Genomic DNA, 144179 nt, shown 5'->3' on the forward strand with positions numbered 1-144179 from the left:
ACCGGCCCAAAGAGAAATGGTGCAACAGTTTCTAGACTGATTAAAGAAGCATTTTTCTTTTTGGATCTAGTGGCCACAGACAGTACGTCAGAGGACCCTAAAGCACTGAATTCAAGCCACAGTCCACTGTGAAGACAGTACAGCATGGTGGTGCAAAAATCCTGATATGGAGATGTTTCTCTCACCATGGTTTTGGGCCTATTTATCGCATATGAGGGATCATGGATCAGTTTGACTATATCAAAATACTTGAAGAGATCATCATGCCCTATGCTAAAGAAGAAATGCCCTTGACATGGGTTTTTCAACATGACAACGACCCAAAACACAGTAGTAAGTGAGCAACATCCTGGTTAAAGACAAACAGGATTGAAGTAAAGGAATGGCCGGCCCAATCCCCTGACCTCAATCCCATACAAAACTTGTGGGGTGCCATCAAAAATGCGGTTTATCAGGCAAAACCCCCAAAATGCAGAACAGCTGTGGAATGTAGACCCATTGTCCTGGACTGAAAGACCTGTCAGTGGGGTCAGAAGGTGGTCGACTCCATGCAACACACGTCAAGCCGTTGTCAGAAACAATGGTTCCTCCACTAAATATTAGTTCAGGAATTCAAAGTTAAGTTACATCTGAAACATTTTTTCAATTTATACATTACATTTTTGAGTTTTTAAAGAAAAATGCTGGCACTGCTGTTTTTTGGATCAGCCTAATATTCCCTTTTCTTGACTTTCTGTAAAGAATTAAACTGAAGAAATGTTACGGTGTTGATTTGGAATTGTATGTGTAGTATCTCCAGTGCATTTACATTTATGGAAATTAAATTAATAATGATTTTGTAATTGATTTGCTTTTTTAAACTCACTGCTATTTTATGAACACTTCTGTAGGTCCACCAACTTGATGTAGTCTCCACTATCATTACTGTGGGGAGTGAATGTCCCAGTGACTCAAAGTGTATTGTGTCTGTCTCCTGAAGGGGACTTTTCAATCAAGCGTTGCTGTCACTATATCACTTGGCAAACATCCAGGCCCCAATGCAAAAATCTGTACCAGGGATGCCACTTGTGTCATTGGTGTCTTATGAGGAAGTTCTGGGAGAGCAGATTTTAAGGGAGGTGCTATTTTTGGTGTAGAGTCTACCTCCTCTAATGTAAGAGCTTGTTACACATGAGGTTAGGTGGCGATTCTAAACCCTAAATCTTCCATCCAGGCAGCAGGTTTTGTTGAGATAAATGGGTCATTTGCTGTGAGATAATGGATCAGCTTGGATCGTGCATGATGAAAGCTCAGGTGTGTCCCATAGATAGGACACCACTCAACATTCGTAACTGTATAATCCGTTCTGATGGACCATTTGGATGAGCTAATAAAATGCACCATACTGCCTTCAGATTCTTGCCATTGGCTGTTCTTGGCTCTTGTGTATTCTGGGCTGACCTTGCAAGCGTTAGACTCCGGTACATCACGTTCTACCCTACCCAGATCAAGTATACAAAATTCATGGCTAGATTAATGATAACCATCAATGCTATCTACCAGTAGATATTCAAATCACCCTTTTTTAAATGTTGTCATAGTATCTGTCATGACCACCTGCATAGTCTGACTGCTCTAACTGGAAAGAACCCTTTCCTATACCGATATCTAAATCACCTTTCCTCCACATGTAATGAATGTCTTCGGGTCCATTGTAAAGTCCCTCGAAAGAGTAAATCACATGCCAGTTCTTTGCATGGGCCACACATGTATACATGTAAATGAGATCACCTCTAAGGCATCTTTTTTTTCCTTATTAGAGACTTTACACCTCATTTCTACCTCTCCAATATCCTTTACAGTAGATGTGAACCACAACGGAAGCCCATATTCCCAATGTGGCCTTACGAGGGATTTATAAATGATTACGTTGGGATTTCAGCCATACCATTTCGGTGGCCCAGGTGCATGTGGACAGCAGATGAGTGGGGCATACATATGAAGGTCCATGATGGTGAATCGGTGCACAAATCACACGACAAGACCCTCTTTTTATAAACAAAGTATTTATTTCAGCTATTGACAAGAAGTTGCTCAGTGGTTTGCGCAGTTGCTCGCATGATTGCGCTGATTTCCTGGGAAGGAGCGGCTGGACGGGACTCACAGTGTTGGCGTTTCTCATCGCTTGTAGGGTGGAGACAATGTTACACCTGACTGAGACCGGAAGGAATTTCTACACCCAGATCCCAACTGCACCTCTGCTCCTTTACATGCTGGTGAGGTTCTAGGAGATGTCCAAACCCTTGACCCTTACCTCCTCCCCCCTCCCGGCCTCAGGTGCTCAGACCGGACAGGAATGGATGACTCCAGCCGCTCACACACGAGTCTCTGTAAACAGTCACTACAAACATTGAGCTCTGACTGGAAGAAATCATGGCACTTCAGACAGCTAGACGAGAGGGTGCCCTCGCTGTGGACCAGGCCCCGGGATCTGATGGTTCTCAGATTATTTCCAGACACGCGTGTTCTCCTGCACAGCAAACAAGATAAATAAGCAGAAACACGCGTGACATTCCTCCCTGCTCTGCGCTGTCTCGTCTGTCACATCCCGGTTACAGAATACATCACACAATGGAAGCACAGTCACGGGCCCAGCCCAGCCCCCCCCCCCCCCCAACTCATCCCCTAAGGCGATGCAGGAACAGATGTGAAGAATTACGCCGGCCTCACACACGTCATGAATGAGATTTGTGTGGCAATGTTTTACTGTAGGCAGGCAGTGATAGGGGACTCACACCTATCTGTACCCCCTGAACAAAGTGTTGCTTCTTATACCCCACCCTCCCCAAGATGAGAAGCACCGCCAAACTCGAGAAAGAGGGCCGAGACTATAAATATGGAAGCCTCTGCTCCACACACCTGCACTTGGTCTACAGAGCTGGCAATCACATGCCATCAAACCTCGTTTCCCTTACCATCAGATTGAGACGTAGCCACCACAAAACCGGGAGGAAACTGGTTTGTAGCCCTATAGATGTCCACATGGGAGGGAATGTGGATGGAAAGACTCCATATCAAATAATAGACCGATTGGCTTGCTCTAGAACCTTGTAATGACAATCACTTTATGGTGGATCCCTCTCACCTCCTGACTGGTGCTCCTTACTTATCACTGGTGCCATGTAAAGGGGGATGCGGCTGTGCAGAAGGATGGGATTTGGAAACATGAGGTCCATCAGACCCAGGACAGCAACCAGCAGAGCATGGTACATAAATGCCAGTCTGATCACGCTGAATGGAAGAGCTCATATCCCACGCAAGGACAACACATATGTATCACACAAACTCCAGAGCCACAATCAGGGGAACGGAGCTTCTTCTATACTAGGTGTCTACAGAGGGAGAACGTGATTGTCACTGGCTACTGGTAGTTCTATAGTAATGAACGTTGGCCTGGACCAGTGCCGCCATGATCCACTGTACGTCAGGTTAAGAATGGTGGCACAGGTCAGCCCTCTTGTCTCTAAAGACGAGCAAGACACTCCTCCTAGTAGTAAGGAGAGGTCTCCTCTGGGAAGTAAGCATTCACTTCTCACTGCATGCTACGCCATAATCCTGCCCACAACCCCAGGCAGGAGCAGAAAGAATGGACACAAATGTTCTAGACTGTGGTGAGGAACATCCTGCAGGCATAGGTGACCTGAGATCAGAGTCTCCTGAAGAACCAATCCTAGACTAGGCTGAAGTCATTGGCTGTGCTACACTCATACCCATGGGGTTAATTTAGTCTTCAGTTCCTCGCCGGTCAGAGCCACTGCACATCTGAAAAGCTTATATAATAAGCTACACACAAAGGTCAATGATGCGGAAATGAAGTACTCTGTGAGGGCGGCCATGTTCAGTCCATCAGCCAATCACAAGTGAGACGATTGATGTGCAGAGGGTTATTGTCCAGGTTTTTTTGTGATTTTTTTTTTCAAGTTCTTTTTTAAGCAATTTCAATCTTTCTGAGTACCGATATCCAAAAAACAATGTAAAAAAAGTCATTTCTGTAAACAAAGAAACAGATTTCCAAACGACGACAACACTGACGACAAAGCGTGATTTTTTTTTTTTTTTTTTTTACACTTCAGAGTTTTGTCATTAAGTCTAATACGGACCGTACTGGGAAAGTCTTCTGAGAAAAAAGAGGGGGTTGGCAATTAGTGATGACATCATCACTGAGGTTTGTGCACATGATATGGATCAAATGTCACTTGAGGTGCGCTCGGGACTTGGAATGTGGGGGAAAGGGGGGATTGCAAAAAACGTAGAACTCACAAAACTGTTTCAGGCTCGGCAGAAAGGAGTTGTCTTTTATTACAAACACTACAAGTCTTAGCGGCATCTTCCTTTCCATGGAAAAAGCCGTTGTTTTTAGGTAATTCTTGTAACATCTCCAAGATGTAGAATTATATATTCTTAGATGGAGCGGGTCCATTTAATGGAAATAAATTCTTCTTTTCTCTCAGGTCGGTCCCTGGAGGAATGGCGTGAGGTTATCCACGTGCTGCACTCTTGGTCAGGACCGTTGCTTCTTGTCGTGCAGGAAACATTCCTCACCGTCCACTGGTCTATAATTCTTCAAGCCCTTTTTTATGACTTACTGTAAAATTATTATTTGTACAAATCCAGATCTAATATTCCAAAAATATTCTTCCCATCACCCCCAAAGCGTGATCCCCAACTCTTCCCAGGGAAGCTCTGCTCTCAGGGTGAAACCATCAGGGTGGCTTCTGGGGACAACAGACGGTCCTGTCCGTACCAGGTGCATTCGCGAAACTTCATTGTACCAAGGTGGGGTTGGGAGAGAGGGGAAGGCTCGAAACCCAAGTACATTAGGAAGTGTGAGGATGAGGAAGCACTCGCCATTCGATCAGACTTCTACTGACTGGATCTGGTTCATCTGCGCTCGCATCACCTGAATGCTGTTGAGGATTTTCTTCTGGTGACCGGCCAAAGTTACCCCGACCCGTAGGATGTCTCTAGAGAAAAAAAAAAACAGAAGACAATTGGAGGCAACACAGACCCACTGCAATCACCCAGCATCTGCTCCACCTTGCGCTACATTCACATGGCACACGGATGTTTTTAGAACCAACTGAAGTCAATGGGGCTGGTCATGTTTTTTTTTTTTTTTCTTAACGGCCAGTAAATTGCGGCCATTAGACAGGAGTGTACCCATGTAATGGCCATCCAAAAGGGATACGCTGACGGAAAAGGGCCTTTTAGGGGTTAAAAAATAATAATAATCCACTAGCATGGGCAGAGACAGGCGCTCTTGATGCTGGAAGCGTAAGGTGACGTTATCACACTGGGAGCGCAGGTCCCTAAGCTTTCTAAGAAGAACAACTACCTCTACGCGTGCAAGTGGAGGAGGTAATTTTTTTTCCGGCATAACAAAAGCACATTATTACTGCTGGGGGCCACTATAGGGGGCATATTTACTGCTGGGGGCCACTATGGGGGGACATTATGTATACTACAAGGGTTGGGATTTAAATAAAAATCATCCACTTTTAAGGGCTGTTGAAAACTGATGCATAAATGGTTGAAAAATGTCCATGAAAAACCGACAGTGTGTCTGTTTTTTATGCCCATTTTTTTTCACTGTTGTGTGAAAGTAGACTTATTAGCCGTGAACCTCACATTCTACATGTGGATTGAGCTCCTGCCAGACGCTCAGCCCTGACCCGTGGCCGTCAACTCTCTCTTTACACCGGGAGGCGTCTCCTTAATCCTGCAGGAATTCTCCATCAGACAGGTCTGGAGATGCTCATGACACAATAGACAGAAGATACAGCGGTGCTCCGCTCGGCTACGTGTTTATTCGCCTGCAGGGCTCGTCCCTCACAAGAGGGAGAGCAAATATTGGTACAGTGCACACAATAGAGTTGGGCTGGCTGGATACCATGAATCTATAGTGACTGCAATTCATCAGAGAGCAGAACGTACAGTATACTACTGTTATACAGGACACGTGGGGTCGGAGGATCAGACACCAGGGACTACATGTCTAAGTGCCAGCTATGTGTCCCAGAGGTGAACCCCATGCTCAGCCCTGTCACTACTTACTCCATGATCATTTGTGAGACGACATCAAAGGTTGTGAATCCGGCATTGGCAAAACTCTCCTTGTATTGACCCATCTTGATGGCGTCCAACCACTCGTCCACTGTGTTGAAGCTAGTGTAATCAGGGACTGTACGGTCCAGGAGCGGGAGAGTCACTCTGTAAGACACACAGAATCAGGATGAGCCAGGAAGATCGTTAAATATCTACCACTAACCTAAGCCAAAGTCCTATTCTTCCAGGTCAATTCAGAGGTGAGGTCTATAGCGTCACTGTCACCTTACTACTCTTACAAGCTATTTACCGCTGATTGTGGGGACCTGTGTCTTATCATAAGGACAGCCTGCATTATCTGTTCAGCTTCTTATCGAACCCCACACAGCACCGCTGCCTGTATATTGGACAGGGTCACAGGGGCCACCACTCATGTTATGTCATGTTCCATCACCATCTTGTCTGGGAATGAACCAAACAGGATATCAGAAGGAAGAGAAGGAACCAAACACATCATGGGGGAAATAACAGGAAATGAGGGCTGTCACCAATAACCAGGCATTACCCTTTACCTACCACAGGACAGGGGTTAAGCTACATTTCTCTGACCTACATAACATCCAAAATATGAAGGACAGAACATCGTACCCAGACGATAGAGGTGCTATGGCCTTCAGACTGTTGGGGTTACGAATCATCTTGTCCAAGGTGTTGACTATCTGGCCGAATTTAGGCCGGTGGTTTCGGTCCTTCTGCCAACAGTCCAGCATTAGTTGGTGGAGTGCATTTGGGCAATCCATGGGTGGTGGAAGGCGGTAATCCTGTTCAATGGCGTTAATGACCTGTAACGTAAGAAGAGACATTGTATGAAAGAGTTCTGCATATTCCGTGTGGCCCCTTCATGTGGTCGCTATGAGAATAGATATACGGGCTGCTGTGAATAAAGATCTTCAACCATGTGTCTTCAAGCATCACCCACTGCAGCACCATGACCGGGGCAAGCCAAATGAGGCATGAGGTAATGGAGGTCTCGTTCTCGGCTGTGATTTGTCCTCATCTCTTAATTTGTGAACAATAGGATAACTGGGGGAGATTCAGCGGGAGGTACAGAGAACACTCCTGTTATTCAGCTCTGCCATTTACCTGACACCTAAAGGTCACCATGTTAATTGTCCATCAATGCTCGGATACAGAATTTGAGGCAGAGCATTTAATGAAGGCAGTAAAGAGCAATTAACCCAAGTCCAGTCCAGATTAAAGCAATCTGAATCTTTTCTGGTTCGTCTGCCATTAATTAATGGCTTTATCTCAGATCTCCCCTCCTGCAGTCTGGGCGCCACTGTGCCGTCTCATCTCGGATGTCCCTCTACAGCCACTTACATCTTGGTTTGTCATGTCCCAATAAGGTCTCTCCCCATAAGACATCACTTCCCACATGACGATGCCGTAACTCCAGACGTCACTGGCGGATGTAAACTTTCTATACTGGATGGCTTCAGGGGCTGTCCACCGGATGGGAATCTTTCCTCCCTGCAACACAAAGACAATTATGTCACAATTCTCCCTGCAGCAAATGGGAGTCAAACATGAAGTAATGTGAAGTATAGGTCATGTGGCAGTCTGCATCCTATCCAATATTACAGCATGGACGGGGGAGGCAGAACATGAGTACCTCCAGCCTGACTCCCTGAGATCTCAGGAGATCTGCATTTCCCCCATAGATAGATCCACACATACAGGGTCTGTACCCTAGATGAGCAGCATAAGCTTCGTGGCATAGCAGCAGCGTGTTCATTAGAGCTGAGCCTCGCGGTTACCGGGGGACAAAGACATTACTCACCAGGGCGCTGGTGTATGTCGGGTCTGATGTGTCATCCTCCAGGAAGCGAGACAAGCCGAAGTCAGAGACTTTACACACCAGGTTACTGTTCACCAGGATGTTACGAGCAGCTAAGTCCCGATGGACGTAATTCATATCGGCCAAGTACTTCATACCAGCAGCAATGCCCCTCAGCATGCCCACCAGCTGAATGACTGTGAACTGCCCATCATTTTGCTGTAGGGAGAAGAAAATGAAATGTTTTCAGGGTCCTTTCATGAAAATACTGACCACAGCAGTGGGAAAAGACACTAAAGACCTAGCACTCAAGCAGTGGAACCAGACATTACAGACCTATCATCACAGCATCAAAACCAATTGCTCCAGGCTCATTACCACCACTCTGGGACCAGGCAATAACGCCCCATCACCACAGTAATGGAACTAGATGCTAGAGACCCATCGCTACAGCAGTGGAAACGGATACCTTAAAGTATCACCAGATGCTACGGACCCGTGCCTAAACCATATATTTTCTTGCATGTCCCGTACCCGGAGGAAGGAGTCCAGGGATCCATTTTCCATGAACTCTGTAATGATCATGACTGGTGAGCTCTTGGTAACCACTCCTTCCAGATGGATGACATTGGGGTGATCAAACTGGCCCATGATGCTGGCCTCACTAAGAAAGTCTCTCCTCTGCTTCTCCGTGTACCCTGATTTTAAAGTCTTGATGGCCACAAAAACCTCTCTTTTTCCTGGAAGCTTCAGGTGTCCACTGCAAACTTCACCAAACTCCCCTACAATAAGAACAAAAAGAAAAATATGGTCAGATGATCCGTCGATTGGCCACGCATAAACACATGGGCTAGACCAACCACTTACCTGCTCCAATAACTTGCTCGATTTTCACACAGGAAATTTCAATTTCTTTGGCAAATTCACGAACGGCCTCATTGGGATCCTCATATGTAAAAGGATCTATGTAAATTTTCATTCCTGGTGTCACTGGAGTGGGAAAACAAGATCTAAGAGACTTGTAGAATGCATAAATGAATGAAAAGGAAGTCCGGTGAGGAAGGTGGAAGAGATGGTGAATAAGGTGAAGGAGACGAGAAAAAGGCAAGGAAGAGGGTGGAGAAGATGAGGAATAGAAATAAAAGAAGGTTGAGGAGACAAGGAAAAGGAGAGTAAGAAGGTTAAGGAAACAAGGAAGAGAATGGAGAAGATCAGGAAAAAGAGTAGAACACAAGAAACAGGTGAGAGGATAAGGAAAGTTTGTAGAAAAAGGTGGAGGAGATGAAGAAAAGATGAGTAAGAAAGTGAAGATAATCAAAAGACAAAGAAGAATAGAAAGGAAACGAGGATAAAGAAGAACCCAAAAGGGTGACGATGATGAGGAACAGGTGAGGAACATGGAGGAGTTGAGAAAAAGGCAAGGGAGAAGGTGAAGACGATGAAGGTGGAGGAGACGAGGAAGGAAAAGGCAAAGAAGTTGGGGAAAACAATGAAAGGGCAAGAAGGTGAGGAAGTGGGTGGAGAAGAGAAAAAGCTAAGAAATGGGAGGAAGTAGCTGAAGACAGTGGGAATAGCAGAAAATGGTGGGAAAAGGTGAGTAAGAAGATGAAACAGACTGGGGTGGAAAAGAGAGTGAAGGAGACAGGGTAAAGATTAAGAAGGTGATGGAGACAAGTCAAAGGCAAGGAAAAAGCCAAAGGGGATGAGGAAAAGACATGGAAAAAATGGAAATGATGAGGAAGAAAAAAGGCAAGGAAAAAAGTGGAGGAGATGAGGAAATGGGTGGAGAAAGTAAGGAAAATATTAGTAAGAAGGTGGAAAAGGCAAGAAAGGTGGTGGATTATAAAAAGAAAAGACCAGGAAGAAGGTGGAAATAAAATGAGGCAAAGAAAAGTAATAAGGTGGAGGAGTCAAGGAAGAAAGTGGAGGAAATAAAGAAAAGGTTGAAGAAAAAGCAGCAGAAGATGAACAAAAGTTGTAGAAGACGTGAAAAAGGCAAGTGAGATTAAAGGGACAAGAAAAAGGTAAGGAATAAGTTGAAGGAGATGGAGATGATGAAAAGACTAGAAAGAAGGAAGAAGGCGGCAATGAAATAATGAAAAAAGGTAGGAGGAGATGAGAAGAGAAGAAAGGAGGTGGAGGACAAGATGAAAATACAAGGAAGAAGGTGGAGGAGTCAATGAAAAAAGGTGAAGGAAGTGAGGAATGTGTTGGCCAACCTGCGGCTCTCCAGCTGTTGTAAAACTACAACTCCCACCATGCCCTGCTGTAATCTGATAGCTGTAGGCAGTCTGGGCATGCTTGGAGTTGTAGTTTTGCAACAGCTGGAAAGCCTCAGGTTGGCCATCCTTGGTGTAGATGATGAGGCAAAGGCGAGGAATAAGTTGGAGGAGACAAGGGAAAGACAAGGAAAAGGTTGGAAGAGATGGGAAAAGGAAAATGTGAAAAAGAATTTAGAGGACAAGGAAAGAATGGTGGAAGACAAGTAAAAGGTGAGAAAGAAGGTAAAGAAGATAGGGAAAAGAGTAGATAGACATGGAGATGATGATAAATCTGCAGAAAAGTTAAGAAAGAAGTTTGAAAAGATGAGAAAATGGCAAGAAAGAAGATGGAAAAGATGTAGAAGAGGGCAAAAGGAGATGAAATGGGAGGAAGAGAGGAGTAAGAAGGTGGAGCAGATGAGGAAAAGTGAGGAGGAAGGTAAAGGAAACAAGGGAAAGGTGAGGAAGAAGTAGGTGGTGACAAGAAGAGGAGAGGAAGCAGGTGGAGGCCAGAAGATCTGAGCAAGAAAGATGAGAAGAGGAAGAAGGTGGAGGTGACTGGAGAAATGGAAGAGTTAGAAGGTAGAGGAGACTGACAACATGCAAGGAAGTTTAAGAGCATTAAAGGTAGAGCAGGGCTTGTACAACCTGAAGATTTAGTGGAGCCTTAAGACAATAAAGTTAAGTGATAGAGAGAAAACTTGCAGAACAAGAAGACGATGCAATGGAGCTCTATCATGGAGTGTAGTATACCATGATCACCAACATTACAAGAGTCAGTGCACCAATCTCCCCCACCTCTCCCTCTGAAAACCCTTTCCTTTAGGCCTCTTTCACACGACCGTATGGCTTTTTCAGTGTTTTGCGGTCCGTTTTTCACAGATCCATTGTTCCGTTTTTTGTTTACGCTTCTGTTCCGTTTTTCCGTACGGCATATACAGTAATTACGTAGAAAAAATTGAGCTGGGCATAAAATTTTCAATAGATGGTTCCGCAAAAACGGAACGGATACGCAAGACATACGGATGCATTTCCGTTTTTTTTGCGGACCCATTGACTTGAATGGAGCCACGGAACGTGATTTGAGGGCAATAATAGGACATGTTCTATCTTTCAACGGAACGGAAAAGGAATGCATACGGAGTACATTCAGTTTTTTTGCGGACCCATTGAAATGAATGGTTCAATACACGGAACTCAAAAAAACGGCCCGTAAACGGAAAAAAATAAAACGCTCGTGTGAAAGAGGCCTTAGACCGTCAACAGCACAGGATGGACTGAGGATCTGGCGGTCACTGCATGTCCACACATAGACATCTGATGAAAAGACCTTCCTCATTGTATACATGCTACAAGTGTGGGGAGAGGAAGAGCTGGGTGGGATAGAGTATGCTGAAGGATCGGTGGTTAATGGATGGTTCTTATGATTTGGTGAATACGTTACAACTTTAAGGGAACAAATTAACCAACGAACCAACGAGAGAACGAGCCCCTAGAACTGGTGAAGGCAGACGGTACGTACTGTGGCCACTGGTATAATGCTGCAGTTTGTCTGTGTATTCAGAGTCTGCTCTCTCAAATCCTCGTCTTCTGGAGAAAATACAAACCGTAGTTAATCCAGCTATCAAGCAACTACTACTCCTATCAGATCATCTGAGTGGACAGCCCTATTGTAATAGGTCTGTCCACAATACCATCAGAGGTCAATATACAAGAAACACATGATTAGTCGGGAACAGATGCAGAACATTCGTGTCCACCTCTGAGGATCTAGATGTCTCATGTAACTGAGGGGGTGCTGTTGTATCATAATGGGGGGCTGGAAGGACAGACAGCATACGATACTCTACCTATTGCAGACAATGATGATGACAACCAGAGCGATAAGGAAGACCAGACCAGCCGCCGAGGAGCCTATAATCAACGGGAGCTTTTCCCGGAAGCTGCTCTGATATTCAGCTGTAATGAGAGGTTTGGCATTAGGCATGGGCACAGGTGATGCCAGTGACAACCACAATCAATATTTGGCTCGGCACTCACCTTCTGTCATAGCCTGGAAATACATTTTGCCGCTGTATCTGCCATATCCAGCCACCGTTCTCGCTCTCACCTGAAAGACGTATATAGTGCCCGCCTTCAGGCCAGACACAACCACAGTGTTGGTTGAGCTCTTCACCACCGATGAATTGTGTTCCGTCAGATCCTGCAAATGCACAACATGGAGGCTGCTATCAGCGAGGAAGCTCCACCACATTCCTGTCTCTGGTGCAGCATGACAGCAGAAAGATGACAATGAGGCCATCACCTTCTCACCGTGAAACCTTTTATAATAATATTTTAACAGGTGCTGGGGAAGTCATGCAGAAAACCCGGGATTGTGGAGCCACAGGTGCACGCCCAGTCCCTCGGGGCACCAGGTGGGCGCTTAACATTCCTACCTCTAAGTGAAGTGAACTTGTCTGAGGGGCACTGCTGCCAAACAGGTCCAGAGATGTGACAGAAAGTACACCTCAGGGAAAAGGAACCCTAGGAGCAAGCAGTGAATCAGCTGTAGCTGGCATGACTGACTAGATTGAGGAAATGGGCAATGAGGGCGGTGGTACTAAGTAATGGGCACTCTTAGTTGTGGGCTCTTAGAGTAGCTGGCTCTAAGTAATGGCCACTGTAGTAGCAGACAGTGCAGTTAGGGGTCTCCGAAAGAAGTGGGCATTGTGGGTAGCAGAAACTAAGTATTGGGAACTGTAGATGATGGGCACTGCGGGTACAGGGCACTATGGTTAACAGACTCTCTGAATAGTACTTTGTGTAGCAAAACCTGAGTAGTGGGCACAGTGGGTAGTTGGCATTGTGGGTAGCAGACACTCTTAATAGGCACTATGTGCAGCAAACCCTGAGTAGTGGGCATTGCGGGTAGAGGGCACTGTGGGTAGCAGACACTGAATAGGCACTTTCAGTAGCACACCCTGAATAGTGAACAATGTGAACGGTGGGCACTGTGGGTAGCAGACACTATGGATAATAGGCACTTTGCGTAGTAAAACCTGAGTAGCGGGCACTGCAGGTAGTGGGCACTATGGGTATCAGACACAAAGTAGTAGGCATTGTGAGTAGCAAACCCTGAGTAGTAGGCAGTGCTGGTTGTGGGAGTGTGGGTATCAGATACTGTGTAGTAGGCACTTTGAGTAGAAAACCCTGAGTAGTGGGCACTGTGGGTAGCAGGCCACCCCACAGCTGTAATTGCCCTGTAGCCCAGAAGAACGCATCGTGCCAGTGTCTCTACGGAGATATCAGACCACACTGACGTTGCGTGGCTGTGCCCATTATCCGCTGATCTCTAATGCCTTCTCCTCCTGTATCTGCAGCTTCTATTTCTGGTTATTCAGGCTGCGCTATTCTGAGAGAGGCGCCGGGTCGTCCACTGAGTGAGCTCAGCTACATCGCACGTCAAACACCTTCACGTCACATTGGTCATGACAGATAGGAGCTGCTCGGGACGTGTCCACCTGCTGCCAGTGCAATCACTGCCGCCAGTCAAAGTGCTGAGCTGTGTGAGAGTGCGGGTGCCCGGTGACCTCCCATGTGCCCCGGGGAGGGAGGGGCGCGTGACCCTGGCGTGTTTATATTCCTCCGGTTACATAATAACCCTGGATGCGGGTGGATGCCTCGAGTAGCAGTTGGAGGTGTTGATAATCAGGAGGCTGTTATGCATTGCCATTAATGCCGGCTTAACTATGTTTATCATTACTGTGTGCGGGTGACAAAGGGTTAATTATTAACTGCCCACTGGGACATGAGGGGTTAATCATATAAGCGCTCATTCAGTCCCATGTAAGTAACGCTTAATCCACGTAACGGACTGTGAACGGAACCCGTCCTGCTCAAGATTTGTTACAATGTATCAGGAGAGACAGTAGCAAAAATCTCTCTCCTGTCGGGATCATTGGCAATTACAATGTATCAGTGTTCAGAACTCTGCTTGTTGTCAGTGAATGGGGGTGTGAGGGCAGAGAGAGCTATGCTGGCAGCAGAACTAGCACTCGACACATTCGGAGGCCCCCACCTTTTCGTAGTACAGCAGCTCATAGTCCAGGATGACCCCATTGGGCTGGTCCGGCTGGGACCACGAGAGTGTGATGCTGTCCACCGTGCGGCTCACTTGGTGCATGATGGAGACGCTGGACGGAGCTGGAAAAGAGCAGAACATAGAAAGGGTTAGCCGTGGAGCTGCCTCACTCCTGACAGCACGGTATGGGATTACTGGAGCAGAAAGTTCACCTCTCGTGGTGACGGCGCCCCTGACAGCGGACGCCGCTCTGCACTAAGGAGCTGTCAGCTTCGATAGCAACACTTGGCCTATTTGCCAGGTCGAGCAGCGCAGAACCCAGACTTACCATCTCTATGCTGACCAATAACAGGAGTGCTGTAGAGACTACAGCCCCCAGCGGACAACTCAGTGCTTCACCTTCTGGGGGAGAGGGGTGGGGGGCTGGGCAATGCAATAAAAGAACTACAGATTCAGAAAAAATTGGCAGGCGTGATACCCTCTGATGCTACGGCATGGAATACAGACCTCTCTCATGGCCTGCACTAGAAATTCATCCATTTAGGGTCCATTCACACATCCGTGTGTGTTTTGCGGATGCGCAATGTGGGTTGCGCATTTTGCGGACCGCACATTGCCGGCACTAAGAGAACATGCCTATTCTTGTCCGCTATTGCGGACAAGAATAGGACATGTTCTATTTTTTTCAGGATCGGAATTGCGGACCCGGAAGTGTATGGGTCCGCAATTCCATTCCGCAAAATGGAATTGCGGATGTGTGAATGGAGCCTTATACTGTCCTAGTCCAGGCTCGTTCTGCTGCCACAGGGGGCGCTGTCAGTGCCACAGCACAGGCGAAGAAAGGGGATTCTCAGAAATTTGCAGTCGGCTCTGGATTTAATGGTTAGAGTGCCGATTTATATGACACACGGCTGTTCTTTAGGGTAGCGCACTCTCCTTATGTGGTGCCTCGCTAATAGCTAAACATGAAGTATTTCTTGGAAGGGGAAAAACCCCCCCATTATTTCTACCTGGTACAGTGCTGCTGGAGCCAGGGGAACATAGTTGGCAAGAGCTTGTGGATCTGAAAGACATGGTCAGTGGTGTCATTATATCCAAAACTTTATGCAGACATTGTGGCAGAGGCACTTATGGGACAGGAGGACATGGTGGCAGGTAGTACTGGAAGCAGGAGTCCTGGGGACAGGAGGAGGACATGGTGTGCGGTGGCACTGGAAACAGGAGCTGAAGGGACTAGAGGAGGATGTTGAGGTGGTCTTGAAGAAAGAAGTTGGGGTGACAGGAGTACTTGGAGGTGGCACTCAAGGCAGAAGTCCTGGAGGTGCTGGGGACAGGAAGAGGTAGTGGCAATGAAGGTATGAGTGCTGGAGACAGGAGGAGGTGGTAGCACTGGAGGCAGGAATTATAAAGACAAGAATGTGGTGGCACTGAAGATATGAGTCCTGGGGACAGTAAGAGGTGGGGGCACTGGAGGTATGAGAGCTGGGGACAGTAAGAGGTGGTGGCACTGGAGGTATGAGAGCTGGGGACAGTAAGAGGTGGTGGCACTGGAGGTATGAGAGCTGGGGACAGTAAGAGGTGGTGGCACTGGAGGTATGAGAGCTGAGGACAGGAAAAGGTGGTGGCACTGGAGGTATGAGAGCTGAGGACAGGAAAAGGTGGTGGCACTGGAGGTATGAAAGCTGAGGACAGGAAAAGGTTGTGGCACTGGAGGTATGAGAGCTGGGGACAGTAAGAGGTGGTGGCACTGGAGGTATGAGAGCTGGGGACAGTAAGAGGTGGTGGCACTGGAGGTATGAGAGCTGGGGACAGTAAGAGGTGGTGGCACTGGAGGTATGAGAGCTGGGGACAGTAAGAGGTGGTGGCACTGGAGGTATGAGAGCTGGGGACAGTAAGAGGTGGTGGCACTGGAGGTATGAGAGCTGAGGACAGGAAAAGGTGGTGGCACTGGAGGTATGAAAGCTGAGGACAGGAAAAGGTTGTGGCACTGGAGGTATGAGAGCTGGGGACAGTAAGAGGTGGTGGCACTGGAGGTATGAGAGCTGGGGATAGGAGGAGGTGGTGGCACTGGAGGTATGAGAGCTGGGGATAGGAGGAGGTGGTGGCACTGGAGGTATGAGAGCTGGGGATAGGAGGAGGTGGTGGCACTGGAGGTATGAGAGCTGGGGATAGGAGGAGGTGGTGGCACTGGAGGTATGAGAGCTGGGGATAGGAGGAGGTGGCGGCACTGGAGGTATGAGAGCTGGGGATAGGAGGAGGTGGCGGCACTGGAGGTATGAGAGCTGGGGATAGGAGGAGGTGGCGGCACCGGAGGTATGGGTGTAGGGGACAGAAGGATGTGTTAGCACCGGTGGTTTGAGTCTTGGGGACGAGAGGATGTGCTGGCACTGCAGGTATGAGAGCTGGGGACAGGAGGAGGTGGCGGAAATGGGGGTATGAATATTGGGGACAGGAGGAAGTGGTAGTACTGGAGATATGAGTCTTGGAGACGGGAGGATGTGCTGGCACTGGAGGAAGGAGTTATGGAGACAGAAGAAAGTGGTGGCATTGGAGGCAGGAGTCCTGGTGACAGGAGGCGGTGGTGGCACTGGAGGCAGTAATTGTGGGATAGCAGGACACAGATGAAGGAGACGTGAAGGAACAGTAGGGATGATACAAGAGCAGATAATGTGTCGATATGGCGGCGGGAAGAAGATCCTGCACTGCCCTGAGTGGATTTACTGTGATCTCATCAGCCTCTTCCCGGGGGTCTAGTCTTTGTTCTTTCTATGTGACGGTAACATGAGGAACTTGCACTGAATCCAGTCTGTAAAATTGGCCTAAATCCCTGGCGCCACGTTCCCGTCCGTGCAGCCCAGAGACTGCTGTCTGCCTCCTGCAGGCAGAGATGGGCATGCTGACTCCTGTGTGAATTCTCTCAAACCAAATCATGCATGGTGCTCGGTGCCTATCACCCCCCCCCCCCCCCCCCCACCCGGACAACATGCTCTCACGGGGAACATGACATTTTATTCACAGAAGATCACAGAGCAAGCAGCAGGGAAGCCATTTTCACGTATCCAGCGCTCCATGTGATGCCTGCCTCTGATGATGGAGGATGCTCGGCCATAGCACAGGTGTCACTTTTTCCGTGGAAGATCCAGGGTGGTCAGAGGAGGGATCGTAACCCCAGAGGGGGATGGGAGCAGCCGTTGCTTTCTCAGGTTTCTCCCAAGATCCTCTGTGTCTGGGAATGTAAGCTGGTCACCCTGCTGTCATTGTATCTGGACCCTACAGAAGATGCTGAGAAGATCCCGAGATGTCACCAGCTCCGATCCAGCAGCTCTGCACAAACTTTACATCAGAACGTACGGAGGCGGTTACAGCCCTGGTATGTGAAATGTCAATATCTAAGTTCCCCCCTTCTCTCATTATCAGCAGCAGCTAGGGATGAAGGAGAAGGGACAGCTGCAAGCGACAACATCTCTGCCCCCTCACCCCAAGTATCCGGTTACCGGGGCATAAGGCCAGAGACTCAAGAGGGAATTCTGCTATTTATCAATTACTCTAATACTGGGAAGAGTGGAGAGACTGGCTCACAAGCAGAAGGCAAAGAGCAAGGCGGCGACAGGCGGCTGCTGACAGGTGGGTTCAGGTAAGTCGCTCCCTCCACCCCCAGCCACCCCATCTCTACCCATTTAATTGACCAGATAAACGGTTCTCAATGACGTCACACGGTCACATTACTGATCCCAGAGCCGCCACTATATAGCACCGGGGGGGGGGCTGCAATTAGTGAGTGCGGCTTGCACATTGACCATTATCACTCCCATCATCCCTGTCTCTAGGAGCTCACGGCCTAATCTCTAAATTATTACTCCCATCCACCCCGTTCCGAAAAATCCATAGTCTTATCTCTTAAGCTCACACATCTCTGTCCCCTAGGAGCTGACAATCTAATCTCCGCAGCCAGAGTCAGGTTCCCAACGTTGACGACTTAGACCCCGATTCGGCCTCCTACATCTGAGGGCACCCATGTTGAGTTCTTCCGCCCCAGTAGCAGAGTACCCCCCATGTTCAGTACTCCCGCAGTCTGTGCCACTGCCAAAGATGATGCCGCCCCGTTCTGCACTGCCAGCCGTCCACACGTGGAGATCTCGGCCAAGTCCGAATTCCAGTCACATGATTAGCGCAGAAGATAATGTGCGGGATACGTGATCCCTGGGTGGATTTCTGTATGACAGCTGACCTCATTTCGGAGTAGCAGAGCCGTGTGTGTGTGTACAGAGACCCCTACCAAAGCATCAATTATGAATGTAGCGCATAGCACTGCAGCCAGGCTTCCTGACAACCCCAAGGAGAAGCACCTCCGGGGCATGCAGCGCCCCATGCCTCACTTATGAATAATTACTGCTGGTAAGATATAAGTGAACAACAAAGCAGGGGGGCGGGTGGGACCCCCCCCGATATACAGCAAGAAGCCTGTCCGCACCCTCCCCATGTATGTAAGTAAGAGACCAGACGCTGCCACCTAGTGGATAAATAGTCATGGGCAACAGCAACCTTCCTCTTGCACTTACTCTTTATAGCATACCCCATGGAGGAACTACACCCTGCACAGCTGTTGCTCTCTGTTATCAGCCATCACAGGCTGAAAAGGGTCTGACTGTAGTGTCAATGGAAGGGGAGAGACCTACCTGACCCCCATGATCACTACTTTGCGTCAGGCATTCCCACCATATCTGCCGCGGCGGAACCTCTGACGATGGACACTCACCTGCCTGGTTAGTGGTGATATTGACCGATGCGAACGGTGGAGAGTAAGGGCTCTGGTCGGTGACTCCGTTCACAGCCTGGATCTCGAACGTGTACTGTGTGTGCGCCAGCAGGTCGCTGATGTAAACTCGAGGTTCAGTAAGGCCCAGCTGGCGGGGGGCAAATTGGACATTATCTCCGCAGCGTGTACAAGCTCCTCGACCCGACCCGCAGCTCTTACAGATAATGTTGTATACAAGATCCTCGCGGCCTCCTGAGTCCCTAGGTGAAAACCACTCCAACATGAGGGAGGTCTCGTTGACGCTGGAGATGACGTTCTGGGGAGCAGACGGTGTGGCTGAGGGGGGGCAAATGTAAAAGAATCAGAAGCAGATACTGAGATACACAAACATATACTCTACAGGAGACAAGACCTTCCTCACCATAAGAGCTTACACTCTACAGGAGACAAGACCCTGCCGACCATAGGAACTTACATTGTACAGGGGACAAGACCACACTCACCATAGGACAGCGATGACGAACCTTTGAGAGACTGACTGCCCAAACTGCAACCCAAAACCCACTTATTTATTGCAAAGTGCCAACACGGCAAATTAACCTGAAAACTGAAAAATACTGGCCAAGTTAAGCTGTGGGGACGTGCTCAACACAGGCTCCAGTAAAACGAATGCCCCCGTTAACGACCCTTAGTATTAAAAATGTCCCATTAGTGGCGCCCCATATTAATAATGCACCAGAACTAGCCCCCAGTTTTAATAAGGCCCCTATTAGTGGCACCTAGTATTAATAAAGCCCCCAGTATTAATAAGGCCTCCATCAGTGGCCTCCAGTAATAATAATGCCCAAGTAGTGGCCCCCAGTATTAATAAAGACCCCCATTAGTGGCCCCAGTATTAATTAATGCCCCATTAGTGGACAGAGTATTAATAAAGGACCCCATTAGTGTCCCCCAGTATTATTAATAAGGACACCATTAGTGACCCCCAGTATTAATAAGGACCCAATTAGTGGCCCCCAGTATTAATAAGGACCCAATTAGTGGCCCCCCAGTATTAATAAGGCTCCATTAGTGGCCCCCAGTATTAATAAGGACCCCATTAGTGGCCCCCAGTATTAATAAGGACCCCATTAGTGGCCCCCAGTATTAATAAGGACCCAATTAGTGCCCCCCAGTATTAATAAGGACCCCATTAGTGGCCCCCAGTATTAATAAGGCTCCATTAGTGGCCCCCAGTATTAATAAGGCTCCATTAGTGGCCCCAGTATTAATAAGGACCCAATTAATGACCCCCAGTATTAATAAGGACCCCATTAGTGGCCCCCAGTATTAATAAGGCTCCATTAGTGGCCCCAGTATTAATAAGGCTCCATTAGTGGCCCCCAGTAAAATTAATGCCCCCATTAGTGCCTCCCTAGTATTGTTTTTTCTCCATTAATGGCTCCCAGTATTAATAATGCCCCTATTAGAGGCCACAGTATTATTAATGCCCCCTCCCTCACTCTTCTTGTGCAAAAAATAAAAAATTAAAACTCACCTCATCCATGTGATCGCTCTGCGGTGAACACTCGCTGCTGACTGGATGCGCAGGACAGGACCTGTGCTCCAGCATGATGAGGTTTCGCAGGTCCTGCTGCTTCCAGTCAATTCTGCGAAACGTCATCACTCTGGGGCGCAGGTCTTGTCCTGCGCATCCAGTGAGCAGCGAGTGTTCACCACGGCGCCATCAAATGGATGAGGTGAGTTTTATATATTTTTTTAAACACAAGCAGAAGAGGGGGGCAAAGGCTGTACTAATGAGCGTGTCACAATGGAAGCGCTCATTAGTAATAGTGCACAGGTGGCAACCCTACGCACGGCCCACACAGAGAGCTCCGAGTGCCATAGGTTCGCCACCACTGTCATAAGAGCTTACACATACAAGAGAGAGAACCCTGCTGACCATAAGACCTTGCACTCTACAGGACAGAGGCCCCCACCATAAGAGCTTGCATTCTAGTTGCTTCAGTATTGATAGGCTGGGGTCAGGGGGCTGATACACGGGGCTCGGCTTCTCACTGCAGGAGACCACACATCAAGCACTGCATCATTAATTTTCCCGCGGAAGGGTGTGGTGAAGACCCAGGTGAAGCCTCACCTGCCAGTGGTTGGCGAGACCCAGGGCAACCACGAAAATTAAATCAGATCCCACTTGGTCTTTGCCTATGAACCCCAGATGGTCATCTCCCGGAGAGTGTCAGCTCTGCAGGCAGCAGCCGGGTCATTATAGAGGTTTTAGTCAAATATTTTCATTAAGAACTGCACTAAATTAGATCCTGGTGTGTAACATAGCCCCCACCTACCCCCATGTGTCACATTAATAACTGCCCCATTCTGAACATCATAAACAGGTGACCTACTAGTGCAAGGCATCTGTAGAGGGTCCGAGTCAGCCCTGTAGTAGCCTGTCCGACACACACAGTTAGTGGCGCCTTCGGAGGTGGTCCGGCTGTTAAAGGGACAGTGCATGCAGCTCTCATCTCCTTGGTTGGGTTTGAACATTCCTGAAGAACATCCTAAAATGAGGAAAAAGAACAAAGATCTATAAAATGAAGAAAAAAAATACATAAAAATATAAAGAACCTGGAATCGCACTGTACCAATATTTCCTCAAATCTGTGTTGCTCCTTGCATATGTTCCATTAAATTTAAAAGTATAGTCCTAATCCTGTTCCTCCAGTGTTGGGGCATAATATAGAGCTCCCTGCTCCTCAGGTGTGTGTGGGGGGGGGGCATAATATTGAGCTCCCTGCTCTTCAGGTGTGGAAGACACAACGTAGAGCTCCTTGCTCCTCAGGTGTGGGGGGGCATAATATACAGCTCCTTCCTCCTCAGGTGTTGGGGGGGGGGGGGGCACAAGGTAGAGCTCCCTGCTCCTCAGCTTGTGAATAAGCAAATTACACTGACAGACTAATCTAGAACATTTGGTCTGTTGGTGGCAGTAGGGCATGTAGTGTTCAGACCCCAGGATCCATCAAATGTAATGTTAGTGTTTATACACAGAGCATCCAAATCATGGCTGAAACTAGTACAACGCCCCATGTCTTCTCAGCACCTCAGAGGATACGGCCGGGTATTTCCAGAACATTGTCCCCAACGCCCCAACCACAAACAAGATTGGACGACACCGCCAAAGAACGTGATAGAAAATACCAGAAACCTAATGGAGCAGATAATCCGGGATCCGTCACAGAATTCACGGCAGAGCAGACACGTGACGCCGATGACAACAACCTTCATCCTGCAGTGATGCTCTGCAGCACAGTCACCCTCCCTTTTACCTCACACCCCACTGACATTTCAGGAACGCCCTGACCAGAAAATAATGGAGAACATTAGTGAGATCTACCATAAAGTCTGGGAAAAATGTTTCATGCCAGCCGCTGAGAGCATGAGGAACCCTAGTACTGTGTGGACACCCCATGTGGTACGGTGATGGTTTACATCCTTGTGAAGGATTCATAAGCCACAAGCTTCCTAAGGTGGTCTTACACAAGAGATGATGGTCTCTCCAGAGCCCCTTCCTTTTACAGACACACATGGCTAGGCCGAGCATGCAAGTGTTTGGAATGGGAGGAATCTGCTGTCAGAGACGTCGTCTTATCGTCCTGAGAACAAAAGGATTGGGCATGTGGAGGGCAGAAGGCGGGAGAAGAAGCCCCATCACCTCCACAGGGAAGAGATCTTCTGCAGATGGAAGGTACTTTATGGTGCAGCACACACAAGGGGTTTTGCCACTATTCCTCTCCTGCTATAACAAATTCTCCTCCTCCTGTACTGCACTAAAGTAAACACAACCTGCATGAGGCAGGCAGAGGGGCACCATAAACCTCAGACCTCATTACAAAGCCGTAGGAGTCCCTCAGAAGGAGTCTTGATTTGCTGATAAGATATTTGTGAAGATCTGCAAGGTACACGTGACTGGGGAAGATCCTGCAGCAGGTGGAAGCACGGCCTGTACATTATAATACACCGGGGGGAGGACACGTACGGCCTGTACATTATAATACACCGGGGAGAAGGACACGTATGGACTGTAGATTATAATACACCAGGGGAGGAGGACACATATGGACTGTACATTATAATACACCAGGGGAGAAGGACATGTACGGCCTGTACATTATAATACACCAGGGGAGAAGGACACGTATGGACTGTAGATTATAATACATGGTGGAGAAGGACACATACGGCCTGTACATGATAATACACAGGGGGAGGAGGACACGTATGGACTGTAGATTATAATACACCAGGGGAGAAGGACACGTATGGACTGTAGATTATAATACATGGTGGAGAAGGACACATACGGCCTGTACATGATAATACACAGGGGGAGGAGGACACGTATGGACTGTAGATTATAATACATGGTGGAGAAGGACACATACGGCCTGTACATTATACAGGTGAAACTCAAAAAATTAGAATATCGTGCAAAAGTCCATTTATTTCAGTAATGCAGCTTAAAATTAGAATTTTGTGAAAAGGTTTAATATTCTAGGCTCAAAGTGTCACACTCTAGTCAGCTGATTAATCCATACCCCCTGAGCAAAGGGTACCTGAGATTGTAACTTTGGGGTTTCATAAACTGTAAGCCATAATCATCCAAATTATAACAAATAAAGGCTTGGAATATCTCGCTTTGCCTATAATGAGTCTCATGTGTTAGTTTACCCCTTTTAAAGTTGCATTACTGAAATAAATGAACTTTGCACGATAGTTTTACCTGTAATACCCCAGGGGAGGAGGACACGTACGGTCTGTACATTATATCACAGTGACCGGGTCACGCGGACGATCTTCTGACTGGCCATCGAGTGTTCGGCATGTGCTTCCGGTTCTACGTGGGTGGCGTTATATTATGCAGGTGCACATAGATTATATTTTGAATACACACATGAGGACCTACTTATGCTAATTAATTGACGGTCATTGATTGGTGGGTTGAGTGTTTAAATGGAACACATTTCCAAGGAGAGCCGGACCCCCAAGTGAAGGTGTTGCCGAAACACGCGTCGGGGTGTGTGGTTCTCCTGAGGTGATCTCCCCCATCTTATGGGTATGTTATAGATGAGGGGTATCTTTGGGTATAATTTTGTATGCATTGTGATGCACTAGCATTTACCTGACACATTTGACCATATGTTTACCTTTGGTTAACGGATATAAAATAGTTGCATCCCTTCCCCTCATATGAAGATTTCAGGTGTATACTGCACTTTTCTGTATTGATGTATGTTGTCTCTATTTTAATTATGTTATATATATATATTTAAATAAAGTTTATTATTTATTTGGAGCCTTCGTAGACTCTTTGTACAGGTGTATCTGTTCTATGTTGAGGGTTTGTGATGTTGCCCATTACTGGCTTCAACCTCTCACTCAATTTAATTCTGTGTAACCTGAGTTTACTAATCATTATAATACACCAGGGAGGAGGACACGTATGGACTGTATGTTATAATACACCAGGGAGGAGGACACGTATGGACTGTATGTTATAATACACCAGGGAGGAGGACACGTATGGACTGTATGTTATAATACACCAGGGAGGAGGACACGTATGGACTGTATGTTATAATACACCAGGGAGGAGGACACGTACGGACTGTATGTTATAATACACCAGGGAGGAGGACACGTATAGACTGTATGTTATAATACACCAGGGAGGAGGACACTACCTGCCCAATACCTGCACATTATAACATATCTCCTTCACCACTACAGGGTTTCGTTATGCGCCACTGCCAGGTAACCTGATACACAGGCACGACACATGCGCCACTGCCAGGTAACCTGATACACAGGCATGACACATGCGCCACTGCCAGGTAACCTGATACACAGGCACGACACATGCGCCACTGCCAGGTAACACACAGGCATGACACATGCACCACTGCCAGGTAACCCGATACACAGGCACGACACATGCGCCACTGCCAGGTAACCTGATACACAGGCACGACACATGCGCCACTGCCAGGTAACCCGATACACAGGCACGACACATGCGCCACTGCCAGGTAACACACAGGCATGACACATGCACCACTGCCAGGTAACCTGATACACAGGCACGACACATGCGCCACTGCCAGGTAACCTGATACACAGGCACGACACATGCGCCACTGCCAGGTAACACACAGGCACGACACATGCGCCACTGCCAGGTAACCTGATACACAGGCACGACACATGCGCCACTGCCAGGTAACCTGATACACAGGCACGACACATGCGCCACTGCCAGGTAACCTGATACACAGGCACGACACATGCGCCACTGCCAGGTAACCTGATACACAGGCACGACACATGCGCCACTGCCAGGTAACCTGATACACAGGCACGACACATGCGCCACTGCCAGGTAACACACAGGCACGACACATGCGCCACTGCCAGGTAACCTGATACACAGGCACAACACATGCGCCACTGCCAGGTAACCTGATACACAGGCACGACACATGCGTCACTGCCAGGTAACCTGATACACAGGCACGACACATGCACCACTGCCAGGTAACCTGATACACAGGCACGCCACATGCGCCACTGCCAGGTAACCTGATACACAGGCACGACACATGCGCCACTGCCAGGTAAACTGATACACAGGCACGACACATGCGCCACTGCCAGGTAACCCGATACACAGGCACGACACATGCGCCACTGCCAGGTAACCTGATACACAGGCACGACACATGCGCCACTGCCAGGTAACCTGATACACAGGCACGACACATGCGCCACTGCCAGGTAACCTGATACACAGGCACGACACATGCGCCACTGCCAGGTAACCTGATACACAGGCACGACACATGCGCCACTGCCAGGTAACACACAGGCACGACACATGCGCCACTGCCAGGTAACCTGATACACAGGCACAACACATGCGCCACTGCCAGGTAACCTGATACACAGGCACGACACATGCGTCACTGCCAGGTAACCTGATACACAGGCACGACACATGCACCACTGCCAGGTAACCTGATACACAGGCACGCCACATGCGCCACTGCCAGGTAACCTGATACACAGGCACGACACATGCGCCACTGCCAGGTAAACTGATACACAGGCACGACACATGCGCCACTGCCAGGTAACCCGATACACAGGCACGACACATGCGCCACTGCCAGGTAACCTGATACACAGGCACGACACATGCGCCACTGCCAGGTAACCTGATACACAGGCACGACACATGCGCCACTGCCAGGTAACCTGATACACAGGCACGACACATGCGCCACTGCCAGGTAACCTGATACACAGGCACGACACATGAGGGACAATGGTGGGTGGGAAGCACATGTGGGGGAGGGGGGCTTGTTCCGTCTGTACCGCCAGATCCATATCGGTAGCAAATTCTAGAAGAATCATAACGCGTAACCAAGGTGGGAACACAGACTGCAAATACTGCGACATACCCCAGCACGTATTAATCCGGCCACCATGACACCTCCCTGCAGGAGCATCACCCGTCATGGCCGCCCAGCACTGGTTACATCATGTGTTCTCCGCATCGGGAGGGAACGTGCGGTGTTCAGTTTCAGGAACATTCCATACAGTTCTGGGCCAATCAAAGTATTAACCCTTCGTTGTCATCTGAAGGTGTCGGCGCAATAGCAGGAATGATAGCGCGCCATTAATCCGGGCCGAGGAGAGGAGTTATCATGTAACGGTCGGCTGTGTGGCTGGCGGCGCCCTCCTTGTCGTCGCACTGCTGTCCAGCTCCCGATGCAGAGAGGTCGATAACTGATGGGAACCAGAAGGAGGACTGCAAAACAAGAGCGCCAACGAGAAACCGGGCGCCAGCAAGACGGGCGGCGGCAATGATACCTGAACGCCGATCACTCCCATAATTTATACACAAGACCAGAGATTACCTACAAGTACGGCGCAGAGCACACCGCAGTCACACACAAGGCGCAGAGCACACCGCAGTCACATATATACAGCGCAGGGCACACCGCAGTCACATATATACAGCGCAGAGCACACCGCAGGTCACACACACATGTATACCACAGAGCACACATACAGCGCAGAGCACACCGCAGTCACACATATACAGCGCAGAGCACACCGCAGTCACACACGTACAGCGCAGAGCACACCACAGTCACACACGTACAGCGCAGAGCACACCACAGTCACACACGTACAGCCAGGGGCGGATTGGCCTTACAGGGAAATTTCCCGGTGGGCTGATGCCCAGGGGGCCGTCTGAGCCCTCCTCATGGCCGGCAAGTGGACGTTTTTGGGGCAGTATTTTGCGATGGACTGTGATATTTGGCTCTGCTGGGGTGGTATAATGTGCCACAATATGGTCCTGCCTTCCATCAATTTGGACCTAACTACAAAACGGGGCCACTTTTAGTATTTTTATCCAGGGCCCCTGTGTACAGCGCAGAGCACACCACAGTCACACACGTACAGCGCAGAGCACACCACAGTCACACACGTACAGCGCAGAGCACACCACAGTCACACACGTACAGCGCAGAGCACACCACAGTCACACACGTACAGCGCAGCGCACACCAGTCACACACGTACAGCGCAGCGCACACCACAGTCACACACGTACAGCGCAGCGCACACCACAGTCACACACGTACAGTGCAGAGCACACCTCAGTCACACACGTACAGCGCAGAGCACACCACAGTCACACACGTACAGCGCAGAGCACACCTCAGTCACACACGTACAGCGCAGAGCACACCACAGTCACACACATACAGCGCAAAGCACACCTCAGTCACACACGTACAGCTCAGAGCACACCACAGTCACACACGTACAGCGCAGAGCACACCACAGTCACACACGTACAGCGCAGAGCACACCACAGTCACACACGTAAAGCGCAGAGCACACCTCAGTCACACACGTACAGCGCAGAGCACACCAGTCACACACGTACAGCGCAGAGCACACCTCAGTCACACACGTACAGCGCAGAGCACACCACAGTCACACACGTACAGCGCAGAGCACACCACAGTCACACACGTACAGCGCAGCGCACACCAGTCACACACGTACAGCGCAGAGCACACCTCAGTCACACACGTACAGCGCAGAGCACACCACAGTCACACACGTACAGCGCAGAGCACACCACAGTCACACACGTACAGCGCAGCGCACACCAGTCACACACGTACAGCGCAGAGCACACCACAGTCACACACGTACAGCGCAGAGCACACCACAGTCACACACGTACAGCGCAGAGCACACCACAGTCACACACGTACAGCGCAGAGCACACCTCAGTCACACACGTACAGCGCAGAGCACACCACAGTCACACACCTACAGCGCAGAGCACACCACAGTCACACACGTACAGCGCAGAGCACACCACAGTCACACACGTACAGCGCAGAGCACACCTCAGTCACACACGTACAGCGCAGAGCACACCTCAGTCACACACGTACAGCGCAGAGCACACCTCAGTCACACACGTACAGCGCAGAGCACACTCGGGTCCACAGATAGAGATTTTCCAGCACAAACCAAACTCCAGGAGATTCCTTTCATTGTAGCTCAGCCGCCCCCTCCCCCATCACACTGTTAACCCTTTCAGCACTGCAGAACCTTTTCAATTACACTATTAACTCTTCAAATGTTGAACCCACCTCCCCCAACAGGCTGTTAACCCTACCAGTGCTGCAGCCCCTTTTCCAGTTATGCTATTAACCCTTCCTCTGCTGCAGCCCTCGTCCTAAATTCCTTCACACAGTAAAGCTGTACAGGAGCCTGCGGAGCGCACCTGGAGCCGAGCCTCAGACGGAGGAACACTGCGAAAAGAGGGAAAGACGCCGAACCGAGTGATGGAGGGGGCCGAGGCGAATATCAGGGCAGTCAGAATGTCAGGCAGCACATACACATCTAACCCCCACCATACACATCCGACCACAACATACACCCGCAGCACACACATCTGACCACAACATACACCCGCAGCACACACATCTGACCACAACATACACCCGCAGCACACACATCTGACCCCACAATACACCCGCAGCACACACATCTGACCCCACAATACACCCGCAGCACACATCTGACCCAACATACAGCAAGGGCTGGTGCAAGGATTTTTGCCACCCTAGGCAAAAGCTAATTTTGCCACCCCTTGACCCCGCCCATTGACCACGCCCTTTGACACGCCCACAGACCCCCATCAAACCTCAGATCAGCCCAAAGACCCCCACTCAGCCCCCTTCAGACCTCAGATAAGCCAAAGACCCCCACTCAGCCCCCAATGCCCCCCATCAAAATTTTAATCATTGCGGCAGGCAGAACTAACTACATACTACAATACTCACCTAGAACGCTGCGGCTCCTCTTCCTTGCGATCCCGTCTTCCCGCCGGCGCTGCAGCATGCATCGTCAGGTCATAGTGCGCGCACTACGTCCTGCCGCTGTACGCACTGAGGAGGATAGTGCAGCGCCGGGGCCACCGCCGCCAGGGAGCTGGGACAGTGCAAGTTTAAAGGGGCGGGGCTGGCTGTGCAGGCGTGCGTGTTGGGTCCAGACCGAGATCACCCCATCAGACATGTCACCCGATGTGGCCCGCACCCGCCGCACCCCCCTCACAACGCCACTGCTAGTAGCAGTCTGCTACCGTGACTTCTATTGCAGCCAGACTCCAGGGCGCCGGCGCCCCCAGCAAGAGTGCGCTCTACGCGGTGGCCTACTCTGCTTATGAGTGGCGCCGGCCCTGCATACAGCCACAGCATACACATCTGACCCCACCGTAAACCCGAAACATACACATACAGCCCCAGTGGCGTATCTTCAATGGAGGCAGACCACGCAGCTGCTATGGGGCCCAGCCTTGGACAAAATGCCCCGGCCCCTAAATTACACTTAATTCTGTCTGGGGTTCAGGCTCACTTTCTGGCTCCCTGTTCCCTCTGTCCTTGGGGTCGCCAGCACATCATCAGTGGCTAGCACCCAGCAGAGAAACCTTAGTGCCCTGTGCCGCGGGAGTCGGGATTTCATTCCTCTGCAAGAAACAGTGTAGAGGATGATGAGAGTGACTTCACTGCAGACGATGGGGGAGATTTATCAAAACTGCCCATAGCAACTAATCAGATTCCGCCTCTCATTTTTCAGAGCTCCTTTGGAAAATGGAAGGTGGAATCTAATTGGTTGCTATGGGCAACCAAGCCATTTCTACTTTACACCAGTTTAGATAAAATTTTGGGTGAGAAGTGACTGTGCGGTCAGTTATAAGTGTTTTGGGTGTGAAGTGAACCCCTCATTTCCAGTGCTGAACCCCCAGTTCTGATGCAGAGTTCTACTCTCTCAGCTCTGCAAAGGAACCTGAACCGTCACCCTCTCAGTCACCGACACAGTGTAACGCGCCGTGCGCTGCTCTGTTGCATCAGGTACAGCAAGTGTCTGTGTATCAGCTTCCTGCACAATGTTTGTCCTGCTTTACACTGCAGCTTAGTTCAATTAGGGCACTGCTATGACTGCAGCTTGGCTGCATTGTGTATATGAGGTCCTGTCTCCATATGAAATTGGGTCTGCTGTTCTTTATCTCCCTCATGCTTTACACTGCAGCACTGCCTGTTCAATGTTGCTGCTGTGTGCAAGTGGAAGGTCACTACATCAGCCATTGGTTAGTAAACTCTTGACTCCTCCTCCTGAACGGTGCAGGACTCGCTGCAGAAGGAGAAATTTTGGGGAAGTTGCTTGGGGTTTACAAATTTTGCGTTTAATTACGTCTCTGCAACCAAATCAAACTAAAAAATGTGAAGCCGAAAATGTGCCGTAAAAGGTAAAAAAAATCAATGTATTCTCGAAAACTGAAAATCTGGATCCCTTAACCACCTCCGGACCGCCTAACGCAGGATCGCGTTCCGGAGGTGGCAGCGCTGCGCACAGTCACGCATATACGCGTCATCTCGCGAGACGCGAGATTTCCTGTGAACGCGCGCACACAGGCGCGCGCGCTCACAGGAACGGAAGGTAAGAGAGTTGATCTCCAGCCTGCCAGCGGCGATCGTTCGCTGGCAGGCTGGAGATGTGTTTTTTTTAACCCCTAACAGGTATATTAGACGCTGTTTTGATAACAGCGTCTAATATACCTGCTACCTGGTCCTCTGGTGGTCCCCTTTGTTTGGATCGACCACCAGAGGACACAGGTAGCTCAGTAAAGTAGCACCAAGCACCACTACACTACACTACCCCCCCCCCCCCCATCACTTATTAACCCCTTATTAGCCCCTGATCACCCCTAATCACCCCTGATCACCCCATATAGACTCCCTGATCACCCCCCTGTCATTGATTACCCCCCTGTCATTGATCAACCCCCTGTAAAGCTCCATTCAGACGTCCGCATGATTTTTACGGATCCACTGATAGATGGATCGGATCCGCAAAACGCATCCGGACGTCTGAATGAAGCCTTACAGGGGCATGATCAATGACTGTGGTGATCACCCCATATAGACTCCCTGATCACCCCCCTGTCATTGATTACCCCCCTGTCATTGATTACCCCCCTGTAAAGCTCCATTCAGATGTCCGCATGATTTTTACGGATGCACTGATACATGGATCGGATCCGCAAAACGCATCCGGTCGTCTGAATGAAGCCTTACAGGGGCATGATCAATGACTGTGGTGATCACCCCCCTGTCATTGATTACCCCCCTGTAAAGCTCCATTCAGATGTCCGCATGATTTTTACGGATGCACTGATAGATGGATCGGATCCGCAAAACGCATCCGGACGTCTGAATGAAGCCTTACAGGGGCATGATCAATGACTGTGGTGATTACCCCATATAGACTCCCTGATCACCCCCCTGTAAAGCTCCATTCAGATGTCCGCATGATTTTTACGGATGCACTGATACATGGATCGGATCCGCAAAACGCATCCGGTCGTCTGAATGAAGCCTTACAGGGGCATGATCAATGACTGTGGTGATCACCCCCCTGTCATTGATTACCCCCCTGTAAAGCTCCACTCAGATGTCCGCATGATTTTTACGGATGCACTGATAGATGGATCGGATCCGCAAAACGCATCCGGACGTCTGAATGAAGCCTTACAGGGGCATGATCAATGACTGTGGTGATTACCCCATATAGACTCCCTGATCACCCCCCTGTAAAGCTCCATTCAGATGTCCGCATGATTTTTACGGATGCACTGATACATGGATCGGATCCGCAAAACGCATCCGGTCGTCTGAATGAAGCCTTACAGGGGCATGATCAATGACTGTGGTGATCACCCCCCTGTCATTGATTACCCCCCTGTAAAGCTCCACTCAGATGTCCGCATGATTTTTACGGATGCACTGATAGATGGATCCGATCCGCAAAACGCATCCGGACGTCTGAATGAAGCCTTACAGGGGCATGATCAATGACTGTGGTGATCACCCCATATAGACTCCCTGATCACCCCCCTGTCATTGATCACCCCCCTGTCATTGATTACCCCCCTGTAAAGCTCCATTCAGATGTCCGCATGATTTTTACGGATGCACTGATAGATGGATCGGATCCGCAAAACGCATCCGGACGTCTGAATGAAGCCTTACAGGGGCGTGATCAATGACTGTGGTGATCACCCCATATAGACTCCCTGATCACCCCCCTGTCATTGATCACCCCCCTGTCATTGATTACCCCCCTGTAAAGCTCCATTCAGATGTCCGCATGATTTTTACGGATGCACTGATAGATGGATCGGATCCGCAAAACGCATCCGGACGTCTGAATGAAGCCTTACACGGGCGTGATCAATGACTGTGGTGATCACCCCATATAGACTCCCTGATCACCCCCCTGTCATTGATCACCCCCCTGTCATTGATTACCCCCCTGTAAAGCTCCATTCAGATGTCCGCATGATTTTTACGGATGCACTGATAGATGGATCGGATCCGCAAAACGCATCCGGACGTCTGAATGAAGCCTTACACGGGCGTGATCAATGACTGTGGTTATCACCCCATATAGACTCCCTGATCACCCCCCTGTCATTGATCACCCCCCTGTCATTGATCACCCCCCTGTCATTGATCACCCCCCTGTCATTGATCACCCCTCTGTAAGGCTCCATTCAGATATTTTTTTGGCCCAAGTTAGCAGAATTTTTTTTTTTTTTTCTTACAAACTCTCATATTCCACTAACTTGTGTCAAAAAATAAAATCTCACATGAACTCACCATACCCCTCACGGAATCCAAATGCGTAAAATTTTTTAGACATTTATATTCCAGACTTCTTCTCACGCTTTAGGGCCCCTAGAATGCCAGGGCAGTATAAATACCCCACATGTGACCCCATTTCGGAAAGAAGACACCCCCAGGTATTCCGTGAGGGGCATATTGAGTCCATAAAAGATTGAAATTTTTGTCCCAAGTTAGCGGAACGGGAGACTTTGTGAGAAAAAAATTAAAAATATCAATTTCCGCTAACTTGTGCCAAAAAAAAAAAATTTCTATGAACTCGCCATGCCCCTCATTGAATACCTTGGGGTGTCTTCTTTCCAAAATGGGGTCACATGTGGGGTATTTATACTGCCCTGGCATTCTAGGGGCCCCAAAGCGTGAGAAGAAGTCTGGTATCCAAATGTCTAAAAATGCCCTCCTAAAAGGAATTTGGGCACCTTTGCGCATCTAGGCTGCAAAAAAGTGTCACACATCTGGTATCGCCGTACTCAGGAGAAGTTGGGGAATGTGTTTTGGGGTGTCATTTTACATATACCCATGCTGGGTGAGAGAAATATCTTGGTCAAATGCCAACTTTGTATAAAAAAATGGGAAAAGTTGTCTTTTGCCAAGATATTTCTCTCACCCAGCATGGGTATATGTAAAATGACACCCCAAAACACATTCCCCAACTTCTCCTGAATACGGCGATACCACATGTGTGACACTTTTTTGCAGCCTAGGTGGGCAAAGGGGCCCATATTCCAAAGAGCACCTTTAGGATTTCACAGGTCATTTACCTACTTACCACACATTAGGGTCCCTGGAAAATGCCAGGGCAGTATAACTACCCCACAAGTGACCCCATTTTGGAAAGAAGACACCCCAAGGTATTCCGTGAGGGGCATGGCGAGTTCCTAGAATTTTTTATTTTTTGTCACAAGTTAGTGGAAAATGCTTATTTTTTTTTTTTTTTTTTTTTTTCATACAAAGTCTCATATTCCACTAACTTGTGACAAAAAATAAAAACTTCCATGAACTCACTTTGCCCATCAGCGAATACCTTGGGGTCTCTTCTTTCCAAAATGGGGTCACTTGTGGGGTAGTTATACTGCCCTGGCATTCTAGGGGCCCAAATGTGTGGTAAGGAGTTTGAAATCAAATTCTGTAAAAAATGACCTGTGAAATCCGAAAGGTGCTCTTTGGAATATGGGCCCCTTTGCCCACCTCGGCTGCAAAAAAGTGTCACACATCTGGTATCTCCGTAATCGGGAGAAGTTGGGGAATGTGTTTTGGGGTGTCATTTTACATATACCCATGCTGGGTGAGAGAAATATCTTGGCAAAAGACAACTTTTCCCATTTTTTTATACAAAGTTGGCATTTGACCAAGATATTTCTCTCACCCAGCATGGGTATATGTAAAAAGACACCCCAAAACACATTCCTCAACTTCTCCTGAATACAGAGATACCAGATGTGTGACACTTTTTTGCAGCCTAGGTGGGCAAAGGGGCCCACATTCCAAAGAGCACCTTTCGGATTTCACAGGTCATTTACCTACTTACCACACATTTGGGCCCCTAGAATGCCAGGGCAGTATAACTACCCCACAAGTGACCCCATTTTGGAAAGAAGAGACCCCAAGGTATTCGCTGATGGGCATAGTGAGTTCATGGAAGTTTTTATTTTTTGTCACAAGTTTGTGGAATATGAGACTTTGTATGAAAAAAAAAATAAAAAAAAAAAATCATCATTTTCCACTAACTTGTGACAAAAAATAAAAAATTCTAGGAACTCGCCATGCCCCTCACGGAATACCTTGGGGTGTCTTCTTTCCAAAATGGGGTCACTTGTGGGGTAGTTATACTGCCCTGGTTTTCTAGGGGCCCAAATGTGTGGTAAGGAGTTTGAAATCAAATTCAGGAAAAAATGAGGAGTGAAATCCGAAAGGTGCTCTTTGGAATATGGGCCCCTTTGCCCACCTAGGCTGCAAAAAAGTGTCACACATCTGGTATCCCCGTACTCAGGAGAAGTTGAGGAATGTGTTTTGGGGTGTCTTTTTACATATACCCATGCTGGGTGAGATAAATATCTTGGTCAAATGACAACTTTGTATAAAAAAATGGGAAAAGTTGTCTTTTGCCAAGATATTTCTCTCACCCAGCATGGGTATATATAAAATGACACCCCAAAACACATTCCCCACCTTCTCCTGAGTACGGAGATACCAGATGTGTGACACTTTTTTGCAGCCTAGGTGGGCAAAGGGGCCCATATTCCAAAGAGCACCTTTCGGATTTCACAGGTCATTTTTTACAGAATTTGATTTCAAACTCCTTACCACACATTTGGGCCCCTAGAATGCCAGGGCAGTATAACTACCCCACAAGTGACCCCATTTTGGAAAGAAGAGACCCCAAGGTATTCGCTGATGGGCATAGTGAGTTCATAGAAGTTTTTATTTTTTGTCACAAGTTAGTGGAATATGAGACTTTGTAAGGAAAAAAAAAAAAAAAAAAAAAATCATCATTTTCCACTAACTTGTGACAAAAAATAAAAAGTTCTATGAACTCACTATGCCCATCAGCGAATACCTTAGGGTGTGTACTTTCAGAAATGGGGTCATTTGTGGGGTGTTTGTACTGTCTGGGCATTGTAGAACCTCAGGAAACATGACAGGTGCTCAGAAAGTCAGAGCTGCTTCAAAAAGCGGAAATTCACATTTTTGTACCATAGTTTGTAAACGCTATAACTTTTACCCAAACCATTTTTTTTTTACCCAAACATTTTTTTTTTATCAAAGACATGTAGAACTATAAATTTAGAGCAAAATTTCTATATGGATGTCGTTTTTTTTGCAAAATTTTACAACTGAAAGTGAAAAATGTCATTTTTTTGCAAAAAAATCGTTAAATTTCGATTAATAACAAAAAAAGTAAAAATGTCAGCAGCAATGAAATACCACCAAATGAAAGCTCTATTAGTGAGAAGAAAAGGAGGTAAAATTCATTTGGGTGGTAAGTTGCATGACCGAGCAATAAACGGTGAAAGTAGTGTAGGTCAGAAGTGTAAAAAGTGGCCTGGTCTTTCAGGGTGTTTAAGCACTGGGGGCTGAGGTGGTTAAACAAACAATATCCATATATCTTAGCTCATTAACATATTAAATGCTCTGGCCATTAAGTGGTTAAAATAATCTGGCCTTCATCCTGGCAGAGTATTGTGATGTCACTACATTTGCATAGAATGTTCTAGAACTGGGCCTACAGCCGTGATGTCACTGGATGACATTATAATGATGGATTTGTGAAGGTGGGACTCCATGTTGGTTGCACACAACTTCAGAAAGAAGATTGGACGCCATCATGAGGATTCATAGGCGTCGGCGCTATGTTGATCGGCGGCTGCTGGTCAACTCTCTCTCATCCTGCATGGCGATTGGCTCCTTCCTTCTGACCCTATTCAGGAAACCGAATAAAAAAGGGAGAACTCTGATGGGGAATTCCAGCTTCCTGGCCAAGAAATCAACCATCATGACACAGGCCAGAAGTTTCTTCAGGTCAGTTGCCTTAAGACGTAAAAACCACATCATCCGTCAAGACAGCTGAGAAGACGCCAACCAATTTTATTGCGGATCCAAAAGTTGCACATGAGGGGCCCCTAATACCACAAGGCATGTCCCTGGGAGAAAAACAAGAAAGTGGGGGACCCCCAGAAAAAAGACCCCGGGACGCTGATGCTGTGGAGCTATTCCTTGTCCACAAGGCACAACCTGCTAAAAAACACACCAAAGAGCTGTAAGCGACGATGTAATAGAAAGACTCGTCAAAAACAAGACACAGCAGTGAAGAATGAAGTCTCTTTAAATTTTGAGACCCTTAAAACTTTGGATGGGAAAATGGCTGAGTCTGCTGAAGACCTTTTGAAGGCATCTTGTGAAGCTTCCAAATCCAGTCTTAAAAGGAAAGCACCAACCTCCAATGACAGTCAGTCCGGGACATTTCCACCAGCCAAAAGAGCTGCGGCAGAAAACACGTCCGCTCCATCTACCAAAGATGTAGGAAGCCCAGAGCTGGGAACACCAAAAGTGGAGATGGCCTATACCAGGAGAGCACAGAACAACTTGTCTCCAGAGCACTTATCCATCCTGAAGAGCAGCGGCCAGGAAGGCATGTTGGACGATGACATCGTTAACAAGGCCCAGGATTTCTTGCAGAATCAGTTCGGGGGTTTTGATGGCCTCCAGCCCGCAGCTGCTATTCTCTTTCCAGGGTACAGTGTGCTAAAGAAGGCTGTACAAATCCACTACGACGAGGACAGGGTGCAATGGATGACCACCTGCTTCAAAAATTGAGAGATCCTAGTGGCTGACAGCATCAAGACCAGCAATTTGCCTCTATCTGTTTGCAAGCAGATTAATAACGTCTACAGTGTAGTGGTCCATGAGCCCCTCAAACATCTAAAATTTCTCAATGTGGATCAGCAGAGAAACACCTATGACTGTGGGGTGTTCGCCATAGCATTTGCCTTTGAGTTTCTGGCAGATGACGATGAACCCACGGCGATCTTCCAGCACAACGTGATGAGAGACCATCTAATATCCTGCCTGCAGAATGGCAGGATCACCACAGGCTTTCCCAAAAAGGTCAATTAGTGACTCCATGTCTTTCATGACATGTCAAATCTATGATAGGCCAAGAGATCGCCCTGACCAGAAGCCTGATATTACCGAAACAGACCTAGATCTTCTACATCACCAAAGCTGCAGTCTTTACCCAACCCCACCGCTGACCCATGGTACAGGTCTAGAACCCACAGACTTGTTGGCATTGGTAATTAACCAGTGACTTTTCTAAGTTTGATTATCTTCATGTACGGATCGTAATAAAGTCTTCTCATGTGATAATATAGAAACATAGAATGTGTCGGCAGATAAGAACCATTTGGCCCATCTAGTCGGCCCAATATACTGAATACTATGGATAACCCCTGGCCCTATCTTATATGAAGGATGGCCTTATGCCTATCCCATGCATGCTTAAACTCCTTTACTGTATTTGCAGCTACCACTTCTGCAGGAAGGCTATTCCATGCATCCACTACTCTCTCAGTAAAGTAATACTTCCTGATATTACTTTTAAACCTTTGCCCCTCTAATTTAAAACTATGTCCTCTTGTAGCAGTTTTTCTTTATTCTCTTCTCTTTTACCTTGTTGATTCCCTTTATGTATTTAAAAAGTTTCTATCATGTCCCCTCCGTCTCGTCTTTCTTCCAAGCTCCAATATATGTACAGTACAGACCAAAAGTTTGGACACACCTTCTCATTCAAAGAGTTTTCTTTATTTTCATGACTATGAAAATTGTAGATTCACACTGAAGGCATCAAAACTATGAATTAACACATGTGGAATTATATACATAACAAACAAGTGTGAAACAACTGAAAATATGTCATATTCTAGGTTCTTCAAAGTAGCCACCTTTTGCTTTGATTACTGCTTTGCACACTCTTGGCATTCTCTTGATGAGCTTCAAGAGGTAGACCTCTGAAATGGTTTTCACTTCACAGGTGTGCCCTGTCAGGTTTAATAAGTGGCATTTCTTGCCTTATAAATGGGGTTGGGACCATCAGTTGCGTTGAGGAGAAGTCAGGTGAATACACAGCTGATAGTCCTACTGAATAGACTGTTAGAATTTGTATTATGGCAAGAAAAAAGCAGCTAAGTAAAGAAAAACGAGTGGCCATCATTACTTTAAGAAATGAAGGTCAGTCAGTCAGCCGGAAAATTGGGAAAACTTTGAAAGTAAGGGCTATTTGACTATGAAGGAGAGTGATGGGGTGCTGCACCAGATGACCTGGCCTCCACAGTCACCGGACTTGAACCCAATCGAGATGGTTTGGGGTGAGCTGGACCGCAGAGTGAAGGCAAAAGGGCCAACAAGTGCTAAGCATCTCTGGGAACTCCTTCAAGACTGTTGGAAGACCATTTCAGGGGACTACCTCTTGAAGCTCATCAAGAGAATGCCAAGAGTGTGCAAAGCAGTAATGAAAGCAAAAGGTGGCTACTTTGAAGAACCTAGAATATGACATATTTTCAGTTGTTTCACACTTGTTTGTTATGTATATAATTCCACGTGTTAATTCATAGTTTTGATGCCTTCATAGTCATGAAAATAAAGAAAACTCTTTGAATGAGAAGGTGTGTCCAAACTTTTGGTCTGTACTGTATGTGTAGTAAGTATCTAGACAACCACCAAAGGTTCGGGGTAATGACACCCCACAAACATTGGCGTTTTAGCCTATGGGCCCCATAACTTTGCTGTAATGCGGGGTGTATCCTAATTTATTATTTTAACTCGGTCCTAGAGACCTGATTATCAGGCAGTTGTGTTCCGGGAAAATGTGTCGGACTATCAGATGTCAGAAGACTATGAGAAGACCTTGTATCTTCATTGGGTATATTGATGATTTGTGATTTTTCTGCTTCTTGATATTTATGATGTTTTCTGTATAATTTGGACACAGCGGTATCCACTGGTCACCACTGGAAATAAAAGCAGCCTGCGTGGTTGTCTGCATGTGTGTGCTTTGCTCCCCTTCTCCTGGTTCCTCCTCTGTCTGGTAGTGGAGGGGTAACTACCTTGCTGGGTGTGGTAATTAGGTGCTTCTTATACCTGTGGCTTAAGGCCAGGAGTCAGTTGTACTCCAGCCTTGGTGTGTGCTGGAGTTGCGCTTCTTGTCTGGTTATTCCATCTTCCAGTGTGAGGGCCACCTAGTGGGACATTGATGTCCCACTAGGTGGCCCTCACACTGGTAGATGGAACAACCAGACAAGGAGCATAACTCCCAGCTTACACCAAGGCTGGAGTACAACTGACTCCTGGCCTTAAAGGGGTATTACCATCTTAGACAATGGGGGCATATCACTGGGACCCGCACCTATATCGAGAACGGACCGGGGAGCGCTGTGGCTGGAGGACCCCAGATTTCCCGGGGTCCGTCCACCACCAAGCGCTAATCCCCGCCTCTCCCATAGAAGGGAATGGGAGCGTGCCGCACATGCGCGGCCCATGCTTCCATTCATTTATATGGGGCAGACTGCAATAGCAGAGTCAGCGCTCGGCTATTATCTATTTTGCCACTGGCAACCGGCATGTACGGCAAACGTGTCACACAGCACAACAATGAGGCCGTGACACTGGGGTTAAGAAGGCAATTGCCACAGATCAGATTACCAGAGGTCTGAGACAAAATGAGGCGCAGAATAAACCATCTCCTGAACTTCCCCAGTGATCCCTGCTAGAAGGAATTGGTCTTAAGAACCAAATAGGGCCCTAACTAAGGTAAGATCCTTGTTACAGGAGTCATCAAATGTAATGCGATTAAAATGACAAGAGCTCATACTAATAACAGACATGATGCCAAATTCTGGAGACACCGGAGTGATGACACTGAATAATTTAGGGTTTAGATTCTCCACAAAGATGAGCAGAGCAGTGGCTATTAGTGGAAAATCATCCAAATCACCTGATACATGGCACATAAGTATGAGTATGATACAATTCTAACTGCCTAGAGTCACCACTAGGGGGAGCTCCCATTGACCTTGATATGTAGATTACCTTGAGCAATGGCTCCCTGAATTTTAACTATGGAAGTGTGTAAAAAAACAGGGGTTTTGGCAATTTATATCAGGAAAACAAAGCTCCAAACCCTATAAAGATATATGAAAATGAATTAGCCCATGATTATAAGGTGTATTCTGTTTACGTTGGACACAGCAGTGGGTTCCAGAACAGCTATAACAGTCAATGATGCGTGTTGGTATCACTGTTAGAAACATGGGCCCAAGTTTAATGCAGTTAAAGGATGACAATGACCCAGTGACCGGGAGTAAATTGTGTGTCACTTACATGTAATTTTCCGCTGCTCCATGTTCAGTCATAATTAGTTATATTTTTTGCATCTGCAGATCACTGTACCAGAGCGGGGGTCTCACTGTGTCCCGGCAATGAATATGGGATACCACAAGTCAACGACATGGTGGCCACCGTGTCAGGATCAGATGACCTGTGCTTCAGCAAGAGGCAGATTCCGGGCTCGGTCTCTGCACTCACCCATCAGACTTTCTGCAGTCAGACGTATTCACTAAAGAAGCGAGTTTCCTGCTGCAAAAGGCAGATTCCGGGCTCGGTCTCTACAATAGTCACTGGACTTGACATTCACCGGACTTTCCGCAGTCAGATGTATTCACCGAAGAAGTGAGTTTCAAAAGACAGATTCCAGGCTTAGTCTCTGCAGAACTCAACACACTAGACATTCACCACTGATTCACGGAAAAATCTACTGTCCTTGTTGACGTGCCATCATTTTCCTCCACGGCCAAGGGGAAGGGCAGTCCTTCACCCATGGTTCCCTAGAGGTTTCCTCCCCTGGGGGTTTTTCCTCCCCTGAGTGCTGAAGGCCTGACTCTTCATGAATCAAAGGGCCACATTTAAGACCAGTGCCCTGAATTCTAATGAGAACATCTACTGTACATTTGACAACCTTGCAGTTAATAAAGAAGTCAGTGTATATTAATTAGTGGTGTGTCTGAGCCTATTTACGAATCTTCATTGTCAATGGGATGGGGGGTGCAGGGTGTCGGACCCCTGCTGATCAGTGATGGCCTTTCTTGGTTTTACAGCTCAGCTTATAGCTTATCCCCATCTACAGGATAAGTATCTGTCTCTAGATCGTGTCCAGAGAGTTGTGGTCAATGATTCCTATTCAGAATGGTCCAGGGTTACAAGTGGTGTACCCCAAGGTTCAGTGCTGAGCCCTCTATTATTTAATTTATTTATTAATGATATGGAGGATGGGATTAATAGCACAATTACTATTTTTGCAGATGACACTAAGTTATGTAGAACTGTACAGTCTATGGAAGATGTCCACAAACTACAAGCTGACTTGAACACTCTGGGGCATCAACTTGGCAAATGAGGTTCAATGTGGATAAATATAAAGGTATGCATCTTGCTTAAGGCTAAAGCTATCGACTACTTTTGTAATCGAGTACTCTAATAACAAAACTAATTAAAAGAACGTTTTTCTTTATAAAAACTCATCAGCCCCCCCCCCCCCGTGCCTTCAGCTGTCCCCCAGTGCCATCAGCTTTCCCCCCCAGTGCCATCAGCTGCCCCCCAGTGCCACCAGCTTGCCCACCAGTGCCAACAGCTCGCCCTCCTAGCCATGTCCCCAGCCCCAGAACTTACCTTTCCTGTAGGGGCGCCGCTCCACAGCTCCTCCATCTTCATCTCCGCGCGTCACACAGCGTCAGGTCATAGTGCGTGCTTACGTGCACTATGACCTGACGATGTGTCAGGATACAGTACAGCGCGGTGCGAGCCGGCGGGTGACCACGGGAGCCGTGAGTAATAGCAAGCGCTTTACACTCACTCCGTGGTCACATGACACAAACGAATCCCCGATACAATAAATTTGCATGGAGGATTTTTTTGTGTTGAATTACTCGATTCAAACGTGTAATCGTTTCAGCCCTAATCTTGGTAGTAATAATCTCCATGCTTCATATGTCCTAGGGGATGTAACACTGGGAGAGTCACTTCTAGAGAAGGATTTGGGTGTCCTTGTAGATGGTAGATTAAATTACAGCATACAATGTCAATCAGCTGCTTCTAAGGCCACCAGGATATTGTCATGCATTAAACGAGGCATGGACTCGCGGGCAGGGATGTGATACTACCACTTTACAAAGCGCTGGTGCGGCTTCATCTGGAATATGCAGTCCAGTTCTGGGCACCAGTACATAGAAAGGAAGCACTGCAGCTGGAAAAAGTACAGAGGAGAGCGACTAAACTGATTAGAGGCCTGGAGGGTCTTCGTTATAAAGAAAGATTAAAATAATTAAATTTATTTAGTCTTGAGAACAGGGGCCATGATTAACCTATACAAATATATAAATGGGCCATACAAAAAATACGGTGAAAAACTGTTCCATGTAAAATGCCCTCAAAAGACAAGGGGGCACTGCCTCCGACTGGAGAAGGAAAAAGTTCAGTCTCCAGAAGCGTCAAAGCTTCTTTACTGTAAGAACTGTGAATCTGTGGAATAGACTTCCTCAGGACGTGGTCACAGCAGGAGCAGTGGACAGTTTTAAAAAGGGTTTAGATAAATTCTTAAAAGTAAAAGACATTAATGCTAATGAAAACGTGTAGAAATCAGAGTCTCACTTCCTTCTGGGATTCACGTCTTCACCTATCCCTTTCCCTTGGTTGAACTTGAAGGACTTGTATTTTTTTCAACAGTATTAACTATGTAACTATCCGATCGGCGGAAACTGCTGGCACCCCCATGATCATGAGAATGGGAACCTTGTGACCCCAAAGAAATGGAATGGTAGGTTTCACCGTGTTCGCTTCTGCTCCATTCACCAGTACCTTAGAGAGAAGAGCAGCGAGATCTACACGACCCCAACATGCACACGTGGCCGTAGCATACGGCCTCACTGCCCACAGCCAAGAGGTAGGCCCACTAATAAGATGTGGTCCGATTGTTGCCACAGTTGTAGACAAACAATTTAAAGTAAAATTACACCGTTGTACCGTTCATTTCTTTTATTAAGCACGCAAAATAAACATCCACAGTTCAGGGAGAAAAAGTAAGCGAGCCCTTGAATTTAAAAAAGACTGTAGCAGCCATCAACTCCACCAAACTTTTCTTTTAGCTGCAAATAAGATTTGCACAATATCGAGGAGGAATTTTGGACCATTCAGCCTGCAAATGTGTTTCAGTTTATAAATATTTCTAGGACGTCTGGTGTGCAAAGCACTCTTCAGACCATGCCAGAGTGTCTCAATAGTTAGGATCAGGACTCTGCCTTGGCCATTCTAAAACACAATATTTTTTTCAAACCTTCTTTAGCTGATTTAACTGATCATTGTCTTGTTGCATCACCCAAAGTCTCTTCAGCTTAAGATCATGCCCTTACGTTCTCTCGTAAAACGTTCTGATACACCTTAGAATTTTTCTGTTCCCTCAGTGATCACAAATGGTCCGTGCCCTGAGGCAGCAAAGGGGCCCCAAACCAAGGTGCTCCATCCAGCAGCCTTAAACCAAGGTGCTCCCTCCAGCAGCCCGTAACCAAGTTGCTCCCTCCACCAGCCCCAAAACCAAGTTGCTCCCTCCACCAGCCCCAAAACCAAGGTGCTCCCTCCACCAGCCCCAAAACCAAGGTGCTCCCTCCACCAGCCCCAAAACCAAGGTGCTCCCTCCACCAGCCCCAAAACCAAGGTGCTCCCTCCACCAGCCCCAAAACCAAGGTGCTCCCTCCACCAGCCCCAAAACCAAGGTGCTCCCTCCACCAGCCCCAAAACCAAGGTGCTCCCTCCACCAGCCCCAAAACCAAGGTGCTCCCTCCACCAGCCCCAAAACCAAGGTGCTCCCTCCACCAGCCCCAAAACAAGGTGCTCCCTCCACCAGCCCCAAACCAAAGTGCTCCCTCCACCAGCTCCAAACCAAAGTGCTCCCTCCACCAGCTCCAAAGCCATGAGGCTCGCTCCACTATGCACCACAATTGTGATGAGGCTGTAGTGAAGGTGTGCCGCATTTTTTTCCCTTCAAACGTAGCATTGTGGATTTGTGCTAAAAAGTTCTACTTCTGTCCATAGAACATTCCCAGAGGCATTGTGAAATATCCAGGTAGTCTTAGATGAACCTGAGACGGGCCCCAGTGGTTCACACTAACTGATCTTTCTTAAGAACACATTTGTCAGTAACCAGGCTTTGTGTGCCTTTAATTTAATGGGTAAAGCACCCAAACTTTCAACAACACCTCGTTAATTTAGAAACCTTTTGTCACTATCACAGGCCACATCTTATTCGTAATCAGTGCATAAATCCAGGTAATTTCTTGCGAGACACACGACTAGTCACAACCTCGCCGGGATAACCCACATGTGGTTACACGCTGTGACCAGGGCTTTGCTGCCACACAAAGAACGCCCAGAAGAGCCGCCATTAGGATTTAACCCTTTCGAAGATTGCGGTTACGTGGCAGGAAGCGCGCTGTGTGTAGAAGACGAGACGTGACAGGAGGGAGGAGGGAGGAAAAGCTGCGACAAAAGCCTCGGCAGCTGCGTGTTTGCAAACAGCGGAGCGGAGCTGTGAGAAGGGCTGAAAGCAGTAATTGTCTTTAATTAGAGAAGGTTGGAGGCTTCCAAAGCTTTGACAAAGACGTATCCTGCCGCCAACAGCCGCCGCGACACCGGCTCACAACTACAGCGCGCACATTCTGAGACTCTAGGGATGGCAGACGAGGCTCAATAGCAAATGTACAGCTACAACACCGGGCGACCGTCACTGGGCACGACTGTGCCAATCACCCGACATTGGTGTGCACCACAATGCCAATAGTGAGGCCAATGCCCAGACACGGGCATCATCAATCCGTGCCAACTCACATCATCATCAGTCAATTGCATCACCAAGTACAACTCCAATCACCTTACCTCACTGCACCCACAATAGTGATCACCTTACCTCATGGTACCTCCCTGCTAGTGATCATCTGAACTCTGTGCACCACGATACGGATCACCTTACTGTACCCCACAGTAGTGATAACCAGACCCTAGTGCACCACAATAGGGATCACCTTACCGTACCCCACAACAGTGATCACCTGACCTCACCATACCACAATAGTGATCACCTTATCTCATTGTACCCCCCATTAGTGATTACCAGACCTTAGTGCACCACAATAGCGATCACCTTACCTTACTTCACCCCACAACAAGGATCACCTGACATGTGTGCACCACAAGATTGATCACCTTATGGTACCCTACCATTAGTGATCACCTGCCCTCCTTGTACCGCTAAAAATGATCACTGGACCTCACGGTTCCCCCTAATTGTGAGCACTTGACCTAATTGTACCCCTAATAGTGATCACTTTACCTCACGATGCCACCAATAGTGATCACCTGGCCTACAAGTGAACCAGAATAGTTATAATCTTACCTCACTGTACCCCCAATAGTTGTCAACTGATCTCACTGTGCAGCACAACAGGCATAACCTGACCTTACCCCCAAAAGTGATCACCTGAACCCACTACAGATCTCTAACAGTGAGCACCTGACTACCTCAGTAGTGACAACCAGATCATTGGGTTGTAAAAGATTAAAAGAGAAGGCTCTGTTTTATCTACCAGCGCCCCACCTGTAGGTGGTCAAGTCTGGTACTGCAGCTCAGCCTGAATCTTTGACACCAGACCCAATAGCATCGGTACCACTATTTCCTGGACCATCTTCATGTCCCCATCTGCTCTTATAATAGATAGGGAATCTTATTAGTCTGTGATAGGGGTCCGGCAGTCTGGTGTTAATATGCCACCGAACAGGTAAGGATCTTGCGGAGCTGGACCATGAGGCGTGGAAGCATGGTCATTACGGGGATCTAGGGGGTGGATGGTCCTGATGCACAGAGAGACGGAAAGGAAGAGGCTTTACAGCGCTGGACACAGGGAAAATGTCTCCACCATTTAATAAGGACCTCCGGCTCTGTTCACCGCCTTGTCAACCTTCTGTTAACCTCCCTGGTCACTGAGGTCCGTCGTGACTGCTGGGATTCACTGGAAGATGGGTTTATCAGTGTCATGGCTCTCGTTAAAACCTTACACAGCTGGATATATAATCAAATTTTTACAATGTATCAGTGGAGACGGATCCACCACAGCACTCAATTCTGATGGTCTTAGAAGCAGATGTAAACCTAGCCTTACCTGCACTGATCCACAGTCACAAACCCTCAGCTGTGTGAGCAGGACTAGGTTACGATAATTTCAGCCTCTGAACAATGAATCTTTCCATTCACTGACCGCAAGCAATGATCATGAAAAATTAAAACACAATGGTCCACATTTACTATTTTAGCTGCACCCGAACTCTGGCGTAAATTGCAGCCAAAAAGTAATGATCCACTGGCCTTCGTCTGCCAAGGGGGCATGACTTTGTGGAAGACTTGACACCCAAAAGAGCAATGTTCTGCAGGTAGCTATGTAATACAAATGGAGGGTGTAATGTACTGCAGAAGGCTATCTATATTAGATGGAGGGAGCAATGCTCTGCAGGATGCTATGTAAAACAGATGAAGTATCAGTCTGCAGGAGGCTATGCAATACAGACAGAGAGAGTAACATTCTGCAGGAGGCTATGTATTACAGATAGAGGGAGTAACATTCTGCGAGAGGCTACTAGAGGACAGTCAGCAGCTACTGCCCAGCCATGATCTGGAGGAGACATCCGCCGCTTCCTCTGCTAGGCGGGCAAGTAGTGATGAGGAGAGTTGCGTGAGAGCTGGTGTTGCAAGAGGTCAGAGACGGTTGAGGAGGACATCAGTGACGTGCAGACAGTACTCGATGATGATGATGTAGCTGATTGCACTTGGAGCCGGGTGAATTAGGGGCTTCATCATCATCGGGAGAAGACCGTGAGATAGCGGCGGAGCCAGCAAGTCGCTAGTGTGGCCGGGAGTCAGCAGTGGGAGGTCGGTAGCCAAACGTGCCCGAGGTAGACCACCCGCTTCGCAGGAGCCTACCTGCCCGGAAAGTACTGGTGCAGGGGTTCACAGAAGCAGCGGCGGTAGCAGTCAGTCAGTGCATAGTGTTGGGGGTAAATCAACCACTCGGCGGTGGCAGTTTTTTGTTAAGCCGCCGGCGGTGGTGAATATGGCCAAATGTAGAATGTGGGAAGAGAGGGTGAAGCGTGGCGAGGGTGCCAATGTTGGCACCACGGCCCCACGTCAACATATGCAGTGTCCCGTTAAAGTGGCCTGGGAGAACCATGGCTCTGATGTGGTGGTCCAGCATGCTGTAGAAACTGCTGCATCACCCAGTGGCACGCACCCGGTTTCAGGCAGTCAAGGCTCCACCACCTCAGCCGAAGGGAGCTGTCTGTCCTTCCCATCATCTGCTGGTCCTGATGCTCCTGCTCCTCGTCACTCATTCCGTCAGCAATCAACAGTATGCATGCACTCATCCAACGGCGCAGGAGCTGAACGTGCTCCTGTCCAAGTTGCTGGTGCTGCAGTCCCTTCCTTTCCAAGTGGTGGTCTCTGCACCTTTCAAAGAACTGATGGCTTATGCTGAGCCGAGGTGGAGAAGTCCCAAGCCGTCATTTCTTTGCCAAAAAGGCAGTACCAGCCCTGCTCACACATGTAGAGCAGAAGGTGGGCCAGTTCTTGAGCCTGTCGGTATCTGCCAAAGTGCACGGCAGCGCCAATGTTTTGAGCTGTAACTACGGTCGGGGACAATACATGTCCTTTACAGCCCACTGGTTGAATGTGGTTCCTACACAGCCACACCAGCAACTTGGCCAGGTGATGCCGCTTCCGCCTTCACGTTCTTACGCCGTTGGTCCTGCGACAATGTCCACCTCTGCCTCCTCATCCTCCACCGTGTCCTCAGCCTCCACTGCAGGGACAATTCAAAGTGCCCCTCCAGAATACTACATGGACTGGACACGTCGGTGTCACGCTGTTCTGCACCTCGTTTGCCTGGGCGAACGGAGTCACACAGGGGAGGAACTGCTCTGTGTCCTTCATCAAGAAATCGAATCCTGGCTTTCTCCGTGACAACTCAAAATCGGAACCATGGTGACCGACAACGGGAAGAACATGGTGTCGGCGCTGTGTCAAAGAAGGCTGAACCATGCGCCCTGCATGGCACACGTGTTCAATCTGGTTGTCAAGCGCTTCCTGAAGTCTTCCACCCATCTGCAAGACATCCTGAGGCTCCATTCAGACGTCCGTAACGTGTTTTGCGGATCCACGGATCCGCAAAACACAGACAGCGGCAATGTGCGTTCCGACTATATGAACAGAGAAAGGCCATAAACGATTTCTTGATGATCCAAGCGGACAGGAGTACTCCTCTGTGTAACTTCGATGTCTGCCAGTGGCAGCTCATGCGTGACACCTGCCGTTTGCTCAGGCCCTTTGAGGAGGCCACTTTATTTGTCAGTCGCCAGGACGGGATGAACAACGTCATTCCACTGCTACATGTCCTGGAACAGATGATGGCAAATCTGGCTGGTCAGGGGACTGGAGATGAGGCGCCTAGATCTCACGGCCACATGAGCCCTGTGGGGGCTGAACTGGAGGAGGAGGAGGAGGAGGACATTGGAGCACAAGCAATGTGTAGCGAAATGGGTGGTTTTTACACACAGATGACAGGAGAGGAGGAGCAGCCAGAGGAGCTACAGGGCGATGAGGAAGACGAGGCAGAGGACCCAGACACACCGCGGCAGTATGCAGTGGAGATGGAGGCAGGGAGTCCCTCCGAGTCACTTGCACAAATGGCCCGATGTGTGCTCGCTTGCGTAGTGACAGCCGAATTGTCACCATTCGGCAGAGGAATGAATTCTGGCTCTCCACCTTGTTGGACCCTCGCTACCCATCCAAAATGGGGGCCTTTTTTTTTACACCCGCTGAGAGGGAGGACACACTGAACTACTATAGAGACATCCTATGTAGCGAGTTGGCCGTTGCCTATCTGCGCCATCGTCCATCCTGTCGCAGGTCTGACCGGGGGGCCCTCTGCGCTCACGTTCCTCTGCCATGGCTGCTGTGGTAGGAGCAGTTCCAGCTCCATCAGCAGCAACTTGAGTCTAGAGTCGCTGATGAGCAGCTTTCTTCACCCGCCTAGTGAAGAAACTACTCACCAGCAGCTAGACCTGGAGCAGGACCTGAACCAGCAGGTGGTGGCATAATTGGACAGTACCCTGCCACCCCACACTGAAGATCCGCTGGACTACTGGGCAGCCAAACTGGATTTGTGGCCGCAACTAGCAGAATTTGCCCTGAAAAAGTTGTCCTGCCCGGCCCGTAGTGTGGCATCAGAGCGGGTGTTTAGTGCGGCGGGGGCCATAGTTACCCCAAGAAGAACTCGCCTGTCCACCCAAAATGTGGAGAGACTGACCTTTGTCAAAATGAATCAGGCGTGGATCAGCCAGGATTTCCACCCACCAATGCCTGATGCATCAGACTAGATCATCCATGGTGCCACACCAACACTTTGACAAAAGAGACCGGTTTCTTCTGGCTACCTGCCTCAGCTACTACTCTGATTATGCCACACATGTGATGCCAAGTGCTCCTTCTTTCACCCACCATCTTCAGCTGATACTCTTATTGCCACCCACCTCCCCACTCTGTCACAGGGTCGCTCTGTGGTCTCCTGATGCTGCTGCCACCTCCACACTATGTCACTTTTCCACTCTGTGGCCTCCTGATGCTGCTTCCACTTCCACACTGTCATTGTGCCACTCTGTGGCCTCCTGATGCTGCTGCCACCTCCACACTGTCATTGTGCCACTCTGTGGCCTCCTCCTGATGCTGCTGCCACCTCCACACTGTCATTGTGCCACTCTGTGGCCTCCTCCTGATGCTGCTGCCACCTCACCACTATGTCACAGGGCCACTCTGTGGACTTCTCATGCTGTTCCCACCCTCCCCACTTCATGACTGGGCCACTATTTTGCCTTTTGGCCTGGCTGACAATCTATTTGACCCTTCGTCTGATATGTCAGAAGGAAGGAAAAATGAGACGCACAACGGATCCTCTCTGTGTAGCAGGCCTGTAAGGCCTGTATGGTCCCTTCAGAATTGGCTTATGATTTGGTAGCCAAAAGCAGGAGTGGGTACAAAACACAGAAGACATGCAAATATTCCATTCACGTGTCATCTCTGTTTTAGATCCACTCCTGTTTTTTTTGGCATTAGCAATACTGATGGATTATTGAGCAAATTCTGACCGACTCAAAGCAGGAAGTTGTAGTAGGTATATTTCTACAAACTCCACCCAAAACAGAGTATGACTCCACAACCCTATCTTGAAACCCACCAGTGTCCTAACCCTGCCCTTCCTTGTGTCCTACCCGAATACCAGCTTCTCAAGTGTCTGGACCCTGGCCTCCCCAGTGTCCTTGTCCTAACCCCATCACTCCTATGTCCTAACCCTCCAAATGTCCAATCAAAGCTCTATAAATCTCATATGACCATGGGAAGATGGAGCCGCTGAGGGCCCAGATATTTTGCGAAGCTTCTAACCCATATTCAGTCTACTTGACTCTGAGGAGCAGGAACATCCCTCCAGAATGTGTCTGACAGTGTAGGTCTTAACCACACTCTTAGAATCCATCTGATAATACATTGGATACAGCATGGATTTTGGGATCTAGAAGATGACAGGAAGATATAGGAGTCCTTCAGACACTGAGACAATAAGGACAGGGCCCAGGGAATATGAAGCCTCCAAAACAATGTTTCTGAAATGCTTCATGACTGATCTCCTCTCAGTGACACAATTGGTAAGAATGGAGCAAAGCAATTCAAGGCAACGGGCCATCAGATACCGGTGGCCAACAGATACAATGGCCATTATATATCAGGGGCTACCACATCTAACAGCCACCAGATACTGGCATCCACAAGATGCTAAGAGCCACCAGATAAGACACATTAAACTACCAGATGCCAAAAGTCACAAGATACCAAGAGTAACCAGATGCAAACAGCCACAAGATACAGGAGGCCACCGCATACAAAAAAAGCCACCAGATATTGTCAGGCACAGGATGCCATGAGCCACCAGATATCAGAGCCACATTATACACTAGGGGCCAACAGATACAGAGATCCACCAGATATTGGGGTCTCTAGATGCCAAGAACTATCAAATACTAATAGTTCCCAAATTGAGGAGAGGCACCAAATACAAGAACCTCATGGGGTTTGTCTAGCTTTTGGTCAAACACAATGGTCACATCTGAAGTAATTTCTGGGATTCTGCATACCATAAACATTGCAAAATTCAATTATTACCATTTTATTTTTGGCAATTTGTAGCAGTAAAATACTACTAGGGGGCGTTGCCTTCCTCCGGAGGACAAAGGCTTCCACATGAATCCAAAACTCTTCAGAGAAATTGTTTAGTTGACGAAGCATTTTGAAATCGTACAAACCCGATCAGGTCTGGTAACAATACAAACATTTCTACCCAATACTTCACCGGGAATCAACTAGTAGTTTAAAGGGTCAAACTATCAAATAAAATAACATTAAAAAAACTGCAATTTATTCTCCAACATTTCCATACAGACATAATTATTAATAGATAATACAGATATGTCAATTAGGTTGTGTGTGGATAAATGACATTCATGAGTGGACATACTGCAGGTATAAAATATACTGTACATATTCCGCGTTTTCTCTCGTATCGCTGTGTTCAGAGAATCAAGTATGATTTATTAATAGATTTGATGAAGGATGGAGTAATGGGTATAAAGGTTTGTGCTGTTGGTACATAGTCATCAGACCTGATGGAGGAGTCTGCAGGAAGTAGTGAATAAAAGAATTTCTATCAAGACTCTCGGATGGACAAAACCTTTAAACTGTGGAGAATGACAGCGCTCCCTAGTCATTGCTATCTGCATTGTCATCCTCATCTGCAGGGGTCATCTGCATCCTCATCCACACCATCATCCTCATCTACACAATCATCTTCATCAGCGCTGTTCATCCGCCCCATCATAGTCATCCACATCAATATCCGCACGCAAAGGACATCTACTACATCTTTTCCATCCTCCTCCACACAGGTCATGTGCACCATCCGCCTCCTTATCTATACAGGGTCATCTGTACCATCATCCTCCTTACATATACAGGGTCATCTGCACCATCCTCCTCATCCACACAGTTCACCTGTACCATCCTCCTCATCCACACAGTTCACCTGTACCATCCTCCTCATCCACACAGTTCACCTGTACCATCCTCCTCATCCACACAGTTCACTTGTACCATCCTCCTCATCCACACAGTTCACCTGTACCATCCTCCTCATCCACACAGTTCACCTGTACCATCCTCCTCATCCACACAGTTCACCTGTACCATCCTCCTCATCCACACAGTTCACCTGTACCATCCTCCTCATCCACACAGTTCACCTGTACCATCCTCCTCATCCACACAGTTCACCTGTACCATCCTCCTCATCCACACAGTTCACCTGTACCATCCTCCTCATCCACACAGTTCACCTGTACCATCCTCCTCATCCACACAGTTCACCTGTACCATCCTCCTCATCCACACAGTTCACCTGTACCATCCTCCTCATCCACACAGTTCACCTGTACCATCATCCTCATCCACACAGTTCACCTGTACCATCCTCCTCATCCACATAGGTCATCTGTACCATTGTCCTCATTGGTTATCTCCACCAATCTCCACACCATCATCCTCATCCATACCATCTTCTGGTTTCTACCAGGACACAGGTCAATGTAATGAGCACAGAGAACTCTGCCTGACATCTCACATTGTACAGAAGCACTAACCCAAGGACACCAGGAGAAGGTGGGGTGATGGAATCGCAGTAATCTGTGCTCCCATAAGTAACAGTCGCCATCATCTACAAGTCACAACTTTTATTTTACACCAAGTTGTTCTCTACCCGTAGCGTAGTGTGGTATTAAGTACACTGGGCTGGATGGCCGTTCATCAGGGGTGGTCCTGCTGCTTGTGGGGGCCACAAAACCAAACTGCAATAATAGTTTCAGAAAATATAAGCTGCCGATTCTGTCTATTATCGGATGTCAGGGGCAGGACCTGTGAAGTTGCCAACAACATACGGGGAAATCCTGCAGCCAACAGGAGGCAGCATAACATCCCCGACAAAAGCTATGAGCCCCGACTATAGCCTCCCAAACACTGACTTGAATCTAGAACGTCACCAACTAATGGCGGTGCATTTATGTACTAACCAGGAGAGTCCTAACACTCATGAATGTCACATACTACAACCTGACGCTGAAGCACATACAAAACATGTAACAAACACATGGACCTCTCCAAATATATAATCTACACCCCATTCATATCCTCCATATACTGCAATATACTGCCACAAATACTATTTACATCCCCATCATATCCTACATGAATATACTACCACAAATATAATCCACTTATATAATATACACCTAGGGTTGGGCGATATGGCCTAAAATCTATATTGCGATATAATTTTAAGCATGCGCGATATGCGATATATATTGCGATATATTGTTTTCTATATTGGGGGGGGTTAAACTTTTTTTTTTTTTACTTTTTATTTAATAACTATTAGCCTCCTTAAGGGCTAGAACCCTTGTCATATTCACCCTAATAGAGCTCTATTAGGGTGAATAGGACTTTACACTCTCCCTGCTGCCCTGTGCTTTGTGCACACAACAGCAGGGAGCTGATCATGGCAGCCAGCCTCTGATGTGCCCCCCCCCAGCCTCTGATGTGCCCCCCCCAGCCTCTGATGTGCCCCCCCAGCCTCTGATGTGCCCCCCCCAGCCTCTGATGTGCCCCCCCCCCAGCCTCTGATGTGCCCCCCCCCCAGCCTCCGATGTGCCCCCCAGCCTCCGATGTGCCCCCCCCCCCCAGCCTCTGATCTGCCCCCTCTGGTAACTCAAACCCACCCCCCTCCCTCCCCAGTATTAATCATTGGTGGCAGTGGCCACAGGGTCCCCCCCCCCCCATCATTGGTGGCAGTGGCCACAGGGTCCCCCCCCCCCCATCATTGGTGGCAGTGGGCAGTTCTGATTGGAGTCCCAGCAGTGTAATGCTGGGGCTCCGATCGGTTACCATGGCAGCCAGGAGTCACGCTACTGAAGTCCTGGCTGCCATGGTATGTTAGTGAGCAGCATTATACTCACGTGCGCTGTGGCCGCCGGGCGCTCCTTCTCATAGGTCTGTGCGGCGCATTGCTAATGCTATAAGCATTAGCAATGAGCCGCACAGACAGAAGAAGGAGCGACCGGCGGGCACGGCGCACGTGAGTATAATGCTGCTAACTAACATACCATGGCAGCCAGGACTTCAGTAGCGTGACTCCTGGCTGCCATGGTAACCGATCGGAGCCCCAGCATTACACTGCTGGGACTCCGATCGGAACTGCCACTAATGATGGGGGGGGGGGGACCCTGTGGGATATGGCCGGCACATTCATTGGTGGTGCAGTGGCCACAGTCCCTCCCCTGCTCCTCCTACTCTGTCCTCATTGGCGTTCAGCGGCAGCCGCGCACAGTGGGGAGGGAGGGACTCCCTCCTTCTCCCTCCACTGTGCCGGCCGGCTTATCAGGAGAAAATGGTGCGCACAGAGAGCGCGATCATATCGCGGTCCGGCGATATAGGCGATATGGCGAAAATCCATATCGTGGCCCAAATTTATATCGCATATCGCCTATACCGCCCACCCCTATATACACCCTTAATATCCTGCATGTAAATATACTATTGCATGCTTAATATGGACCCCTCATATGCTCCCCATAATATGCTACCACATATATAATATACACCCCATTCATATCCTCCATGTACTACACAATCACATAAATAGGAAACAGCCCCAATATAATATAGTGCCAAATATATTAAATATCCCATTTATATCCTCCATGTGATATACAACCACATATATTATATAAACCCCTATATAATATTCAACCGTATATATTATATACACTCCCATATCCTCCATAATATACAACCGCATATATTATATACACTCCCATACTCTCCATAATATACAACCGCATACATTATATAAACCTCCATATAATATACAACCACATATATTATATACCCTCCCATATCCTCCATACAATATACAATCACATATTATATTCACCTCCATATCCTTCATATAATACTGTCCCATATATAGTATACACCCCACTCAAATCCACCACATATTATACAACATATATAAAATACACCCCACTCATATCCTCCATATAATATACAACCCTGAATATTACATCCACCCCCATATCATCTATGTAATATACTGCCACATACAGTACAGACCAAAAGTTTGGACACACCTTCTCATTCAAAGAGTTTTCTTTATTTTCATGACTATAAAAATTGTAGATTCACACTGAAGGCATCAAAACTATGAATTAACACATGTGGAATTATATACATAACAAACAAGTGTGAAACAACTGAAAATATGTCATATTCTAGGTTCTTCAAAGTAGCCACCTTTTGCTTTGATTACTGCTTTGCACACTCTTGGCATTCTCTTCATGAGCTTCAAGAGGTAGTCCCCTGAAATGGTTTTCACTTCACAGGTGTGCCCTGTCAGGTTTAATAAGTGGGATTTCTTGCCTTATAAATGGGGTTGGGACCATCAGTGGCGTTGAGGAGAAGTCAGGTGGATACACAGCTGATAGTCCTACTGAATAGACTGTTAGAATTTGTATTATGGCAAGAAAAAAGCAGCTAACTAAAGAAAAACGAGTGGCCATCATTACTTTAAGAAATGAAGGTCAGTCAGTCAGCCGAAAAATTGGGAAAACTTTGAAAGTAAGGGCTATTTGACCATGAAGGAGAGTGATGGGGTGCTGCGCCAGATGACCTGGCCTCCACAGTCACCGGACCTGAACCCAATTGAGATGGTTTGGGGTGAGCTGGACCGCAGAGTGAAGGCAAAAGGGCCAACAAGTGCTAAGCATCTCTGGGAACGCCTTCAAGACTGTTGGAAGACCATTTCAGAGGACTACCTCTTGAAGCTTATCAATAGAATGCCAAGAGTGTGCAAAGCAGTAATCAAAGCAAAAGGTGGCTACTCTGAAGAACCTAGAATATGACATATTTCCAGTTGTTTCACACTTGTTTGTTATGTATATAATTCCACATGTGTTAATTCATAGTTTTGATGCCTTCATAGTCATGAAAATAAAGAAAACTCTTTGAATGAGAAGGTGTCTCCAAACTTTTGGTCTGTACTGTACATAGTATACGCCCCACTCTTATGCATCATGTAATATGCCACCATGTACATTATATACATCCCCCCCATAATATACGGCCCCATACATAATATACACCCCACGCCTATCTTCTATATTATATACACACTGACATATTATATAAAACCCCATATTCTCCATATAATATACCACCACATATATAATATACACCACGTAACATATAACCACATATATAATATACACTGCACCCGTATACATCCTGCATGTAATATAGTACCACATATACAATAAACATCCCTTCGTACCCTCCATCTAATAAACTATATATTTGTTATACACCCCACTCATAACCTCCATGTAAAACACATATATAATAAACAGCTCCTGCATACAATACATGTATACACAAAGCATATAAGCGATCCACGTGTATATTTACCTCTGCACACGGTTCCATTCTCCACAGACTCGTGCCCGGCTTTGCACATACAGCGGCCGATGGGCACCAGCCATTCTCCATCTCCATTACAGTACAGTTTGATTGGCACATCTACCTCCTCTGCGTTGGGTATACAACTCCCTCGAGCTGCCACCAAAGAGGTGCTCTCCGCTCCGGACAAGGTTTCCTGAAATACCGCTCCATTCTGAATGATTCGCGGACACTTCCGGTAGAAAACTCGGACAGCAATAAGAGACATGCAGCCACCGTAATCCTGGAACGCCAGGTAAAAACCATTTTTTGAAACTGGACCAAAGCTTCGAACCTCTGTGTTAATCTTCATCACACGTCCCCCGAGATCCACCTGGGAGAAGCTCTCATCGGCGGCTATGGTGTCCACCTTGGCCCAAGGGGTCTCCATCCAGAGAGGGAAGGTTTTAGTGGCAGAGTCACTATCCGATTCGTAATAATAAAGGTTAAAGGTCTCTTTACAGGAGCCCGGGACATTGGGAATGCTGCTACAGTCCCGGACAGAGAACTTCATCTCCACATGGATCCTGTGCGCTCCCCGCCGCCGGATGTACTTTGTCCTCAGCCAGTTGTTCTGATTGGACTCAAAGACGTTGCATACCTGGTACGTCCGGATGGTGTTCATGTTCTCATCATAGCCACTCACCTCTTCCCACTGCACAAAAGAAACATACAACATAACTACACGGAAATGGAGAACAACACGGATCATGCACCTGTATAAATGACTCATCTCTACCACATAGATCACTACCATTTTGAGTGTCTCTGCTTAGGAGTCAACACTAAAACCCTAATATAAATACGGTATAGTAAAAACTGGGTAAGTACGGCTCACCGAGTAAGGCTACTTTCACACTGGCGTTTCTGGGTCCGCTTGTGAGATCCGTTTCAGGGCTCTCACAAGCGGCCCAAAACGGATCAGTTCAGCCCCTGAAGGGGATCCGCTCAGAATGCATCAATTTGGCTGCGTTTAGACTCCGTTGCGTTTTTTAGACGGTCACTAAAACGCAGCTTGCAGCGTTTTGGTGTCCGTCTGACTATGCGGAGCCAAACGCAAGTCAACGGGGACGGATACGTTTTTTCACTGACACAATATGGTGCAATTGAAAACGGATCCGTCCCCCATTGACTTTCAATGCAAGTCAAGACGGATCCGTTTTGACTTAGACTTTTTTTTTGAATGAATAATGCAAACGGATCCGTTCTGAACGGATACAAGCGTTTGCATTATTCGGTGCGGATCCGTCTGTGCAGATACAAGACGGATCCGCACCAAACGCGAGTGTGAAAGTAACCTAAGCCTCACTTCATAGATGTCTTCTAAACAGTGCTCTGGAGGAAGGAGAAAAAGTTGCTGCGTCGGCTCCACCATATTGAATCTTCGTACATAAAATGATCCTTCGGCACCCGTGAATGAAAAACAAGCCTATACTTATAAAAAGCATGTAGCCAAAAAGACAAGCATTTCAGGTGAATTAAATCCAATCACCATTAGTCCTCATGCACACAACTGTATGTATTTTGTAGTCTGAAACATGGATCCGCAAAATACAGATACCGTCTTTTTTTTGCGAACCTATTGATTTAAATGGGTCCATGGTCTCCATTTTGCGTCCAAGTATAGGACACGGTCTATCTTTTTGCTGAACGGACATATGGATGCGGAACGCACACGGATCATCTGCCAAAGATAAAATATGTCGGCAAAAAGCAGGTCACAGACAGATTGAAGTCTTGTGGAGTTTTGTGGACTGCAAAATACATACGGTCGTGTGCATGAGGCCTTACTCTGGATTGACTAGATTCACCTGAAACGCGCAAGTGTCTTTTTTTGCCACCACATACATGCTTTTTATACAAATCATATCATATAAGATGGATAGATGGATGGATAGATAGAATTACACCTTGACAGGGGTCAAAAATGGACAATGAAAACTGTCATACACATAAAAAGAAAACACATGTAAAACGTGGGCACGAATGAACACATTTCTATTGCTGTTGGCCACCTGGCTCTTGTGTTGTCCAAGCCTGCCTAGACGGAGAAATCCTGGATACGTAGAATAAAGTGCAAGGTCATCCTACGAAATGTCATCGTGGATTGGGGGCTCGTCCGGGATCAAGGAAACGATGGTTCGTTCAAAGGCACACTGAGCAGATCAGACACATTCCACAGCAAACACTGCACTGAAGACATACAAAGGACAAGGTCTCATTTGATTACTACTCCTTTATTTGGTACTAATATACTCTGCAGCGCTGTTTAAACGTGCATGACTGCATACACTCATAGCTCATAGCTCATGGAAGTCATGGAGGGTAATGCAGGAAGCAAAAGGTACAAAATGACAGCGTTAACCAACCACAAATTACACGCTGCTGACCACTGCTCCACTCCATACATATCACACACTGCTGACCACTGCTCCACTCCATACATATCACACACTGCTGACCACTGCTCCTTCTATACATATCACACACTGCTGATCACTACTCCTTCTATACATATTACATACCGCTGATCACTGCTCCCATCCCAACATATTACACACTGCTGACCAATGCTCCTTCTATACATATTACATACCACTGACAACTGCTCTCCTCTATACATATCACACACTGCTGACCACTGCTCTCTCCAAACATATCACACACTGCTGACCACTGCTCCTTCCATACATATCACAAACTGCTGACCACTGCTCCTTCCATACATATCACACACTACTGACCACTGCTCCCCTCTATACATATCACACACTACTGACCACTGCTCCCCTCTATACATATCACACACTACTGACCACTGCTCCCCTCTATACATATCACACGCTGCTGATCACTGCTCCCCCTCCATACATATCACACACTACTGACCGCTGCTCCCCTCTATACATATCACACGCTGCTGACCACTGCTCCCCTCTATACATATCACACGCTGCTGACCACTGCTCCCCTCTATACATATCACACGCTGCTGACCACTGCTCCCCTCTATACATATCACACACTGCTGACCACTGCTCCCCCTCCATACATATCACACACTGCTGACCACTGCTCCCCTCTATACATATCACACACTACTGACCACTGCTCCCCTCTATACATATCACACGCTGCTGATCACTGCTCCCCTATATACATAATCACACAATGCGGATCACTCCTCCCTCCATACATATCACACGCTGCTGACCACTGCTCCCCCTCCATACATATCACACGCTGCTGACCACTGCTCCCCTCTATACATATCACACGCTGCTGATCACTGCTCCCCTCTATACATATCACACGCTGCTGACCACTGCTCTCTCCATACATATCACACACTGCTGACCACTGCTCCCCTCTATACATATCACACACTACTGACCACTGCTCTCTCCATACATATCACACACTGCTGACCACTGCTCCCCTCTATACATATCACACACTACTGACCACTTCTCCCCCTCTATACATATCACACACTGCGGACCGCTCCTCCCTCCATACATATCACATGCTGCGGACCGCTCCTTCCTCCATACATATCACATGCTGCGGACCGCTCCTTCCTCCATACATATCACACACTGCGGACCGCTCCTTCCTCCATACATATCACACACTGCGGACCGCTCCTTCCTCCATACATATCACACACTGCGGACCGCTCCTTCCTCCATACATATCACATACTGCTAACCGCTGCTCCACCTCCATGTTCCCAGTAACCCCCACAGTGCTGGAATGAGGAGGCTATCCTCGCATGCCCTTGTGAATGGGACCCCACAGCAATGGTTAATCCCATACCACACCCTTGGCCAGAAGACAACATGAAGGAAGCTTGGTCAGAGGCCCAGAACTCTAGTAATGTATAGATAAATGCTCCAGATAAATTGCTGCACCGTAACTCCCCACATCATGTCCTGACACCGTATCCAAGCCTATCGTGTGACACCGTCTGCTGAGCAGCTGTATCTAATCCAGTAATGTGTGATACAGTCTACTGAGCTGCTGTACCTAAACCTATCCTTTGTAATACTGTCTGCTGAGCCGCTGTATCCAATCCTACCATGTGTGGTACCTTCTGCTGAGTTACTGTATCTAATCCAGTAATGTGTGTCACTGTCTGCTGAGCTGCTGTATCTAATCCAGTAATGTGTGATACAGTCTCCTGAGCTGCTGTATCTAAACCTATCCTTTGTAATACTGTCTGCTGAGCCGCTGTATCCAATCCTACCATGTGTGGTACCTTCTGCTGAGTTACTGTATCTAATCCAGTAATGTGTGATACTGTCTACTGAGCTGCTGTACCTAAACCTATCCTGTGTGATACGGTCTGCTGAGCCGAATATCTAATCCTACCATGTGTGATACTGTCTTACGTTGCTGTATCTAAACCCATCTTGTATGTAATCCTCACATGTGTGGTACTGTCTGCTGAGCTGCTGTATCTAACCCTATCATGTGTGATACTGTGTTGAGTTGCTGTAGCTATTGTCTGCTGAGCTGTGTATCTAAGCTCCTTATGTGTGATACAGATTGCTGAGCCATGTATCTAAGCTATTCATGTGCGATACTGTCTGCTGATCCATGTATCTAAGCTCCTCATGTGTGATACTGTCTGTGGCACTGTGCATCTAAGCTCCTCACGTGGGGGTCAGTCGCTCCTCTGTAATGGGACCAGTAGATGTCTCTGGTGGGTCGGGGGACCCCCTCCCCCCAGTACTGTCATTCGGTTGTCATGACAACCTGTCTCCTTTGCAAACACTGCTACCAAATAACCAGAAGGGGGGAGGGGAGCTCGGCCTCATTGTCAGGCTCTGACACCAGCATGGCCGCCTCACTAATCCCAGAAAATGTGTCAGTCAGAGGCCTCCGCACCAGGCAGGTGCCCCCCCTCCATTAATTAGGACTCTCTGCCTTTCTCCTACTCCTCTAATTAACATGCTGAGCGGTGGAGACGAGCACAATAACCCTCAGCCTCCTCAGTGCTGGTCCTCATTAGCAGGTTAGGGAGGAGTAGAGATAAAGGACAAGAATATGGCGGCTGCAGGGGGAGGAGGAGGGGAGGGTGCCCCCTCATAACCAGAGCCTTCACTACCAACTACTACTCCCCACTGATCAAAGCGCTGGGGAGGTGGCTCTAGGGGCTGCCAATATGGTGGACGGTTCAGTCTGGGCCTTCACCAAGGTCTCTTACCCCCCTGTACTCGGGGAGGGGCCGATGTTTTGTCTGACGGCTTTTAATCCCCCCTTTTCTTGACAGATCCTTTTCTTATTCCAACCAAGCTTCAGCAATTGTGTCAAAAAGAGCGCTTGGCCGGGATCCAGGGCCGCAGCGGGGGAGGGGGTGCCATGAATGGCGTGTCCAGAGCGTAAGGGAGAGAAACTGCAGGCGGGGGGGTGACCCCAAGTATCTGAGGTGTCAGCCCATCCTTACTTCAGATGTAGCAGAGCTGAACTCGCCATATAGGGTTTTACTGCCGAGCGCAGATGATATGTAGTTTTACCTGCAGTCCTATGTAAGAGCGCAGATAACACTGCTGGTCTGATCCCTCCGACAACTGCCTGCCCTCTCAAGCCCCTGACACCTGTGCTTTATACATCAATGTAGACCAGAGTCCCCCTCATCTCCTAAAACAAGCTCTATATTTGTATACCCCAACATCTGCCCCTTTATACATGGACGCCACCTCGATCCTCCCATCCCTTAAAGGGCATCTGTCAGCAGTTTTGTACCGATGACACTGGCTGACCTGTTACATGTGCACTTGGCAGCTGAAGACATCTGTGTTGGTCCCAGGTTCATATGTGCCCACATCGCTGAGAAAAAGGACGTTTTAATATATGCAAGTAAGCCTCTAGACGCAACAGGGGTGTTGCCGTTACACTAGAGGCACTGCTCTCTCTGCAACTGCCGCGCCCTCTACACTTTGACAGAACCAGGTGTGATGACATTTTTACTGCGTGGTCCTATCAAAGTGCAGAGGGCGCGGCAGTTGCAGAGAGAGCAGAGCCTCTAGGAGTAAGGGTCACGCCCCCATTGCTCCTAGGGGCTCATTTGCATATTTGAAAACATCATTTTTCTCTGCAATGCAGACATATATGAACATGGGGCCAACACAGATGCCTTCAGCTGCCAAGTGCACATGTAACAGGTCAGCCAGTTTCATAGGTACAAAACTGCTGACAGATGCCCTTTAAAAAAGGCCTGAAACTTCTATACGCCGATGCCCACCTCTTACCCTAAAACAATCCCCATCCTTCTATTCCCTGACACCTGACCAAACACTTGAGTACCTGACATCTGCCCCCTTCCTCCATCCAATGACACTGGTGGAATCCTTTTAGCCCCAACACCTGCCTTCTGTACCCTGATGGCCTGAACCCTTTTTTACCTGATGCTGGCCCGATCCCCCCATCCTACGATACTGGCCTGATCCCTCTTTTCCCCCCAGCCTGATCCCTCTATTCCCCGATGCTGTCCCGATCCGTCCATCCCTCAACGCCGGTCTGATCCCTCCATTCCCCGATGCTACCTCGATCCTTACATCCCCCCAACGCCGACCTGATCCCTCTATCCCCCAACGCCGGCCTGATCCCTCCATTCCCCGATGCTCTTCCTATCCCTCATCCCCCAACGCCGGCCTGATCCCTCCATTCCCCGATTCTCACCCTATCCCTCCATTCCCCCAACGCCGGCCTGATCCCTCTTTTCCCCGATGCTACCTCGATCCCTCCATCCCCGACACCTGCCCAGTATTCACTGACAGCGCCCTGATCCCTACAACCCCTGATATCATCCCAATTCCTGTAGCCCGAGCCGATCTTTTATTCGGATAACACCAGCCTGATCCCTCCACCACCAGATGATGGCTCCACGTCCTGTAATAATCTGTGTACTATGGTCTGCACTACTCACCCCCGATGGTGGGTGCACGGTCCATCCGAGCTCTGCGGTCGCAGTCGTCGAATCCATTAACGTTTCTGAAAGATATGGGAAAAAAATAAGGTTAATAAAAGTGGAGGAGGGGAGTCACATCATTAATAAATCAACTCTATAGTGTCAGGGCCCTCTCCGTTGGGGAGCGCGTAGTCAGGGCCCTCCCTTGGTACGGGGGCGCGCAGTCAGGGCCCTCCCTTGGTACAGGGGGCGAGGAGTCAGGGCCCTCCCTTGGTACAGGGGGCGAGCAGTCAGGGCCCTCCCTTGGTACAGGGGGCGAGCAGTCAGGGCCCTCCCTTGGTACGGGGGCACGCAGTCAGGGCCCTCCCTTGGTACGGGGGCGCGCAGTCAGGGCCCTCCCTTGGTACGGGGGCGCGCAGTCAGGTCCCTCCCTTGGTACGGGGGCGCGGAGTCAGGGCCCTCCCTTGGTACAGGGGGCGAGCAGTCAGGGCCCTCCCTTGGTACGGGGGCGCGCAGTCAGGGCCCTCCCTTGGTACGGGGGCACACAGTCAGGGCCCTCTCTTGGTACGGGGGCACGCAGTCAGGGCCCTCCCTTGGTACAGGGGGCGAGCAGTCAGGGCCCTCCCTTGGTACGGGGGCACGCAGTCAGGGCCCTCCCTTGGTACGGGGGCACGCAGTCAGGGCCCTCCCTTGGTACGGGGGCACGCAGTCAGGGCCCTCCCTTGGTATGGGGGCGCGCAGTCAGGGCCCTCCCTTGGTACGGGGGCGCGCAGTCAGGTCCCTCCCTTGGTACGGGGGCGCGGAGTCAGGGCCCTCCCTTGGTACGGGGGTGCGGAGTCAGTGCCCTCCCTTGGTACAGGGGGCGAGCAGTCAGGGCCCTCCCTTGGTACGGGGGCACGCAGTCAGGGCCCTCCCTTGGTACGGGGGCACGCAGTCAGGGCCCTCCCTTGGTACGGGGGCGCGCAGTCAGGGCCCTCCCTTGGTACGGGGCGCGCAGTCAGGGCCCTCCCTTGGTACGGGGCGCGCAGTCAGGGCCCTCCCTTAGTACGGGGCGCGCAGTCAGGGCCCTCCCTTGGTACGGGGCGTGCAGTCAGGGTCCTCCCTTGGTACGGGGGCGCGCAGTCAGGGCCCTCCCTTGGTACGGGGCGTGCAGTCAGGGTCCTCCCTTGGTACGGGGCGTGCAGTCAGGGTCCTCCCTTGGTACGGGGCGCGCAGTCAGGGCCCTCCCTTGGTTAGAACCCTTGGAAAGACCCTAGTGGCAAATGATTGGCTCCAGCTGTTTTTTTTTTCTCCTGGACCTTTGGGGCCCACTATGGTATTAGATCCTGGGCCCACTGGAGAAATCCTCTAGTACTGGGACAGATCGACCATGACAGTATGTAAAATAAATCCAGCAAACAGTCTCTCCTCCAAAGGAAGACGAACAAGAATTACAGTATATATACCTATAGACAGATAGACCACACCATGTCCTCAAATGCAGCTGTATGAGAAAGAAGACACCAGGATCTGACGCTCTACAGAGATGTATCACAGGAGGGCCACAGGAACCGACACTCTATAGAGCTGTATCACAGGGAGGACCCCAGGAGCTGACACTACAGGGATGTATCCCAGGTTAGCTACTATTAACCCTGCCTGTCCTGCCCACTGTTTTCCATTCCTCACGGAGGTCGGAAGAATTTTCTCTCTTTTGAGTGGTGTCTCCTTTAAGAAGTGAGCACCGATCAGAGTCTTCCTTACAGTAACCCTGCGGTGGCCTTCAATGAGCCCCAGGAAGATGCAGAGAGTGAGCGATTAATGCAGCACATGGAGGGTTATCGCAGCAGGAGATGGTCACATGACCACGATCGCCCTCCCTCTAATATTGATCAACGACGGAGGAGACCGAAGCACAAAATCAATGATGAGCGGCAGAGCAAGTACTAAGAGTCGCACTTAGCATACAGAAGTGATACTGTGCAGGTATGCAGGACTGGGGGAAGCGGTACTGTGCATGTACTTAGGATCTCACAGGATGTGGTACTGTGCATGTACGCAGGGTCAGAGCAAGTGGTACTGTGCATGTACGCCGGATCAGAGCAAGTGGTACTGTGCATGTACGCCGGATCAGAGCAAGTGGTACTGTGCATGTACGCCGGATCAGAGCAAGTGGTACTGTGCATGTACGCCGGATCAGAGCAAGTGGTACTGTGCATGTACGCCGGATCAGAGCAAGTGGTACTGTGTATGTACGCCGGATCAGAGCAAGTGGTACTGTGCATGTACGCAGGATCAGAGCAAGTGGTACTGTGCATGTACGCAGGATCAGAGAAAGTGGTACTGTGCATGTACGCAGGATCAGAGCAAGTGGTACTGTGCATGTACGCAGAATCAGAGCAAGTGGTACTGTGCATGTACGCATGATCAGAGCAAGTGGTACTGTGCATGTACACAGGATCAGAGCAAGTGGTACTGTGCATGTACGCAGGATCAGAGCAAGTGGTACTGTGCATGTATGCCGGATAACATGAAGTGGCACTGTGCACACATATGATCCAAGAGAGATTGTGGTACTGTTTCATGCAGGAGAAGGGAAGTGCATAAATATAGTCCCAGAGAGGCAGTGGTACTGTGCATGATGTTGGACAAGAGAAGTGGTACTGTGCAGTGTTCATAAATACAGAAGAAAAAAGGAACCCTAGGAAGCAGAAGAGGTTGTACTGAGTGCTCCACAGACAGAAGATGGCGCTCTGTCATGGAACAGCCAGCTCTTCCTGATGGACTGGCGCCATCACTGGTGATTACTGTCCCGCCATTGCCTCCCAAACCTCAGGATATTCCCCAGATTTCGAGAACATGCTGCAGTCTAGAAAAACCGACAGAATCAACATTGCATCCCAGACAGAGTGAGGAGACACCAGGAAAGAGACGAGGGGCAGTGACACCGCTATTCTCAGAATCACCCCGCCCGACTATAACAAGAACTGTCCACATGTGACCCAAATAAATCAAGAGACCAAGTCATCAACACCAGATGACCCTCCAGTCAGTGCAATAACCCCCTCAGGTCACACAGTGCAGTGCCTTGAGAAAGTATTCACCACTCCACCCCCACTCCAGTGTTTTTCCTGTTTTGTTGCTTTACAACCTGGAATTAGAACGGATTATAGATTAGATTTTATTTAATGGACCTGACCAAACCAGTCAGAAAAACGTTGTGGAGAAGTTTCGATTAGGGTTATCACAAAAAAAATATCCCAAATTTAGAAAAACTCATGGAACATGATTATATCAAGTTGGAAAGAACATGGCACAACAATAAACCCCACAAGAGAAGACTGCCTATCAAAAACGAAGAGACCGGACAAGGAGGGCATTAACCACCAATGATAACACTGAAGGCACACCAAAGACCAACAGAGGAGATAGAAGGATCTGTCCATAGAACCACTATAGGACATACACCCCACAGAGGAGATGGAAGGATCTGTCCACAGGACACTATAAGCCATACCCTCCACAAAGGAGATGGAAGGATCTGTCTATAAGACCACTATAAGCCATATACTCCACAGAGGAGATGGAGGGATGTGTCCATAGGACCACTATAAGCTATATACTCCACAGAGGAGATGGAAGGATCTGTCCATAGGACCACTATAAGCTATATACTCCACAGAGGAGATGGAAGGATCTGTCCACAGGACCCCTATAAGCCATATACTCCACAGAGGAGATGGAAGGATCTGTCCACAGAACACTATAAGCCATACCCTCCACAAGGGAGATGGAAGGATCTGTCTATAAGACCACGATAAGCCATATACTCCACAGAGGAGATGGAGGGATGTGTCCATAGGATCACTATAAGCAGTTTACCCCACAAAGCAGGACTTTATTAAAGAACGTCCATAAGAAAATATCTTTGGAGTTCGCCAGACAGCATGTGGTGGACCTCCCGAACACATGGAAGATGAGACCACCATGCTAAACGCTATGTGTGGGATAAACCTAACACGTCACTACATGAACCCTATTCCCACAGTGAAGTATGGTGGTGACGGCATCATGATGTTTGGATGCTTTTCATCTGCAGAGGCTGGAAAACTGGTCAGGATGGTGGTAAACACAGAAACATGTAGATGGCTTGGAAGGGCCTAGTCAAAGCCCAGACCTCACTCCAATGGAAAAATCTGTGACATGATGTGAAGACTGCTGGACGCTGCCATCTAACCTGCTGGACGCCGCCATCCAACCTGCTGGACGCCTCCATCTAACCTGCTGGACGCCGCCATCTAACCTGCTGGACGCCGCCATCTAACCTGCTGGACGCCTCCATCTAACCTGCTGGACGCCGCCATCTAACCTGCTGGGCGCCGCCATCTAACCTGAAGGAGTGGGAGCAGTTTTGCCTGGAAGGAAAGCAATAAACCCCAGTGTGCTAAGATGTGCTGAGCTAACCAAGACATACCCCAAGCATCTGGAACTTTTGCAAAAGGCGTCTTGACAAAGTGCTGACTTTCAGGGGGTGAATACGTACGCACAAGTTTTCTGCCTTTTGTGTTAATCATTGTTTGTGTTGCAGTAAAAAAATAATTTGCACCTTCAAAGCAGTGGACATGTTAAATGTCCAAGTCTACACGGGGGGCGGGTGTCAATACTTTTGCAAGGAACTGCTTGTGTCTATTACAAGCACTATGGTGAGTACCTACATTATTAGTATACTCAGCGCTGTACACATCTGATAAGTGCTCTATATTACAGCCCAAGGTGATGGGAGTCCCTGCGTTACTACTATGCACAGTGCTGTACATATCTGATTGTAGACCTTAATGCAGCTCCTGATGATGGGAGCAACTACATTACTAGTATACACAGCACTGTACACATCTGATAATTGTGCTCTGTAATACAGTCTCTAGTGATGGGAGTACCTACATTCCCAGTATACACAGTGCTGTACACATCTGGTAGTATGCTCTACAGTACAGCCTCTGGTGATGGGAGTACTTATGTTAGTAGTATACACAGCGCTGTACACAGGGGTTCCTGGGGGACAGTGGCTGGATTAGGCGCTCATAGCGGTGAGCATCACAATCTGGATTATATTACAACGCAGAAATCCTGACACGTTTTATAAACTCCAGAGCAGAACTCTATGTGCCTCCCCTCCCCCATCCTTCCTTAACATGTAGCCCCTACATATTTAACCCCTGCAAAGTCTAGATGTCTGACAGTGTACCCCCCCACCCCATATATCTTATCCCCAGATGGACTGCAATCCCCCCCTCATGAGAACCCCCAGTGTCGTCTCCACATCTGCATCACCCACTGACTGATCAATATTACAGCCGAAACCCCTGGAGGTACTAAGAGGAGGCCAGCATCCCTGGGGGGCACCAACAGGACGCCAGTACCCCTGGGGGCTGTAACGATGGGTGGTTGCGCATACGCTAATAAATGGAGACTTGAAAGTTGATGAGTTTTTAAATAACAAACCGTCCATTTATAGACTCAGCGGCGGTGACTGCAGCCATTATACCTGTGCTGAGGGCTAATACTGTACTGTGACTGTGTCCATTATATCTGCACTGATGTCACATGACTGCATATATTGCGCTGGTGGCATCACGTGGATGTAGATACTACACTGGGGAGGTCACGCGACTGCAGATACTACACTGGGGAGGTCACGCAACTGCAGATACTACACTGGGGAGGTCACACGACTGCAGATATCACAATGTGGAGGTCACGTGACTGCAGATACTACACTCGGGAGGCCACGCGACTGCAGATACTACACTGGGGAGGTCACGCGACTGCAGATACTACACTGGGGAGGTCACGCGACTGCAGATACTACACTGGGGAGGTCACGCGACTGCAGATATTACACTGGGGAGGTCACGCAATTGCAGATATTACACTGGGGAGGTCACGTGACTGCAGATATTACACTGGGGAGGTCATGCGACTGCAGATACTAAACTGGGGACGTCACGCGACTGCAGATACTAAACTGGGGAGGTCACGCAATTGCAGATATTACACTAGGGAGGTCACGCGACTGCAGATATTACACTGGGGAGGACATGCGACTGCAGATACTAAACTGGGGAGGTCACGCGACTGCAGATATTACACTGGGGAGGTCACGCAATTGCAGATATTACACTGGGGAGGTCACGTGACTGCAGATATTATAATTGTGACAGTAGTTACTATAATGGTGATGACACGTGACTGAGGTGCATGCATATATTTAAAGGACCACAGTGCTGCATGTGACATTGTATGTAACCTGCAGGTGACATGGAGCAGATTATGCAAAAAGTAGACTGTAGCCTGAGGTTATGTGGGGCAGGACGTGGATGACAAGGATGCCGCACTGGATCACATGACTGCAAAAGTGGTACAGCGCTGCCAGGAGTCGTGTGTGGGGACAACAAGCCAAGGAGCCGGGCACGGAGCTGGCCGCAGCATGAGCCAAGAGCTGCAGACGTCTACAGGCGACACAGGAACCCAGCCAAGACGTTTTATTAAAAAGGAGGGGGCGGGGGAGGGGGCACAGCTGCTGTGGGGTTTCTTCTTTACAGAGTTTGATGCAGGAGATTTCTGCGCAGCTGTTATATTGACGCCTGGCACCCCCACCCCATTATCTTCAATCACCATCATACAATTAACATGTTATGTGCCACGTGATAGAAGGAACCCCTGAAATCCTAAAATACATCAAAACAGGAGGGAAGAATCACAGCCTGAGATGACACCAGAGAGCCCAACCTGCAACTCGCAGGATTACACTGGAAAGGACAGCCTGCAACTGTCAGGATGACACCAGACAGCACAACCTGCCACCATCAGGATGACACCAGAGAGGACAACCTGCAACCGCCAGGATGACACCAGAGAGCCCAACCTACCACAGTCAGGATGACACCAGAGAACCCAACCTGCAACTTGCAGGATTACACCGGAGAGGACAGCCTGCAACCGGCAGGATGACACCAGGCAGCACAACCTGCCACCATCAGGATGACACCAGACAGCAGAACCTGCCACCCTCAGGATGACACCAGAGAAGACAACCTGCCACCCTCAGGATGACACCAGAGAAGACAATCTGCCACCATCAGGATGACATCAGAGAGGACACAACCTGCAACCGTCAGTATGACACCAGAGAGGACAGCCTGCAACTATCAGGATTACACTGGAGAGGACAGCCTGCAACCGTCAGGATGACACCAGAGAGGACAACATGTAACCGTCAGGATGACACCAGAGAATGCAACCTGCAACTTTCAGAGCCTAGCTATGGTGTGAAGAAGACACACACAGATTTTACATCAATGTAACAGCAGCCAAATGAGACCTGATGTCCCCATGTTTAAAAAGATCTGATATTCAACCCCTGAGAAGAGAACAGGCAATCTCCTGTCACCCCAATAATACCAGAGAACTGACCTCACAGTCCACACCCAAAAAGCAGGACATGTCCTCTTATCCTGGAAGAACTCACCCTCCACCATCTAGATATACTCCAGAACTCTAAACTGATAACCCGGTTATACAGAACAAAATGTGCAAACATGAACACAAACAGCAGGAGACTAGGTCACAACAATATCATACCAGGGCCCCCATGATGGCACCACTTCTGTTCACAGCATGAAGGAGGAGCCACACAACGATTAGTCCGATCAGTAGAAATGCCACACCAAAGCAGCCCTCAGTCCAGAGGCGCCACACCAGAGCAGCCCCCCCCCAGAGGTGCTGCACCAGAGTGGTCCCCAACCCCCCCCCCCCCCCCCAGAGGCACACCAGAGCAGAGCATCTACATCAGAGCAGTGCCCCACCACAACCAGCAGAGGAGCTACATCAGCAGTCCTCCCCCTACCCAGAGGCGCTAGACCAGAGCAGTCCTACCCTCCCAGAGACATTTACACCAGAGCTGCCACCCCATCGCCCCCACCGCCCCAAAGGAGCTACACCAAAGCAGACAAAGAGGTGCCTACACTAGAGGAGCCCCAAGAACTAACAGTTTCTGCCACACTGTACAGACGACTAAGTAACTGCCTCCACTAGTAGGAAAACCCCTAACATACTAAGTGAAAACATGGGCATGGGACAAAGCCACTAAAAGGCAGTAGATTAAGAAAATAGAGACTGAAAACAAAGACGCAGTGATGGGGATGATGAGGCTGATATCATGAACTTTAGTGACCTCTAAGAGTTCATTCAGAAAAGAGCGCAAATTATCCATGTAACAAGGCTGAAGACCCCACAGAGAGCTCAGCAAGGTGATGACCCCAATGAGATGCAAGATGACCATGAAATCAGTCGGGGGTTGACACATTGCACATTGAGTATCCCATAAATCTACCTTACACACTGGCCCACTAAGAAGGAGTCGGGCAACTGTCCCTTATGCCACAGATTGAGAGGGTTGAGGTCCAGGAGACTAAGATATTTAACATCTAGAAATCTTAAGTGTGTCAGGGACTGGACCCCTGGCTAGAGGATCTCTAGGAGAAGACCACAATGGGTTCCAGTGCCCAGGGACGATGGCTCCCATGGTGGCCGTCAAACGAGTCTGCTGACAGGAACCAGATCATAGCTCCTCTGACCCATAAAAACGACTGGACAGGGACAATCTGGCACTGAATATCCAGTGCGGAGGTGTCGTGTAATCCTTGGTTGACTCATTTTGGGTGGACAGCCATGATTCACCACACGCTGCACTCTAATCCATGGGCGTATCACAACATGTGGAGCAGAAGTGTCTGTAACCAGTGATGATTTTGACACCCGATAAATACCAGACACCTCTCCTTACCCTTTAATTGACCCCATAAACTTTGTATTGTCAGAAGACACAGCATAGCGCTACATGGGGGATAAGAAAATCACACAGCCTCTTAGTAGGCAGTTGGAGGGCACTAAACTAACAGACAACATGAGAAGAGCTACTAAGGAGATGGATGATGCCTTACCCAATATACAGAGGCTCTATCTAAGAGCCCAGCTGCCAGCTATGCAGAATATTAGAGTGCAACCTCTGTGGTCCAGCCCAAGAGAATGTAAGGCAGGGTGCCAGGAGAGAAAATGGGAACAGGTGAAGGAATTTATCAGGAAACATCACTGGGGAGAAGCCAAGCTGCCATTATGGGGTTCCCTTCTCTCCAGACAAGAATCACACCAGCGGCACGTCTGTGGAAGGTTTTCCGTACATTCCACACCGCCCCAGGGAAGCTCCTCCTGTCACAATAACACTGGGAACAAACATGGAAGCCCTTGTGCCCCAGAGGGCATCAGACCTACACAATGGCTGCATTCAGACTCTAGTTACCAACACTAAACCATTGTGTGTGCAGAGCTGCAGCATACCATCACCACGTCCCAAGAGCAAGGAGAGATCAGCGTCCAATCCGGCACAGAGGTCAGCATCCTCCAACACCTCTGACTGACCTGGCAGAGAGGATAGCATCCCCTACACTACCAACCGACCTGGCAGAGGGACTTGTGTTCCCAATACCTTTAATCGACCCAGCAGAGTGGTTAGCATTCTCCAATACACCCAACCGACCTGGCAGAGAGGTCAGCATTCCCTAAAACCCCCAAACCACCTGGCAGAGGGGTCCCGAGTTCCCAATACTAATCGACCCATCATATTGATCATTGTTCCCAAAACCTCTAACCGACCCGGCAGAGTGGTCAGCATTCCCCAACATCCCCAAACTGACCTGGCAGATGGGCTTGCGTCCCGAACACCGCCAACCAACCAGGCAGAGAGATCAGTGTTCCCAACACCTTCAAGATACCTAGCAGTGAGGTCAGCATTCCTCAACACCTTCAACCAACCCGACAGATCAGTGTTTCCAACACCTCCAATTGACCTGGCAGACAGATCACACTCAACAATTCCAACTGACCCAGCAGAAAGATCAGTATTCCTCAATAATTTTCACTTACTCAGTAAAGATATAAGTGTCCCCCAACACCTATGATCAACCTAGCAACAGGTCAGGGTCATCATCCTCCAACACTTCAGACTGACCTGGAAGAAAGGTCATCATCATCCTTCAACCGACCCAGCAGAGAGGCGAGACTTCCACAAAACCTATGACCAACCCAGCATAGAGGTCAGTGTCATCAGCCTCCAATTGAATTGGTAGAAAGCCCATTGTCTTCTAACTGACCCACAAGAGAGGTCATTATTCTACACCTACAACTGACCCAGAAGGGAGGTCATTATTCTACACCTCCAACTGACCCAGAAGAGAGGTCATCATCCTCCAAAACCTCTGACTGACCCAGAAGTGAGGTCAACATCCCCCAACACCTCCAAACCATAGAGAGGTTAGTGTCCTATAACATCACTGTATTAGAAACAAGGAGAAGGACGTGTCCTCCATTTGTGAAAAAGATGTGCATAGAATATGAGGTGGACAAGTCGATAAACTCCTTCCCCTTGGTCTTTCTAGGCCTTTAATCATTACTTTACACACCTGAGTGTTTAAGAGTTGAGGGGCTGATCTCTGAACACCTGGACTTCTGATCTCACATTCTCATCCCAGTACAGTAAGCAAGCAACATGTAAGGGGTTAATGTGTTGGAGCAGACGCCGCAGCAGATTACAGACTATTCCAATTATATGCTCACGTATTGCGTGTCTGATAAATGTTTATAGGACTGAATTTATCACCACACGTGCGGAATAAATATTTATCTGTGCGCGTGCTACAACATCTGCTCAAGTGGTGGCGGCAGCGGGAGACTCGCCTGCTCCATCTCTGCGACTCGGAGGACTCTGTGCGCGCCAGGTAAAACGCTCAACATCCTCCATGCAAGCCCTGACTATATACAGTATATACCCCTTTGCTCTTCCTGTAGTGTTCACCCCTCTAATAGTTATTGTCCTCTTCCTGCAGTATTCATATCTTCCTATGGTAATCGTCCTCTTTATGTAGTACTCAGCCCTCCTATAGTAAGCTTTTCTCTGTAGTTTTCACCCCCTCCTATAGTAAATCTTACTGTTCCTCTAGTATTCACCCCCTTATACAGTAATTTTCCTCTCCCTGGAGTATTCACTCTCTCCTAGAGTAATCTTCCCATACTTGTAGTATTCACCCCATTTTATAGTAATTTCCCCTCTTCATGTAGTATATACCTCCTATAATAATCTTCTTCCTGTGGTATTCACCCCCCCCCCCCCTATAATAATCTGCTTCCTGTAGTACTCACCTCCCCTATAATCTTCTTCATGGAGTATTCACTCTCCCCTGTAGTCATTTATACCCCCTATAATAATCTTCCTTTCCCTGAAGTATTCACCTCCACAGTAATTTTCCTCTTCCTGTAGCATGCACCCCCTACTATAATCTTCTTCCTGTAGTATTCAACTCCTTTCATTGTAATCTTCCTCTTCCTGTAGTATTCATCCCATACTATAGTTATCTTCTTCCTGTAGTATTCACCCCCTCTTATAGTAATCTTCCTGTTCCTGCAGTATTCAACGCCCCCAATATAAAATTTTCACTTTCTGTACCATTTATTCCACTCTGTAATGATCTTCTTCCTGTAGTATTCACCTCCTCTTACAGTAATCTTACTGTTCTTATAGTATTCACTCCCTCCTATGGTAATCTTTCTCTCCTTGCAGTATTCAACCCCCCCTATAACTTTCCTCTTTCTCTGGTATTCCCCTCTTCCAATAGTAATCTTCCTCTTCCTATAGTATTCAACACCTCCTTTAGTAATCTTCCTATTCTTGTATTCATCACCTCCTTTAATAAAGGTTCCTCTTCCTCTAGTATTCATCCCCTCCTGTAGCACTCTTCCTCTTCCTGTTGTAATTTTCCTCTTCCTGCAGTATTCATCCCCCCCTATAGATTGCAAGCCCCAATTGGGACAGCGTGATGCTAATGTCTATAAAGAACTGCGGAATGTCAGCTCTATATAAGCGAGCAAAATTAAAAAAAATAATAATCTTCCTCTTCCTGTAGTATTCACCTCCTCCTATAATAATCTACCACCTTCCTGTAGTATTCGCCTCCTCCTATAATAATCTTCCTCTTCCTGTAGTTTTCACCCCCTCCTATGATAATCTTCCCCTTCATGTGGTATTCACCCTCTCCTATAATAATCTTCCTCTTCCTGTAGTATTCTTCCCCTTCCTGTAGTTTTCACCCCCTCCTAATAATCTTCCTCCTCCTGTAGTATACACTCCCTCCTATAATAAACTTCACCTTCCTGTAGTATACACTCCCTCCTATAATAATCTTCCTCTTCTGTAGCATTTACTCCCATCCTAATTTTCTTCCCGTAGTATTCACCCCCTCCTATAATCATCTTCCTCTTCCTGTAGTTTTCACCCCCTCCTATAATAATCTTCCTCTTCCTGTAGTATTCACCCCCTCCTATAATAATCTTCCTCTTCCTGTAGTATTCACCCCCTCCTATAATAAACTTCCCCTTCCTGTAGTATTCACCCCCTCCTATAATAATCTTCCTCTTCCTGTAGTATTCACCCCCTACTATAATAAACTTCCCCTTCCTGTAGTATACACTCCCTCCTATAATAATTTTCCTCTTCTGTAGCATTTACCCCCATCCTAATTTTCTTCCCGTAGTATTCACCTCCTCATACAGCAATCATCTTTTTATAGTATTTCTCCAATCTTATAATAATCTTCTTCCTGTAGTATTATTTATCCCCCTCCTATAGTAATTTCCCCTTCCTGTTGTATTTGCCCCCTCTCTAGTATTCTCCTCCTTCCTCTCCCCACTACGAGAACCAATTCAATGATGGGGCATCTACAGGGAGATTGCAATAAACACCACGAAGCACAATCTGATTGCAGAGCAGAGGACTCTGGGTAAAGAGGAGCCATTGTGCCGTGTCCTGGGGCAGGTAGTGCTGCCGGCTGTCTCGGGTGTATGGCGCACACATATGCCGCTCATCTTCATGGTGCGGGGAGGCGACGCGTTCCTTTCTTCATATATGGCCTGTAAATTGCTAGTGGCGGCCAATGACAGAGCGCAGGATAATCCGCAGCTGCTGCGTTTATTTCCTATACGTTATATTTTTATGCTCAGAGCTTATGTGTTTAATGTCCCTGCGCCTGACACGCTGCGAATTGCAGCGAATTTACAGCCCCTGCTTCACACCCAATTATAAGAGGCTGCAGCCTGGAGCCAATTATAACCCAACATCCAAAGTCACACTCATAGCTGATCATTAACCTCACCTGCCACACTGGGTACTGGGGGATGGGGGGCGCGAGGTTCAACGTATACATAAAAGGGTGCAAGACAGGGACCAACACACAGCATTACATCGCCCTGTGTAGTTCGTATTTGATATAAAGGGCATCATCTCATGTTTCTGGTATGTAGGCATCACCCCATGCATTTTGTGTATCTAGGCGTCACCCCTTCTGTCTCTTAGGAAGACATCACCCCATGTTTCTTGTAGGTAGGTGTAGGGGTGGGCGATATGGCCTAAAATCTATATTGCGATATAATTTTAAGCATGTGCGATATGCGATATATATCGCAATATATTGTTTTCTATATTTGGGGGGGGGTGTTTAAACTTTTTATTTAATAACTATTAGCCTCCTTAAGGGCTAGAACCCTTGTCATATTCACCCTAATAGAGCTCTATTAGGGTGAATAGGACTTTACACTCTCCCTGCTGCCCTGTGCTTTGTGCACACAACAGCAGGGAGCTGACCATGGCAGCCAGCCGCTCATGTGCCCTCCAGCCTCTCATGTGCCCCCCAGCCTCTCATGTGCCCCCCCCAGCCTCTCCCTTTTATCAGCCCCCTCTGGTAACTCAAACCCACCCCCCCTCCCCAGTATTAATCATTGGTGGCAGTGGCCACAGGGTCCCTCCTCCCCCCATCATTGGTGGCAGTGGGCAGTTCCGATCGGAGTCCCAGCAGTGCAATGCTGGGGCTCCGATCTGTTACCATGGCAGCCAGGACGCTACTGAGTCCTGGCTGCCATGGTATGTTAGTGAGCAGCATTATACTCACGTGCGCCGTGGCCGCCGGGCGCTCCTGCTTCTCATAGGTCTGTGCGGCGCATTGCTAATGTTATAAGCATTAGCAATGCGCCGCACAGACAGAAAAAGGAACATACCATGGCAGCCAGGACTTCAGTAGCGTGACTCCTGGCTGCCATGGTAACCGATCGGAGCCCCAGCATTACACTGCTGGGACTCCGATCGGAACTTCCCACTGCCACCAATGCAGAGACTGAAGAACATTCCCGGCACCCGACCTCTGACAGGACGCTGTGATACGCGCGATTAACCCCTCAACTGAGGGGTTAATTGCAGTGGATCGCAGCGTGCAGTCATAGGGGCCGGGATATGGCCGGCACATGAACGCTGGTATTCAGGCATTCATTGGTGGCGCAGTGGCCACAGTCCCTCCCCTCCTCCTCCTACTCTGTTCTTAGTGGCCAGCGGCAGCTGCGCACAGTGGGGAGGGAGGGACTCCCTCCTTCTCCACTGTGCCGGCTCAGGAGAACATGGTGCGCGCCGAGAGCGCGATCATTCCCTACCGATCATTCACTACATATCGTGGCACAAATTTATATCGCATATCGCCCACCCCTAGGTAGGTGCCATCACCCCCCCCCCCCCCCCCCCATGAACCCCATGTCTCAAAAAAGGCAGACGTCGCCCCGTGCGTCACAATAAAGGCAGCCATAACCCCAACTTCTTCTGGGTAAGCGTCACCCCGCGCGTCTCGAAAAAGCCAGACGTCGCCATGCGCGTCTCGAAAAAGCCAGACGTCGCCCAGCGCGTCTCGAAAAGGGCAGCCATAACCCCAACTTCTTGTGTTTAAGCATTGCCCCATGTGTCTCGAAAGGCAGACGTCGCCCAAAGCGTCTCGAAAGGCAGACTTCAGCCCATACAACTCGAAAATGAGATGTAACCCCAACTTCTTATTGGTAGGTGTCACCCCCTCTCCCCCCCCCCCCCCATGAATCTTGTAGGCCCGGCATCACTGCCTGTGTCTGGCATATAGGCAGGTGTCACCCTCTAAGTCTTGTCGGTAAGCGGTTACCCGTCCATCCACCCCCCTCTACACACAGGTGTCGACCATATAAACATCACCCTGCAAGTTATAACGTCAGTTCCTGCGGCGGCACAGTTCCTAATGACGTAACGGGAGGGATGCGAGAAGGGGACCGGACCAGAGAATGAGCACAGCAGAGAGCGACTGGTGACCCGATGCTGAGGAGACGACTTCCAGCTCCGCGCGTTACTTCTCTGTAAACACCATAATAATTGTAATTATCCGCACAGTTGGGGGGGACACGGTTCTGCTCTGCTACGTTACACCCTTTCCTGCCCAGTCAGATGGGTCGTTCTCTCTGCGACGGCAGCAATGTGACGTCAGCAACTAACGGCAACACCTGCCCCATCATGGGGGTTATTAACCCCATCCCTGCCTGATCGCTTCATTCCAGCTTGGTAAATGTACAGTTTCTATAGCCGATGTCTGAAACGCGACAGGACAGGCAATGAGACAACTTCTGCAGGGCGCCGGGAAAGGGAGGGCAGGGGGCACCGCAACCAGACAGGGAACAATGGCAACTGGCAGAATCGTACGTGCCACGTTCACTGAAACCTGCTGTACGGCAGCGCACGTGTTCGCTTTTGGAAGCCAAACGAGCACGGGAAAATGGCCGCTCATTAGGCACGCCACGTGGGCTGTCCCCCAAGGCTGGAGTGTTTACACTTTCTGAGCGCGCATTAACATTAATGGAGGACATAGGCATCAGAGCACGGAGAACTAGCCTTTCGGCGATCTTTCCCAACAGGGTAGGAACGAATATCGGAGGGGGCCAAGGGCGACACGCAGCTCCCCCTCTTTACATAGGAGGTAAATGGCCCCCATTGTCCCTCTCGCTTATCCCATTCCACATTGTTTTTAGGTAAATCCGGAGCTGGATGGCCGGGCGAACCTTTGTTTCCCCGTTGTCATCGCCACTGTGCAGCGAGCAGGTCTCATCCCAGAGCCCAAACACCGCGCCAGCCGCCAATTCCACGGCTTTTTCCCCCTCCTCCTCTTTTCTTGGTCCAGTCTCCATACAATCCTGGTGGATGGCACAGCTCCCTCCCCTCCCCCACCTTCTATGTGAGCAGCGTCTCTCTGGGGGCCTTTATCCAGCCTCTGTTAATAAAATGCAAATCGCTTTATCCATCGCCCCTGAGTGCTCGGACGCCTTTGTGTCAGCACCACTCTCTCTGGGAATACTGATGTTTTCCCTCCATCTATGCAGACGCAACCCCCCCCCCCCCCCCCTTCAATATCAGTGATCGCTCCGAGCCGGGAATCCTGACAGCTGCAAGAAATAGTCAGCACCGCGCGCTCCTCCCGGATAATGCTGACATTTCCTCGCCCATTATCCAGGGGCGCAGCGAAAGTGGCCGCCGAGCATCAATCTGAACCAATGGCTGCCGTGTCAACCCCCAGCGGGTCCCGCTCCGTCCATCACGGGTCGACATGAAGAGAGTTATCCGGGTGTTCTCCCCATATGCCCTGCCGTCTCCTAATTAGGGGGGCTGGAGTTTCAAAAGATGCGGCAAATTTATTAGGAGGCCATTTAATAAGTTTGGCGCAAATTCTAGCCCGTGCACAAGAAAAATAGATCTATGCTACAAGCTGGTGTACATTTGCGCTATAACAGTTTCTGCCCATGCCCTCTCCGCTTAGTCACATTTTCTGGCAAAAACGGCATAAAATTTTAACTGTTCGGAAACCCGTTTAACCAACTATTTCGCCCACCCATAGGCTGAGACGTCGTCCTGTTCACAGCCGGGGCTTTGTTACAGCTGTATCCTGTTCTCTGAGCCCTTGCATACGACTCTATGTATCTTGCGGTCCGCAAAAAATACAGATGACGTCCGTGTGACATCCATATTGGAGCATTATTTTTTTTTATTGTAACAATGCCTATCCTTGTCCGCCAAACGGACCAGAATAGGACATGTTCTATCTATTTTGCAGAACGGCCATGCGGACATACGGAAATGGAATGCACACAGTCATTTCCGTTTTTGTTTTTTTTGCGGACCCATTGAAGTGAATAGTCCTGCAAAACGGAACGGACATGAAAAAAATAAAAATACGTTCGTGTGCATGAGCCCTAACACATTGTATTTTTTATGCGACTCTCCACAGAAAAACACTTAAAGGGGTATTCCGGTTGTTAGAAGTTAGGGGCTAACTATTAGATCGGTGGGGTCCCTACCGCTGGGAACCGGAGGCCCCGTATCCCCTGCAGCCCTCCTGAAATGAGGGAAGTATGGGTGCAGCCACTCCATTCATTTCTATGGGAGTTCTGAGATAGGTGAGCGCTGCACTCTTATATCTCTGGAACACCCATAGAAATGAACAGAGCAGACATGCGCATGTGTGACCCTCCGCTCCGTTCATCTCCGGGGGCTGATAGCGGTAGGTTATTCCCTATTACTTTTATCAACCGGAATACCCCTTTAAAATAAGTACTCCTCTGGGTACTCCGATTTCCTCCCACAGACATACTGGTCGGGGACATAGATGGTGAGCTCCACTAGAGACAGCAAACAATGACCATGTCCGTAAGGCGAGAGTTCATCGTATCCGGCATAGCCCTTTCCCTGCTGGAGCCCTTTGACTATAATGGGACCTGGTGGGGATCCGGCCCGTTTCCGGCATTAGTGTCGGGACTTGGCTGGACAAAAAAACGCAGCTTGCAGTCGTATTTGTCTAAAGCTGGAAATAGGCCGGATCCCCCCCCCCCAGGTCCCCTTATAGTCAATTGGGCCTGGCGGTGCTGAGGCAGTTTCCAGCTCTGCCAGAACATTTTAGCGCTAGTGTGAAACTAGCCTAATGCGCTACGGAATATGTCAGCGCTATAGAAGCAAGTAAAATAGGTAAAACAACACGTAGAACCGCAAAGTGCACGAGTCCAGGTAAAAGGCGATCCAATTCTAGCTTTAGTGAACCCGTCCTTACACCTACAGGCCCAGAGATGTACGAGCAATAGAACGATTTCCGGCTGTACTATGTCGTACACAGTCGGACTCTGTAACTTGTCGAAAAGACGACGCATTGCTGCCTCGCTTCATGGCCAGGGTAGGGCGGCTATTGATGCGCTTCTGTTTCCAGTTACCACCATCGGCTGCACTGGGCAAGAGCCAAGACAATCCAACACCAGATGGATTCATTCATCAGACCAGGCCGCCTTCTTCCATTGCTCCAAGGTCCAGTCCTGATGTTCCAGGTGTCCACTGTAGGCTCTTTCAGTGATGGTCAAGGGTTGGCATGGTCTGGGGCTACAGTCTGTCCTACAGTGGCTCTTCTGGACCAGATGGGCTAGCCTTCCCTCTCCACATGGATCATTGAGCCTTGGGCGTCCATCACCCTGCAGCGAGTTAGTCCTTCCTTGGACGACTTTTGGTAGGTACTAACCACTACAACAACCCACAAGACGTTTGGGAGATGCTGTGACCCAGTCGGCCGGACATCACAATCTAGCCTGTGTCAATGGCGCTCAGATCCTCAGGCTTGCCCATTCTGACTGTTCACTTACTGCCTAATATAGCTCACCCTCTGACAGGCGCCAATGTCACAGCATAATCCATGTTCCTCACTTCACCAGTCAGTGGTTATAGGGTCACACGCTGCAGCCCAGATGTGGCTGAGGTGTGCCGCAATGAGGCCAAAACCACACGGGCGAGCAGATAGGAGCGGTTTTCAAATGGATTGCAGCTAAAAGCAGCCTGATTGTTAATGGTTGCACGCTGCCTTAACAATCAAACTGCTTTCAGCTGAGCACAACGTGCAGGTTTATTCCGATACAGATGAATCCGGGGCTAAACGTCTCCATGTATATACTGTACGTCCCGCAGGCACAATACAACCATGTATCCGGGGCTATACGTCTCCATCCACTATGTATGAGGGGTTCACAGGCACAATACAGATGTATCCGGGGCTATACGTCTCCATGTATATACTGTACGTCCCGCAGGCACAATACAGATGTATCCGGGGCTATATGTCTCCATACACTGTGTATACTCCGCACAGGTACAATACAGATGTATCCAGATCTATACATCTCCATACACTATATATACCCCTCACAGGTACAATACAGATGTATCCGGGGCTATACGTCTCCATACACTGTGTATACTTCTCACAGGTACAATACAGATGTATCCGGAGCTATAAGTCTCCATACACTATGTATACTTCTCACAGGTACAATACAGATCTATCCGGGGCTATACGTCTCCATACAGTGTATACCCCTCACAGGTACAATACAGATGTATCCGAGGCTATAAGTCTCCATACACTGTGTATACTTCTCACTGGTACAATACAGATGTATCCGGGGCTATACGTCTTCATACACTGTGTATACCCCTCACAGGTACAATACAGATGTATCCGGGGCTATACGTCTCCATACACTGTGTATACTTCTCACTGGTACAATACAGATGTATCCGGGGCTATACGTCTCCATACACTGTGTATACCCCTCACAGGTACAATACAGATGTATCCGGGGCTATACGTCTCCATACACTGTGTATACTTCTCACAGGTACAATACAGATGTATCCGGGGCTATACGTCTCCATACACTGTGTATACTTCTCACTGGTACAATACAGATGTATCCGGGGCTATACGTCTCCATACACTGTGTATACCCCTCACAGGTACAATACAGATGTATCCGGGGCTATACGTCTCCATACACTGTGTATACTTCTCACAGGTACAATACAGATGTATCCGGGGCTATACGTCTCCATACACTGTGTATACTTCTCACTGGTACAATACAGATGTATCCGGGGCTATACATCTCCATACACTGTGTATACTTCTCAATGGTACAATACAGATGTATCCGGGGCTTTATGTCTCCATACACTGTGTGTACTCCGCACAGGTACAATACAGATGTATCCGGGGCTATACGTCTCCATACACTGTGTATACCCATCACAGGTACAATACAGATGTATCCGGGGCTATACGTCTCCATACAGTGTATACTCCGCACAGGTACAATACAGATGTATCCGGGGCTATAAGTCTCCATACACTGTGTATACAAATTGCAGACACAATAATGACGTATATGGGGCTATACGTCTCCATACACTGCATGTACTCTGCACAGCCACAATACAGGTGAATACAGTGCTATACGTCCACATACACTTCCTTTAGACAGAGCAGAGATGTATTTGGGGCTTTACGGCTCTGTACGCTGTATCCATATATAGCACTGAGTTAGACCCAAGAGCTGAACACAATAGAGACCCGAACTGGTTGGACTGGTTTCCCAGATACCACAACGGCTCCATTTACCGACTCTCCAAGATACAAACTCCACGATGAGCAGTACACAGGTCTTCATACAGTCAGATGAAATATACTGATCAATAAATAGAGGTATAGTATGCAGGTGAAACTCGAAAAATTAGACTATCGTGCAAAATTCATTTATTTCAGTAATGCAACTTAAAAGGTGAAACTAACATATGAGAGACTCATTACATGCAAAGCGAGATGTTTCAAGCCTTTATTATAATTTGGATGATTATGGCTTACAGCTTATGAAAACCCCAAAGTCACAATCTCAGAAAATTAGAATATTGTGAAAAGGTTCAATATTCTAGGCTCAAAGTGTCACACTCCAGTCACCTAATTCATCCATACCCCCTGAGCAAAGGGTTCCTGAGCCTTTACATTGTGATCCCTACTGAACCAGACTGAGAGACAATCATGGGAAAGACTGCTGACCGGACAGTTGTGCAGAAAACCATCATTGACACCCTCCATAAGGAGGGAAAGCCTCAAAAAGTAATTGCAAAAGAAGTTGGATGTTCCCAAAGTGCTGTATCAAAGCACATTAATAGAAAGTTATCTGGAAGGGACAAGTGTGGAAGACAAAGGTGCTCAAGCAGCAGGGATGACCGCAGCCTGGAGAGAATTGTCAGGAAAAGGCCATTCAAAAGTGTTGGGGACTTTCACAAGGAGTGGGCTGAGGCAAGAGCCACCACACATAGACGGATCCTGGACATGGGCTTCAAAGGTCGTATTCCTCTCCTGAACAACAAACAACGTCAGAAGCGTCTTACCTGGGCTAAAAAAAAAAAAAAGAACTGGTCTGTTGCTCAGTGGTCCAAAGTCCTCTTTTCTGATGAGAGCAACTTTTGCATCTCATTTGGAAACTAAGGACCCAGAGTCTGGAGGAAGAATGGAGAGGCGCACAATGCAAGATGCTTGAAGTCCAGTGTGAAGTTTTCACAGTTTGTTGATGGGGGGAGACATGTCATCTGCTGGTGTTGGTCCACTGTGCTTCATTAAAGTAGTTGTACTGGATCAAGATTTTTTTTTAAAAACAGTTAAATCACTATTAATAGCGGTTTGAAGGTCCCCCAGATGTTTTTAGGTATTGTTACACTTCAGCAGGGCTCCTACAGTCCCCCACTGATTGTTTACCTCTCTGTGTGCGGTAACTTCCTGCCTCACCGCTTTCTGGGTCCCAGCGCAGCATCCTGCCCCCCCAATTCATATGCCGCCTCCTGCCGCAACTATTCCTCCACCTTAGTTACGCCCCTAAACGCCTCCTGCCTCCTTCCTTGCTAAGGGTCCATTCATACATCCGTGGTGTATTGCGGATCCGCAAAACACCCGGCCGGCACCCCCAGAGAACTGCCTATTCTTGTCCACAATTGCGGATAAGAATAGGACATGTTCTATTTTTTTTCCGGAGCTGCGGACCGGAAGATCGGGGCCATGCTCCGGAGATGTGGATGCGGAGATCACATAGTGTGCTCTCCGCATCCATTCCTGCCCCATTGAGAATGAATGGGTCCGCACCCGTTCCGGATATTGCGGAACGGATGCGGACCCATTACACGGACGTGTGAATGGACCCTAAGAATGCCCCCTGCCCAGTGACATCACCGGACCAGTGGGGCGTGGCTTAGCGCGGTGTGTTGCCGCCTAGTTACTGCCCCTCCATGCGCTCGTAATAATTACTGAGCCTGACGGTGACGTCACCGGGCTCCTTGCGAAGCAGAAGAGGCTTCGCTATGCATAAAGAGACCCGATACGTCACTGACTGTGATAGAAACTGCACTTCTGGCTGAAAATTGTACACATACACCAACGTCCCCAATCCTGGACAATCCCTTTAAGTCCAGAGTCAAAACAGCCGTCTAGCAGGAGATTTTGGGGCACTTCCGCAGACAAGCTTTATGGAGATGGTGACTTCAATTTCCAGCAGGACTTGGCACCTGCCCACACTGCCAAAAGTACCAAAACATGGTTCAATGACCATGGGATTACCGTGCTTGATTGGCCAGCAAACTCGCCAGACCTGAACCCCATAGAGAATCAATGGGGCATTGACAAGAGAAAGATGAGAGACATGAGACCGAACAATGCAGAAGAGCTGAAGGCTGAAGCATCCTGGTCTTCCATAACACCTCAGCAGTGCCATAGGCCGATAGCATCCATGCCACGCCGCACTGAGGGGCCCAAACCAAGTACTGAGTACATATGCATGATTATACTTTTCAGAGGTCCTACATTTTTCTATTTAACATCCTTTTTTATTGATTTCATGTAATATTCTAATTTTCACCTGTTAAGTTGAATTACTGAAATAAATTAACTTTTGCACGATATTCTAATTTTTAGAGTTTTACCTGTAGAACAGATAAAGGACAAGATAGACTAATATATGGAGTAGAACATATACAGGGCTTTGTACACCGGGAATTATATATGGGACTACAGTGTGAAACAGAAACATATGGCTTTAAACACAGGGCTTATACATGAACTGTAGTGTAGGACAAATACAATATATGGGCTTTATTAATATATGCTATATCATATAGAACAAATACAGGGAATAATATTCGGAGCTGCAGTGTGGAATAGAGATGCAGGATTATGAACACTGAGCCTAGTATATGAGCTGTAGTGTAGAAGAGATACAAGACTTTATACATGAGGATATAATGTAGAAGAGATACAAGACTTTATACATGGGGCTATAGTGTAGAAGATACAAGACTTTATACATGAGGATATAGTGTAGAAGATACAAGACTTTATAAACGGGGCTATAGTGTAGAAGAGATACAAGACTTTATACATGAGGATATAATGTAGAACAGATACAGGGCTTTATAAACGGGGCTATAGTGTAGAAGAGATACAAGACTTTATACACGGGGCTATAGTGTAGAAGAGATACAAGTAGGGCTGCAGATATCGACTGTTTTTGTAATCGAGTAATCTATCGATTAATCCAATGATGAATCGAGTACTCTAATAACAAAAAACTAATTGAAAGAACGTTTTTCTTTATAAAAAAATAATCCCCCTGTGCCATCAGCTGCCCCCTCAGTGCCACCAGCTGCCCCCCCAGTGCCACCATCTACCCGTTCTAGCCATGTCCCCAGAGCCAGTACTTATCTTTGCTGTAGGGGCGTCGCTATAGTGTAGAACAGATACAGGACTTTATACATGAGGATATAGTGTAGAAGAGATACAAGACTTTATACATGAGGATATAGTGTAGAAGAGATACAAGACTTTATACATGGGGCTATAGTGTAGAACAAATACAAGACTTTATACATGAGGATATAGTGTAGAACAGATACAGAGCTTTATACTACACAGTGTAGTAGAATAGGTACAGAGTTTTATACACAGGAATATAATGTCTATACGCCCTTAGCTCACCACCCATCTCAGCATCACAATACAATTTGAGAGAAGCATTTCCAGCACACACAGAGACTGCCAGAACATGAGCCACGACCTCAGCACACGCCGAGCCAGCAAAACATACAAAACACAGCCTATTCTAGAGCGTCGACCCAACACTGTCCACACAGCAAGATGGCTGCAGTCCCTGAGACGAAATAGCTGTTGATGGACCACCTGCTCTCTAAATATACAGATTACATCCCACAGAGCGACTACAAAGCATATGCCAATGGCATGCTATACAGGTCCTGGACCACTTCAGATCCGCTCACTTCACATGCTGGGCAACCTAACATAACACCACACCATAAATCTTGGACCCCCTCATGTCCAGGACCACTTTAAGTCGCCTATATCATCTCATCCTGTGATGTCTTAGATCCACTTCATCATCTCACATCCTGGACCACCTCAGGTCGCCCCCACACCAACTTGTTTGCTGACCACCTGCCCTGCACCATCTCACGTCCTGGATTAAATGACCTTCCCGTATCTTCTCACGTCCTGCACCATCTGACCTATCATCTCACGTCCTGGACCCCCTGACCTGGCCCATATCTCACGTTCTGGTCCACCCGACCTGCACCTTATCATGTCACGTCCTGGACCATCTGAACTGTCCGGTATCATCTCACGACCTGGATCACCTGACCTGTTCCATATTATCTCAAGTCCTGGACCACCTGACCTGCCCCATATCATCTCACATTCCCGGACCACTTGACCTGCCCCATATCATCTGACATCCAGGACCAACTTCCCTGGCCTGTATCATCTCATGTCCTGGACCAACTGAAGTGCCCTTATCTCACGTCCTGGACTACCTGACATGCTCTGCATCATCTCATGTCCTAAACCAACTAACCTGCCTTGTATAATCTCATATCCTCGATCCCCTGACCTGACTGGTGTCTTCTCACATACTGGATGACACGACATTCCACATATCATCTCACATCCTGGATGATGAAGTGCCACGTATCATCTCAGGTTCTGGACCACCTGTCCACTATGATCTCACGTCCTAGACCATCTGACCTGCCCCATATCTTACATTCTGGACCACCTGACCTATCATCTCATGTTCTGGACAATGTGACGTGCCATGTATCATCAAGTTCCGGACTACAAACAGGGTGTATGACCGGTAATCCCATCCTATAATCTGTTGTACAGTCACTTTCAAATGATCTCACATGCTGCAAACTGCCTGACGACCCCCATATCATAGACCTCCTCACACCCCCTGCATCCCAGACTGCTTTACGTCCTGAATCACCTCACAATTTGAAGTAATGGAAGTGCAACATCTTGTGTCCACAGAGACTGACCAGCTGTCGTGCCCTGGATCTCACACATCTTCTACCAAGCTGTGAAGTTTGCCCACGTGTAACATATCGTATGTAGGTTACAGTATGTTAAATATTGAATGTGTCACACCATCAGTCTGTGGTGACCCCCAGGCATAGTCATATGACCTGCATGGAGGGAGAGCGTCTAAGGATTTTGCTCCGATAAACTGAGGCTGCAGACAGGTTGAGTTAACCATTCACAGGCTGGGTGTTGGCCTGGGACTAATAAGAGGCAATCAAAGACCGAAATTCCTGCGAAAGTCAAACAGCAAACAGAGGAGCTATCCACCCCCATTACTTATCCCTATACAAGCCCATCAGCAACCACAATACACCATCCAAGAAGTGCCGCCGCGGCCTGTCCATCACACACCCCAGGTCCTCCCCAGACTGCCAAGGAATGCGAGGTCTGGAGATGTCCACCCCACCCAAGGACACATCTTCAGCTCCTCCATAATCGGCGCCATCCATCAAACTCTGATTTCAACTAAAAACACATGAGAGCAGCCGCCGTCCAGAAGCTTCTCACAGTGTCCTGCCAAGAATCTAGTCATGAAGACCACGTTCACACGAGGCCGGTGGATACTTAGCAGGTCACCTTCTAGTCATTGTCCTGTCACGGGGACCACACGTGGCACGGTGAGATGGCAGCTACACGGACACCGAACCACCTTAATAGCAGACCAAGGTTGCCGACCAAGACAATGAAGTATGAAGACCTCTACAGCGACACGACTACAACACGTAAATACAGCCGGACATGGAACTCGTACAGCCGGCCCATTACCAGGACTGATCTGAAAGGTAGGAAATGGCGCAACGAATTCTGGAAAAGGACGTGGCGGCCCTGACCATTGCCTCTTATATGTCACAATGATTTCTTACAGCTTCGTCCTGGCTGCGATCTCCTCCTCACTAATCACTATCAGATGAGCGCGGCTTTCTCTTCTACCCCTAGTGCCAGAAAGCGACTACTGAGGGGTTAAACCCCAGCTGATCATCCCGCACAGCGAGGGTTAAACATGACACATCAGACGCATGGAGAATTCACCTCAATCCACCTCGGCAGAAAACCGCACAAATTACACACGTTCAGCTGTGGATCCTACATCACAGACAAAGAAACGCAGCGGACCCCCTCCCTCTGACAGAGGACCCTTATCTGGCGGCCCATCCCATCAGAAGACTGGAGTCTCCCGATAGTAGAACTTGGGGAAGCTACGAAACACCAGCAGTGCAACAGAACAGCTCCCCCAGTGGTCAGTCCCAGAAATGCAGCACATGAATTAGCCACAGTCAGGGTAATATCAGTAAAATGATTCCCAATGAGCAGCCCGCTGCTGGGTCCCCCCCGTTAATACTGCTTCCCATGAGGGTGGGGTGCACTGGGAAGATGAGGGTGTATCTTGCAGTTTGTAACCTCCGGCAGGGCGAGGCCTCCCTCATACACAGCATCCTCCAACATAAACCTGGCAAGCAACGTCTGGCACCGAGACTTGCATTGTTAGGAGCAGAATGAAGTCCAGAGCTGACAACCGGGAGCGCAGGTTACAACGTGGCGGCGGCGGTGCAAGCGCACAAATTACTGACTTATGAGGCCGCAGAACTTCAGTAGGTGTATATCCAGTTTTTCACCATATTACTGAGCCCCCCCCCCCCCAACCTGGTCCACCAACAGCCTGTGCCCGCTGCATCAATTGTTAGGAAGCACAGCACGGTCACTATGGGGTTAACACCGCAATCTCAACTGCTCCCCTATCCAAAGTCTGTATGTGTATGATGCATCTAATATATGCATGTGAATCTGCAAATATGTATGCGGAATAAAGTACTGTGTATGATGCATCATACAGTGGATATAAAAAGTCTACACACCCCTGTTAAAATGTCAGGTTTCTGTGCTATAAAAAAATGAGACAAAGATAAATCATTTCAGAACTTTTTCCACCTTTTATGTGACCTATAAACTGTACCACTCCATCGAAAAACAAACTGAAATCTTTTAGGTGGAGGGAAAAAAACTAAAATAATGTGGTTGCAGAAGTGTGCACACCCTCTTACAACTGGGGATGTAGCTGTGTTCAGAATTAGGCCTCTTTCACACTTGCGTTGTCTGGATCCGGCGTGTACTCCACTTGCCGGAATTACACGCCGGATCCGGAAAAACGCAAGTGTACTGAAAGCATTTGAAGACGGAGCCGTCTTCAAAATGCGTTCAGTGTTACTATGGCAGCCAGGACGCTATTAAAGTCCTGGTTGCCATAGTAGTAGTGGGGAGCGGTATACTTACAGTCCGTGCGGCTCCCGGGGCGCTCCAGAATGACGTCAGAGCGCCCCATGCGCATGGATGACGTGATCCATGTGATCACGTGATCCATGCTGTTGGGGCGCCCTGACGTCACTCTGGAGCTCCCGGGGAGCCGCACGGACGGTAAGTATACTGCTCCCCCGCTCCCCGCTACACTTTACCATGGCTGCCAGGACTTTAGCGTCCCGGCAGCCATGGTAACCATTAGGAAAAAGCTAAAAGTCGGGTCCGGCAATGCGCCGAAACAACGTTTAGTTAAAGGCCGGATCCGGATCAATGCCTTTCAATGGGCATTAATTCCGGATCCGGCATTGCGGCAAGTCTTCAGGATTTTTGGCCGGAGCAAAAAGCGCAGCTTGCTGCGGTATTTTCTCCGGCCAAAAAACGTTCCGTTCCGGAACTGAAGACATCCTGATGAATCCTGAACGGATTTCTCTCCATTCAGAATGCATTAGGATAAAACTGATCAGGATTCTTCCGGCATAGAGCCGCCCCGACGACGGAACTCTATGCCGGAAGAAAAGAACGCAAGTGTGAAAGAGCCATTAAGCAATCACATTCACAATCCTGTTAAATAGGAGTCAGCATACACCTGCCATCATGTAAAGTGCCTTTGATTAACCCCAAATAAAGTTCAGCTGCTCTAGTTGATCTTTCCTGAAATTTTCTTAGTCGGATCCCACAGCAGAAGCCACGGTCCACAGAGAACTTCCAAAGCATCAGAGGGATCTCATTGTTAGAAGGTATCAGTCAGAGAAGGGCACAAGAGAATCTTCAAGGCATTAGATCTACCATGGAACACAGTGAAGTCATCATCAAGTGGAGAAGATATGGCACAACAGTGACATTACTAAGAACTGGACGTCCCTCCAAAACTGATGAAAAGACGAGAAGAAAACTGGTCTGGGAGGCGACCAAGAGGCCTACAGCAACATTAAAGGAGCTGCAGGAATATCTGGCAAGTCCTGGCTGTGTGGTACATGTGACAACAATCTCCCGTATTCTTCATATGTCTGGGCTATGGGGTAGAGTGGCAAGACGAAAGCCTTTTCTTACGGAAAAAAACATCCAAGCCGGGATACATTTTGCAAAAACACATCTGAAGTCTCCCAAAAGCATGTGGGAAAAGGCGTTATGGTCTGATGAAACCAAGGTTGAACTTTTTGGCCATAATTCCAAAAGATACCATATTTTTCGCCCTATAAGACGCACTTCCCCCGCCCCAAAAGTGGGAGGAAAATGGCAGTGCGTCTTATGGGGCGAATGGTGCCGTTTACACTGATACACCCCCGACCGCATGCTGCACAGCGCGGTCGGAGGTGTATCAGCGAGGAGGGAGGAGGGGCTGGGGGCCGGCATCTTGTTTTGTAATGGCACGCGCTTGCTCCGCCCACTTTATGAATGAAGCAGGCGGCGCGGCGACGGAACTGCTTGCCGGATCTCTCTGCCGCAAGTGTGAGGCCTGGGCTATATCAGCCAGTCTTGAGTGGGACTCGCAGACTCCTCCCTCCTCCCATTGCTAGCATGGCCTCATGCTGGAGGTAACTGGTGAGCTGTTTGTGAGTCGGCCTCATGCTCCTGTAATTTGCCCACTGGCTCCTGGTATTGCCCATACGGCACAGGTAGGAGAGTGTTAGGTCCCGGGCTACTTGAGAAACCTTGGCGTGGTGCCCGGGCTTAGACATGTCCTACACCGTAGGACATGTTGACTAATCTCTCAATTTTAAAATCAGTTTGAGGGTTTAGTAAGACCGCAGAGTGCACCTGTCTTTGCTATTATTTTGTTATATTGTTATATTGATTATTACATCCACATAATTGCTATCTTGTGTAGGATGTCTATTGTGGTACTTGTGGTTCGCTGCGGGCATCCTCCACCGTATGCATTTTTGCTGGGGATCGCTATTAGCAACGGGCCACAAGTGCAGGATTTGCTCCCCTATATATATGCACGACTGCATGTGGGTATGAGCACCTCCTGCTAATACCACGCTAGTCTTTTCAGTTTGTATATGAAAGTACCCTTAGTTTAACGCTGGGTTCACACCAGAGCGTACTGAACGTACACTCTGTATGCGCGATTGTTGGAAGTCTATGTACGGGAACGCGCGACACTACACCCCAAAGAAGCTCCTGAACTTCTTGAGGCGTCGGGCGTTTTACAGCGCGATCGTACGCGCTGTAAAACGCCCAGGTGAGAACCATGCCGATAGGGAGGCAGTGGTTTCTCCTTGTTGAGCGTTTTACAGCGCGTTAAGAGCCAGTTCAGACCTGAGCGTTTTACAGCGCGTTCCTACGCGCTGTAAAACGCTCAACAAGGAGAAACCAATGCTTCCCTATGGGAATGGTTCTCACCTGGGCGTTTTACAGCGCGTACGATCGCGCTGTAAAACGCCCGACGCTCAAACAAGTACATGAGCGTTTTTTTGGGCGTTTGTCGCGCGTTCCCGTACATAGACTTTCGGGAACGCGCGACAATGTGTGTTTGCTTGTCTCTGTATGCGCGATTGTAAACGCCCGTACAATCGCGCATACAGAGCGCTCCTTTCACAACGCTCCGGTGTGAACTCAGCCTAAATGCTCAGGTCTGAATCGGCTGTAAGGGTGTGCACACTTATGCAACCATATTATTTTATGTTTAAATTTTTTTCTTCCCTCTACCTAAAAGATTTCAGTTTGTGGTGGAAAAAGTTCTGAAATGATTTATCTTTGTCTCATTTTTTTTTTTACATCACAGAAACCTGACAAGTCAGGCGTAAATAATGTGTAAATACTGTATATGATGTATATATATAAAGAACTGCATATGATGTTTGCAATTTCGGAATGTGTACATATAGAATAAAAGTAGTGTACAAGATATACCGGTATGTAATGTAGGCATGTGTATATGTATCTTGTGTATAATAAAGTTTTGTGTACGAGCCATCTAATGTATGTATGTGAAGATGTATGTAATGTATATATAAAGTAAGGTGTAAATAATAAAGTGTATATGCTGTATGTATATATAAAGTACTGTATATCATGTATGTAATTATGCATGTAATGTGTAAATATAGAACACAAGCGGTGAACATTACTTCTGTATTGCAGGCATGTGTACATACAGTACAGACCAAAAGTTTGGACACACCTTCTCATTCAAAGAGTTTTCTTTATTTTCATGACTATGAAGGCATCAAAACTATGATTTAACACATGAATTAACACATGTGGAATTATATACATAACAAACAAGTGTGAAAAAACTGAAAATATGTCATATTCTAGGTTCTTCAAAGTAGCCACCTTTTGCTTGGATTACTGCTTTGCACACTCTTGGCATTCTCTTGATGAGCTTCAAGAGGTAGTCCCCTGGAATGGTTTTCACTTCACAGGTGTGCCCTGCCAGGTTTAATAAGTGGGATTTCTTGCCTTATAAATGGGGTTGTGACCATCAGTTGCGTTGAGGAGAAGTCAGGTGGATACACAGCTGATAGTCCTACTGAATAGACTGTAAGAATTTGTATTATGGCAAGAAAAAAGCAGCTAAGTAAAGAAAAACTAGTGGCCATCATTACTTTAAGAAATGAAGGTCAGTCAGCCGAAAAATTGGGAAAACTTTGAAAGTAATGGCTATATGACCATGAAGGAGAGTGATGGGGTGCTGCGCCAGATGACCTGGCCTCCACAGTCACCGGACCTGAACCCAATCGAGATGGTTTGGGGTGAGCTGGACCGCAGAGTGAAGGCAAAAGGGCCAACAAGTGCTAAGCATCTCTGGGAACTCCTTCAAGACTGTTGGAAGACCATTTCAGGGGACTACCTCTTGAAGCTCATCAAGAGAATGCCAAGAGTGTGCAAAGCAGTGATCAAAGCAAAAGGTGGCTACTTTGAAGAACCTAGAATATGACATATTTTCAGTTGTTTCACACTTGTTTGTTATGTATATAATTCCACATGTGTTAATTCATAGTTTTGATGCCTTCATAGTCATGAAAATAAAGAAAACTCTTTGAATGAGAAGGTGTGTCCAAACTTTTGGTCTGTACTGTATAGGTTTATATCTTGCATGTACAGTACTATATGTGATGTACGTGTTTGCATGTAATGTGTTTACAATAAATAAATAATCCAATGGAGGTCTATAGGATAAAAACCATCAGCCGATGAAAAGGAAAGAAAAAAAAAAAAGAAAAAAAAAATCAAAACATGCTGCGATTGGAGAAAAATAAATAAATAAATGGGATTCAGCCAAAAAATGCACCTCAAGGGGGAAAAAAAGCCACTACAGATTGTTCCGTGTTTAATGTTTCCACAGATTTTGGTGCAATATCTTTAATTGCGGTAGAATGCCTAAAAAGAGAAGAAAAACACCAGCAAAAAAAAAAAAAAAAGTGCTCAAAACCCCCCCTCAAAAACGTCCTAAAAAAGCTATGCGTGACACCAGCCTTTAGGTCATAGGTTAACTATGGGGCTCAGGGAGTAAACTGGGAGATGGAGCAATGGTCAGTAGGAAGCAGCTGACCTCTGGGCCATACTCATATACATAACCTCAAGCCCCTCCCATGAGGAGGCAATAATATTCTGGACACGCCATGATAAGAGGACCCCAAACTTCAATCAGGAGGAAACATAGACATCACTATATCCTGGACACCCTATGATAGGAAGACCCCGAAAGTCTGCCAGGAAGGGACACAGCCCTCACTATATCCCGGGCACCACATGCTATGAGGACTCCAAGCACCTCCCAGGAGGGGTCACAAACCTCACTTTGTACGTTTCCATATCTGGGTCACAGCTCTGATGAGTGGCAGTACAGGTGGTGCAACTTCTTTGTATTAGCACTGGATTTTACATGGGATCCCAGGGACCTGCAAACATCTTGTGGAGAGAAAGCCGAGGTAGGGGGTGCAGAACTGCTGCAGGTGCAGGACTATGGGGTCCACACATAAGGAGAGACTTGGGGTGTATTCCCACCATTCCATACATGTGACTGGGATGTTACTTCTTCAGGTCCCATTCACATGTATGCACAAGCTCCATAGACACGGCACACCCCCGACCTCGTGCTCCACAGACACGCCACATCCCCGACCTCGTGCTCCACAGACACGGCACACCCCCGACCTCGTGCATCACAGACACGCCACATCCCCGACCTCGTGCTCCACAGACACGCCACATCCCCGACCTCGTGCTCCACAGACACGCCACATCACCGACCTCGTGCTCCACAGACACGGCACATCCCCGACCTCGTGCACCACAGACACGCCACATCCCCGACCTCGTGCTCCACAGACACGGCACATCCCCGACCTCGTGCTCTACAGACACGGCACATCCCCGACCTCGTGCTCCACAGACACGGCACATCCCCGACCTCGTGCTCCACAGACACGGCACATCCCCGACCTCGTGCTCCACAGACACGCCACATCACCGACCTCGTGCTCCACAGACACGCCACATCCCCGACCTCGTGCTCCACAGACACGGCACATCCCCGACCTCGTGCTCCACAGACACGCCACATCCCCGACCTCGTGCTCCACAGACACGCCACATCCCCGACCTCGTGCTCCACAGACACGCCACATCCCCGACCTCGTGCTCCACAGACACGCCACATCCCCGACCTCGTGCTCCACAGACAGTGCACATCCCCGACCTCGTGCTCCACAGACAGTGCACATCCCCGACCTCGTGCTCCACAGACAGTGCACATCCCCGACCTTGTGCTCCACAGACAGTGCACATCCCCGACCTCGTGCTCCACAGACACGCCACATCCCCGACCTCGTGCTCCACAGACACGGCACATCCCCGACCTCGTGCTCCACAGACACGGCACATCCCCGACCTCGTGCTCCACAGACACGGCACATCCCCGACCTCGTGCTCCACAGACACGCCACATCCCCGACCTCGTGCTCCACAGACAGTGCACATCCCCGACCTCGTGCTCCACAGACAGTGCACATCCCCGACCTCGTGCTCCACAGACAGTGCACATCCCCGACCTTGTGCTCCACAGACAGTGCACATCCCCGACCTCGTGCTCCACAGACACGGCACATCCCCGACCTCGTGCTCCACAGACACGGCACATCCCCGACCTCGTGCTCCACAGACACGGCACATCCCGACCTCGTGCACCACAGACAGTGCACATCCCCGACCTTGTGCTCCACAGACACGCCACATCCCCGACCTCGTGCTCCACAGACACGGCACATCCCGACCTCGTGCACCACAGACAGTGCACATCCCCGACCTCGTGCTCCACAGACACGCCACATCACCGACCTCGTGCTCCACAGACAGTGCACATCCCCGACCTCGTGCTCCACAGACACGCCACATCACCGACCTCGTGCTCCACAGACAGTGCACATCCCCGACCTCGTGCTCCACAGACAGTGCACATCCCCGACCTCGTGCTCCACAGACAGTGCACATCCCCGACCTCGTGCTCCACAGACACTGCACATCCCCGACCTCGTGCTCCACAGACACGCCACATCCCCGACCTCGTGCTCCACAGACACGCCACATCCTGATTGTGGTATATACTATGTATATTTGCAGTGAAACCTATGGCTGAAATTCAAGACTGACCCTCGGATTTCAGGCGCCAATCTGCAGTTCCTCACTTCAATGGGGCTAATCTGCATGTGGCTACCTTGCCATGGTTTCCACGCAGATTTTGACCAGATGCCACAACAAGATCTGACACGTCACTGCTATGCGGTAGTAAATATTGGATGCAGAATACACGTTAGATTTCGGCATGGAACACGTGTGAAATATACGCCGAGTGAACATACCATCACATTATTTCACAGACCATGCATCCTTCATCACAGGACCTACATCCTCCCATGTAATCTTACACGTGTGTCATCTAGACATGTCCACCCCGCGTCATATATGCTCGCAGCACTTTAGGGGTCAATCTGATTTTTGAATTCACATAACCCAAAAACTTGTGCAGGGGGGGGGGCCCCCCATCCATGTAACCGTGGCGATGACAGATGGGTCACAGAGGAATATGCCATTACAAAGACCACCCGCAGGGGAACAAGGACAGTGAGCGCTGCCGGCTCCCCCTCCCCAACTATACAGAGTGGTTAATCGGGACGAGATCCCACCCTGTGACAGACACAAATCTACCCCGGGTGTTGTTGTCATCCGCTATTGTCCGAGTCTGTAGTCGGCGAGACCACAGCGTGGGCCCCAGAGCTGACAATCTAAGAGCACCACAGTCACCTCTCCCCAGCCGTTAACAACGCCACGTATACCGGCATTAAATAAGACGATCCTTCACGTCTCTATAATTAAAACCAGTCGAGGCCGAGGCCTCTTTTCTCTCGCGCTGCTGGACGTTTTCCCCCCTCGCTGCTGACTACAACATATAGACGCTGCTCCTGCCAGAACCCTGCGCTCTAAACACTGGCGGCTTCTGCCAGCGACCGTGAGTCACAACATACAAGTGCCCCCCCCCCCGTATGCTTCAGGGGCCAATGTTTCTGCAGGGCCACAGGTGACTTGGGGGGGGGTGTAATAATTTACCGGGCCCTAAATCAGCCCTCATCCTGGTGGTCTTCAGACAATGCAGAAGCATGCGATGGAGCTCGTCTTCTGGAGTCCGGGCTGCAGCCCCTCGCCGCACAATAAAACAAAGCTGCTCTGGGGATTGCACTGAACAAAGCATCAGGCGTCTCGTAGTGACAGCATCTAGTGCTGCCAGCCGGGGGACCCCCCTCACAATACAACCAGCCGGAGGGGGACCCTCACCCGCACTAGACACCCGAGCAGAGGGCCCCCAGTTCATGTGACCCCCAACTGACAAACATAGGCAAAGCCCCCGCAAATGGAAGACGGAGGCAGCAGCAGCAGAGGCGAACCTATGTGTCAGCGGATTTACATGAACTTTTTCTGATGCAGTACCTGCAGTCCTATGTAAAACAGCTGGAAACACAGCGAACTTTCGCCACAAGTGTCTGCATGACAAACTCAGATCTGCAAACGTGAGGTACAAGAAAAAAAAAGTTTATCTCCCACAATCCATACACAGCTGATGTACGGACCTCTCCTCTGTACACAGCTCATCTACGGACCTCTCCTCTGTACACAGCTCATGTACGGACCTCTCCTCCGTACACAGCTCATGTACGGACCTCTCCTCCGTACACAGCTCATGTACGGACCTCTCCTCCGTACACAGCTCATGTACGGACCTCTCCTCCGTACACAGCTCATGTACAGACCTCTCCTCTGTACACGGCTCATGTACGGACCTCTCCTCTGTACACGGCTCATGTACGGACCTCTCCTCTGTACACAGCTCATGTACGGACCTCTCCTCTGTACACAGCTCATGTACGGACCTCTCCTCTGTACACAGCTCATGTACGGACCTCTCCTCCGTACACAGCTCATGTACGGACCTCTCCTCCGTACACAGCTCATGTACGGACCTCTCCTCTGTACACAGCTCATGTACAGACCTCTCCTCTGTACACGGCTCATGTACGGACCTCTCCTCTGTACACGGCTCATGTACGGACCTCTCCTCTGTACACGGCTCATGTACGGACCTCTCCTCCGTACACAGCTCACGTAACTCTTCTCTGCACACAGCTAATGTATGGACCTCTCCTCTATACACGGCTCATGTAAGGACCTCTCCTCTATACACGGCTCATGTAAGGACCTCTCCTCTATACACGGCTCATGTACGGACCTCTCCTCCGTACACAGCTCACGTAACTCTTCTCTGCACACAGCTAATGTATGGACCTCTCCTCTATACACGGCTCATGTAAGGACCTCTCCTCTATACACGGCTCATGTACGGACTTCTCCTCTGTACACAGCTCATGTACGGACCTCTCCTCTGTACACAGCTCATGTACGGACCTCTCCTCTGTACACAGCTCATGTACGGACCTCTCCTCTGTACACAGCTCATGTACGGACCTCTCCTCTGTACACAGCTCATGTACGGACCTCTCCTCTGTACACAGCTCATGTACGGACCTCTCCTCTGTACACAGCTCATGTACGGACCTCTCCTCTGTACACAGCTCATGTACGGACCTCTCCTCTGTACACAGCTCATGTACGGACCTCTCCTCTGTACACAGCTCATGTAAGGACCTCTCCTCCGTACACAGCTCATGTACGGACCTCTCCTCCGTACACAGCTCATGTACGGACCTCTCCTCTGTACACAGCTCATGTATGGACCCCTCCTCTGTGCACAGCTCACGTAACTCTTCTCTGCACACATCTAATGTATGGACCTCTCCTCCGTACACAGCTCACGTAACTCTTCTCTGCACACAGCTAATGTATGGACCTCTCCTCTATACACGGCTCATGTAAGGACCTCTCCTCTATACACGGCTCATGTAAGGACCTCTCCTCTATACACGGCTCATGTACGGACCTCTCCTCCGTACACAGCTCACGTAACTCTTCTCTGCACACAGCTAATGTATGGACCTCTCCTCTATACACGGCTCATGTAAGGACCTCTCCTCTATACACGGCTCATGTACGGACTTCTCCTCTGTACACAGCTCATGTACGGACTTCTCCTCTGTACACAGCTCATGTACGGACTTCTCCTCTGTACACAGCTCATGTACGGACCTCTCCTCTGTACACAGCTCATGTACGGACCTCTCCTCTGTACACAGCTCATGTACGGACCTCTCCTCTGTACACAGCTCATGTACGGACCTCTCCTCTGTACACAGCTCATGTACGGACCTCTCCTCTGTACACAGCTCATGTAAGGACCTCTCCTCCGTACACAGCTCATGTACGGACCTCTCCTCCGTACACAGCTCATGTATGGACCCCTCCTCTGTGCACAGCTCACGTAACTCTTCTCTGCACACATCTAATGTATGGACCTCTCCTCTGTACACAGCTCATGTATGCACCTCTCCTCTATACACGGCTCATGTAAGGACCTCTCCTCTGTACACGGCTCATGTAAGGACCTCTCCTCTGTACACGGCTCATGTAAGGACCTCTCCTCTGTACACGGCTCATGTAAGGACCTCTCCTCTGTACACGGCTCACGCAAGGACCTCTCCTCTATACACGGCTCACGTAAGAACCTCTCCTCTATACGCGGCTCATGTAAGGACCTCTCCTCTATACGCGGCTCATGTAAGGACCTCTCCTCTATACACGGCTCACGTAAGGACCTCTCCTGTATACGCGGCTCATGTAAGAACCTCTCCTCTATACGCGGCTCATGTAAGGACCTCTCCTCTATACGCGGCTCATGTAAGGACCTCTCCTCTATACGCGGCTAATGTACTGACTCCTCCTCTGTATGCGGCTTATGCACGGACCTCTACTCTGCACGCGGCTCATGTACGGACCTCTACTCTGCACGCGGCTCATGTACGGACCTCTACTCTGCACGCGGCTCATGTACGGACCTCTCCTCTGCACTCGGCTCATGTACGGACCTCTCCTCTGCACTCGGCTCATGTGCGGACCTCTCCTCTGCACGCGGCTCACGTGCGGTGCTCTCCTCTGCACGCGGCTCACGTGCGGTGCTCTCCTCTGCACGCGGCTCACGTGCGGTGCTCTCCTCTGCACGCGGCTCACGTGCGGTGCTCTCCTCTGCACGCGGCTCACGTGCGGTGCTCTCCTCTGCACGCGGCTCACGTGCGGTGCTCTCCTCTGCACGCGGCTCACGTGCAGTGCTCTCCTCTGCACGCGGCTCATGTACGGACCTCTCCTCTGTACACAGCTCACGTAACTCGCCTCTGCACACAGCTCATGTATGGACCTCTCCTCTGTACACGGCTCATGTAAGGAGCTCTCATCTATACACGGCTCATGCAAGGACCTCTCCTCTATACACGGCTCATGCAAGGACCTCTCCTCTGTACACGGCTCATGTATGGACCTCTCCTCTGTACACGGCTCATGTATGGACCTCTCCTCTATACACGGCTCATGTAAGGACCTCTCCTCTATACACGGCTCATGTAAGGAACTCTCCAATATACACGGCTCATATACTGATTCCTCCTCTGTACACGGCTTCTGTACGGACCTCTCCTCTGTAGACAGCTCATGTACGGACCTCTCCTCTGTACACAGCTCATGTACGGACCTCTCCTCCGTACACAGCTCATGTACGGACCTCTCCTCTGCACACAGCTCATGTACGGACCTCTCCTCTGCACACAGCTCATGTACGGACCCCTCCTATACAGTTAATGTACGGACCTGTACACTGAGCGGCCGCAGTCAGCGCTACATCAGATGCCGGAGCCCCCTCCCCCCGGTTCTGTCTCTGCAGCCACTCACCTTCCACAGCCCGGACCAGGGGCAGCATCAGGCACACGATTATCCTGCACACAGCCATCCCAACCTGGGTGCGGTACGGCGCTCACATCCGTGCGGGGGCCCCAGGGGCGCAACATGCAGGGGCCCGAGGTGACAGCAGCCGCGCCGACCATGGGACTGAGGGGAGAGGGGAGACTGTGCGGAACCCCGGGGAGGAGCGTACCACTCACACCACACCACGGGGGCACGGCGCCGGCGAGCAGCCAGACACACAAGCACTCTCACACCCCCAAGTTCTGTCACTCCCCCAGAACCCGAAAGTAATGGTAACAGTCTCTGCAGAACGTCTCCACTCCGCCCTACATCCTTTCAAACCCCAATAGAAACACAATAACCACAACGAACACCCCTCCCTGGAAATGGACTCGTCCCGACCTGTCTATCAAGCGAGAAAGCTGAGATTTCAGCCACAATGATGTCCCCGAATCCCGGAGAAGAGAATCTATAGAAGAGAGACCCCCCTGTATACCGCCATATAGAAGAGACCCCCTGTATACCGCCCTATAGAAGAGAGAGCCCAGACCCCCTGTATACCGCCCTATAGAAGAGAGAGGCCCCCCCCCCCCCCGTATACCGCCATATGGAAGAGAGACCCCCCTGTATACAGCCCTATAGAAGAGAGCCCCCCCCTGTATACAGCCCTATAGAAGAGAGCCCCCTGTATACCGCCCTATAGAAGAGAGCCCCCTGTATACCGCCCTATAGAAGAGAGACCCCCCTGTATACAGCCCTATAGAAGAGAGACCCCCCCTGTATACAGCCCTATAGAAGAGAGCCCCCTGTATACCGCCCTATAGAAGAGAGACCCCCCTGTATACAGCCCTATAGAAGAGAGACCCCCCTGTATACAGCCCTATAGAAGAGAGACCCCCCTGTATACCGCCCTATAGAAGAGAGACCCCCCTGTATACAGCCCTATAGAAGAGAGACCCCCCTGTATACCGCCCTATAGAAGAGAGACCCCCCTGTATACAGCCCTATAGAAGAGAGACCCCCCCTGTATACAGCCCTATAGAAGAGAGACCCCCCTGTATACCGCCCTATAGAAGAGACCCCCCTGTATACAGCCCTATAGAAGAGAGACCCCCCCTGTATACCGCCCTATAGAAGAGACCCCCCTGTATACAGCCCTATAGAAGAGACCCCCCTGTATACAGCCCTATAGAAGAGAGACCCCCTGTATACAGCCCTATAGAAGAGAGCCCCCCCCTGTATACAGCCCTATAGAAGAGAGCCCCCCCTGTATACCGCCCTATAGAAGAGACCCCCCTGTATACAGCCCTATAGAAGAGACCCCCCTGTATACAGCCCTATAGAAGAGAGACCCCTGTATACAGCCCTATAGAAGAGAGCCCCCCCTGTATACAGCCCTATAGAAGAGAGCCCCCCCCTGTATACAGCCCTATAGAAGAGAGCCCCCCCCCTGTATACAGCCCTATAGAAGAGAGACCCACCTGTATACAGCCCTATAGAAGAGAGAGGCCCCCCCCCCCTGTATACCGCCATATGGAAGAGACCCCCCTGTATACAGCCCTATAGAAGAGAGACCCCCTGTATACAGCCCTATAGAAGAGAGACCCCCTGTATACAGCCCTATAGAAGAGAGACCCCCTGTATACAGCCCTATAGAAGAGAGACCCCCCCTGTATACACCCATATAGAAGAAAGACCCCCCTGTATACAGCCCTATAGAAGAGAGACCCCCTGTATACAGCCCTATAGAAGAGAGACCCCCTGTATACAGCCCTATAGAAGAGAGACCCCCTGTATACAGCCCTATAGAAGAAAGACCCCCCCCTGTATACACCCATATAGAAGAAAGACCCCCCTGTATACAGCCCTATAGAAGAGAGACCCCCCTGTATACACCCATATAGAAGAGAGCCCCCCTGTATACAGCCCTATAGAAGAGAGACCCCCCTGTATACACCCATATAGAAGAGAGCCCCCTGTATACAGCCCTATAGAAGAGACCCCCCTGTATACACCCATATAGAAGAGAGACCCCCCTGTATACAGCCCTATAGAAGAGAGACCCCTGTATACACCCATATAGAAGAGAGCCCCCCTGTATACAGCCCTATAGAAGAGAGACCCCCCTGTATACAGCCCTATAGAAGAGAGACCCCCTGTATACAGCCCTATGGAAGAGAGAGCCCCCCTGTATACCGCCATATGGAAGAGAGACCCCCCTGTATACAGCCCTATAGAAGAGAGACCCCCCTGTATACAGCCCTATAGAAGAGACCCCCCTGTATACACCCATATAGAAGAGAGACCCCCCTGTATACAGCCCTATAGAAGAGACCCCCCTGTATACACCCATATAGAAGAGAGACCCCCCCTGTATACCGCCCTATAGAAGAGAGAGCCCCCTGTATACCGCCCTATAGAAGAGAGACCCCCCTGTATACAGCCCTATAGAAGAGAGACCCCCCCTGTATACAGCCCTATAGAAGAGAGCCCACTGTATGCCGCCCTATACAGGGGGTATACCACCCTATAGAAGAGAGTCCCTCTGTATACCACCCTTTAGTATCCCCATCACCTCTATATACTGGATTACAGTTTCCTCCTCACCTCTATATACTGGACTATAGTGTCCTCCTCGCCTCTATATACTGGACTATAGTGTCCTCCTCGCCTCTATATACTGGACTATAGTGTCCTCCTCGCCTCTATATACTGGACTATAGTGTCCTCCTCACCTCTATATACTGGACTATAGTGCCCTCCTCGCCTCTATATACTGGACTATAGTGTCCTCCTCACCTCTATATACTGGACTATAGTGCCCTCCTCGCCTCTATATACTGGACTATAGTGCCCTCCTCACCTCTATATACTGGACTATAGTGTCCTCCTCATCTCTATATACTGGACTATAGTGCCCTCCTCGCCTCTATATACTGGACTATAGTGCCCTCCTCATCGCTATATACTGGACTATAGTGTCCTCTCACCTCTATATACTGGACTATAGTGTCCTCCTCGCCTCTATATACTGGACTATAGTGCCCTCCTCATCGCTATATACTGGACTATAGTGCCCTCCTCGCCTCTATATACTGGACTATAGTGCCCTCCTCGCCTCTATATACTGGACTATAGTGCCCTCCTCACCTCTATATACTGGACTATAGTGCCCTCCTCACCTCTATAGTCCAGTATATAGTGCCCTCCTCACCTCTATATACTGGACTATAGTGCACTCATCACCTCTATATACTGGACTATAGTGTCCTCCTCACCTCTATATACTGGACTATAGTGCCCTCCTCGCCTCTATATACTGGACTATAGTGCCCTCCTCACCTCTATATACTGGACTATAGTGTCCTCTCACCTCTATATACTGGACTATAGTTCCCTCCTCACCTCTATATACTGGACTATAGTGCCCTCATCACCTCTATATACTGGACTATAGTGCCCTCCTCACCTCTATATACTGGACTATAGTGCCCTCCTCATCTCTATATACTGGACTATAGTGCCCTCCTCATCGCTATATACTGGACTATAGTGCCCTCCTCGCCTCTATATACTGGACTATAGTGTCCTCCTCACCTCTATATACTGGACTATAGTGTCCTCCTCACCTCTATATACTGGACTATAGTGTCCTCCTCACCTCTATATACTGGACTATAGTGCCCTCCTCATCTCTATATACTGGACTATAGTGCCCTCCTCATCTCTATATACTGGACTATAGTGTCCTCCTCACCTCTATATACTGGACTATAGTGCCCTCCTCACCTCTATATACTGGACTATAGTGCCCTCCTCATCTCTATATACTGGACTATAGTGCCCTCCTCGCCTCTATATACTGGACTATAGTGCCCTCCTCACCTCTATAGTCCAGTATATAGTGCCCTCCTCACCTCTATATACTGGACTATAGTGCCCTCATCACCTCTATATACTGGACTATAGTGCCCTCCTCACCTCTATATACTGGACTATAGTGCCCTCATCACCTCTATATACTGGACTATAGTGTCCTCCTCACCTCTATATACTGGACTATAGTGCCCTCATCATCTCTATATACTGGACTATAGTGCCCTCCTCGCCTCTATATACTGGACTATAGTGTCCTCATCACCTCTATAGTCCAGTATATAGTGCCCGCCTCACCTCTATATACTGGACTACAGTGCCCTCCTCACCTCTATATACTGGACTATGGTGCCCTCCTCACCTCTATATACTGGACTATAGTGCCCTCCTCGCCTCTATATACTGGACTATAGTGTCCTCCTCACCTCTATATACTGGACTATAGTGTCCTCTCACCTCTATATACTGGACTATAGTGCCCTCCTCGCCTCTATATACTGGACTATAGTGTCCTCCTCACCTCTATATACTGGACTATAGTTCCCTCCTCACCTCTATATACTGGACTATAGTGCCCTCATCACCTCTATATACTGGACTATAGTGTCCTCTCACCTCTATATACTGGACTATAGTGCCCTCCTCACCTCTATATACTGGACTATAGTGCCCTCCTCATCGCTATATACTGGACTATAGTGCCCTCCTCATCGCTATATACTGGACTATAGTGTCCTCTCACCTCTATATACTGGACTATAGTGCCCTCCTCACCTCTATATACTGGACTATAGTGCCCTCCTCATCGCTATATACTGGACTATAGTGCCCTCCTCGCCTCTATATACTGGACTATAGTGCCCTCCTCACCTCTATATACTGGACTATAGTGCCCTCCTCATCGCTATATACTGGACTATAGTGCCCTCCTCATCGCTATATACTGGACTATAGTGCCCTCCTCATCTCTATATACTGGACTATAGTGTCCTCCTCACCTCTATATACTGGACTATAGTGCCCTCCTCATCGCTATATACTGGACTATAGTGCCCTCCTCATCGCTATATACTGGACTATAGTGTCCTCTCATCTCTATATACTGGACTATAGTGCCCTCCTCACCTCTATATACTGGACTATAGTGTCCTCCTCACCTCTATATACTGGACTATAGTGCCCTCCTCACCTCTATATACTGGACTATAGTGCCCTCCTCATCGCTATATACTGGACTATAGTGCCCTCCTCATCTCTATATACTGGACTATAGTGTCCTCCTCACCTCTATATACTGGACTATAGTGTCCTCCTCACCTCTATATACTGGACTATAGTGCCCTCCTCATCGCTATATACTGGACTATAGAGCCCTCCTCATCGCTATATACTGGACTATAGTGTCCTCTCACCTCTATATACTGGACTATAGTGCCCTCCTCACCTCTATATACTGGACTATAGTGTCCTCCTCACCTCTATATACTGGACTATAGTGTCCTCCTCACCTCTATATACTGGACTATAGTGCCCTCCTCATCGCTATATACTGGACTATAGTGTCCTCTCACCTCTATATACTGGACTATAGTGCCCTCCTCACCTCTATATACTGGACTATAGTGTCCTCCTCACCTCTATATACTGGACTATAGTGCCCTCCTCGCCTCTATATACTGGACTATAGTGTCCTCTCACCTCTATATACTGGACTATAGTGCCCTCCTCACCTCTATATACTGGACTATAGTGCCCTCCTCATCGCTATATACTGGACTATAGTGCCCTCCTCATCGCTATATACTGGACTATAGTGCCCTCCTCGCCTCTATATACTGGACTATAGTGCCCTCCTCGCCTCTATATACTGGACTATAGTGCCCTCCTCATCTCTATATACTGGACTATAGTGTCCTCCTCGCCTCTATATACTGGACTATAGTGCCCTCTCACCTCTATATACTGGACTATAGTGCCCTCTCACCTCTATATACTGGACTATAGTGCCCTCATCACCTCTACAGTCCCTGACAAAAATCTTGTCGCTTCTCTATTTTGTAGAAACTCCTGCTATTAACCTGACTTTTAAATTAACCAATTGGTGTTAGAAATAGCTCATATGAAAAGCTAAAGCCCTCCCAAATGATGTTTAATGCACTGAAATAAATTAGTTTCACTGAAAAAAGATTTATCATTTAATCAAGACAGAAAGGTCCAATTCTGGCAAGACAAAAGTTTTGTCGCCTATACAGAAATTGAACAACTTTACTGCAAATCCAAAAATATGTCAGCAAATTAAGTAGTAGTGCTGTGAGATCCAAATGTAATATCTTGTATGACTTCCATGAGCTTGAAGGACAGCATCCATGCGGTTTGGCAAGGATTCATACAATTTATTGATGAAGTCATCAGGAATAGCAAAGAAAACAGTCTTGCATGCCTCCCAGAGTTCATCAATATTCTTTGGTTTCGTCTTCCATGCTTCCTCTTTCATCCTACACCACATATGCTCAATGATGTTCATGTCTGGTGACTGGGCTGGCCAATCCTGGAGCATCTTGATCTTCTTCGCCTTAAGGAACTTTGATGTGGAGATGGAAGTATGCAATGGAGCACCATCCTGCTGCAGAATTTGGCCTTTTTTATGGTTGGGAATATAAGAGGTAGCTAAGATTTCTTGGTATTTTAGACTATTGATGTTGCCTTCCACCCTGCAGATCCCTCGCACACCCCCATACTGGATGTAACCCCAGACCATGATTTTGCCTCCACCAAACTTCACTGTTTTCTGGGTAAATCTCGGCTCCATGCGGGTTCCAGTAGGTCTCCTGCAATATTTGCGGCGACTGAGTTGTAATTCAACAGAAGATTCATCTGAAAAATCCAACTTCTGCCACTTTTCCAGCGTCCATCCTTTTAGCAGGCTGTGGCCCTTGGCAAATGCCACACGGTTTTTCAATTGCCTTTTGTTTAGTGCTGGCTTATGGGCACTGATTCGACCATGGAGGCCATTTCGAGACAGAACCTGACAAACTGTTCTGTTTGACACAGGGACTTCAGGTGACCAGGTCTCGTGGAGCTCTGCTGCAGTGGAAAATGGGCTGGGCTTGGATTTTCGAGCTAACAAACGGTCCTCTCGAGCAGTTGTCTTGTGGGGTCGGCCTGACCTGGCCTTGTCCAAAACGTCTCCAGTCTCTTCAAATCTTTTTTTTATCCTCTGAACTTGACACTGAGACACATTAAAGGTGTCTGCCACATCAGCAGTGGATCTGGTCTTCAGCCTCTTGATAATCAACACTTTAGTCTCCGGGTGAATCTTGGGCATGTTTGCAGAGGTCTAGTTGCAGTTGATGTGAAGGTCTAGTGTACTGGGGCTCTTTTTATACACACCTGAGACCTAATTGATCCATTATTACTCACAGGTGAAGCTCATATGACAAGGCGACAACACTTATGTCTTGGCAAAAATTGACTCAATGGGCTTTACCAAGCTGTGAATATTAGAATACTTTTTGTCAGTTTCGTTTTGCACTGAAACATTATTACAAAAGCTGTTGGGATTAAAATGACCCATTTCTTGTAACAAAATCTTGATTAGAAATATATTTTAGCGGCACTTCAGGTCAATTTGTACACAAGCGACAAGACTTTTGTCAGGGACTGTATATACTGGACTATAGTGTCCTCCTCGCCTCTATATACTGGACTATAGTGTCCTCCTCGCCTCTATATACTGGACTATAGTGTCCTCCTCGCCTCTATATACTGGACTATAGTGCCCTCCTCGCCTCTATATACTGGACTATAGTGCCCTCCTCACCTCTATATACTGGACTATAGTGTCCTCTCACCTCTATATACTGGACTATAGTGCCCTCCTCATCGCTATATACTGGACTATAGTGCCCTCCTCATCGCTATATACTGGACTATAGTGCCCTCCTCATCTCTATATACTGGACTATAGTGTCCTCCTCGCCTCTATATACTGGACTATAGTGTCCTCCTCACCTCTATATACTGGACTATAGTGCCCTCCTCACCTCTATATACTGGACTATAGTGCCCTCCTCACCTCTATATACTGGACTATAGTGCCCTCCTCACCTCTATATACTGGACTATAGTGTCCTCTCACCTCTATATACTGGACTATAGTGCCCTCCTCATCGCTATATACTGGACTATAGTGCCCTCCTCATCTCTATATACTGGACTATAGTGCCCTCCTCACCTCTATATACTGGACTATAGTGTCCTCCTCACCTCTATATACTGGACTATAGTGTCCTCCTCACCTCTATATACTGGACTATAGTGCCCTCCTCATCTCTATATACTGGACTATAGTGCCCTCCTCGCCTCTATATACTGGACTATAGTGTCCTCTCACCTCTATATACTGGACTATAGTGCCCTCCTCATCGCTATATACTGGACTATAGTGCCCTCCTCATCGCTATATACTGGACTATAGTGCCCTCCTCACCTCTATATACTGGACTATAGTGCCCTCCTCACCTCTATATACTGGACTATAGTGCCCTCCTCACCTCTATATACTGGACTATAGTGCCCTCCTCGCCTCTATATACTGGACTATAGTGTCCTCCTCACCTCTATATACTGGACTATAGTGTCCTCCTCACCTCTATATACTGGACTATAGTGCCCTCCTCGCCTCTATATACTGGACTATAGTGCCCTCCTCACCTCTATATACTGGACTATAGTGCCCTCCTCATCTCTATATACTGGACTATAGTGCCCTCCTCATCGCTATATACTGGACTATAGTGTCCTCCTCACCTCTATATACTGGACTATAGTGCCCTCCTCGCCTCTATATACTGGACTATAGTGTCCTCCTCACCTCTATATACTGGACTATAGTGTCCTCCTCACCTCTATATACTGGACTATAGTGCCCTCCTCGCCTCTATATACTGGACTATAGTGTCCTCAGCATCCCTATATCCTATCCGGTCCTCAAAGCACTCAGGGGAAATGACGCTATAGGTACCACCTCCTATATTCTATACTGCCCTTAAAGAGGACCTTTCACCGATTCTTACCCTATGAACTAAGTATACAGCCATGTAGAGCGGCGCCCGGGGATCTCACTGCACTTACTATTATCCCCAGGCGCCGCTCCGTTCTGCCGCTATGCCCTCCGGTATCTCCGTTCCCTAAGTTATAGTAGGCGGAGATACCAGTCCCTAAGTTATGGTAGGCGGAGTCTGCCCTAGCGCTGGCCAATCGCAGCGCAGAGCTCACAGCCTGTGAGGTTATTTTCTCCCAGGCTGTGAGCTCTGCAATGCGATTGGCCAGCGCTAGGGCAGACTCCGCCTACCATAACTTAGGGAACGGAGATACCGGAGGGCATAGCAGGAGAACGGAGCGGCGCCCGGGGATAATAGTAAGTGCAGTGAGATCCCCGGGCGCCGCTCCACATGGCTGTATACTTAGTTCATAGAGTAAGAATAGGTGAAAGGTCCTCTTTAATATATTGCTACAATGTACACCGCCATATCCTACACTGTCCTGGAATGCACCCTATAGCATGAGGAAGCACACCTATATCTTACATTATCTTCCCATGCACCGTATAGCGCGAGATAGCACCCCTATATCCTACCCTGACCTATAGAAAGGGATCGCACCCTACTTGTAACACTTCTACTACTGTATATGTAGCTGCTATATGGCGGGATACTACCCTGTTCTGTACCGGTCAGTGGATTACGTGGTGTCTGAATCCTACGGTCATTCCCCCTGACCTCTGTTATATCCAGTGTTAGTAAGGCCATTACTGCTGCCCTGTATACAGCCACCCGTCACCCTGCGCCAAGGAGCTAACACTTCATGTCAGTCCATCGTCTCACCAAGAATGATGGGAAACGTCACACCAGACGCCTCAAATCCTGCCCCCTCTGGGTCTATTAGTCACTTTGATTTTGGGGCGCCTCTTCTGGGTATACTACATTCATTTTGATGTATGGGTGCTACCCAGAGTGTGTTACAGCCTTGATACCTCCTCTGGGTGTATTACAGTGGATTGTGAGGGCGCCCCCTGTGGCTCTATTTAAGGCACCGTCATGTTAGGGTGGCCCCTTAAACATATGAGCAGTGGAGAAGAAAATGAGGACCTGCTGGAGAGAAGACTAGGGGGGGCCCATACTAGCCAAATAATGTGCCCAGCGGAGCGCATACAGTTCACACTGGAATAAATGTATCCCTGGTAATAGAAGGAAAGATACGAGACAGTCAGATAGCGGTGTAATATAGAGGGAAGGCGGACCTTGGGAGACATTTATCAAAATTGCCCATAGCAACCAATCAAATTTATCCTTTCATTTTCAATAAGGGGCTCTCAAAAATGAAAGGTGGAATCTGATTGGTTGCCATGGGCAACTAAGCCAGTTCTACTTTACACCAGTGTTGATCAATCTCCCCCAGGTCTCCTTTAAGGACAAGGAATATTTGGCTGTTCAAAAAAAAAGTTGCATCGGCAGCATTTTTCTTTAAAATCTCCAAAAGGCCTCTTTCACGTGGTCAGTATTTTTCATCAGTATTTGTAAGCCAAACCCAAGAATGGGTCCAAAACACAGAAGAGATGCAAATATTTCTATTATAGGTTATCTCTTTAGGTTCTACTCCTGGTTTTGGCTTACAAATACTGACCGTGTGAACGAGGCCTTAGGGGGAGATTTATCAAACTGGTGTAAAGGAAAACTGGCTTAGTCGCCCATAACAACCAATTAGATTCCGCCTTTCCTTTTTCAGAGCTCCTTTGGAAAATTAAAGGAGGAATCTGATTGGTTGTTATGGGCAATGATTTCCTTTTACACCAGTTTGATAAATTTCTCCCAATAAATGTTTGAGATTTCCCTTTAGGGTCTATTCAGACATCCACAAGAATGATCCGCATCCATTCATTTTCAATGGGGCAGGGACCGGAAGTGCGCATCCGCACCTCCGGTCCGTGGCCCCGCAAAAAAAAATAGAACATGTCCTATTCTTGTCCGCAGCCACGGACAAGAATAGGCATTTCTATACAAGTGCCGGCGATGTGCGGTGCAATTTGCGTACCGTAAAACACTACGGACGTCTGAATGGAACCTTACTTTGAGTTCCTGACCTAATATTTAGTCGCAGAACCATTGTTTCTGAGAACAGCTTGACGTGTGTTGCATGGAGTCGACCATCTTTTGGCGCCTTTGAACAGATCTTCCAGTCCTGGACAATGGGTCTACATTTCGCAGTTCAACGTTTTGGGGTTTTGCATCATAAACCAAATTTTTTAGGTCATCCCACAAGTTCTCTATGGTCGGGGGGGTTAACCGGCCATTCCATTATCCGTTTGCTTACTGCTGTGTTTTGGGTCATTGTTGTGGTGAAACAACCATTTCAAGGACATTTCTTCTTTGGCATAGGGCATCATAATCGCCTCAAGTATTCTGATGTACCGTATTTTCCGGCGTATAAGACAACTTTTTAACACATGAAAATCTTCTTAAAAGTCGGGGGTCGTCTTATACATAGAAACATAGAATGTGTCGGCAGATAAGAACCATTTGGCCCATCTAGTCTGCCCAATATACTGAATACTATGGATAGCCCCCGGCCCTATCTTATATGAAGGATGGCCTTATGCCTATCCCATGCATGCTTAAACTCCTTCACTGTATTTGCAGCTACCACTTCTGCAGGAAGGCTATTCCATGCATCCACTACTCTCTCAGTAAAGTAATACTTCCTGATATTACTTTTAAACCTTTGCCCCTCTAATTTAAAACTGTGTCCTCTTGTGGTAGTTTTTCTTCTTTTAAATATGCTCTCTTTCTTTACCGAGTTGATTCCCTTTATGTATTTAAAAGTTTCTATCATATCCCCTCTGTCTCTTCTTTCTTCCAAGCTATACATGTTAAGGTCCTTCTCTGAACTCTCTCTAGAGTATCTATATCCTTCTGGAGATATGGCCTCCAGTACTGCGCACAATACTCCAAATGAGGTCTCACCAGTGTTCTGTACAGCGGCATAAGCACCTCCCTCTTTCTACTGGTAATGCCTCTCCCGATACATCCAAGCATTCTGCCGGCATTTCGTGCTGCTCTATTACATTGTCTTCCCACCTTTAAGTCTTCTGAAATAATTACTCCTAAATCCCTTTCCTCAGATACTGAGGTCAGGACTGTGTCAAATATTCTATATTCTGCCCTTGGGTTTTTACGCCCCAGGTGCATTATCTTGCACTTATCCACATTAAATTTCAGTTGCCAGAGTTCTGACCATTCTTCTAGTTTTCCTAAATCCTTTTCCATTTGGCGTTTTCCTCCAGGAACATCAACCCTGTTACATAGCTTTGTGTCATCAGCAAAAAGACAAACCTTACCATCGAGGCCTTTTGCAATATCACTTATGAAGATATTAAACAAAATTGGTCCCAGTACAGATCCCTGTGGAACCCCACTGGTAACATGACCTTGTTTTGAATGTTCTCCATTGACTACAACCCTCTGCTGTCTGTCACTCAGCCACTGCCTAATCCACTCAACAATATGGGAGTCCATGCTCAATGACTGCAGTTTATTGATAAGTCTTCTATGTGGGACAGTGTCAAAAGCCTTACTAAAATCTAGATATGCGATGTCTACTGCACCTCCACCGTCTATTATTTTAGTCACCCAGTCAAAAAAATCTATAAGATTTGTTTGACATGATCTCCCTGAAGTAAACCCATGTTGTTTTTCATCTTGCAATCTATGGGATTTTAGATGTTCCACAATCCTATCCTTTAATAGGGTTTCCATTAATTTGCCTACTATTGATGTCAGACTCACTGGTCTATAGTTGCTCGATTCCTCCCTACTACCTTTCTTGTGAATGGGCACGACATTTGCCAATTTCCAATCTTCCGGGACGACTCCTGTTACTAATGATTGGTTAAATAAATCTGTTAACGGTTTTGCCAGCTCACCACTAAGGTCTTTTAATAATTTTGGGTGTATCTCATCAGGCCCCTGTGACTTATTGGTCTTCACTTTAGACAGCAAACTTAGAACATCTTCCTCTGTAAAGACACATGCATCAAACGATTTATTAGTCATCCTTTCTAGTGGAGGTCCTTCGCCTTCTTTTTCTTTTGTAAAAACTGAACAGAAGTATTCATTAAGGCAGTCGGCTAGCCCTTTATTCTCTTCTACATACCTTCCGTCTTTTGTTTTTAATTTAGTTATTTCTTGTTTTAATTTCCTTTTTTCATTTATACGCCAGGTGTCGTCTTATAAGCCGTGCTGAAACTTACGGTACTTACTTCCCAGCCGGACTGGAGATTATGACAACACTATTCGCTGTTGTGAGATCGTGAAAACTCAGATCCGATGGTATATTCTAACCCCGAGGCATCCCCATCACCATGGGAACGCCTCAGGGTTAGAATACACCATCGGATCTGAGTTTTCACGATCTCACAACAGCGGATAGTCTTGTCATAAGACTATGCAACTAATAGAGGGCGCTGTTCATGAGTTATAAACAGCGCCCTCTATTGGTTGCATACTCTTGATTATCTATTAGCCGATTGTGGGAAACAGCAAATTCTCCATTCTGTGCTTCCACGTGTCCCTGCTGTGAAGAGACTCTGGCCGGACCCGCTCTGACCGAATCTCCTGAAGCATGAGCTGGGCAAGCGCGTGAGTGGCTCGGGTGGTTTGCGCTCGCGTGGTCTTCACGCTGCCCTGGAGTGGAGGGTGCCGGGGCCGCTACAGTGAGGATGGGTCTCGGGCGGCTGAGGCAGGCAGCACTGCATCCGCACCCTTATCAAAGTAAAAGTCCAGCCTGCTCTGCTTGGCTTGCGTCTTCTATCCCCGTGGCATCGTGGGTATGTTTACTAAGGGAGCAGGGCACAATTGGCAGGGGTTTTATGGATTGGGAGAGGTGAACTGGCTTACTTGAAGTCGGATTGTGCCGGAGCTATGCGTTCATCACGAACGGCTGCCTAGCCACACACTGGTTGCATAGTCTTATACAGCAAGTATAGCCCAAACCCTATATTTTAACGGGAAAAGTAGGGGGTCGTCTTATACGCCAGAAAATACGGTATTCAGACTGATCCATGATCCCTCGTATGTGATAAATAGGCCCAACACCACAGTGTGAGAAACATCTCCGTATTACCACCATGCTTTACTCTCTTCACAGTGGACGGTTGCTTGAATTCATCGCTCGGGGGTCATCTTACGTACTGTCTGCGGACACTAGACCCAAAAAGAACAATTTTGCTTTCTTTAGTCCACAAAATGTTTTCGACCAGTCAGTGTGTTCCTTGGCAAATTTTAACCTACTCGGGACATGTCTTTTTCTACAGTCGTGGCCAAAAGTTTTGAGAATTACATAAATATTGGAAATTGGAAAAGTTGCTGCTGCTTAAGTTTTTATAATAGCAATTTGCATATACTCCAGAATGTTATGAAGAGTGATCAGATGAATTGCATAGTCCTTCTTTGCCATGAAAATTAACTTAATCCCAAAAAAACTTTCCACTGCATTTCATTGCTGTCATTAAAGGACCTGCTGAGATCATTTCAGTAATCGTCTTGTTAACTCAGGTGAGAATGTTGATGAGCACAAGGCTGGAGATCATTAGGTCAGGCTGATTGAGTTAAAATGGCAGACTTGACATGTTAAAAGGAGGGTGATGCTTGAAATCATTGTTCTTCCATTGTTAACCATGGTGACGTGCAAAGAAACGCGTGCAGCCATCATTGCGTTGCATAAAAATGGCTTCACAAGCAAGGATATTGTGGCTACTAAGATTGCACCTCAATCAACAATTTATAGGATCATCAAGAACTTCAAGGAAAGAGGTTTAATTCTTGTTAAGAAGGCTTCAGGGCGTCCAAGAAAGTCCAGCAAGCGCCAGGATCGTCTCCTAAAGAGCATTCAGCTGCGGGATCGGAGTGCCACCAGTGCAGAGCTTGCTCAGGAATGGCAGCAGGCAGGTGTGAGCGCATCTGCACGCACAGTGAGGCCAAGACTTTTGGAAGATGGCCTGGTGTCAAGAAGGGCAGCAAAGAAGCCACTTCTCTCCAAAAAAAACATCAGGGACAGATTGATCTTCTGCAGAAAGTATGGTGAATGGACTGCTGAGGACTGGGGCAAAGTCATATTCTCCGATGAAGCCTCTTTCTGATTGTTTGGGGCATCTGGAAAAAGGCTTGTCCGGAGAAGAAAAGGTGAGCGCTACCATCAGTCCTGTCTCATGCCAACAGAAAAGCACCCCGAGACCATTCATGTGTGGGGTTGCTTCTCATCCAAGGGAGTGGGCTCACTCACAATTTTGCCCCAAAACACAGCCATGAATAAAGAATGGTACCAAAACACCCTCCAACAGCAACTTCTTCCAACAATCCAACAACAGTTTGGTGAAGAACAATGCATTTTCCAGCACGATGGAGCATCGTGCCATATGGCAAAAGTGATAACTAAGTGGCTCGGGGACCAAAACGTTGACATTTTGGGTCCATGGCCTGGAAACTCCCCAGATCTTAATCCCATTGAGAACTTGTGGTCAATCCTCAAGAGGCGGGTGGACAAACAAAAACCCACTAATTCTGACAAACTCCAAGAAGTGATTATGAAAGAATGGGTTGCTATCAGTCAGGAATTGGCCCAGAAGTTGTTTGAGAGCATGCCCAGTCGAATTGCAGAGGTCCCGAAAAAGAAGGGCCAACACTGCAAATACTGACTCTTTGCATAAATGTCATGTAATGGTCTATAAAAGCCTTTGAAACGTATGAAGTGCGTGTAATTATATTTCACTACATCACAGAAACCACTGAAACAAAGATCTAAAAGCAGTTTAGCAGCAAACTTTGTGAAAACTAATATTTGTGTCATTCTCAAACTTTTGGCCACGACTGTACAATGGGACTTTGATCCTAGTTATTGCTGGAGACTTGGTTGACTTCCTCATCTTCCGATTGTAGTAGTGCTCTCTGGTAACTTCAGATCTTCTTGAACCTTTCTGGAGGTGATCATTGGCTGAGCCTTGGCTTTTTTGGCTATTCTCTGATCCATTGAAACAGTAGTTCCCCGCTTCCTTCTGCGTTTTTGGATGCCACTTCAAGACATCTGAGATCATTTTAGCTAAACGGCCTATAATTTGCTGCACTTCTGTTTTTCCTTTCCAATCACCTTTTTAATCAAAGTATGTTCTTCATCAGAACAATGACCCATTTTCCCCAGTATTTCAGAAGGAAATGCACTATAGCCAACATGTGCAACATTCGCAACCCTCCTACCTTAAAAGGGGTTAGCCCTTCTCATACATTGGGGGCATATCGCTAGGATATTCCCCCAATGTCTGATACAGTAGGTGCAGGTCCCACCTCTAGAATCCGAACCTATCTCATGAACGGAGCTCGCAAAGTGAAGGACAGTGGACCGCGCATGCTTGGACGCCTCCATTAATTTCTACGGAACTGACGAAAATAGCCGTGCAGTGCTTAGCTATTTCGCCAGTCCCATAGAAATGATTGAGAAGTGCACTGCGTTAGCGCAGCCACCGATCCATTCACTTGAGCCAACGCTCGGCTATTTTCGACAGTCCCATAGAAATGAATAGAGGGCAGCCAAACATGCGCGGTCTGCACTCCTTCACTTTGTGGGCTCCGTTCCAGAGATGGGTGTGGGTGTCGCCTCTGTCACCCGGTCCTATCAGACATTGGTGGCATATCTCTATACGAGATGTGACAACCCCTTTAACCATCTCATTACTGGAATGTTACCCACCTTTCCTTACCAGGCCAATTTTTCAGTTTTAGCAATGGGCCTATGTAACTCCAAATAAGGGTACTTTCACACTTGCGGCAGAAAGATCCGGCAAGCAGTTCCGTCTCCAGAACTGCCTGCCGGTTTAGGCAAAACGTATGCCAACTGATGGCATTAGTAAGAGTGGTCAGGATCCTTTTCAGTCTTAAAAATGCCTGATCAGTTGAAAAAATGCATTGAAATGCCGGATCCGTCTTTCCGGTGTCATCCGGCAAAACGGATCCGGAATTTATTTTTTTCACCTTTTTTTCAGTCTGCGCATGCGCAGACCGGAAGGACGGATCCGGCATTCCGGTATTCTGAATGCGGGATCCGGCACTAATACATTCCTATGGGGAAAAATGCCGGATCCAGCATTCAGACAAGTCTTCAGTTTTTTTTTGCCGGAGCTAAAACCGTAGCATGCTACGGTTTTCTCTTTTGCCTGATCAGTCAAAATGACTGAACTGAAGACATCCTGATGCAAACTGAACGGATTACTCTCCATTCAGAATGCATGGGGATATGCCTGATGAGTTATTTTCCGGTATAGTGCCCCTGTGTCGGAACTCTATGCCGGAAAAGAAAAATGCTAGTTTGAAAGTAACCTAACTATTTCATTTCTGAGCCATCCGACATGTTTGATATTTTTCATGGGACACATCAGACCTTTGTTTTGTGCCATTAGATGACCGATAGAATAATAAAAATAAAAAAATGAAAACAAAAAAATGCATCTTTTTCCTTTTTTATTAATTTGTTTTTCTGTTACAAAAGGTTTCAAGACAAAATATTTCTAAAACCAATACCGTATGTTTGTACTGTGATAGTGAACGCTATTTGTGAAGTTTATCAACTGGCTGGGCCACCCACCGCAAGACTTCAAGGGTCTGGAGCGCATTTTGGCGGTACTGGTTCTATGGCACCGTACTGCCAGAACAGATGTTTAACAGCGCTAAAACATTACACAACCCTGTGACGGAACTCTATGCCGGAAAAGAAAAACGCTAGTGTGAAAGTAGCCTTATACTTACAAGTAAATTATTTGCTATGCAGAAATATCACTTCTACCAAAAACTGCAGTTGCCAACCAAATTTGTTGGAACGGTCCAGGCAAATTTGCATATAAACCCCGCCCATAAGTGGATGTTCCCAGGATTGACCTGGACATTCCCAGGGGCGGGGCTTATATGCCCAGATTTTACCAACTGAGACATTAGCAAGTATGAAACAGTGATTTCTCAGGTTAATGATGTTTGACAGGCTGATAGATTTTTTTAATACTACTGTATAAGGCCTCATGCACACGGCCGTGGCCCGTATTGCGGCCCGCAAACAGCAGCCGTGTGGAACGGAGGCACGGAACCCCATCGAAGCACTAGGGAGTGCTTCCGTGGTATTTCTATCCGTGCCTCCGCACTGCAAAAAGTTTTTAATTTGTTCTAGTTTTTACGGTGCGGACGGATAACGGACCCATTCAAGTTGAATGGGTCTGGATCCGTCGCGGCTACCGCAGGGCCAGACTGGGATTACAGCCCAGGCAAACAAACCCCAACAGTCCACAAATAATAACATAGTGCTGCACGATAAACGCTGCCACAAATTTTGCTTTGCTTGGTCATGCCCCTAAGTAAACCATCAATGCAAAAAATAAATTTTATATATACATACACACACACACACACATATATACATATAGTCCTGATCAAAAGTTTAACCACTTACCGTCACACTAACGCCGAAAGGCGTCCTCTCTGCGGCGCTCCCAGGTCACACTAACGCCGATTGGCGTCATCTCGCGTGAGCCGAGATTTCCTGTGAACGCGCGCACACAGGAGCGCGCGTTCACAGGATCGCGTAGTACACAAGTTCTTCTGCAGCCTGCCGGCCGCGATCATTGGCTGGCAGGCTGTGGATTTTTGAATAGACTAATGAAATGGTTATGTCAGACGCTATTTTGAAAACAGCGTCTGATATAACTGCTGCCTGGTCCTCTGGTGGTCCCTTTCGCTTGGATCGACCACCAGAGGACACAGGTAGCTCAGTAAGTAGCACCAAATCACCACACTACACATTACACATTACCCTGTCATTTATTAACCCCTTATTTAGCACCTGATCACCCATATCAGACTCCCTGATCACCCCCTTGTCCACGGGCCGGTACAAGGCAGGGGCCGAAGGAGCGGGTGCCCTGGGCGCTACCATTTGCGGACAGGAGGGGGGCGCAGGTGAAGTGCCAGCAGCAGTGGCGTCGCCAGGGGGGGGGCCAGAGGGGGCCACGGCCCCCCCTACATCATGCTGTGCCCCCCCAACTAAAATGACCCCCCCCCCCCCCCAAGTGAGCAGCCGCCGCCGGGCACAGGGAGATGAGCGCTTCCATTGCGCTCATCTCCATTGTAAACTGTCTGTGCCAGCGGAGGTGCAGGGGAGGGAGAGGCGTGTCCCTTCCCTTTCCTCTGATAGGCTGCAGGCAGGCACCGAAGTGGAGGAGAGGCCCCGCCCCCTAATTACTCCTGTTTACCTTTCTAAAGCTAAAGGACCTTTGATGATGTCATCACAGGTCCTGTAAGGGAACTGCACAGTGTAAAGTGTAGTTCCCAGGTTAGAACAGTGCATCTGCCAGGACCTGTGATGACATCATCTTCAACATCACAGGTCCTGCAGAATCTAGCAAAGGAACTGCACCAAAAATGGTGTAGTTCCTAGGTTTCAAAGGTACATCTGCCAGGACCTGTGATGACATCATCACAGGTCCTTCAACCCCTAACAGCAAGTATTAAAAGTTCACAAGCAGCTCTGTATTGATCCATACAGACTGGAATGGAGAGGTAAGAGGAGGTCCTCCACTTTTCATCATTTCCCCCCCCCCCCTCCTCCATGCCCTGTTTTTACTCATTGCTCACTCATGTATAATACTTCAGACAGTTACCACTACCTCATGTACCTCACAGTGACTATAATGTATAACTGACCACATATTTCTATAAACACTGCATCTACAGTATTATACCTTCTATGTGTCACATCAATACACTGCTCTGTATATATATATATATATATATATATATATATATATATATATACACACACACACACACACACACACACACACACATGCACACACACTGCATATATTACACAGTATTATACATGCAATATGTACAGATATATAGTATATACCGCAGTGCACTGATATGTGAGGTATGAGGTATAATAGATGCTGTGTGTACAGATATCAGTACACTTCTGTATATACTATATATGTGAGGTACGAGGTATAATAGATGCAGTGTGTACAGATATATAGTATATACAGCAGTGTACTGATATGTGAGGTACGAGGTGTCAATACACTGCTGTATTTACTATATACCTGTACACACTGCATCTATTATACCTCGTACCTCACATATTACACTACTGTATATACTGTATACACTGCATATATTATACCCCGTACCTCACATATCAGAACACTAGGGAATATACTATATACCTGTACACACTGCATCTATTATACCTCGTACCTCACATATTACACTACTGTATATACTGTATACACTGCATATATTATACCCCGTACCTTACATATCAGTACACTGCTGTATATACTATATACCTGTACACACTGCATCTATTATACCCTGTACCTCACATATCAGAACACTAGGGAATATACTATATACCTGTACACACTGCATCTATTATACCGCGTACCTCACATAACTGTACACTGCTGTATATAATATACATCTGGATCTATTATACCTCTTTTGTGTGCCAGGGCTGTTTTGTAATCCCATTCCGGCCCTGATGGCATAAATTATAAAACGCAGCAGCAAGAATAGTTCATGGAACAAAGGGAGGGGCTATAAAAGGGGAATGGGGGCCCAATTTAGATTCCTGCTATGGGGCCCAGTGATTTTTATGTACGCCCCTGGCTGCAGGCACTAGGCCGGCAGCCTATTAGAGGCCGGCGCAATGACGTCATCGTGCCGCCTGAGCCTTACATTACAGCGTGGGACACAGGAAGAGGCTGCATCGCATCGCTGACACTTAGGTAAGTATAAGTGTTTTTTTTTTTGTTTTTTTTTACAATAGTGTTACTGGCACATTGGGGGGGCTTATTACAAAACTGGCACATGATGATGGGGGGGACTTTATACTGGCACATGATGATGGGGGGGAACTTTATAGTGTCTGTGACTTTCAAAGTCCCACAGTCCTTTGTTCTATTGCTTTAAGTATATTCTTGTTTAGAAACAACATTGATTCTTTCTTAAAAACGGGGGGGGGGGGGGGGGGGGGGGCGCAGTTTGCCATCTTCGCCCTGGGCACCAAATGGCCTTGTCCCAGCCCTGTGTCCACCCCCCTGTCACTGATCACCCCCCCTGTAAGGGTCCCTCATCCCTGCCAGGTAGTTAGCTACTTGCTAGGTAGTTAGCGCCCAGCCCAGCCCACCGCACTCACTGATTAGTCGCTGATTAGCGTCATCGCTGTCGCTAATCAGCACTAGTACTATATAGTATCTGTAAGTGATCAAGACTGATCGCATTCAGATCTATATAAGTACATTAGGGTCACCTTAGGCTCTACAAAACGCAGTGTTCGCCCGATCAGGCCTGATCTTTTGCGCACACTTGCGTTCAGTCCGCCCCACCGCAGTGACAGAATATTATTTTTTCTGATCACTGCAAAAACACGGTAAAATCGCTGCGCCGCTATAAAGATCACTTTTGAGCTTTTTGGATCTTTATTAGCGATCGCAGCTTTACTTCGCAAGCACTCCTTTTTGCTGGGTAGGTTTGCTCTTTTTCCCCGAGTAGTCTCAGAGGAATACCCCCTAAATTTAGTGAACCAAAAATGTCAAACAAGGGGTATTCCGCTGAAGAGGCCTACAGGATTCTGGCCGTGATGGATGAAAGCGATGGGGACGCCTCATCCGCTGAATCCAGTGGTTCAGAATATGAACCTGTAGACAGCAGTGGCACTCTAACCGCTAGTGAGGATGACGAGGTAGAGGTCCCTGCTACGGCCAGACGTACCCGATCCCATGTCAGGGTTCTGCCTACCCTGCATGATGACCCTCATTTGCAGCAGAGTGGTGCTAGCGCTGATCTTGTTTATGGTGCGGCATACACCAGCTGCGCAGCACACCCTGGACCTTCTACCAGCACTGCCGTATTCCCTGGTGAAGTGGCGAGCACCAGAAGGGCAGTTCCAGCTGGTACGGTGGCACGTGCAATAACTCCCCTGTCGCAGCCACCGCGTTCACAGGCCCGTAGAACCCCTAGTCTCCCAGAGGTGCTGGCAAATCCTAATTGGCACTCCCCTGATTCCGCCGCACCCGTATTGCCCCCTTTCACCGCCCAGTCTGGAGTTCGCGTGGAGACGGCTCATTTAGGATCGGCCCTTCAGTTTTTTGAGCTGTTCTTCACCGCGGATCTCTATGACCTAGTTGTGGCAGAAACCAACCGCTACGCCACACAGTTTATTACCGCCAATCCGGAAAGCTACTATGCCCAGCCTTACCGATGGAAACCAGTCACAGTTTCCGAGTTTAAAAATTTTTTGGGCCTTATCCTCAGCATGGGTCTAACTAAAAAAAATGTATTGCGGTCATATTGGTCTAAAGACCCAATACATTACATGCCCATGTTCTCTGCTGCAATGTCTAGGGCACGTTTTGAGGTCATCATGTGCTTTATGCATTTTACGGACAATAGCACCTGTCATCCAAGAGGCCACCCTGCTTATGACCGGCTCCACAAAATTCGGCCCCTCATAGACCATTTGTCATCCAGATTTGCAGATGCGTATACCCCTAATCAAAACATCTGCATAGACGAGTCCCTAGTACATTTTACCGGGCGCCTTGGCATAAAACAGTACATCCCCAGCAAGCGCGCCCGGTATGGGGTCAAACTGTATAAGCTCTGTGAAAGGGCCACAGGCTATACATATCGTTTTAGGGTCTATGAGGGTAAAGACTCAAAACTGGAGCCGGTCGGATGTCCTGACTACCTGGGGAGCAGTGGCAAGATTGTCTGGGACTTGGTGTCACCCTTACTCCACAAGGGGTACCACTTATACGTGGACAATTTTTACTCAAGCGTGGCCCTCTTTCGGCACTTACATCTAGTCGGAATTCAATGCTGTGGCACCGCGCGACCTAGTCGCCGGGGCTTCCCCCAACGGCTCGTTAGTACCCGACTTGCACGGGGGGAGAGGGCTGCCTTGTGTGACCAAGAACTGCTCGCGGTGAAGTGGAGGGACAAGAGGGACGTTTACCTTCTGTCCACCATTCACGCAGACACGACTGTCCAAATTGAACGGGCAACTGGAGTCATTGTGAAACCCCTCTCTGTCCACTACTATAACCTTCACATGGGAGGGGTGGACTTCAATGACCAGATGTTGGCTCCCTATTTAGTTTCCCGACGCACCAGACGCTGGTATAAGAAGGCGTCTGTTTTTTTAATTCAATTGGCGATGTAGAATAGTTTTGTTCTCTACAGTAAGGCTGGGAGAACAGGATCCTTCCTAAAATTCCAGGAAGAGATCATTTCGGAAATCCTGTATCCAGGAGGGTCCGTGCCCCAAGTCCCTGATGTAGTGAGCCGGCTACATGGCAGACACTTCCCGTCTGTCTATCCTGGTACCCCAACTCAACGTTCCCCAAGAAAAAGATGTTGTGTCTGCAGCAGGGCTGGAATAAGGCGTGACACCACCTTTTTTTGTCCTGACTGTCCTGACCAGCCTGCCCTATGCATAGGGGAGTGTTTCCGCAAGTTCCACACTCAGGTACACTATTAGTGTAGGGATTGCGTACACAGGACAGGCACACAGGGGTCTTAGGGCCCTTTCACACAGAGCTGCCACAAACCTCTCCTTTCACCTGGGACAAAGTGCATAATGTACTTCGCCACATCTCTGGGCGATTTGCGCTTTGCACATTGTCCCATGGGGAAGGAGAGGTTTGTCCTCTAAAGGTAAAAAAAATAAAAATAAAAGAAATCACCGGTAAGCAAAAAAGTTATTGTTCTGTTTCAAAAGTTTATAAAAGTTAATGTTCTCTAAAGTTAATGTTAATAAATTTATTGCGTTGCGGCCTGTTTTTTTTTTTTACCTTCTAGGTGGACCAAGCGATCAACCAGCTGCAGCACTGATGTGCATTCTGACAGAAGCATTGCGCTGCTGTCAGATTACACACAAGTCGGTGTATGCGGCGCTGCAAGACGAGATTTCTCCTCTGCAGTAAAAGATACGTTTGCCGAGGCATATGAGCTGAGGAGGCGGCGGTGTTCATATACTTTGGCAAACACTTTGTATATATAAAAAAAATAATAATAATCCCGGCAATGATTTATTCATCCACATCGATTGATGTGAATGGAGAAATCTGGTTTGCCAGGGCATACGAGCTAAGTGGGTATGGATGTTGGGCGGAGTTCCTATGTCCTGGCAGACGCCTTTCCCCTCCTTTTTTTTTGGCAGAGATTTTTTCATCCACATTGATCGATGCGAATGAAGAAATCTGTGCCGTTCATTTTTTCTTTCAGCCCAGAGGCTGAACGAAAAAAAAATATCTCATTACCCGTATGCTCAATATAAGGAGAATAGCAGAAACTCCTAATGCTGGCCATACATGTAATGACTGCGGAGACCCTCAAATGCCAGGGCAGTACAAACACCCCACAAATAACACCATTTTGGAAAGAAGACACCCCAAGGTATTCGCTGAGGGGCATATTGAGTCCATGAAAGATTGAAATTTTTGTCCCAAGTTAGCGGAAAGGGAGACTTTGTGAGAAAAAACAAAAAAAAAACAATTTCCGCTAACTTGTGCCAAAAAAAATAAAATTCTATGAACTCGCCATGCCCCTCATTGAATACCTTGGGGTGTCTTCTTTCCAAAATGGGGTCACATGTGGGGTATTTATACTGCCCTGGCATTTTAGGGGCCCTAAAGCGTGCAAAGAAGTCTGGGATCCAAATGTCTAAAAATGCCCTCCTAAAAGGAATGTGGGCCCCTTTGCGCATCTAGGCTGCAAAAAAGTGTCACACATGTGGTATCGCCGTACTCAGGAGAAGTTGGGGAATGTGTTTTGGGGTGTCATTTTACATATACCCATGCTGGGTGAGAGAAATATCTCGGCAAAAGACAACTTTTCCCATTTTTTTTGATATTTATCTCACCCAGCATGGGTATATGTAAAATGACACACCAAAACACATTCCCCAACTTCTCCTAAAATGCCAGGGCAGTATACCTACCCCACAAGTGACCTTATTTTGGAAAGAAGACACCCCAAGGTATTCCGTGAGGGGCATGGCGAGTTCCTAGAATTTTTTATTTTTTGTCACAAGTTAGCGGAAAATGATGATTTTATTATTTTTAGTCTCATATTCCACTAACTTGTTACAAAAAATAAAAACTTACATGAACTCACTATGCCCATCATGAAATACCTTGGGGTGTCTTCTTTCCAAAATGGGGTCACTTGTGGGGTAGTTATACTGCTCTGGCATTTTAGGGGCCCAAATGCGTGAGAAGTAGTTTGAAATCAAAATGTGTAAAAAATGGCCTGCGAAATCCGAAAGGTGCTCTTTGGAATGTGGGCCCCTTTGCCCACCTAGGCTGCAAAAAAGTGTCACACATGTGGTATCGCCGTACTCAGGAGAAGTTGGGCAATGTGTTTTGGGGTGTCTTTTTTCATATACCCATGCTGGGTGAGAGAAATATCTCAGCAATAGACAACTTTTCCCATTTTCTTATACAAAGTTGGCATTTGACCAAGATATTTATCTCATCCAGCATGGGTATATGTAAAATGACACCCCAAAACACATTCCCCAACTTCTCCTGAGTACGGCGATACCACATGTGTGACACTTTTTTGCAGCCTAGGTGGGCAAAGGGGCCCACATTCCAAAGAGCACCTTTCGGATTTCACCGGCCATTTTTTACAGATTTTGATTTCAAACTACTTCGCACGCATTTGGGCCCCTAAAATGCCAGGGCAGTATAACTACCCCACAAGTGACCCCATTTTGGAAAGAAGACACCCCAAGGTATTTCATGATGGGCATAGTGAGTTCATGGAGGTTTTTATTTTTTGTCACAAGTTAGTGGAATATGAGACTTTGTAAGGAAAAAAATAAAATAAAAAAAAATTCATAATTTTCCACTAACTTGTGACAAAAAACAAAAAGTTCTATGAACTCACTATGCCCATCAGCGAATACCTTAGGGTGTCTACTTTCCGAAATGGGGTCATTTGTGGGGTGTTTGTACTGTCTGGCCATTGTAGAACCTCAGGAAACATGACAGGTGCTCAGAAAGTCAGAGCTGCTTCAAAAAGCGGAAATTCACATTTTTGTACCATAGTTTGTAAACGCTATAACTTTTACCCAAACCATATTTTTTTTTATCAAAGACATTAGAACAATAAATTTAGAGAAAAATTTATATATGGATGTCGTTTTTTTTGCAAAATTTTACAACTGAAAGTGAAAAATGTCATTTTTTTGCAAAAAAATCGTTAAATTTCGATTAATAACAAAAAAAGTAAAAATGTCAGCAGCAATGAAATACCACCAAATGAAAGCTCTATTAGTGAGAAGAAAAGGAGGTAAAATTCATTTGGGTGGTAAGTTGCATGACCGAGCAATAAACCGTTAAAGTTGTGAAGTGCCGATTTGGAAAAAAGGGCCTGGTCACTAGGGGGGTATAAACCTGTGGTCCTTAAGTGGTTAAGACCACTTGAAAAATGGCAAAAAATCTTATTTATCATGGTTGGATCTTAACAAGGTTCCAAGTAGAGCTTCAACATGCAAGAAGAAGAAATAACATAATAAAGAAATAATATTTTTTGAGCATTCAATTTAATGAAAACAACGAATAAACTGAAACAGGCTGTTTTTCAGCTGATCAAAAGTTTAGGCCCACATGCCTTTAAAAGGCCAAATCTGTGCAAAGATGTGGATTCATTGTCATTTTCTGTCAGGTAGTCACACGTTGTGATGGCAAAGGCAAAAAAACTCTCCCTTTTTGAACGTGGTCGGGTTGTTGAACTGCATAAGCAGGGTCTCTCACAGCGCGCCATCGCTTCTGAGGTGGGACGCAGTAAGACGGTCATTTGGAATTTCTTAAATGATCCTGAGGGTTATGGAACAAAAAAGTCAAGTGGAAGACCCAAAAAAAATTTCATCAGCACTGAGCCGGAGGATCCAATTGGCTGTCCATCAAGACACTGGACGATCCTCGACCCAAATTAAGGCCCTTACTGGTGCTGACTGCAGCCCCATAACCATCAGACGGCATCTGAGACTGAAGGGCTTCAAAAACAAAAAACTTCTTCAAAGACCTTATCTCCTTGAACGCCACAGAACTGCTCGTTTGGACTTTGCAAGAGAGCACCAAACATGGGACATTCAAAGGTGGAAGAAAGTTTTATTCTCTGATGAGAAAAAAAATGTAACCTTGATGGTCCTGATGGTTTCCAACGTTACTGGCATGACAAGCAGATCCCACCTGAGATGTTTTCTACGCGCCACAGTGGCGGGGGCGCCATAATGGTCTGGGGTGCTTTTTCCTTCAGTGGAACAATGGAGCTTCAGGAAGTGCAGGGGCGTCAAACGGCCGCTGGCTATGTCCAGATGTTGCAAAGAGCATTCCTCATGACTGAGGGCCCTCGTCTGTGTGGTAACGACTGGGTTTTTCAACAGGACAACGCTACAGTACACAATGCCCGCAGGACAAGGGACTTCTTCCAGGAGAATAACATCACTCTTTTGGCCCATCCTGCGTGTTCTCCTGATCTAAATCCAATTGAGAACCTTTGGGGATGGATGGCAAGGGAAGTTTACAAAAATGGACAACAGTTCCAGACAGTAGATGGCCTTCGTGCGGCCGTCTTCACCATTTGGAGAAATGTTCCCACTCATCTCATGGAAACGCTTGCATCAAGCATGCCGAAAATAATTTTTGAAGTGATTAACAATAACGGCGGAGCTACTCATTACTGAGTTCATGTTTGGAAGTTGGATTTCTGTTTTAGGAGGGGGGGGGGGGTGTTTAGTTTTTTTTTTGGAGGTGTGGTCCTAAACTTTTGATCAGCTGAAAAACAGCCTGTTTCAGTTTATTCGTTGTTTTCATTAAATTGAATGCTCAAAAAATGTTTTGTCTCACTCCCATTTCTTCTTGTTGCATGTTGAAGCTCTACTTGGAACCTTGTTAAAGGGCTTCTGTCACCCCACTTTTTTTTTTTATGTGTACTTATGATCCCTATCCTGCCATATTGCCATACATTATGTTATTAACAATTTTCGTTCAGTAGATTTAGCAAAAAACTTACTTTTATGATATGCTAATTACCTTTCTACCGGCAAGTAGGGCGTCTACTTGCTGGTAGCAGCCGCAGAAAACCGCCCCCTCCTTCTGTTGATTGACAGGGCCAGCCGCGATCTCCTCCTCCGGCCGGCCCTGTCAGTATTTCAAAAATCGCGCGCCTGTGTTGATTCGGCGCAGGCGCTCTGAGATAAGGAGGCTCGCCTCCTCAGCACTCCCTCAGTGCGCCTGCACCGATTAGGTCTTCTCTTTCGGTGACGTCATCGGCGCAGGCGCACTGAGGGAGTGCTGAGGAGGCGAGCCTCCTTATCTCAGAGCGCCTGCGCCGAATCAACACAGGCGCACGATTTTTGAAATGCTGACAGGGCTGGCCAGAGGAGGAGATCGCGGCTGGCCCTGTCAATCAACAGAAGGAGGGGGCGGTTTTCTGCGGCTGCTACCAGCAAGTAGACGCCCTACTTGCTGGTAGAAAGGTAATTAGCATATCATAAAAGTACGTTTTTTGCTAAATCTACTGAACGAAAATGATTAATAACATAATGTATGGCAATATGGCAGGATAGGGATTATAAGTATACAAAAAAAAAACAGTTTAGTTGGGTATCAGAAGCCCTTTAAGATCCAGCCATGCTAAATATGATTTTTTGCCATTTTTCAAGTGGTCTTAAACTTTTTATCAGGACTGTATATCAAAAGTGGATGACAAAAATCATTTGGTCAGCCACATAGGTTACCCCCTTCCTAACAGCAACACATACCATGACCAAGATCAAAATATCTCCCCAACAGCGCCAAATAAATCCCATCATGCAGCATCCAGCCCCATTTCCTCTAGATAACCCCTCCCCCATTGGCAGCAGCATTGTCCCCAGTTAACCCCTTGTAGTGGGAAGCTGGGAAAAAAATTCCACATAGGGGGGAATTTGTGTGTGGGGGGGGGGGGGATTTAATATTTAAATGGGTTGTCCAGGCTTTTTAATATTCATGAGGTCATCAATATCAGATCGGCGGGGGTCTGACTCCCGGCACTACAGCTGTATGGAAAGACAGCATGCCTAGTGCCCACGTGCCGTCTCCCTTCGGTCTTCCTGTCCGCTTCTGTATGTCTATGCAGCAGCGGGCAGGAAGAGAGAAGGGAGACGGAACAAGCACACTGCACACGCCACCTCCCCATACAGCTGATCGGCGGGGTGTCGGACCCCTGCCGATCTGATATTGATGACCTAACCGGAGGATAGATCATAATTATTAAAAAGCCTGGACAACCGCTTTAACAACTTTGATAGAAAAATGTGCGGTATTTCTTTCAATCACTATATTCTGACCCCCATAGCTTTTTCATAGTTACATCTATGGAGCTGTTCGGAGTGTGGATGACTTTTCGATCTCTTTTTATTCAATTAGTTTGGCAGGTGAAGTGACCAAAAAACAGTGACTCGTTTGTTTTGTTTTTTTTTCCCATTAGAGCATTCACCATACAGGATAAACACTTAATATTTTAGTAGTTTGGTGTTCTTTAATCTTTTTATTGTTTATTAATTTGAATTTGATTATTATACCTTTTTGGCTTTTCATATATTTAAAAAAAAATAAAAAAAATACTTTATTTAATCTCCCTAAGGGACTTTAACATGTGATTTTCTGATTGCTTCACCTAGAGACAGCGATGATTTACCATTGCAGTCTATGTAATCACTACAGGGGTCATTTATCAAACTGGTGTAAAGTAGAACTGGCTTAGTTGGCCATAGCAACCAATCAGATTCCACCTTTCATTTTCCACATTAGACAGGTCTTTAATATCAGATCGTGTGGGTTTGATACTCAGCACTTCTGCTGTTCAGGAGCAGCTATGGCACCAGAAATAGGATCTGGAATTACACAGCCCGGTCCATTGTGTAGCTGACTGACCTGGTTACTGCAGGTCTGCTCCCATTGACTTCAGTCAGTCAGCTACACAATGGTCCAGGCTGTGTAATTCCAAACCCTATTTCTGGTGCCAGAGCCGCTCCCGAACAGCTGATCTGTGGGATGTGGGGCATCAGATCCCTATACTGTTATTGAAGACACCGAGGATAGACCATCAATGTAAAAAAAAAACAAAACTAGAAAACCTCTTTAAGCAAAGGCTTTTTTCTGGCTTCTTAGAAAGCCCCAATCTAAGGAGCATATAGCTTATAGTGTCCTATGGACAGATCCTTCCATCTCCTCTGTGGAGTATACGGCTTATAGTGTCCTATGGACAGATATTTCCATCTCTTCTGTGGAGTGTACAGCTTATAATGGTTCTATGGACAGATCCTTCCATCTCCTCTGTGGAGTGTAGGGCTTATAGTGGTCTTATGGACAGATCCTTCCATGTGGAGTGTATGGCTTAGGCCACCTGCACACTTTGCAGAAAAGTGCAGTTTTTCTGTGCAGATTACCATGTGGAAAAAACACAGCAAAGTACAGTACCATCAAAGTGTATGAGATTACACAAATCTCATGTACACTGTTTTTTTACGTGCAGAAATTGACCTGATGTGTGGATTAAAATACAGATTTAGCAGAGTTGCACTCAAACTCTTAAATTTCTTAACGCATTGCATCATCTTGACAAAAGCCATTGAAAAGCAATTGAAGGTGTTTGCTTAACGCATTTAGTTTAGATAACACGTCTCATAAATCATGAGTGTTAACTGTACTACTGAAGCGGTTCTTCCTCAGGAACTGCCCTGTGTTTACCACCATCCATGTTTCCATCCTGACCAGTTTTCTAGCCTCTGCCGATGAAAAGCATCCATACATCATGATGCCGTCACCACCATGCTTCACTGTGGGAATAGGGTTCATGTAGTGACGTGTTAGGTTTATCCCACGCATAGCGTTTAGCATGGTGGTCTCATCTTCTATGTGTTCGGGAGGTCCACCACATGCTGTTTGGCGAACTACAAAGATTTTCTTATGAACGTTCGTTAATAAAGTCCTGCTTTGTAGAGTAAACGGCTTATAGGGGTCCTATGGACAGATCCTTCCATCTCCTCTGTGGAGTATATGGCTTATAGTGGTCCTATGGACAGATCCTTCAATCTCCTCTGTGGAGTGTACAGTTTATAGTGGTCCTATGGACAGATCCTTCCATCTCCTCTGTGGAGTATATGGCTTATAGTGGTCCTATGGTCAGATCCTTCCATCTCTTCTGTGGAGTATTTGGCTTATAGTGGTCCTATGGACAGATCCTTCTCCTCTGTGGAGTATATGGCTTATAGTGGTCCTATGGATAGATCCTTCCATCTCTTCTGTGGAGTATTTGGCTTATAGTGGTCCTATGGACAGATCCTTCTCCTCTGTGGAGTATACAGCTTATAGTGGTCCCATGGACAGATCCTTCCTTCTCCTCTGTGGAGTATATCGCTTATAGTGGTCCTATGGACAGATCCTTCCATCTCCTCTGTGGAGTATATGGCTTATAGTGGTCCTATGGACAGATCTTTCTATGTGGAGTGTATGGCTTAGGCCACCTGCACACGTTGCAAAAAAGTGCAGTTTTACTGTGCAGATTCCCGTGTGGAAAAAAAACACAGTACAGTACCATCAAAGTGTATGAGATTACACAAATCTCATGTACATTATGTGGATTTTTTACGTGCAGAAATTGACCTGCTGTGTGGATTGAAATAGCATGTCAATTATGTTGGCGATTTTAACTGCGGATTTCACCCTTTCAAATAAGGGTGTGATCTGTGGCAAAACCGCACCAAAAAAAGTATAGAAATTGTAGCTTTTGGTATGGCTACGCTGTAGAAACCACAAATCTGCACAGAAACTCTCACGGATCTTGTGTGTGTCCACCCACACCCTTGTGCAGGTAGCCCTATGGTGGTCCTATGGGCAGATATTTCCATCTCTTCTGTGGAGTGTTCGGCTTATAGTGGTCCTATGGACAGATCCTTCCATCTCCTCTGTGGAGTGTTCGGCTTAGGCTACTTTCACACTTGCGTTCGGGGTTCCGCTTGTGAGCTCCGTTTGAAGGCTCTCACAAGCGGCCCCGAACGGATCCGTACAGCCCCAATGCATTCTGAGTGGATGCGGATCCGCTCAGAACGCTTGGCCTCCGTTCCGCTCAGCAGGCGGACACCCGAACGCAGCTTGCAGCGTTCGGGTGTCCGCCTGGCCGTGCGGAGCCAAACGGATTCGTCCAGACTTACAATGTAAGTCAATGGGGACGGATCCGTTTGAAGTTGACACAATATGGTGCAATTTCAAACGGATCCGTCCCCCATTGACTTTCAATGTAAAGTCTGGACGGATCCGTCTGAATAACTTTTACACTTAGAATTTTTTCTGAACTATAATGCAGAAGGATCCGTTCTGAACGGATCCCAACGTTTGCATTATAGGAGCGGATCCGTCTGTGCAGACACCAGACGGATCCACTCTGAACGCAAGTGTGAAAGTAGCCTTATAGTGTCCTATGGACAGATCCTTCCATCTCCTCTGCGGAGTATACGGCTTATAATGGTTCTATGGGTTTATATTTCCATCTCTTCTGTGGAGTGTTCGGCTTATAGGGGTCCTACGGACAGATCCTTCCATCTCCTCTGTGGAGTATATATGGCTTATAGGGGGTCCTACGGACAGATCCTTCCATCTCCTCTGTGGAGTGTTTGGCTTATAGTGTCCTATGGACAGATCCATCTCCTCTGTGCAGGGCCGATGCAAGGATTTTTGCCAACACAAGCGAACCTACATTTTGGCGCGCGCCCCCCCCCCCCCCCCTCCCCCCCTGCAGCTCACATGGCCCTAGTCCTGTCTGCAGAAGCTGGCTTCTGCTCTGTGTGGTCCTGGTATCTTCTCTCTGCTTCAGACAATCGCTAGTTTGAGGACCATATTTTTCGCCCTCTAAGACACACCTAGGTTTTAGAGGAGGATAATAAGAAAAAAATATTTTCCATTACATCTCGGGTCAGAACAGCAATCAGACCCCCAATGTTATTCAGACCTCAGATCAGACCCCTATATCAGACATCAGCCCCCATCCATCAGCCCTCCATGTCAGCCATCATGCCCCCATCCATGTCACATTTCACCCCCCTCCTTTTTATATAATCCCCTCTGTCACATCACCCCCATGTCACATTTCTCCCCCCATGTCACATTTCTCCCCCTTAAGGCCTCAATGTCACATTTTTCCCCCTCCATGTCAAATCACCTATGTCACATCAGCCCTCCATGTCACACTTCCCCCCCTCGAAACCATGTCACATCACCCCCTTCGTGTCACATCATGATCACATCATTACCCCCTATTGTGTCACATTTCAGTCCCCCCCATGGCACATCATCCCGTATTTGTTTTACAAAATCTGCAATGTAGGCTCCAATGCAGATGTGAATGAGGCCTAACACACACGTAATCATCCCCCCACCAATCAGGTCATAGCTACTCTGTCACATATCGGGGTCTTTTTTTCCCCAGAAAAGGAGTGAGAAGATAGTTTGTTAACTAATCTCCCTCGGCGCCTAATGAGGCCGTTTTATTGACGTCGTGACATTTACTAGTGTCAGATTAGTCACACAGGGAGAGATTTATCAAAACTGGTGTAAAGGAAAACTGGCTTAGTTGCCCATAGCAACCAATCAGATTCCACCTTTCATTTTCAAAAGGAGCTGTGAAAAATTAAAAGTGGAATCTGATTGGTTGCTAGTGGCAACAAAACACTTTTCCTTTACACCAGTTTTGATAAATCTCCCCCATTTTCTCTGACTGTTGCCATAAACCATCATTTTCATTCAGTTTTAGAAAACAAACCTAGGCAAACAGGGCTCCGACGTAGGGCCGCACGGTCCAGGGGCGGCAGTGAAATAGGTGGAGGGGATGGATTCTCCTGGATTTGCGGTTATTTGCTTCTCCATAAGAGCTCATTCATCACCCCTGGTCACACATGAGGCCGCTACAGCATTTTATGTTAAAGTGTGATCAAACCTTCAGTGTCAAATAACTCCCCGTGTTGAGGCAGGCCCCCAGAACTCACATCCCTTTCTAAGTAAAGCCTCATTCACAAGTCAGTGTTTCATGGACGTGTTCTTTACGTGTTCTCAACGGACAGCACACGTCCCCATCCTCAATTTTGCGGAACGGTGCGGACTCATTCATTTTCAAAGGTGCCACGGACCAGAAGTGCGGATGCGGACAGCACATAGTGTGCTGTCCGCATCCGCACCTCCGGTCCGTGGCCCCGCAAAAAAAAAAAAAAAATAGAACATGTCCTATTCTTGTCCGCAGCCACGGACAAGAATAGGCATTTCTATATAAGTGCCGGCGATGTGCGTTGTACGTGTTTTGCAGTCCGCAACGTGTGTATTCAGACATCAGTGTTTTAGCACGGTCTGTGGGTCAGTGCATGCTCTATTTTATCCGTGTTCATGGATCCATCACGTCCATTATATCCTATGGGTCCGTGAAAAGCACGGATGCTACACGGACAGCAAAAAAATGGACACACGGACCCAACACAGATCCTTCACGGACGCATCACTGACCACCTGCTCACGGTTTTGAGCACGGACGTGTAAATGAGGCTCAAGGGTGGGTTCACATCACATTTTTCCCATCCGTTTACCGTCTACAAAAAACGTATACGTTAAACAGAAGCCTTAGGCTTCATGCACACGACCTGTGTGTGTTTTGCGGTCCGCAGATCCGCAAAACACGGATGGCATCGGTGTGCGTTCCGCAATTTGCAGAACGGCACGGACAGCCTTTAATATAGCTGCCTACTCATGCGCGGACAAAAATAGGACAGGTTATTTTTTTTTTTGCGGACCACGGAACGGAGCAACGGATGCGGACAGCACACGGAGTGCTGTCCGCAACTTTTGCAGCCCCATTGAAGTGAATGGGTCCACATCCGAGCTGCCAAAACTGCGGCTCAGATGCGGACCAAAACAACGGCCGCGTGCATGAGGCCTAAGACGGATGTCATATAGTGGCATCCATTTACTATTCAGTTCCATTATAAAAAATAAAAATGTAAATTTACGTTAAAAAAAAAAACAAAAAAAAAACAAAAAAAACTTTTTTTTACCAGATTCTCCAGGATACAAGACCGTGGTGTGCTGCATTTTTGTATCCTTTTTTTTCCTAACGCATACGTCAAACTGAGGCACAAAACGTGATGTGAACCCACCCTGAACGCGGACAGTATTTTTTGTTGGGAAAGGTGGCAACCCTAGCTCTGGGGCAGTCAAAGTTTAGGATATTTTGTTCATAACCCAACCCTGATCTTAACTTCTCCACACCTTTGTCTCTGACCCGTCTGAGGATCCTTGGTCTTCATGTTGCTTGCTTGGTAGTGTTGGGGACTCAGGGGGCCTTCACAACAGGTGTATGTAACCTGACATCATGTGACAGGTCATGTGACGTGTTGATTGCACATGGGGGTGGAGTGCTTAATTCATCTAATTAAGAATTTCAGAAGTTAATTGGTTGCACCATACCCTATTTTGAGGTTTCATAGTAAGGCCTCTTGCACACGACTGTGTGTCCCCCCTGCATACGGCAGGTCCGCAATACATGGTACACTGGCCATGTGCATTCCGCATCACGGATGCGGACCCATTCACTTCAATGGGTCCGCAAATCCGGAGATACGGAAGCGCTACGGAGTGCTTCTGTGGTGTTCCATTCCGTGTTTCCGTTCCACAAAAAGGTAGAATTCGTCCTATCTTTTTGTGGAAGGGGCGAATTGCGGACGACATTCAAGTGAATGGGGTTGCGATCCCCATGCGGCTGGCTCACGGTCGGTGCCCTTGCATTGCAGACCGCAATTTGCGGTCTGCAGCATGGGCACGGGCAGCATACATTGTGTGCAAGAGGCCTAAGTCTAGAGCTACACGACGGCGACATGTGTTGCGAGACAATAAGTCGCGCGACACATAGGGCACAACTTCACTGCGACATTGATGTTGCGTGACAATTTTTATAATGATAGTCTATGGTGTTGCACTGCGACATCATAGACTATCCTTATAAAGATTGTCGCGCGACACACGTCGTTGTGTAGCCCTATCCTCAAGGGGGTGAATACATACGCACTCGCCACTTTTCAGTTTTTATGTTTTTTCATTCCATTGTAACTAGAGATGAGCGAATTTCATTTCAAAATTTATTTGCGATTCGTTTACTGGTAAAAGCCGTTACCACGGACCATAACGCAGTTCTATGACGGAATGCATAACGGAATGACTTTAGATGCATTCCGTTCTTCATTCCGTCATAATAGAAGTCTATGGGCCGCAAAACGGATCCGTCCTGTTTTCGTTATGGAGGAGAGGACTCCCCTGCGTAACGGAAACTGGACGGATCTGTTCTGCTTTTACCAGTAAACGAATCGCAAACAAATTAACTCTAACTGGAACCATCTGGACTTTCTTGTCGCGTCCATGACATAAAATCTAACCTATAATCCATTCTAATTCCAGCTTGTAATGCAACAAAACAGGAAAAACACCTGGGGGTTGTGAATACTTTTGCATGGCGTTGTATACGCATTACACACGTATAATTACATATATATTACACACAAATACACTATACACATATCACAGACAGTATAACCTGCTAATGAATATACAGTGAAGTACTACAAGTCCCAGCATAATAGTAGTGCCGGATGGTGGATTTCAGCCTGTTGGGAAGGAGCCTGCTTGAGAGTTAGGCTCCATTCACACGTCCGCAATTTCGTTTCGCATTTTGCAGGAACGGAATTGCGGACCCATTCATTCCTATGGGGCAGCACGATGTGCTGCCCGGACACGGAATTGCGGATCCGCACTTCTGGGTCCGCACTTCCATTCCGCAAAAAATAGAACATGTCCTATTCTTGTCCGCAATTGCGGACAAGAACAGGCATATTCTATTAGTGCCGGCAATCTGCGGTTCGCAAAATGCGGAACGCACGTTGCCGCTTTCCGTGTTTTTCGGATCCGCGGCTCCGTGGATCCGCAAAACACGTTGCGTGACAGATCGGCTCCGGATGCGTTCAGTGAAACTCGCACCATTTTGCAAGCCAGTTCAGTCAGTTTTGTCTGCGATTGAGTTCAGTTTTTTCCGCGCGGGTGCAATGCCTTTTTTATTCGTTTTTCACGCGCGTGATAAAAAACGGAAGGTTTACAAACAACATCTCTTAGCAACCATCAGTGAAAAACGCATTACATCAGGACTTGCTTCCGGACGCAATGCGTTTTTCACTAAAGCTCCATTCATTTCTATGGGGCCAGGGCTGCGTGAAAAAAAACGCAGAATATAGAACGTGCTGCGATTTTCACGCAGCGCACAAGTGATGCGTGAAAAAAACCCGCTCATGTACACAGACCCATTGAAATGAACGGGTCAGGATTCAGTGCGGGTGCTATGCCTTCACGTCACGCATTGCACCCGCGCGGAAAACTCGCTCGTGTGAAAGGGGCCTAAGAAGAGACTGCGGTGGTGGGGTCACTGGGATAGCACCCACTGTCGTCCCCCAGTACACATACACTTACCTTTCCTGCAGATATCAGTAGTGTTGAGCGAAGCTCTGAAGTCGCTTCATTCAAAACTTCGGATTAAAGCTTCATTCACACGTCAGTGTTCCACGAACATGTGCTGTACGAATTTTCCACGGACAGCACGCGTCACACATCGGTGTTTTAGCACGGTCCGTAGGTCAGTTGTTTTTTTTTAGCACGGATGCAGGCTCTATTTCGTCTGTGTTCATGGATCCATCACACCCATTATAGTCTAGGGGTCCGTGAAAAATATGGATGCAACACAGATGCCATCCGTGTTTCATGGATCATTAGGAAGAGATGCTTTGAAAATGATTTTTCAGCAGCACAGTGTCCGTGAAACATGGATGACACATGGACCCAACACAGATCCACCACGGACATCTTCACGGAGGTATCACTGACTACCTTTTCCTTTGCTGGCTTTATACATTTTTCCATCACATTATAGACTGCTCGTTTTCATGGTTACGACCACCCTGCAATCCATCAGCGGTGGCCGTGCCTGCACACTATAGAAAAAAGCACTGGCCTCCCTGGTGGCCGGGACCATAGGGACGCACATAGACCGGCGCTTTTTCCTATAGTGTGCAAGCATGGCTGGATTGCAGGGTGGTCGTAACCATGGAAACAAGCAGTGTCTAATGTGATGGAAAAATTGATCCAGCCATCAAAGGAGGCAATATGTAAGTGCCTTGTATCAACTTTCTCTACATGATAAATGCCTTTTACTGAAGTGAGAGAACCCCTTTAAGCACGGACACGGATGTGTGAATGAGGCTTAATACTATACGGACATTCGTCTCCGCACAGTATTAGAATGTATGGGCTCCGGTGAACCAAACTCAGTTATTCGCAAAGTCGCGCATGACTTAGTTGAATAACTTCGGTAATTGATTTTTAAAGTTGAAAACCAATTTAAAACTTTAAACCGAACTCGGGTTCGGTTCCGACTACTACCTCGGTACCGAGTTTGCTTTAAAGTTTTAAATTGGTTTTCCACTTTAAAAATCAATTACCAAAGTTATTCAACAAAGTCACTCGCGACTTTGCGAATACCTTACTTCGGCTCATCGGAGCCCATACATTCTAATACTGTACGGAGACCGATCTCCATACAGTATTAGGCCTCTTGCACAAGAACGTTGAACCTGCATACGGCGGGTCCGCAATACATGGGCCCGTGTGCACTCTGCATCACGGGTGCGGATCCATTCACTTGAATCACGGAGATGCGGTCCCCAATGCACGGAACGGATGTACAACGTTCGTGTGCAAGAGGCCTTAATCCGAAGTTTTTAACGAAGCGACTTCGGATGAAACAGCCGAAGCTCGCTTCACTCAACACTAATCAAAGTCATGGACATTATGTAGGCAGACCTCTCCTTCTCTTGGACTCTCTGGGGATCTTTTATAATGGACCTGCGACTATTTTAGTTGAAAAAACAGTCACAAGTCCCTTTTTTAACCTGTCGTGTGACAAAATGTTGTCACACAATGTTTTTTTTTTACGCAGTGTTTGGCAGCTGGGCGGGATGGGGACGTGCCGAAGTCAGAACTCCGGCTCCAGCAAATTTACTAGAATTTTCGTCTGGAAATAGGCATAAATGTTGCTGAAATGTACGCCAGCCAGGGCCTGGCATAGTTTTCTCGCCAAGTGCAAGGACAGCCATAGATGTGCCTCATTTATGAAGAGGAATCTAATGGCAGCACAAGGGAGAAACTAAGACCGGCGTAAAAAAAACACAGAACACATTGCGCATGCGCTGACTGGTCTTTCCACGACACATGCGCGAGATTACGGAGCACCAGGCATATGAGGTCGGCGATGAGGAGTGAATAAATTAGCAGTGGGGCGGTGCTGGACTCAAGGTGAAGGGGCGCGGCTGGGCTCCAACGGCCCCTTGGGCTCCTTATTTAGGTCATTTGCATATTAATAAAAGCGATTTTATAGACAAATTACAAGACACAGGGCAGTAATACTAGTATATTGTAATATAAATCATGGAGACTGATGTGGTCATGTTAACAGCTCAGTAAGTGAAATACTGGTGACAGAATCCCTTTAAGGTCACTGCAATGTTAGGATGCCCCTCTGGGTATATTGCAGTCACTGTGATGTTGAGCTGTCCTATTTGATAAGTATTACAGTCACTACAGTGTTAGGATGCCCCTCTAGGTGTATTGCAGTCAATGTAATGTAGGGATGCCTCAGTCACTGTGGTGTTGGGATGTCCTTCTAGGTATATTACAGTCACTGTGGTGTTAGGATGCCTCTCTGGGTATATTACAGTCACTGTGGTGTTAGGATGCCTCTCTAGGTATATTACAATCACTGTGGTGTTAGGATGCCTCTCTGGGTATATTACAGTCACTGTGGTGTTAGGATGCCTCTCTGGGTATATTACAGTCACTGTGGTGTTAGGATGCCTCTCTGGGTATATTGCAGTCACTGTGGTGTTAGGATGCCTCTCTGGGTATATTACAATCACTGTGGTGTTAGGATGCCTCTCTGGGTATATTACAGTCACTGTGGTGTTAGGATGCCTCTCTGGGTATATTACAATCACTGTGGTATTAGGATGCCTCTCTGGGTATATTACAATCACTGTGGTGTTAGGATGCCTCTCTTGGTATATTGCAGTCACTGTGGTGTTAGGATGCCTCTCTCGGTATATTACAGTCACTGTGGTGTTAGGATGCATCTCTAGGTATATTACAATCACTGTGGTGTTAGGATGCCTCTCTAGGTATATTACAGTCACTGTGGTGTTAGGATGCATCTATTGGTATATTACAGTCACTGTGGTGTTAGGATGCCTCTCTCGGTATATTACAGTCACTGTGGTGTTAGGATGCATCTCTAGGTATATTACAATCACTGTGGTGTTAGGATGCCTCTCTAGGTATATTACAGTCACTGTGGTGTTAGGATGCATCTATTGGTATATTACAGTCACTGTGGTGTTAGGATGCCTCCCTCAGTATATTACAGTCACTGTGGTGTTAGGATGCCTCTCTGGGTATATTACAGTCACTGTGGTGTTAGGATGCCTCTCTAGGTATATTACAATCACTGTGGTGTTAGGATGCCTCTCTGGGTATATTACAGTCACTGTGGTGTTAGGATGCATCTATTGGTATATTACAGTCACTGTGGTGTTAGGATGCCTCCCTCAGTATATTAGAGTCACTGTGGTGTTAGGATGCCTCTCTGGGTATATTACAGT

At 47.8% G+C, this 144179-nt stretch overlaps 1 protein-coding gene across 2 annotated transcripts; it reads right to left on the reverse strand.

The window, feature by feature from the left end:
- Positions 1-3935: 3935 nt before the first annotated feature.
- On the reverse strand, positions 3936-103591 carry EPHB2 (EPH receptor B2). 2 transcript variants are annotated; one of them, XM_040423975.1, is made up of 16 exons: positions 103362-103591; positions 64555-64619; positions 57591-58275; positions 21401-21556; positions 19002-19337; positions 14243-14367; positions 12223-12385; positions 12033-12141; positions 11705-11769; positions 8789-8911; positions 8456-8703; positions 7925-8140; positions 7465-7614; positions 6733-6926; positions 6094-6249; positions 3936-5003 (listed from the first exon to the last, which is right to left on the reverse strand). In XM_040423975.1, exons 1-16 carry the CDS (start codon positions 103417-103419, stop codon positions 4895-4897), a joined length of 2958 nt encoding a protein of 985 aa, XP_040279909.1. In that variant the 5' UTR covers positions 103420-103591; the 3' UTR covers positions 3936-4894. The 2 variants fall into 2 exon arrangements, with proteins under 2 accessions (XP_040279909.1, XP_040279902.1); XM_040423968.1 differs by having other exon boundaries at positions 11705-11772.
- Positions 103592-144179: the final 40588 nt, after the last annotated feature.

Source organism: Bufo bufo, chromosome 1 (assembly GCF_905171765.1).
Source record: "Bufo bufo chromosome 1, aBufBuf1.1, whole genome shotgun sequence".
Lineage (NCBI taxonomy): Eukaryota > Metazoa > Chordata > Amphibia > Anura > Bufonidae > Bufo > Bufo bufo.

Excerpts from the sequence above, each read along its gene's own strand:
- EPHB2 (XM_040423968.1), bottom strand. The coding sequence starts at position 103,419 with ATGGCTGTGTGCAGGATAATCGTGTGCCTGATGCTGCCCCTGGTCCGG. Across the intron at positions 21,557-57,590 it reads GAATGGAACCGTGTGCAGAG|GATGTTCTTCAGGAATGTTC; the intron begins GTAAATATACAC and ends TCCTCATTTTAG. Across the intron at positions 7,615-7,924 it reads CGACATACACCAGCGCCCTG|GGAGGAAAGATTCCCATCCG; the intron begins GTGAGTAATGTC and ends TTTGTGTTGCAG.